The sequence below is a fragment of the Schistocerca serialis genome, chromosome 1 (genome assembly GCF_023864345.2).
Source record: "Schistocerca serialis cubense isolate TAMUIC-IGC-003099 chromosome 1, iqSchSeri2.2, whole genome shotgun sequence".
NCBI lineage: Eukaryota > Metazoa > Arthropoda > Insecta > Orthoptera > Acrididae > Schistocerca > Schistocerca serialis.
In genome coordinates, this window is record NC_064638.1 from 1,150,485,697 (window position 1) to 1,150,629,875 (window position 144,179).

The 144,179-nt window shown below is 44.6% G+C and overlaps 1 non-coding gene across 1 annotated transcript; it reads left to right on the top strand.

The window, feature by feature from the left end:
- Positions 1-52,011: 52,011 nt before the first annotated feature.
- Positions 52,012-52,084, top strand: Trnar-gcg (transfer RNA arginine (anticodon GCG)). The gene has a single exon. It is a non-coding gene; the product is annotated as a tRNA-Arg (tRNA).
- Positions 52,085-144,179: the final 92,095 nt, after the last annotated feature.

Here is a 144,179-nt window from a genome sequence, read left to right on the forward strand (position 1 = left end):
CAAATTTAATGCAATTTTTTTAGTATTACTGTGAAGGATCTCACACTTTTTGTTGTTGGGACCAATTGCTACATTTCACACCAAGTAGATATTTTGTGTAAATCGTTTTGTAAATCTCATCCACCTTGACAGGTTTATTAGACGGTAAACGACAGTATCACCTGCAAATAGTGCAGAACGCTGCTCAGATCGGCGCCTAGACCGGTCGTATAATTAGGAAAGGCAGTGTGCCTATAACACTTCCTCGGCGAACCCCAGATGTCAGCTATATAACACTAGAATGAGATTTTCACTCTGCAGCGGAGTGTGCGCTGATATGAAACTTCCTTGCAGATTAAAACTGTGTGCCCAACCGAGACTCGAACGCGGGACCTTTGCATTTCGCGGGCAAGTGCTCTACCAACTGAGCTACCCAAGCACGACTCACGCCCGGTACTCACAGCTTTACTTCTGCCAGTACCTCGTCTCCTACCTTCCAAACTTTACAGAAGCTCTCCTGCGAACCTTGCAGAACTAGCACTCCTGAAAGAAAGGATATTGCGGAGACATGGCTTAGCCACAGCCTGGGGGATGTTTCCAGAATGAGATTTTCACTCTGCAGCGGAGTGTGCGCTGGTATGAAACTTCCTGGCAGATTAAAACTGTGTGCCCGACCGAGACTCGAACTCGGGACCTCTGCATTTCGCGGGCAAGTGCTCTACCAACTGAGCTACCGAAGCACGGCGCACGCCCGGTACTCACAGCTTTGCTCCTTTCTTCCAGGAGTGCTAGTTCTGCAAGGTTCGCAGGAGAGCTTCTGTAAAGTTTGGAAGGTAGGAGACGAGGTACTGCCAGAAGTAAAGCTGTGAGTAGCGGCCGTGAGTCGTGCGTCGGTAGCTCAGTTGGTAGAGCACTTGCCCGCGAAAGGCAAAGGTCCCGAGTTCGTGTCTCGGTCGGGCACACAGTTTTAATCTGCCAGGAAGTTTTATATAACACTAGGTTACTACCCGTCAATTACTACAGACTGTGAGCTTTCCGACAGAAAATCGCGAATCACGATGATTCTTCACAGCCACGCAATTTTATTTGAAGCCGCTTGTGAGTAGCTGCGTCAAAAGCCTTCTGAAAATGTAGAAATATGTAATATACTTGAGAACCCCTGAGTGCAGCACTCATTACACCCCGTGAGTAAATAGGCAGTTGTGTTTCACTGAACAGCTGTAGCCATGTGGGGGTAATTACCTACGGGGACAAATAAAGTTTTCTGAGGGTTAAAAACAATTGGGGCGAAACTAAATTACTTCTATAAGATGCCAACTAGTATCACTGTTCCATAAGACTTAAATACTGATTACATACCAATACAGTATCTTCCTCGCATAGGACACTCCCTGCACACGTAATTTGCACTTCGTACCATGCATCTATGACAGTAAAATTTAGACTCATGCGTAATATAGGCCTATACAATCGCATGAAAATGGTTTCTACCAGTTACGGGTAATCACGAAATGGACCCGAAGTTTCTTCAGTACTGACTTCGCGATAGGCAATCGCACTAATTGACAGCACACCACAGCAGTAGCTAAGGGATCGCGGCTATACACAATTATTATTATTATTATTATTATTATTATTGGCAGCAATAGACAGCCTCGACTCAGACTGCCTGAAGTCTTCCGATTTCTGCGTTCAGAAATAAGGAGTCTAGCGATCAAGTGAGTGACGAGTACAAAGAGTAAGATAGTACACGTGTTTTAACTTTCTTCTTCTTCTAGTGCCTATCCTTTTCCGATGTTGGTGACCATCATATCTATACCACTTTTGCTTATTCGGAAATGTCCCTCAATCGTGTGCGAAGATCATATCTATTCATTTGCGGACGAAAATGTTCTTTTCCGTCCTCGACCTCTATTTTCGAAGAATGTTCTGCAGCTGTTTATACCCGTTTCCATTCTTCATTACATGGCAGGGATACTGTAGTTTCGTGCATTTGACTGTGTTTTTGAACTTCTTTTCATTTACACTGCACCTACGAATTAAAATACGCCTTCAGTCATAAATTTTCGTGTTTTATTAAACACACGATACATTTCGGACTCTTTGGATCCATCTTTAGGTTGTCTTAATACAGAATTTATTTTTGCTCTGGAATGAAGTGAAATGCATGTTCCTGTCGCGAAAAGGTTTGATGCTAGGTTATGAGTTTCGTAAGTCAAATGTGGAAAATACGTGCTAAACAGTGGAATCCAAGAAAAGCGTTTTACTTTTTAATACCATCATGCAATGGTTTCTCCATCCTGTTCATGCATATCACTTCACTCAAGAGGCATATTTGCATACACATTTTTGTAAACACTTCACAGATGATGTTGTACATGGTGTGAGCATCATTATCGCAGTATTTTTAGCCTCATAGACCTCCAAGCGTATCTCTTCACTCATTAGTACACTAAATTGTGATTTGAATCTATATCCGCTCCTGGGTACACCTTACAATCCAGTATATGACTTCGGAATCTCTGTCTGACCATGATGTAATCTCACTGAAATCTTCCTGTATATTCTGGTCTTTTCCAAGTATACCTCCTCCTCTTATGATTCTCGAACAGATTATTCGCTATTACTAACTGAAATTTATTGCAGAATTCAATTGTTATTTCTCCTGTCTCATTCTTATTTCCAAGCACATATTCTCCCGTAACCCGCATTCCAATCTCCCAAGACTATTAGATTTTCATCTCCTTTTACGTACTGAATGACTCGTTCAATTTCCTCATATATTTTCTCTATCTCTTCGTCTTCGGCTTCCGACGTTGGCATGTATACCTTGAACTATCGTTGTCGGTGTTGGTTTGCTGTCGATTCTAAAGAGAGCTGTCACTGAACTGTTCACAGCAACACATTCTCTGCTCTACCTTCATATTCATAACGAATCCTACTGCCGTTATACCATTTCCTGTTGATTTTTGTATTACCCTATACTCGTCTGACCAGAAATATTTGTCTTCATTCCACTTCACTTCACTTCATTGCTTTCCACTATATCTGGACTGAGCGTTTGCATTTTCATTTTTAGAGTTTCTTGCTTCCCTGCCACATTCAAGCTTCTAGTATTCGACGCCCCGACACGTAGAACGGAATCCTTTCGTTGGTTATTCAGTCTTTTTCCCATCGCCTCCTCCCTCTTGGCAGTCCCCTCTCGGAGATCCGAATCAACAACTGTTCCGGAATCCTTTGCCAGTTGAGAGATCATCATGACACTTTTCAGTTACAGGCCACATGTCAATAGATCCAAGTTATGTGTGATCATTGCTGTTTCTTCCACCTTTAGGGACAGTTTCGCACCCCAAGAGCGAGCGAGTGCGCTGAACTTCTGTCCGCTCTTCCGCCTTATTTGACAAGACAGCTGGTTGAATGAGGGTGATTCTTATGTCGGTAGTCTTCGGCTGCCACTGCTGCTGATTTTTATTTAAAATTTAAGCAGTGGCGGGTTTCGAACCCAGAGCCGAAACCTATTGATAGTAACCAAAGACGCTATCTTTTTTTTTTGTTGATCTCATTTTGTTCGTTTTTGTTCGTCGCGTTTGTTCGAGGAGGGCGTCCCATGATACCTGACCAGGTTCATCGTTAATCCGTTTGCTCAGTTTCTGTATTACGGAGAGAAGCTAACCCTCTGACCAAACACGCTGAGCTACCGTACCGGGGAATCATTAGATCGCGGGTGCAATCCTATCGTAAATTATCTGTACACCGACCGAACGTGGTGGCACACTGGTTAGTCCACTCGGGAGGACGACGGTTCGAATCTCCGCTCAGCCATCCAGATTTACGTTTTCCACTATTTTCCTGAATGGATACAGGCAAATGTCGGAATTTTTCTTCTGAAAAGGGCACTGCCGGTTTCCTTTCCCATCCTTACGTAATCCGAACGTGAGCTCCGTCTCTAACGACCGCACTACGGACGGGACGCTAAACTCTAAACGCCAGGTCGCCCTGCTTCTCTTGAACGAAGATGCTGTATTTGGATGATATGACATCATAAACTTATATAATACTCGCGTGTGGAGAGGTGAGAATCACCATTTAGAGGTATCAGTTGTCATCTGCACTGATTTGGATTCAATCAGTAGGGTGGTTTGCCTATGTCTATGCGTGGACGCGTAATCTGCGATAGAGTGGCATATCGTTCTAAGTAGCTTTAGGAGTCTGTAGAGACGGCATACGTACCTTCTTATTTGTTTAATGTTCAATTAATGAATGGAAATTTGTGTGCGAGGATTTATCGTTAGCCGTACACGAATGTCTGTCTGCATCAGACCGTACAATTGTGTGAGAGACGTAACTTACTCAGTCTGACGGCTAGTCGTAAATAATGATATTCGTGTTCTTGTTGAAGCTTGCGCGGAGCAGTATGAGAGGCCTCTTGCAATAGCGTTATTGATTTAGGAGCACATCTCTTGAAATATATTTTATCGATGCTTGTCAGTCAAATACACCATTTATCTCGAATAGCTCTCTCATGCTGTACTCTATCATCCTTAGGTTCCAATCGAATTAAATTGTTCCTGCACACAAATGTCAGTCAAACCGTACGAAAATTTCACGACCGAAGAGAGAGTGCAAAAATATACGAGGTACGCTCAATAAGGATTGCAACACATTGTTTTCCACGGTCAATTTCGGTTGAAAAAATGTAGAATTTGTTGTGGGACGTTGTGGAGTTTTCCCGCTACAGTATCTGTAGTTTCGTGAAGTTTCTGTAGGTTACAGCTCTATACGTAGCCTTCAAAATGGTGTCTGTAATGGAGATGCATTCCAAGTAGGAAGTTGTCGCCGAGTTTCTTTCGGCGGAAAACCAGATCATCGCAGATATTCGTAGGCGCTTGCAGAATGCCTACGGAGACCTGGTAGTGAGCAAAAGCACGGTGAGTCGTAGGGCGAGGAGCCTGTCACGCAAGTTCAGAGCAGTACCCTCACCAGGTGGAGTCGCGACGGTCTTCTGGGATTGTGAAGGGGTTGTTCTGTTCGATGTCCTCCACCATGTTACCCTCAGGAAGTAGAAGAAACGCTTTCACCCTGTTCGTCGCCACAAAAATACAAACGAACTTCTCTAGTTTGGCGCCGACCTTACACATCGTACACTGTTGGTGGAGCTATGACATGTTCCCATTTTCATCAAATGGTCAAAACACGGTCCTGTCGCACTAACTCAGCTTAGCCTGTTTCTACGCAGGCTCTAGAATGTGGTTGACATAGCTGTCTCCAACTTCTGATCAGTTCCGATTTAAATTTGAACGATCACGTGCGCAAAGCTGCAGGGTGGGAGCGCAGAGTCTGAGGGGAAGTTGCAAGATGCATATGGGCTATCTAAAATTTTACCATAGCAGATAGGTTCGAAAAAGATGATTCATTTTGAGGTATGAGAGTGCCAGAAGTATGATTCACTAGTGGCTGTAATCATTAAAAGACTTCTCCATAGGATCCAACGCACGTATGGGGTTGAACTGAAAGACTTGATTCAAAATTGCAGACGCCATTTCTACTGGGGAGCGTAACACTAGAGATATGAAACGCTAGTGTACCTTACTTGCATGTTTTGATCATATAAGAAATCTTTTACATTCATACATGAACACCTTAATTACGAACCATTTGTGTTTCATTTCATTTCATCATTGATATCAAGCAATTCTTGGCTAATATGAAACTTCCAGGTAGATTAAAACTGTGTAACGGGCCGAGACTCGAACTCGGGACATTTGCCTTTCGCGGGCAAGTGCTCTACCGACTGAGCTACCCAAGCACGACTCACGCCCCCTCCTCACAGCTTTACTTCTGCCAGTACCTCGTCGCCTACTTTCCAAACTTTACAGAAGCCCTCCTGCGAACCTTGCAGAACTAGCACTCCTGAAAGAAAGGATATTGCGGAGACATGGCTTAGCCACAGCCTGGGGGATGTTTCTAGAATGAAATTTTCACTCTACAGCGGAGGTGCGCTGATATGAAACTTCCTGGTAGATTAAAACTGTGTGCCGGACCGAGACTCGAACTCGTCACCTTTGCCTTTCGCGGGAAAGTGCTCTACCGACTTTTTTTTTGTTATTTTTTTTTAAGTTTTTTATCTAGCCGGGAATCGAATCCGGGCCCGCAGGACGGCAATTCGTAGCGCTGACCAATTTATTTTTCAGGAGTGAGGGTTTTTGTATTATTATTTTTTATTTATTAAGGAAGGTAGGAGAAACAGAAATCTTTATTATTCACAAATAAACATAGTATGTCCAGACACATGATAACTGTCCTGGAAGGAACCTCGCTGCCGTCCTACCATGCAGCATGAAATAACAAAAAAATCAAAGTGGGGCCACCTCCGGCACCGTAAAGAAAAGTATTTGTAGATATGAAAACAAAATTTGAAGTACATCCATTTGCTAACTGTGCAAGCGTTAGTTTTTCCTAGGTCGCATACTCGCATAGTGTTCTTAGTCGATCACTTTACTTGGTCGGTTTCACAACGAAAGCACCGCCGCTAATCTTTGCGCACCTGGCACACCCCAAGTATATGGCGGGTCCGCAAAAACCGTTACAAGGATTGGCATACCAATCCTTGTATTTTTGTAGCCGTAATAGTTTTGTGTGTCCATCTTGCAAGTATTGCCAGTAATCCAGGACGTTCAGTACGTTCGTACGTGTGTCTCTATAGATGTAATGGACCGTCATACCCGTGATCCACACCACTGCGTTCGTCTTATGACGCGGAAAATACGTTTCCTCTGGAAAAAATACTATGTCAGAACAGACTGCTGTATAGATAGTGCGCCGCATGAACGCTATTATCTTTCTTGCGAGAGTCCAGACAGCCAATGCCTCGCCGCAGACCAGCCGATGGTCGTCCGTATCCAGCACGCCGCATTGCTGACACAAGGGCGAATCCGCCAAATGTATTGCGTACTTTTTATCGTCTGTAGGGTATTTTCGGTTGACGACAATGTACCATGTTGACCTGACTGTTGTAGGTAGGTGGGGGTGGTGGACCGTGCGCCACACCACGTGCCAATTAACAGCTGGATGTTTCCGCTCCACCCTATTCCGGGCGATCTGTCGAAGAAACAGATGGTACACGTCCTTCGAGGTCGACTGTCGGGTTGTTGATAAACGCTCTCGAACGTAACTGTGTTCCACGATGAACGTCGGCACGTACGTTAAAGGGGGCGATATATGGCCGACACTGACTGGAGGAAGGTGCGATGTTGGTACGAGTTCTTCGACGATCGTCCCCGTAAGCGAGTGATTCCTGTTGCGCCACCGTTTGAGCATAGTATTAATATACATGGCACGCGCCTTCTCGTGCACGTTCACTAAACCAACGCCCCCCTCTCGCGCTGAGAGGGTAAGCGTGTTGTACTGTACCTTAAAGAGTTGTCCCAGGCATACATAGTACCCAAAAACCGCCTGAATCCTCATAGCCATCGTGCGCGTCAAGGGGAGAAGGTGTGTCAGGTGGCATATCATGGGTGCGAGATAAAGGTTGACGAGTAACACTCGCTGCAGCATATCCATCGACCGTAGGACGTTTAGTCGTACTGCCGTGCGGACTCTGAGTAACAGCCTTCGGTAGTTGTCCGCAGCCGTTCCCGCTGTCTCTTTATGAAAGGTGATACCCAAACAGCGGAGGGTTTGCACCGCAGGTAAGGGTCCTTCCGTTCCTGTTCTAGTCCACGCCCCACATGCATGAATTGTGATTTTCGGTAGTTGACTACACTTCCAGCTGCCATCCCATACGTCTGTAGCCAATCCAGTGCTGTTTGAGTCTCCCCGTCATTCCGTACGAGAACACAATGTCATTCACACTCGTCGCGTCTGGGATCTCTTCCAGGACGTTCCCCAGCTCCCTCTGACCCTCCCCGTTGTTCGCATAGAATCTGCTAAAATGATTCGTGAACGCCTGTGCTATGCCCCTTTGTGTTGTAAAACGACGGCCATCGCCGAGATCGATCTCATGTATTAAATTCCTGCGTCTTCTTCGTCTTTCCTTTATCACATAATGCATCGAGGGAACCTCGTTGGGCAGGAAATCCTGCGACCTCGCGCGTATCATTGTACCTGCCATCCTCTGCTTTGCAAGTTGTACCAGCTTCGCTTTAACTCGGTGGACGGCCGTCTGGCGTTCTGGTGTAGGTGGCTGTGCTAACAGTTCCCGGAGAGCCGTAAAGTAAAACTCAGTGGCCGTGCGCTGCCATTGAGAAACCTCCTTCCCGTGACCTATTAATGTCCTCCGTAAAGCTGGCTTCGCGCACTCGATCCACCACCGCAGGACAGAACCGAAAGAATTTCGTCGACGGAGGCAGCTATTCCACGCGTCCTCCACCACGCGTCGGCATTCTGTATCTCGCAGGTGGGAGACGTTCATTTTCCAATTACCCCTCCGTCTCCATACCTGCTGTCTATCAAAGTTAACCGTACAAATATATGCCTTGTGGTCTGTAAACGCTGCCGGCCATATTTCTGCGTCCACCGTCGACATTGCTAACGTCCTTGAAACGTAGATCCGATCCAAACGGCTCGCGGAGTGGCTGGTAAAAAATGTATATCCTGGTTGGTTGCGATACTTCAGGTCCCATGTATCGACCAATTCCATCCCGTTGACCAGCTCCCTAAGTTCTTGGCTAGTAGTATAGTTAGGTTGTTGGTCCTTTCTGTCGAGCACACAAGCACTCCGCCGAGTATGCAACCATCGTATTGTCCCTGGAAGAACGGTGTAACCTCATGAGCGTAAAAATCTGCTCTGTCCCTTCTCTTATCCGAGCCTGACGGTGCGTATATGTTGATCAAACGTATTCCACCTATGGTCACGGCCGTACCACGGGCAGAAGGCAAATACTCTACTTCGTCTGCACGTATCCCTTCCTTTAATAGTACAGATGTGCCAACGCCTCTTTTAATAATTTTTTTTGGGATCTAAAATTTAAAAACCTTTCTCACACCGGCCTGATTTAGCTTCACTGATCAGTATAGTAAAAACATGTGTATGTTAAGGGAATTTTCATTCACAAAGCAGGCTTATCACATTCACACAGTTCAATACTGTTCTATCCTGATTAAATTGAGCTTAACTTAAATTCCATAAGGCAGTGAAGCCATTTCGAAGTCTCGGTGCGACGAAAATTGTGAGTCGATCTCCTGAAAACATTTGTAATAATTATTGACTTTCGGTGATCACATGGGGAAGACCGGAGATCTGCTGGTAAGATCGTGTTAGCCTATTTATTTGAAGTAACTGGATATCTTGAGCATACAAAACGGCAGGTTCGTCCAGTGTAAATCAGACGTCCCCCACTGATCCCGTGCAACACAGCGTAGTAAGCAGACACTGTCAATAATAATCAGTTAAATAATACGCGAACACACTTACTTCAGTTTAGTTCATGTATTAAATTCCTTCTCATACAGAATCTCATCAAGATGGCGACTAGCTCAACAATACATACATATACATCCTCCTTCTTTCACGACTAATCCGCAAGAATTCCTTCATTCTTTTCATAAGAGAAAACACAGGTAGCAGAGCAGCTATTCCATGGGGTAAATGGACGCTCCAAGGAATAATTGGGCTTGAAACTACTTTGCATTGATAATCGGTAAGATAAGAAGAGATATTTCGAGATATGTACTGAGTTATATAATTTATAAAATTTCTGAAAATATCGCGGAGAGACCGCTGCAAGAGACATTACACTCTCTCGTCACACGGGGAACAGTAAATGTTGTAGCCGTAAAAGTCCGAGGGGGGAAGTACCCGATCTTCCTGTAACAGTGCTATGTCTAAATCGGCAGCCTTTATCATGTCACTGAGCATCTTGATTTTTACCGGCGTCCCAATGCTATTGATGTTAACAGACCCTATCCGATAAGCTTGTTGCATGGCTGTCAACGTAGATAGGGTACCGTACGGTCGCTAATTTTTCCGTACATAGGCTGCCGTCGTACTAACGTCCCCCGCCGTCCCCTCATATGGTCTGCCGTTATTCCGTGCACTCTTCCGGTCTTACACCGGGTGAGTGCGTAGGAGCGGTTCCTCCGGCATCATCTGTTCCCCACCGGGGTGGCTCTTCTGACCAGTCCTCTAGTGTCCCATCGTTGTCGTGCGGTGCAAGCGCCGTAGCCTCCTCAGTAGCCTGTTGCCGTCTATCGAGCTCCTTCGCTATGTCTGGAGCATCGTCAGCGGTAGGTCGTGTCGCCGTCCCGCTGGCCACCGTTGCATCCACGCTAGGCAGTTCTTCTGTATCCATGGTCGTCTGTTCTGTACCCGTAAACGTCTCAGAATTGTCTGCTAGATCAGAGTGGTCGTTCTCCACCGTGAGGCGTCGCTTCTTCCGGCGTTTTGGTGATCGCTGTTTACGTTGCCGGGCCTCGGAATCAGAGGTCAGCATGGTCTCCAGTTGTTCGTGGGGGACGTCGGAATCGTGCGCCGTCGTATTATCGACGTCTGCAAGTGCCTTATCTGAAGGGGCCGCTAGCGGCAACGAAGAGAGGGCGTCCTGTGACTGTTGCAGGCGGTCCAGCGCAACGTCGTCCTCCCGTGGCTCGCCACGATCTGCCGCCGTCTGTGTGTTCTGGTACGCGTCTGTCTCGCGGCCCACGTCATCGCGTAATGCGGCGACGTAAGTCATGGGGAGCACAGTCGGATGCGGCGTGAGGGGTGGATCATCCCATGGCAGCTGTAATAACCTTCGTTGAGCACACTCAGAACGTAGGTGTCCCTCCTTCCCACACCCAGAGCACGTCCTTGGTTGTTCATCGTAGATGACAATCGCCCTACAACCGGCGATGTACAAGTATAACGGAACGTGTTTTCGGAGTTCGATCCGTATTTGTCTGACGCCATTGAGGACAGGATACGTCTTGAAGCTCGCCCATTTTTAGCCACGTGGGATAGGACCGTTCCGTAAGGACGCAGGGCGTCTGTCACCAATTCTTCTGGCACTTGGAATGGAAGCTGAAAGACGCGGATCGTTCGGAGTCCCATGCCGGCGTGTTCAACTGTTACCGCTCCAACATTCTCGTCCGAATGACAGAAACGAAGTCCTTGTCTGTGTCGGAGTAGTAGTTCGTCACATGCCGCTTCATTTATGAGCTTGACATAGACCACGCTGCTGACTATAGATAAGTGTATTCCAACTAGAACGTCAGGTTCGATTTTCACCTCGTCCCGTAAATAACGTTCGGTCTCGTAAGCCTTCGGTCGAGCATATTCGTTAACGAAACTAAATTTCAGTGTCGATTTGCGGAACGACAAGGCCATGCACAAGGCTTTGTATACCGCGGCACACCGCTACACACTTAACGCAAACACCTCTCGCGCAGACGTGCGACAGGGACATAAACACCGTCCGAACCGCTGCGCCGCTGAAGGCTGACTGCCGAACTGAGCTACCCAAGCACGACTCACGCCCCGTCCTCACAGCTTTACTTCTGCCAGTACCTCGTCTCCTACCTTCCAAACTTTACAGAAGCTCTCCTGCGAACCTTGCAGAACTAGCACTCCTGAAAGAAAGGATATTGCGGAGACATGGCTTAGCCACAGCCTGGGGGATGTTCCTAGAATGGCTAAGCCATGTCTCCGCAATATCATTTCTTTCAGGAGTGCTAGTTCTGCAAGGTTCGCAGGAGAGCTTCTGTAAAGTTTGGAAGGTAGGAGACGAGGTACTGGCAGAAGTAAAGCTGTGAGGACGGGGCGTGAGTCGTGCTTGGGTAACTCAGTCGGTAGAGCACTTGCCCGCGAAAGGCAAAGGTCCCGAGTTCGAGTCTCGGTCCGGCACACAGTTTTAATCTACCAGGAAGTTTCATATTAGCGCACACTCCGCTGTAGAGTGAAAATTTCATTCTAATTCTTGGCTGCTAATGTGGGGCAATCTCACTAGTCATCTAGTCCTCATTTCATGTCCGACAGCAGAGAGAAGAATTCTCAGTTCACTACAGTACACTGGAATATATTCTCTTTATTTTACCTAATTTCCTGTTTTGTCATTTAACGGCAGCCCTGGATGTCCAGTCTGCCGCCGGCAGTGCTGCGAGGCGGTCACGCGCCAGAGCGCTGCGGGCGAGGCGCGCACCGTGTCTTTGTGTTTACTTCGGCCGCTGTAAGTGCCGCTTTCCCTTCTAGACCACCATGGCGCACAACTATCGGAAGAAGACATTACGTTTCAACTTTTGTTCCGACTTCGCCCGACCCAAGGCCCTGGAGGTAGAACGATTTATCCGCGATGAAGTTAAAATACCACCAACGGATCTAATTGGTATCCACTTGTTCATAGTTAGCAGTACCGTCTACGTCAAAATGATCAACGATGCGGCGTGCGACAAGGTGCTTCAAGAGGCAAAACGTGGACTGCGCTTCTGTCATTCCGACGGCAACGTCGCTCCCGTTACCGTCGATCACGCAGGTCTCGGCACACGGACGATAAGGATCTTCGAACTGCCGTTCGAACTACCTGCAGACGTCGTCATCGAGGCGCTCCGTCCCTATGGCAACGTTCTGGAACATGTTGCCGAACGATGGGTACAATTTCAAACCTATCCCGTTTTAAACGGTGTTAGACACACGTGCCTTCCTATCTACGTATCGGAAGCTGCCGTGCCATTATAATGTACGACGGCCAACCTCGGACCTGTTCCGGTTGCGGGAAAAAACGTCACCTACGGTCTGAATGCATTCAACGACGTGTCGCGCAGCTCCCGTTGTCGGAAGCGTCCGTCACACCCACGATGACCGCCCTATCGGTCACTTACGCAGCGGCTCTTGCCACGTCTACAGTTTCGTCCAGTCCGTCGCCCGGTCCTTCCGATCGGCACGTCCCACGGTCCCAGTCACCTATGGACGGCGCAGACGTCCCACCTGACAACCTTGCCGCCGAACAGGCTCCCGCACCGGACGCTGAGGAGAGCAGTACTTCTTCACAACACCTGTTTGACAATTTCATTGTACCAACCGACGCCTTCGAACCAGGTCGACGCTCCTCCTTGCCGTCGTCCGACACTGAGGAACACGTGCGCAAACAACGCTCGCCACGTAGGCGCAAACGCCGTCGCCGTTCACCCACGGGCTCTCAGAGCGTCGCCACCCGCGACGACGAAGACGACACCCAACCAGCCGGCATTTCCACGCTGAGGTCGGCGGACAACTTTCACGATGAACAAGACGTTTCGCAGGACGGGACCACCATGGAGGTCGCCACGCACAATGTGACGATCGGTGCGCAGGTTGAGACACCTGTCTCCCCGCCGACAACCCCAGATCTCTCTCACCACGACGCAATTCCCACGGCACAGGAGCATGGGCCGACGACATTGTGGAAGATACGCCCCCTCCTCCGGATGAATTACCTCCGCCGGACAAGGCTGCCTGTTAACATCAAAAGCGAGGCACTGCAGCTGATGGGACGGGACTTCCTGTCTGTGCCCTCTTCATACTTCTCTTAGTGATGGTAGATGCGCGTCGACCACCACTGAAACAAACGTACCGGTTCGCCACACTGAACGTCAACATGATCGGCACTGCACCCAGCTGCAACTCCTATGAGACATCCTTCGGGCCTCTGACGTCGACGTCGCCCTTCTTCAGGAAGTACGCGTTGCCACACTACCACCAGTCTACGGCTATGACTCATACACGTCCACATGTGATTAATCAGGGCGTGGAGTGGCTTTCTACATACGCGAAGGAATCCCACTCAAGGACACGACAATTCTTCCCTGTGGAAGGGGCATGGCTGTTACCATCTTCGACACGCGCGTCATCAATATCTACATTCCGTCTGGCTCCTCGAACCGTCGGCAGCGGTCCACTTTCTTCGGACATGACGTGGCGCCCCTGTTTTCTGGACGCTATGATCGCCTTATCATGGGAGGCGATTTAAACTGCGTCCTCCATCCGCAGGACCAAATGCCTGGTTATTCGCCATGCCCGGCGCTGCTCACCTTAATCGAAGATTTTCATCTAGTGGACGTTTGGGAGAAAATTCATGGCAATACCCCCGGTTTTACCCATTATACAGCACATTCTGCAAGCAGACTGGACCGGTTTTATGTCTCCGCCCACCTTGGCAATGAAGTCGCCCAAGCTGAGCGATGGCCCCTTGCATTTTCGGACCACTGCACCGTCATTTGCTCCCTGGCTCTGCCACCTCAGTCAGTGTGGCGCAGCAGAGGTTACTAGAAGCTTAATACCTCCCTCCTTAATGATCCACACTGTCGACAATGTATTGCCACTACATGGGCGTCTTGCGAAAAACGCCTCCCGCAATACACATCCACGTTCCATTGGTGGCTGAAATGTGCCAAGCCTGCGATCAGAAAGGTCTTCATGCAATGTGGCAAGGAAGCAGCAGCATGGCATCGAGACACCACAAATTTTCACTACGCCGTCCTCCGTGAGCTCGATGCGCTCCCTCCATCACCTGACACCCACAGGGAACGACAACGTACTAAAGCTCGTCTCCTCTCTCTCCAACGTGCACGACTGCATGGTGTTGTGGTGCGTTCCCGACGACAAGACCTCCTCCACGACGAAACCCCATCCACAATCCTGCCGCATCCGACCATAGTCGTCGACGTCGACTTTTCGTCCCCAACATCACGACCTCCGATGGTGTCCACCACACAACACAGGCGGCAGTGGTGTCTGCCTTTGCTGAACATTATCGCCAATTTTATGACGATGAACCGATGGCGACGCCAATTCCTGATGATCTTCGTCCTTCCCCTGATCGGACCCTCACCGTAGCGGAGTCAACGTCCATGATGTCTGCAATCACCGCAGAAGAGGTGGTAGATGCGATCAACAAAGGGGCCAAGAACAAATCACCAGGACCAGATGGTCTCCCAGTGGAGTTTTACCGGGCGTTCACCACGTTAATGCTTCCTCGCTGGACGGAAATGCTTCAGGAACTCTTTACTCCGTCCTTCCCAATTCCACCTGAATTCGTCACTGGCATTCTTCTACCTGTGCCTAAGCCGAAGGGAGGGTCTCATGTCTCTGCATATCGCCCCCTTACACTACTGAATGCAGACTATAAAATCTATGCACGCCTCTTAGCAGCGCGCATACGCACCGTCTTACCTACGGCCCTTTCACCGGAGCAGACTGCACGTGGTTGTGAGGCCACCTTACAAACAGCCCTAGGAGAATGCCGTGACCTCATCGCACTGGCGTCGGTTTGTCGCCTTCGTGCAGCACTGGTATCCGTCGATTTCACGAGTGCCTTTGATCGCGTTCGACACCCATTCCTCCTCATGGTGGCGACACGTATGGGGTTCCCATTACTTTTTGTCGATGCCATTCGCCGGTTACTACTTCCCGCAGTCTCGATGGTACAAGTCAATGGGAGGCTTGTAGGACCGATTCCTATACGCCGCTCTGTGCGTCAAGGGTGCCCTATGTCTACTTCACTATATGCCACTGCACTTGAGCCCCTCATCACTGGTCTTACCTCTAGACTGCAGGGTCTCACTTTGCGTGACTACACTTTTCACTGCAGGGCTTACGCGGACGACCTCCTCTTTCTCACCTGCTCCTCCACGGAACTCAATGACGCCATCCAATGGATCCATCAGTATGGACGTCTTTCTGGTAGCATTCTTAATGTCCGTAAATCGACTATGATGCACTTTGGGCGCGGCCTCCCGGCTATGGTGCCGACCCCGCTCCCAGTCACTACCACCCTTCGTTACTTGGGTATCGAATTTACGAGCTCCACACGCCGCACAGTGGCCCTGGCTTACCGGCGGCTTTTGCAGTCGATTCGGCACCATGTCCGCGGACAGGTGCACCGTAACTTAAACCAACTCCAACGTGAGTCCTATGTCAACATGTATGTCGCCCCTAAACTGGTAAACGTCTCCCATATCCTCCCAATGCCGTTACTCCTTGGCCGCCGCATCCAATCAGCCTTTGGATATTTCGTGTCAGCAGGGGCACTTTTCAACGTCCGCTACAACACTCTAACACTGCCTCCTGCAAAAGGTGGCCTCGGACTCGTCAATGTGCGGGCACGATCTTCTGCACTCTTTGTCCACACTATGTTGCGGCACTGGCAGGGGCCGGTCCCGTCCTTAACACGCAGTCTCTTATATGTCCTCCGACCAGCTTCTCTCGATCCACCGATCAATGCGGCACCTATCTCTCCATTATTGTACCACGTCGCCAGTTGTTTCATAGAACTCAGCTACGTTCGGGCCGATCTTCCAGTCACCCGCCCTCCCCGTACTAAAGATTATTATCGTTTGTTTATGCTGTCCAACCCTTGCGACCCCATGGTGTTACAGCATCCTGACATTAACTGGCGAACGGTTTGGGGGGGGGGTGTGCATGCACCCTTTTTACCGTCGTCTGTGTCTGCACTCTGGTACGTTTTAGTCTATGGAAAATTCCCGACTAATAGTCGACTTTATCGCATAGGACTGGCTACCTCCCCACTCTGCCCTGACTGCCAGCTCGAAGACACCGACGAGCACCGTCTTACGTGCCCCCTGAAACGAAACGTATGGCTCCTCATCCAACGAATCGTGGGCTTTTACCTCCGTGCCCCACCAACGACGGTAACCCCGGATTTCCTGTTGTTGTCCCAGACATTTCACTACCCTCTTACTAAGCACCATACCCTAATCTGGTTTCGAGGACAGGCTTTAGAATACCTCTTTCAGAGTGGTCCGCATACAGTCCTTGACTTCTGGTACAAAGTTGTGACTGCGCATAGCACCCTCACCCGAAAACCATCTTACCGACAAACTTTTGCCGGTTATCTCCGCAGCGTCTTCCTTGATCCCCCTCAAAGTTGGGGTGTGCCATGCATACCTGTCACATGATGCAACACCCTTATCCACGATCTCATGCATCGACCGAAAAAAAACTAAAAAAAAGGAAGAAGACAAAATATGTTATATTTTGTTGTATTTAATGCTTTTTTAATATTTTTTTTGTTTAACTGCGTCATTTGTATATGTTTAAATGGTACCTTGACGAACTCTTGCATAGTGAATATATATGTACTTTTAGTTTGTTCAATAAAGATTATTACAATAAAATAGGGAAGAAAACAGGATATGTTATATTTTGTTGTATTTAGTGTTATTCTAATAATTTGTAAAAAAAAAAAAAAGGTCGGTAGAGCACTTGCCCGAGAAAGGCAAAGGTCCCGAGTTCGAATCTTTAATCTACCAGGAAGTTTCATACTAGCGCACACTCCGCTGTAGAGTGAAAATTTCATTCTAATTCTTGGCTGCTAATGTGGGGCAATCTCACCAGTCATCTAGTCCTTATTTCATGCCCGACAGCAGAGAGAAGAATTCTCAGTTCACTACAGTACACTGGAATATATTCTCTTTATTTTACCTAATTTCCTGTTTTGTCATTTAACGGCAGCCCTGGATGTCCACTTACAAGTCCTGAACGCTCGACCTCCTGTACGCTGTAGTCATAATTCGAATCAAACAACCTTCTTTCCTCGCCCTGCCCATGGACACAATTTCACATACAAATGATAATGACGTAAATAGTAGAAACAGTAATAACTTTGACAGAAAGAAACACAGCTTGTACAGTGTGTCCGAGGAGGAATGGTCAGTACTCAGGAATATGACAGATACGATCATTCGAAGCAAAAATGTCTAGTAAACATGGTATCTGAAACGCATACCCAAAGAGCTGTGAGCAGGTCTTTATCTCTGATACCGTGAAACAAATCTCTTCTGCCGAAAGTTCCTTGCTTTCCACATGTTGAGAATTATTATGGACAGGAAAAATTTGTCCAGCAAACAAGGATTTCAAAACTACATACCTGAGTTGCTACTGTGAAATACATCTCTTCTAGTGAAGAAGTGCTCATAGCTCTTAAGGCATTTTAGAGACGATGTTTATCAGACATTTGTTTTTGCTTCGGTCCCTATTTGCGCCTCCCTAAATATGGAAAGCAAGCAGCTTGCAATACAAGAGATTTTTAAATGAGATCATTTCCGCTTTTCACTGTTAAAACATTATGTAATAAATATAGTAAATAATGTTTAACTACCAAGAGCGGAAAAGATTCATTTAAAAATTTCACAAATGCTGTGGACCCACTTACCATCAAAATTCTAGAAGAGAATTCTTTCAAATGGTTCAAATGGCTCTAAGCTCTATGGGACTTAACATCTGAGGGCATCAGTCCCCTAGACTTAGAACTACGTAAACCTAACTAGCCAAAGGACATCACACGCTTCCATGCCCGAGGCAGGATTCGAACCTGCGACCGTAGCAGTCGCGTGGTTCCGGACTAAAACGTCTAGAACCGCTCGGCCACGGCCACCGGCCAGAATTCTGTCGTAGTATCGACCAAGTGCTGTAGTTCTTAAGGTATGCATGTTGGCGGCCATGTTTACCGCACTTGTTTGTTTCGAATGGCCGTTCCTGTTATACCCCTGAATATTGACCATTAGTTCTGCAAACCCTGTGTATGTTTCATTGAATAGTGTCGAACAGAGACTGTCTTTGTCTCAAATAGCTCAGTAGCGAATTTCATTTGCTATTAGGTTCAAATGGTTCAAACGGCTCTGAGCACTATGGGACTGTGGTCTGTGGGACTGTGGTCATCAGTCCCCTAGAACTTAGAACTACTTAAACCTAACTAACCTAAGGACATCACACACACATCCATGACGAGGCAGGATTCGAACCTGCGACCGTAGCGGTCGCGTGGTTCCAAACTGTAGCGCCTGGAACCGCTCGGCCACTCCGGCCGGCCTTTGCTGTTAGGAACAGGTAGTTGCATAGTACTTGTCTCCTGTGGATTAAGCCAAAGGCCAATGATTAATAGTTAGGCCAGTGATACAGCAGAGGCAGAACAAGTGTCAATGATTGTACTTGTCTCTAAGCTATTCACCCAGGTCCTGTATTTAATAGTGACTACAGTAACAATCCAGGTGGCTCTTGTCTCTTGATGCTGAGGAACCCAAGTGTAATACGTGAAAAAGCTTTCAACAGCAAAAATTTGGTACCAAGTGTGGCTCACGCATGTTAACGCATTCGTTGGTCAGACACGTTACATGTAAATTTGTCTAATGGTAAAGAAACCTGTTCACAGACTTCATATCTATCATTTTGCCACTTAGGTAGGTCACCATCTTTGAGAAAGGTCCTTTAGTGTTCCCAACACAAGCTCTAAACAACGAAGGAGATTCTACTTCCGCTCGGCTCCAGTACAAAGGTTAATTAGGGGAAAAGCAAGTCAACGACATTCTAGTTAACGTCCCGATCGCGCCACATATGCCATACCGACTCCTTGTTGTTAGCTTGGACCTGTGCCGGGATGCGACACTTTAGCAGAAGGAAACATATGTTACATTTGTTTTTGATGAGTAGAATAGGAGAGGTAATTTACAGGCAAGTAGATTCAAACTGGGGCTGTGCCACCAATGAACACCAGTAAAGGGAGTCAGTGTGTGTGTGTGTTTGTGTGTGTGTGTGTGTGGGAGAGAGAGAGAGAGAGAGAGAGAGAGAGAGAGAGAGAGAGAGAGAGAGGAGAGAGAGAGAGAGATGGGGAGAGGAGAGAAAGTCGAATAAATGGTAGCGGAATATGACTAGAAAATAATTTTGTCTGACCGTCAGCTGTATGGAATTCTTTATGATTTCTGCCAGCTTCAATTGATACTCATTACCATCAAGCACCATAGGTTTTCAGACATGGTATCGGTATGGATACGCACATCGCATTCTATATAACGTCAAAAGCACGAATTCAACGAAAATACATAATTTATAACATCGTTGAGACGATCCTTTGTGTTAATAGTTTAATAGTACACCATATCCAACTTCTGGACATTTGTAGTCTGTTGGAACGACATCGTTTGACAACTGAACCACGACTGTTGTCCAGTTCGGTAACCGTTCACCTCCTTTAAGTGACTACGAATGTAAACATGGCGGTTTGTCTTCCTTAAACGGCGTCCTCGGCTTGTGGAGTGAAAGATGTCTCGATATTCTGTCGTATTTTCTTTCTCCCCCAAGCTGCCGTCTGTAGAGCATTTGGCTGTGACCTTCTTTGTGTCAGGTGCAACAGGAAATTGACGACAATCGGCGGAGGGAAGGCGGAGACGAGGGGCGATATTCGCAGGCGATTGAGCACAGTGGCCGGGGGCTGGAGGCGGGATGATAAGTTGGTCCGCCGGCTGCTGGCTGCGGAGGCAACAAGTGCGGGCGGCGGTGGGCGGCGGGCGACGGGCGGCGGGCGACGTGCCAGGCGGCCCCGGGGGCGGCGGCTCTGGCCCTGAATACCGCCCCCCCCCCCCCCACTCTCAAGTGCGGTCTGGAAACAGACTGCACGACGCCGAGAAAAGGCGTGAATCACCTGGCAGGCAGTGCTCTGTATCCTTTGTAAGCAGAAAACAGCACATCAACGGCTCTGCACGCCTGATGTAAGGTAGCAGATTTTGCACCTTACATGATGCTAAATCAGTACTAATACACCGAGACTTACGGTGATATTAGCAATCTTCAGCCAAAGTAGGGCATTGTAATCCTAAATGAGTTCGTATTCCACTAGCTCTTTGTCGCTCTCTGAGTCTGTGTCCGTTCAGGCAGAACTTCAATAGAATCACTTGCGGGTTCAGTGTTGACTTAAGTAGTTAGGAAAAGAGGATGCATTGTGCCAATGATAGGCTAGTTAGGTTAGCAAGTGTATTGGATTGTCATTTTAGGCTAGAAATATTGCTCATCCTGTTTTATGAATAAATCTTAATTTGGTATCATATGCTAATCACCGCATTATTGATTTCGTAGCTAGCAATCAGCAAAGGGCAATGGTAATTTCGATGCAAATGATACTGGGGGCATAACCGCGCGTTTAAACAGAGCCAACTTAAGTCAGATAGTAACTCATGGTTGACTAAGACTACCAATAGATATTTTTCAATATATCGATAATTTTACAATAAACCCCCCGTACGTTGCACTGTGATTACTGTATTTCGGTTGTCGGACGTTTGAACCCTAACGTAAACAAATGGCTGACCAGATCACTCGGTCGTCACTCGCAAAGTGCCCATACCAGCTACTGCGACGCCACTCGAAATGGGCCGTATTTATTCACGGTACAGTGAGGCTATTCCGCCCACGGGGCTAATCCGACTGAAATAAGAAATGTTGCAACAGTGCGCTAGCTCCTCACAGAGTCGAAGTCGTTTTGCCGTTAGTGTGTGCCAGCATGTGGATGAAGTAAGAGTGTTTTGTGTTACATCATTGACAAGACAGAAGACAAACGCTAGAGGTAAGCGTATTGCGATGGATTATTGTCATAGTTAAAGAATACAGCCTAACAAACTAAGATATACCGTGCACAATAAAGTGAAAGTTTTAACTCTTATTGTTGCTTGTATAAGAAGAGGTGTTATGCTGTATGTATCAACAACTCATATAGTTACTTGTGTAAGAACAGGGGTTATGCTGTATGTATCAACAAATATTGCTGGCCTTTTCCACAAAGGTCCGATTTGCCGCGCCTTTCGAAATGTCTGTAAAAGGGGCTGTCATGCCCCGTATACGTGGGGCTATTTCCGCTCAGCGAAATTATTAGTTTAACTGGTGTTTTATGGCGAAATTCTAGAGAATACATTTCTTGGTTTCTTTTCAGGTGGTCAGTACATGTTGTTGTTGTGGTCTTCAGTCCAGAGACTGGTTTGATGCAGCTCTCCATGCTACTCTAACCTGTGCAAGCTTCTTCATCTCCCAGTACCTTCTGCAACCTACATCCTTCTGAATCTGTTTAGTGTATTCATCTCTTGGTCTCCCTCTACGATTTTTACCCTCCGTGCTGCCCTACAATAGTAAATTGGTGATCCCTTTATGCCTCAGAATATGTCCTACCAACCGATCCCTTCATCTAGTCAAGTTGTGACACAAATTTCTCTTCTCCCCGAAAAGGAAAAAAAACCCAAGTGCTTCATGGTCCGGGGAAAACATGAAACAAGCGGTAATAAGTGTTACAGGCAGCGCCTCTGGATAAAGCACTACATAGTTTCACGAAGAGTGTGTCGGTGCAAAAGGACGAAAAAGGTTTATTTGTGGTAAATGCTTGTGATTTTGACCCTGAAATACACTGGGCGGAATACGCTCTTGACTGGATGAAATAGCTCACAATTTTTTTTTTATGTATTGCGATTTCTGTCTTCTTTAGATATTTGTTTAACACTTTGGTCTTGTGTAGCAATTTCGACCTTTTACATGCTGGAATGTATTCAGAATTAACATTCCATAATTGTACCACAACCGCCGGCCGGTGTGGCCGAGCGGTTCTAGGCGCTTCAGTCTGGAACCGCGCGACCGCTACGGTCGCAGGTTCGAATCCTGCCTCGGGCATGGATGTGTGTGATGTCCTTAGGTTAGTTAGGTTTAAGTAGTTTTAAGTTCTAGGGGACTGATGACCTCAGATGTTAAGTCCCATAGTGCTCAGAGCCATTTGAACCACTTTTGTACCACACCGATAGTCTTTGTAGAAAGTTTCATGACATATTATAACCGGCTTACAATTGAAATGAGCGTAACAGCCCCGCTGCACCCTATCAGATATATGTTTGGTATTCCAGAGTGAATGGCACAATGAAGCACTCTACAACACTGAAAGTTGAAATAGTAGAGAACATTATGCTGGGAGTGGTAGCGTGCTCTGCCAACAATAAAAAACAGAAGATTTTAACAATCTGTGCTTGCCTCAGCGATACTCAGAAAGCTATTAACAATAGTTTTCTGATTAATCAGAGCCTAAGAAAGGTCGATATTAACAAACTTGGTTATTTTTGTACTCTAAATTGTACATTAGTTTTGTCAAGCTGGAAGCCCAAAGGTATTAAAAGTTCGCAACAGGATCGAACTGCTGCAGGCAGCCTCCTATAGACGTAGTTCTATCCGCACAAGCTTTACAGCTTTTGCAATACAAAATTTTTCCAATCTATATAGTTCAGATAAGTTTGTTCGGACTCTCGTATTCATTAAAAAAGTTTCTCAATGCCAGGAATGCACATTTCTACGTTCTCCTCGCGGGTGTGTGTGTGACAGTCAAACGATGTAATATCTTTACGATCCGCCTGCGTGAGCTATTTTTTAAACGCGAAATTTAAAACATCAGCTCTCTTTTTGCTGCTTTATATTACCGCATCAGACTGGTCGACGAATGACTGTATAAAAGCCGTCGCGATTCTGCGTGAGCTGTAGTTTAGAGATCAGTCTAGATGTAGATATACAGTTGTAGTGCTAATGGCCGGCCAGTGTGGCCGAGGGGCTCTAGGCGCTTCAGTCAGGAACCGCGCGACCGCTACGGTAGCAGGTTCGAATCCTGCCTCGGGCATGGATGTGTGTGATGTTCTTGGGTTAGTTAGGTTTAAGTAGTTCTAAGTTCTAGGGGACTGATGACCTCAGATGTTAAGTCCCATAGTGCTCAGAGCCATTTGAACCATTTGTAGTGCTAACGCAGTTGACTGTGGACGAGAGAGTGCAGATGTACAGTATTCAGCAGAACTTAAGGCTGAGTTAGATAAAGCAACATAAGATGTTAACTACTGGGCGGAAAAGAACGAAAGTGCGGGAGCATCTACATCTGCATCTACGTAGATACTCCACAAACCACAGTACGGTACGTGGAGGAGGTTACCCTGTACCACTGCTGGTCATTTTATTTCCTGTCCCACTCACAAATAGAGCGAGGGAAAAAAAGACTTTCTGTATGCCTCCGTATGAGCCCTAATTTCTCGTATCTAATCTTCGTGGTCCTTACGCGCAATGTATGTTGGCGGTAGCAGAATTGTTCTGCAGTCAGCTTCAAATGCCGGTTATCTAAATTTTCTGAATAGTGTTTCTCGAAAAGAACGTCGCCTTCCCTCCACAGATTCCCATTTGAGTTCCCGAAGCATCTCCGTAACACTTACGTGTCGTTCGAACCTCATGGTAACAAATCTAGCAGCCCGCCTCTGAACGGCTTCGATGGCTTCCTTCAACGTGACCTGGTACGGATCCCAAGCATTCGAGCAGTACTCAAGAATAGGTCGCACCAGCGTCTTACATGCGGTCTTCTTTACAGGCGAACCACACTTTCCTAAAATTCTCCCAATAAACCGAAGTCAACCATTCACCTTCTCTACGAAGTTCTCATACACTCGTTCCACTTCTTATCGCTTTGGAACGTTATGCCCTGATGTTTAAACGATTTTACTGTGTCAAGCAAGACACTAGTAATGCCGTATCAAAGCATTACTTGTTTGATTTTCCTACTCATCCGCATTAATTTACATTTTTCTACATTAGGGCTAGATGCCATTCATCGTACCAACTGGAAATTTTCTCTAAGTCGTCTTGTATTCTCCTACACTCACTCAACATCGACACCTTACCGTACACCACAGCATCATCAGCAAACAACCGCAGATTTCTACCCACCCTGTCAACCAGATCATTTATGTTTACAGAGAACAACAGAGATCCTATCAGACTCCCCAGGGGCACTCCTGAAAATAGCCTTGTCTCTGATTAACACTCGCCGTAGAGAACAACATACTGGTTTCTATTGTTTATGAAGTCTTCGAGCCACTCACATAGCTGTGAACTTATTCCATATGCTCGTGCCTTTGTAACCAGCCTGCAATGGGATACCGTGTCAAATTCACTCCGCAAATCTAGAAATATGGAGTGTGGCATGTTGCCAGAGGAAGTTGGACGTCACACGGTGTGAGGTTAGCGTTCACTATAGGCCGGATGGGGCTGACCCCGCAACAAGAGGCAGTTGAAGGAACGGGAAAATAAAGTATGAATCAATCGGCCAGCAGTTATTGTGCTGGTGTTCTTCTTTAGAACACTATCCGGAGACAACACCTGGATGACTTCAACAGGCAAGAATCATCGGGAAACTGGAAGAAGGACGAAGTGTGACTAGTGAAGCCCAGAAGTTTGCTACTGCTCACAGCAATGGTCGATGTGCACGGGGAGCGTTCCGAACCACAGGTATTTCTGTAATGAAATCGAACACGTGCAACTGTGCTTTCGATGTTATTTGTTATGTAGCTATCAGTTTCGTTAATTCAGTACACCTTCTTCAGGCCTGAAGATGGCACGTTGAATCACTGAAACTCTTTGCTATGTAATAAATAACATCGAAAGGACAGGTGCACGTGTTCCATTTTATTACACAAGTGACGTGTCGAAGTTCCTCAAACCTTGAATCAGATGGATGAACATGCAAAAACAGGCACTACCGTGTGAAAACACGGTCGACTATAGCAGCAGATGACCGTTACGTTGTACAACAGGCAAGAAGGGACCCAACTCAAACGGCGGGTGTCATTGCCACCACATTTAACAGGACTGCAAGACATGCGATCTCACACTCCACAGCGCACGGCGACTGCGTGGGGGTGACTTCTCTGCCCATGTGATGTGGTGTGGGGAGGCATAATGTTGCATAGGAGTACTGATCTCCAAATCTTACAGCACGGTACACTCATCCACATTACAGTAACACTGTACTGGTTCCCCAAGAGCATCTTTTAAGGAGTCCACTGGGGCCCTGGTTTCATTTTTATGGGTGACAACGTGCGACCACATCGAAAAGCGCAGGTAGAGGAGCCCTTGAAACGTGATGGTGTTCGGCGAATGGACTGAATTGCCCGTTCCCCTCTTTAATCCCATCGAGCATGTGTGGCATGCATTGGGGAGACGCAGTGGAGGACGTCCGCATTTTAATAAACTAATGTCTTATGCACCTCTTTCAGATTAAGGAAACTTACTTTGCCGTCTTGTTTTCAGTCAAGGATATAAATATTTTCGGATACGTAGAATCTAATTCATGTTTTGGCATATTTACACAATGCTTTACAGTCTAACGAAGTTCTACCGTGCATAAAGTTAGTCGAGTATATATATGTGCGTGTATTTTTACAAGTCATCAGGTTAAGCTACTAACATTTGTCTTCCTATAAATATCACAACAAAATATAAAATACAACCCTCTTCTCAGTTTAATTCTATAAAATAAAAATAACGAATCTTACGAGATACGTCACTCACATTTGTTTAATTAATGCTGTTTTTATAACAAGGCTTAACATGTGTATTTTTGAAAACCAATTATTTTATTTTGTCACTTTCGTAAATACCTTTCTTTTTCATAATATTTTCAAAGTATTTGCATGTTGTAAAAAGAACAGCTAACTTTGACTTGAGTTAAATTGTGAAAGTGGAAATGTCAGCAACATGTAACTGAGTCATCGTTCTGGATGCTTGTTGAACAATATCTTGTGGATATACTACGTGATTCCGGTGCCATAAGGCGACACTAGTTTTTCAACTGTGATCGACTACAGTTCACGAGACTCTTTGATATCAAAGGTGTTAAAAAAGAGCTTCTACGCACTACGTTTTTCTAAGCAAACTGACACTTTATTTGTGGTGGAAAATGTTTGTGATATGTCTACTGAACTGGAAGAAGTACATATGTGGCTGTATGAAAGTTATAACTAATATTTCAGTCATTTCTGTAGCAAGACACGGACCAAAACTCCACAACGAGGTTACGCCGATGCCTAAATGCTGACGCCAACACAAGATAAATAAAACTTCGATACAGGGTTCACTTCTTAAAATATTTTATTTGAACTTATAATCAAAAATTTTGAGTGTTAATATGCTCTTATAATACTACTACTACTACTAATAATAATAACAATAATAACTAAAAAACACGACGCACCACGAAAGAATTATCCGAATGTGGTCGAAATCAATAGATGTGATGCATATGTACAAGCAAATGGTCACAATAATCATCTTATGAATGTAATGGCGATGAAAACTCTGTGATTAGCATGAAATCGTAAAAAATGAATGTGTAATTACAAAAACTAATAAAAATACGTGTGCTATCTGGACACAAGACAACGGCGTTGCCGCAGTAGATACACCGGTTCCCGTGAGATCACCGAAGTTAAGCACTGTCGGGTGTGGTCGGCACTTGGATGGGTGACCATCCAGGCCGCCGTGCGCTATTGCCATTTTTTCGGGGTTCACTCAGCCCCGTGATGCCAATTGAGGAGCTACTCGACCGAATAGTAGCGGCTTCGCTCAAGAATACCATCATAACGACCGGGAGGGCGCTGTTCTGACCCCACGCCCCTCCCATCCGCATCCTCCACTGAGGATGACACGGCGGTCGGATGGTCCCGGTAGGCCACTCGTGGCCTGAAGACGGAGTGCTTTTTTTATCTAGACACAAAGAAGTAAAATCATCACAAGGTCAAAAAAACTGTAAGTAACACACCAAAGAACAAGATACATAGTGTTACTCGGTAGGAAACGCATAATTAACAGAAAAATAAAAAAAATGTTTTGCTCTTTGCTGACGACAAGCTGTAGATTGCGTAGCAAACCTAAAGCTACAAGAATAAATACCCAAAAACTCCGTCTGAGGTATGTAAACAAAGGCGTACATCCACTTTATTTCCAAATGTGCTATAAAACTAGAAATTTTAGACATATCGTTATAAACAACATAGAAGGCCTCAGCTCAGTGTAACATGTATCAACTCTGTGCTGTATGCAAACCAATGCAAAAAAAATTCGATAGTAAAGGCTCATTTTACAAAAGTAAACATTTTGTATCAGAAGTTTCTTTAAAATTCACGTGTAACAAACAAACCACTGAATATTTGTCCAAAAAGTGCTGAAATATGTCTGGATGAGTTTTGCATAAGGCTGAATTCCTATCAGATGATAACAGTTTCATAAAAAATGGGTGATCTATTCAAGAGAAAGAGCTTCACAAATAGAGCAAGTCAGTGACACTCTGGTCCACCTCTGGTCCTTGTTAGTAAACTCATGCGCATAAATTAAGGGTAACTGCAAAATGTGGTGCCACACAACGTGGCACTACACAAAACGGGCGCTAATAGCATAGGCACATACGGAACGCACTAGACACAGATCTGTAAGTCCACGGCATTGGTGATAAGTTGAGAAAACCGTCCCGAAACACATGTGCTACAAATCGCCACTCTTTCCTGCGCAGTACCCCGACATCAATATGGGATATGATCAGCTTGCACACGTACACAGGCCGCACAACGGGCATCCCAGATGTGCTCGATTTGGTTCAGGTCTGGAGAACAGGCAGGCCACTCCATTCGCCTGATGTCTTCTGTTTCAAGGTACTTCTCCACGATGGCAGCTCGGTGGGACCGTGCGTTATCATCCATCAGGAGGAAGGTGGGGCCCACTGCATCCCTGAAAAGGCGGACATACTGGTGCAAAATGACGCCCCGATACACCTTACACCTGACCTGTTACAGTTCCTCTGTCAAAGATATTCGGGGGAGTACGTTCTCCAATCATAATCCCACCCCACACCATCAAACCACGACCTCCATACAGGTCCCTTTCAAGTACATTAAGGGGTTGGTATCCGGTTCCTGGTTCAGGCCAGATGAAAACCCGGCGTGAATCACTGTTCAGACTATACCTGGACTCTTGCGTGAACATAACCTAGGACCACTGTTTCAATGACCATGTACTGTGTTCTTGACCTCAGGCTTTACGGGTTCTCATGTGATCAGGGGCAGTGGAATGCACTTTGCAGGTCTCTGGGCGAATAATCCATGTCTGTTCAGTCGTCTGTAGACTGTGTGTCTGGAGGCAACTGTTCCAGTGGCTGCAGTAAGGTCCCAAGCAAGGCCACCTGCAGTACTCCATGGTCGTCTGCGGGCACTGATGGTGAGATATCGGTCTTCTTGTGGTGTTGTACACTGTAGACGTCCCGTACTGTAGCGCCTGGACACGTATCCTGTCTGCTGAAATCGTTGTCATAGTCTTGAGATCACATTTTGTGCCATACGGAGGGCCCATGCTACGACCTGCTGTGTTTGACCAGCCTCCAGTTGCCCTAATATTCTACCCCTCATAACGTCAATATGTGTTCTTTGAGCCATTTACAACACACAGTGACCAATACACGTCTGGAAGCCGCTGCACACTGACTCACTGCACCGTACTCTGACATTCATCAACACATCTCTGCATATGTGAACTGCTGCCAGCGCCACCGTGCGACGACCGCAGGTCAAATGCACCGCATGGTCATCCCCGAGGTGATTTAAACCCGCAAACCAATCACCAGAGCGTTGTTTCACCATGTATCATAATTAAGCTTAATTTATGACCATGAGTATAGATACTCGGCTTGGCACTGAGTGACAGAGGTGTTGGATGTCCTCCTGAGGGATGTCGAGTCAAATTCTGTCCAATTGGTGAGGTAGATCATCAAACTCCAGAGCTGGTTGGAGGGTCCTGTCGACGATGCTCCAAACATTCTCAACTGGGGAGAGATCCAGCGACCTTGATGACCAAGGTAGGGTTTGGCAAGCTCGAAGACAAGCAGTGGAAACTCTCGCCATGTGCCTTGCCGAAATGTAAGACCAGAGTGGCTTGCAGTGAATGGCGACAAGACGTACCGCTGTGCTGTAAGGGTGGCAGGGATGACAACCAAAGGAATCCTGCTTTGAAAAGACATGGCGCCACAGACCATCACTCCTGTTTGTCAGGTCGTATGGCGGCCAAAATTCGGGTGTCCCGTTTCGAACTGAGCAATGAGACGAACAGAAATACCGCTTTTATTCAAAATTCAAAATCACATTGCGGTGTAAGCTGGTCCCCTGGACATTACAAAATGCTGGACTTGGTTCCCATTAGTGTATGTGATCCCGATGACGGCAATGCCTGTTCTGCTACGTGCTCTCATGCTGAGTCCCAGTGAGCAGCGAAGACGTGTCTTTAGTTTCTACTGCTTGTCTTCTTGCTTGCCAAACTTTCCTTGGCCAGCAAGGTCGCCGGATCTATCCCCAGTTGAGGACGTTTGGAGTATTATCGGCAGAACCCTCCAACCACCTTGGAGTTTTGACAATCTAACGCGCCACTTGCACAGAATTTGGAACGATATCCCCCAGGAGGAAATCCAACAACTCTATAAATCAATGCTAAGCCAAATAAGCGCTTGCAGAAGTGCCAGCGGTGGACCAAGGTGTTATTGACTTGCTCCATATTGAAGCTCTTTCTCTTGAATAAGTCATCCAATGTTTCTGAAATTTTTTTGTCTGTTCATGTATATCACATCTACCCATTTCCTTCCATTCGTGGTGCTTCGATTTTTTTTGTCTTGGAGTGCACATCGGTCTACGTTAAGCGGGCACATTATTAAATGCAATAAACCGCGCTGGTGGAGGATTGAACAGCCTACCGCAAGAACTGTTTACGAGCCATGTCGCCAGCATAGGAACAAGTTGTAGAGCATGCATTGCCATCCTTGGCGATCATATACCCTATTGAGAACCACGTCCAACCTTTATAATGTTCTGGGGCCTATCATAAACCACGGTGAACTTATTATCTTTAAATAAAAGTGGCATTTCTGTTCGTATCATTGCGTATTTGTTTCAGTTACCTTCTGTACTATTTTCATGGTCCAATTTTTGTCAAGCTTCGATTACTTGTTACCTTCGCCTTTATCTTATGTGCACCAGTGTAGGTACGGGAATCATCTATCCTACCGACTAGACTGTTCATAAAATGTCGAATATCGATAAATCACCTGTAGAATATCGATATACACAAGTGCGATATTTTCCCCAATATATCAGTATCTAAATGGTAATATGGAGTGCCGATATTCTTCTTTTATATTATATTTTTTCGCAATTTTCGGTAATTTTTTTGAAACTGTCCTATTGAAAATGTAGTAGAACACAATTTTATTTTCACTGTGTGAAGTAGTCTTACTAGTTTTTTAGCTTTCCTGACGCCCAATCTTTCACTTTGACTGTGTGAAGCAATTATACGTGGCACAAAGAAAAAGTCCTAACGCACTGTGGAGTGGTGGTATTAATGGAATACCAAGATTTCTGATGCGAAGAAATAGCACACCAGTGTCCTGTTTCTTCACATTGGCATTTTTCAAAAACAGTTGGTGAAAATTATGAACGAAAATCTGAATGATTTCTCCGGTGGGCGGAGACGTGTAGAAAATGCTGACGTAATCGGTCCTCGGCGCTACCAACACAAACTGCAACACTTCACTTCTCCAGGCAATTTTGACACTGCTAGGTCGCTGGCGTTTGCAGAAACTACAAAAAATAATAATAATAATAAATAAAAAATAACAAAAAAAACCAGAGAAGTCGACATGAAGTGTTCCAGACAAATCCGACACGTGACGAAACCGAACTACGGACCCATCGAACGCCTTTTATTGCGCCACTTACAACCAGTTACCATTGTTAGCAAAGCGATTATAACCAAGCATGAACGTTCATCGTTTTCAAAAATGGTTCAAATGGCTCTGAGCGCTATGGGACTTAACAGCTGAGGTCATCAGTACACTAGAACTTAGAACAATTTAAACCTAACTAACCTAAGGACATCACACACATCCATGCCCAAGGCAGCATTCGAACCTGCGACCGTAGCGGTCGCGCAGTTCCGGACTGCAACGCCTAGAACCGCTCGGCCACACCGGCCGGCACATCGTTTTCCTTTGAGTTCTTCCTGTAAGGGGGACAAAAAGGCTCCTAGCCTGTTGACGTGCAGAATATACACTCCTGGAAATTGAAATAAGAACACCGTGAATTCATTGTCTCAGGAAGGGGAAACTTTATTGACACATTCCTGGGGTCAGATACATCACATGATCACACTGACAGAACCACAGGCACATAGACACAGGCAACAGAGCATGCACAATGTCGGCACTAGTACAGTGTATATCCACCTTTCGCAGCAATGCAGGCTGCTATTCTCCCATGGAGACGATCGTAGAGATGCTGGATGTAGTCCTGTGGTACGGCTTGCCATGCCATTTCCACCTGGCGCCTCAGTTGGACTAGCGTTCGTGCTGGACGTGCAGACCGCGTGAGACGACGCTTCATCCAGTCCCAAACATGCTCAATGGGGGACAGATCCGGAGATCTTGCTGGCCAGGGTAGTTGACTTACACCTTCTAGAGCACTTTGGGTGGCACGGGATACATGCGGACGTGCATTGTCCTGTTGGAACAGCAAGTTCCCTTGCCGGTCTAGGAATGGTAGAACGATGGGTTCGATGACGGTTTGGATGTACCGTGCACTATTCAGTGTCCCCTCGACGATCACCAGTGGTGTACGGCCAGTGTAGGAGATCGCTCCCCACACCATAATGCCGGGTGTTGGCCCTGTGTGCCTCGGTCGTATGCAGTCCTGATTGTGGCGCTCACCTGCACGGCGCCAAACACGCATACGACCATCGTTGGCACCAAGGCAGAAGCGACTCTCATCGCTGAAGACGACACGTCTCCATTCGTCCCTCCATTCGCGCCTGTCGCGACACCACTGGAGGCGGGCTGCACGATGTTGGGGCGTGAGCGGAAGACGGCCTAACGGTGTGCGGGACCGTAGCCCAGATTCATGGAGACGGTTGCGAATGGTCCTCGCCGATACTCCAGGAGCAACAGTGTCCCTAATTTGCTGGGAAGTGGCGGTGCGGTCCCCTACGGCACTGCGTAGGATCCTACGGTCTTGGCGTGCATCCGTGCGTCGCTGCGGTCCGGTCCCAGGTCGACGGGCACGTGCACCTTCCGCCGACCACTGGCGACAACATCGATGTACTGTGGAGACCTCACGCCCCACGTGTTGAGCAATTCGGCGGTACGTCCACCCGGCCTCCCGCATGCCCACTATACGCCCTCGCTCAAAGTCCGTCAACTGCACATACGGTTCACGTCCACGCTGTCGCGGCATGCTACCAGTGTTAAAGACTGCGATGGAGCTCCGTATGCCACGGCAAACTGGCTGACACTGACGGCGGCGGTGCACAAATGCTGCGCAGCTAGCGCCATTCGCCGGCCAACACCGCGGTTCCTGGTGTGTCCGCTGTGCCGTGCGTGTGATCATTGCTTGTACAGCCCTCTCGCAGTGTCCGGAGCAAGTATGGTGGGTCTGACACACCGGTGTCAATGTGTTCTTTTTTCCATTTCCAGGAGTGTATAATAATAAATCGATAGATAAACATACACTTCTGAAACCGGCAGCATATTTACAATCTGTAGCCAATAGTTTTATGGGTCCATAGGTCGATATTATTCCAATCGGTGTATCGATACAGCGATCTACCTTTTCGATTAATCGAAGGGCGTAGGTGTTTTCTTAAATACCGATATATCGCGTTCCCGATATTTTTGTAACTATCTACAGTCCTGCTACCGATCTGGGAGCCGCGCGTGTAAACTGCGTGGAACACGTGCGAAGGCGAGAGCACCGCTGCCCGAGTCGTAATTACCTCCGACTGGACGACGACATATTCAGCCCGAGACGCGCCAGCACAGAAGCACCGACCCGAGGCGGTGAGCCGAGCTGAGTTACACCGGCGGCCATTTGTATCCCGCGAGCGGGGAGGAGACGGGCGTGACAAATGGCCGCCGCGTCCCCCTCGAGAGTTGAGGACAGGCTGGCTGGCAGCGCAGAACTGTGCCGTGCGACTGGCTGGCTGAATGCTCGGCCCGCGAGGGACAGGTCCGGAGTAATCTGGGAGCCACACCGACCGCGATATCTCACCAGAGTCCGGCAGAGCGAATTAAAGCACAGCGATCTCTGGGGCCAGGAGTAACGTAGAAATGTACACATCTTAATGAGAATTCTTTTTTTACTGTTAACTACCTGAGAAACCCGGCGTTGCCCACGTATTTATATTTAGGTGTGCATCCACGCCCGTACCAGGCAGAACCTGGCCTTGTGCTTGATGTTGATGACCTCGTATCTCCTGAACTATGTGTCGTGCAGTGATAAAATTTTGTAGGTACAGTCAGCGGCATAAGTGCATACTGTCTGCAGATTATATTGCGAATGGAGGGTGTGGCAACGAATTTTCTGAAAGATATAGCCACCATTTGACTCTTCAACAGGTTTTATTCCACGTTCTAGACTTCAGCAGTATTAAAACTCATTCGACTTGTGCGGGACCCAAGTCACTGTCGAAATTTCTTTTTCCTTCATTGTTATGTCATTGTCTGCCCCCATAAAGCAGGGGTGGGCTGGCAGCGACACAAAAAAATGGCTCTGAGCACTATGGGACTTAACATCTGTGGTCATCAGTCCCCTAGAACTTAGAACTACTTAAACCTAACCTACCTAAGGACATCACACACATCCATGCCCGAGGCAGGATTCGAACCTGCGACCGTAGCAGTCGCGCGGTTCCGGACTGCGCGCCTAGAACCGCTAGACCACCGCGGCCAGGCAGCGACACAGTTCGCCCCTCTTCAGTAAAGCGATTACATACAATATCAACATATAAAATTTTCCTATGAGAAGGGGAAACAGTTGAATTTAAAATATACAAAAAAAGGAGGGGTAAATGCTACATACAGTCAAAATGGCACTCGATGAAGACGTAGCAAATATGCATTGGCGACACGACACAAATAGCGCAATTAAAACTGGCGTTCACAGTATGGGACAACGACACCCAACGCACGCTGCATTTGCCTTACATAAATGGCGAGCACCAAGGCGCAACAAAGTAACTGCATTAAAATTTGAAAGGCATGCCAACGGCGAAATGGGGGGGGGGGGGGGGGGTTCAGCACGGCGGGGACGGGGAGGGGAGAAGGGAGCTCAAGGGAGGAGGGGTGTCACCGTCAGAATTTTTTTTTTTTTGCTTTATTGAGTTTCGACTCCCCTTGAAGGGGGCGGGCTGGCAGCAGCTTAGTATGCCACTCTTCAGCCTACAGAATTTTTAAAACATAAGAAGAGAAGAAACAATAAAAGCAGGCGATAAAACAGTTACTTAAATTGTAATACGGCGGAAAATTGTGGAAAGTTAAAACATAAAACAAAGGATGGGCGATGCTAATAAAATACACAGGAAGCAGACAGGTAAAATAGTAGACACACAATTAAAAAACATGGCGACAGTCTAGTTTCTGTTTGCAAGAGATATAAAAGCACACCCAGCAACAGTATGATGTCCATTCACAAGACTTTGGAAAAGATGAACCACACTTAACAATCAGTGGAAACACTGCACTAAAAAGTCGGCACAAAGATGACACACCACAGCCATGGCAGATGAGGGGGGGGGGGAAGCTGGATAGATGAGGGGAAAAAGGGGGGAGAGGAAAAACGAAAAGGGGGGACCGACAGAGGGAGAGAACTCATAATGGGGGGGGTGGGGGGGCAGGGCAGATGCGAAAGGGAATGTGGAAAGGCAGAGGAGGGAAATGCTAAAGGACTCGGAGGAGAGAAGGGAGGCAGCAAGAGGGTAGGCAGGGAAAAACAGGATGTAAAGGGGGGAGAGGGGGCCCAGGAAAAGGACGGTGGAACGGAGGGGGAGGTGAGGCTTAGAGTTGATAGGAGGGATAAATGGAGGGAGAGAGGGTATCATCCGCGAGGAGGAGTTGACGGAAGCCACCCTGGAAAAGGAGATGAAGGGTGTAGAGATGGAGGGTAGGGGGGGTACAACAGTGAAGGCAGGGCAGAGGGTGGGGGTTGGAGAGGAGAGAAGCAACCAAAGTGGCGGGAGGTGCAGAGTATGCAGATATGTTCGAGGAATAGGAGCAGATGGAGGAAAGAAATCAGGTTGTTGAGGATCTGCATGGGGGAAAGGAGGCGTATGTAGAAGGTGGGGCAGAGAGCATGGTGCTCGAGGATCTGGAGGGACTTATGGAATTTGGGGGGGGGGGGAGGCAGATAGCCGGTGGTACTGGCATAACACAGGATGGGATGGATTAAGGATTTGTAGGTGCGGAGGATGGCAGAGGGGTTCAACCCCATGTCCAGCTAGAGAGGAGTCGGCTGCAGTTGTGGACTGTGGATTGGATAGAGTGGAGATGAGGAATCCAAGTGAGGTGACAGTCAATGGTGAGGCCAAGGTAGGTGAGGGGAGGGGGGGGGGGAGAGGTGAACAGGACAGGCACAGATGGTAAGTGAGAAACCAAGGAGCTGGAAGGAGCGAGTGGTATGGGCTACAATGATTGCCTGGGTCTTGGAAGGATTGATTTTCAGGAGCCACTGGTTACACCATGGAGGAGCGACAGGAGTTAAGCTGGAGGGAGAGAAGATGAGTGAGGCATAGGAGTTGGTAATCGGCAGAGAAGGTAGGTCGAAAGCCACATTGACTGTTGGGGAGGAGGTGGTGATGGATGCACCTGGTATGGATGGATTCCAAGAGCTTGCTGAACACCGAGGTGAGACATATGGGGTGATAGAAAGAGGCATCAGATGGAGGCGTGTTGGGTTTGGAGTACATCAGGAGATGGGAGGGAGGCGTGTTGGGTTTGGAGTACATCAGGAGATGAGAGGTTTTCCACAGGTCAGGGTAGAAATCGTCAGAAAATGTATCTTCGGTTATATAAACCAATTTTGCCAAAAGTAAATGTGAAAACATTTGTGTAATACTCTAATTTACTGGCAGTTAGAGTGAATTCTTCACTTGATACGGTTGTATAATAAAGTTGATGCCCAAATCGCAGGTTTTAAACCTTGCTACACTAAGCAGCTACTTAATTTAAACAGCATGCGCGATACCACAGTTTTTCACATGACACTGTTTATGACGCCATACCTCCTCAACTGTGTGTCGTACAGTGATTTAAATCTTAAATCGCAGGAACACTCGGCGACATATGTGGATACTGTCTGCAAAATTTATTGTAAATAGGTTTAGTAGCAGATAAGAATGAAATTTAAACATCTGTGTGATGCATTGGTTTCTCACGTGTCCCATCGTTTATGACGTCATATCTCCTGAAGTACGTGTCGTACAATGATATAATTTTGCATTTACATTCAATGGTATATGTGTATATTGGCTCTAAAATGTGTCGCGAATACTGTCATATGCTACAGATTGGATCCCTGGAAGTGTTTTCTTGTACGAGTGCGTTTCCGTGTGGTATCGTTCTACTTTTCACCATGTATCAGCGTTGCTTACCTGTCTTTTCGCCTTTGGCATTTCATAGTTTTTGCCCCAGACTACCTGTGAAATTTTTAGTGTGCGTAGTCCTCTCTCTTTGAAACGTTAGGTGGTCTCAAGTCTACCATGGAGGAGTCTGCGGGGCAACCTTCGCGGCTTTCCGACTTTTCCACTGCCGCCCTCGGGGTGAATCGCTTGGGAAAAGCCCTCGGCTTCCAGTCGCAACTGATGTTCTGCCCACTGCGAAGCAGGCGAAGGAGCGTTCTAATCGCGCCAACAGCCACAAATCGCTGGTGGTTACCACCAGCACTGAAACTGATCACCGTGATCACCTTGACGACTGTCCACTGTCCCGCATCAGGGATCCTTCTTCTATGTCGTCATCGTCCGACGAATCATCTGACCGCTTAGTAATTGGTCTTTCTCGTAGTGAGGCAGCAAATGCTTCGGCTGTATCTGACCACCAACAGGCTGTACCTACGAGTGCACCTCTTCCTACTTTGTCCCGCCACCATGACTAGTCTTCTGGGCATCCTGACCCAGTTTGAAAGTCCTCTGGCCATTGCTCAGAAGACGATACCCCCAATTGTGGTATCTGTCACTAATTATACAAAAATGAACATTGAGCTCCAGCAGCTCATTTTAGGCCAATTGCGGGATGTTTATCAAAAAAGATTCTGTGAAAAACCTGTTCGACAGTAGGGATGACTATTTTACCGCTCTCGACTTTGTCAAATGAAAGGTGATGCCTTGCTTTACCCACCAGGCGTTGGAAGTTCGCCGAACCAAAATCATCATCAAGGACTTGCCAACAGAGGTCACAGCAGAGGAGGTAAATGAGGAACTGCTTCGGCTCTGTTTCAAACACCCTTTGGTCCACCAGTGTAGCAAGAGGGATCCTGAGACCCAGGCATTGATCCCCTGATCTACCCATGTCGTCTCCCTTTCCCAGAGGGAGGACATAGAGCAGATTTACCAAATCCGGTACCTCCTGTACACAAAGGTCTGGGTTGAATCGTAGAAGGGTTGCAATGGGCATCTGTCACAAATGCCATTGTTTATGACATACTGGGAATTACTACTCCCAGCTGTTGCAGTGTGTTAAGTGTGTCAGCCCAAATTTAGTGGAGAACTGCACGCTCCCTACCTGCACTAGGTGTCTGGGCTCGACCCACGATCCCCACCGCATGGCATCACCCACGATCCCCACAGCATGGCATCCAGAAGGCACTGAAGTCTTCCCACGCTCCCTAAAAGAAACCAAGAACAAATCGACCTCTCCCATTGCAATGGGCCAGTTTTGTGAGGCCAGCGTGGTGCACCGCCGTCAGCAGCTGCTCTGGTACAGCCACACAGGCACTCGATGGTTCTGAGGCACCTGTGGCCCCTTATGCCCAGACTCTCGCAACATCCTTTGTTGCTGCAGACTGGTCTCCTCCTCGTTGTCCATCTTCCATGGCAGATTCCACTGCTCACTGACTACAGGAGCCAGCTGCAGTCCTCTCCAGTCCATATGTGATCAGATCCTAGCCCTCTGCCCCTACCCCCACTCTGGCTACCACTTGCCCCTGCCCTCTGCAGGGGCAAGCAGCCCATCTGGGACCCTCCCCCAGTGGTGGAGACTGATGCCTCCTTTCAGGAGGACGTGCATGAAATCCTTCAGGTCATCTCCTTCTTCACGAACCCCACATCCGAGCTATTATTCGTGACACTGCACACAAAATCCATCGGTTGGAGGACAGGCTCTCCAAGGTCGTTTCCACAGTGGAAGGACTTAATCAAATATTATCGTAATAGCGGATCGACCACCACACCATCACCAGCCCCCTCAGGATCTTGTCCCCTGCATTTTTAATGCCAATAGCATAAAATGGATGAAGACAGAGTTGAATGCCTTCCTCCATGACCACTGTGTGGATGTTTTACTGCTCACAGAAACACACCTCAAACCGGCGGACGATTTCCACCTTCACAACATGGTATGTTACTACTCTGATAGCCTTGACCATCGTGGTGGTGGTACGCCAGGGTTCCTCAACAAAGCTCTTGTCCATACCCGAGAGACTCTCCAGCCATTGGAACACATAGAGGCCACAGCGGTTACCATCTCCACACACCATGGTGCCATTACCTTTGCAGCAATGTATTTATGCCAAGACAAGCCACTGCTGGAAGCACACCTCTCCGGAAATGGAACTCTCCTTTTCGTCTTATAACATGTTTATGTTATTTACGTATATTACAGTCAGAACAACGTGACAAGCATATACATAAAGGACGAAACTTCCGTTTTAATAGGGATAAAGTAGGAATTTCACGCGGGTCCATTTTTGTAAACAAACTGAGTGGTATGGGAATCAGATACAGCCGACAGTTATCATTGGACAGCCCTACAGTCGCTAATTACTCTGCCTAGCACGTCCCTTGTGATGCTGGTGCTGTGTCCCGTGAGGTGGGATTCCCCGTCTACGTTCACATCCATGTTAGCTGCCCCGCCCCGTGTGTAAAGGATGGCTTAATGACGTATCACAAGGTAAGAATAAACTTTTTCAAAATTACGCTAACGGAAAAAAAATTGCAACACCAAGAAGCAGTTGTTTGATATAAAGGAAAGTTGGTAGGCGTATTTCTACACCTGGAAGATGATGCCTACTCAAATTTCTCACCAGTCGCATAAGAGTGGTGGTAATAGCGCTACTATGAGGGTGCAGATCACGTATCCTTTGAATACACGCTATAAATGGTCGTGAGTGTTAGTCACTTTTGTGAGGGACTCGATGAGTTGATGCTAGACAACAATACCTTTAAGGCGACAAAGACACCATTATCAAGACTTCACTGAGTTTTAAGTAGGTGGTGTAATAGGGCTACGAGAAGCTGGATGTTACTTCTGCGATATTGCAGAAAGATTGGCAGGAATGGAGCCATTGTACGTCATTGGTGGCAGCGGTGGTCACGAGACTGTATGGTCGGATGAAGACCGGGTTCCGAATGGCCATGTCACACTACGGAGTGGGAAGACCATCGTGTTTGGCTTACGGCTCTGACGCGTCTCACTGCTTGTGCAGCAGAAATTTGAGCAGCAGTTGGCACCACAGTGACACAACGAACTGTTAAACATCAGTTACTTCAAGGGCAGCTCCTAGCCAGATGTCCTATAACGTGCATTCCACTGGCCCAAACCATAGCCTTTTGCGACCTTGGCAGTGTCAAGTGAGGGTTCATTGGTGGACAGAATGGAAGTATACTCTGTTTTCTGATGACAGCTGGTTCTGCCTCGGTGACCGTGATAGCGGTGCGTTGGTTAGAAGAAGGCCAGTTGAGGGCCTGAAACCAACCTGTCTGCATGCTAGACACTCTGGACCTACACCTGGAGTTATGGTCTGGAGCGCGACTTCGTATGACAGCAGAAACGCTCTCGTATTCATCCCATACGTCCTGACTGCAAATCTGTACGTCAATCTGCTGATTCGACCTGTTGTGCTGCTACTCGTGAACGGATTACAGGAGGAGTTTTCCAACAGGATAACGGTCGCCCTCACACACAGTTGCAACCCAACTTGCTCTACACAATGTTTGCATGTTGTCTTGGCCTCTTCGATCGCCAGGTCTGTCTGCAATCGAGCACATATGGGACAACATAGGATCACTACTCCAGCGTCATCCACAAACAGCATTAGTCTTCCCTGCATTGACCGAGCAAGATCAACAGGCGAGGAACTCCATTGCACAAACTGACATGCGGCACCTGCACAACACAATGCATGCACATTTGCATGCCTGCATTCAACATTCTGGCAGTTACAGCGGTTATTGATGTAGCAGCATTTCACATTTGCAACGGCTTATCTCGTGCTTACATTAACCTGTGATCTTGTAATGTTAATCACTTAAATATGTTACCTAGACAAATGTACTCCCGAAATTTCATTACTCTGAAATAAGTACGTTTTGGTGTGCGTCGGATTCACTGTTTTAACGTACTTTGACATAAGTTACTAATTCTTAACTGGTCTCTCATTTTAATATGCACCCGAAGATGGGACACAGGTGCTGAAACCGCTTTGTGCTTTCCTTTTTAGAAGTAAGTAATTTTTACAACCCCCCCCCCCCCCCCATGGACCTTGCCGTTGGTGGGGAGGCTTGCGTCCTCAGCGATACAGATAGCCGTACCGTAGGTGCAACCACAACGGAGGGGTATCTGTTGAGAGGCCAGACAAACGTGTGGTTCCTGAAGAGGGGCAGCAGCCTTTTCAGTAGTTACAGGGGCAACAGTCTGGATGATTGACTGATCTGGCCTTGTAACACTAACCAAAACGGCCTTGCTGTGATGGTACTGCGAACGGCTGAAAGTAAGGGGAAACTACGGCCGTAATTTTTCCCGAGGGCATGCAATTTTACTGTATGGTTAAATGATGATGGCGTCCTCTGGGGTAAAATATTCCGGAGGTAAAATAGTCCCCCATTCGGATCTCCGGGCGAGGACTACTCAGGAGGATGTCGTTATCAAGAGAAAGAAAACTGGTGTTCTACGGATCGGAGCGTGGAATGTCAGATCCCTTAATCGGGCAGATAGGTTAGAAAATTTAAAAATGGAAATGGATAGGTTAAAGTTAGATATAGTGGGAATTAGTGAAGTTCGGTCGCAGGAGGAACAAGACTTCTGGTCAGGTGACTACAGGGTTATAAACACAAAATCAAATAGGGGTAATGCAGGAGTAGGTTTGATAATGAATAGGAAAATAGGAATGCGGGTAAGTTACTACAAACAGCATAGTGAACGCATTATTGTAGCCAAGATAGATACTAAGCCCACGCCTACTACAGTAGTACAAGTTTATATGCCAACTAGCTCTGCAGATGACGAAGAAATTGAAGAAATGTATGATGAAATAAAAGAAATTATTCAGACAGTGAAGTGAGACGAAAATTTAATAGTCATGGGTGACTGGAATTCGATAGTAGGAAAAGGGAGAGAAGGAAACGTAGTAGGTCAATATGGATTGGGGGTAAGAAATGAAAGAGGAAGCCGCCTGGTAGAATTATGCACAGAGCACGACTTAATCATAGCTATCACTTGGTTCAAGAATCATAAAAGAAGGTTGTATACATGGAAGAAGTCTGGAGATACTGACAGGTTTCAGATAGATTATATAATGGTAAGACAGAGATTTAGGAACTAGGTTTTAAATTGTAAGACATATCCAGGGGCAGATGTGGACTCTGACCACAATCTATTGGCTATGACCTGTAAATTAAAACTTAAGAAACTGCAAAAAGGTGGGAATTTAAGAAGATGGGGCCTGGATAAACTGACTAACCGAAAGGTTGTACAGAGTTTCAGGGAGAGCATAAGGGAGCAATTGACAGGAATGTGGGAAAGAAATACAGTAGAAGAAGAATGGGTAGCTTTGAGGGATGAAGTAGTGAAGGCAGCAGAGGATCAAGTAGGTAAAAAGACGAAGGCTAGTAGGAATGCTTGGGTAACGGAAGATATATTGAATTTAATTGATGAAAGGAGAAAGTATAAAAATGCAGTAACTGAAGCAGGCAAAAAGGAATACAAACGTCTCAAAAATGAGATAGACAGGAAGTGCAAAGCAGCGATGGCTAGAGGACAAATGCAAGGATGTAGAGGCTTATCTCACTAGGGGTAAGATAGATGCTGGCTACATGAAAATTAAAGAGACCTTTGTAGAAAACAGAACCACTTGTATGAATATCAAAAGCTCAGATGGCAACCCAGTTCTAAGCAAAGAACGGAAAGCAGAAAGGTGGAAGGAGTATATAGAGAGTTTATACAAGGGCGATGTACTTGAGGACAATATTATGGAAATGGCAGAGGATGTAGATGAAGATGGAATGGGAGTTATAATACTGCGTGAAGAGTTTGACAGAGCACTGAAAGACCTAAGTCGATACAAGGCCCGGGAGTAGACAACATTCCATTAGAACTACTGACAACCTTGGGAGAGCCAGTCCTGACAAACTCTACCATCTGGTGAACAAGATGTATGAGACAGGCGAAATACCCTCAGACTTCAAGAAGAATATAATAATTCCAATCCCAAAGAAAGCAGGTGTTGGCAGATGTGAAAATTACCGAACTATCTGTTTAATAAGTCACGGCTGCAAAATACTAACGCGAATTCTTTACATACGAATGGAAACACTAGTAGAAGCCGACCTCGGGGAAGATCAGTTTGGATTCCGTAGAAATATTGGAACACGTGAGGCAATACTGACCCTACGACTTATCTTAGAAGCTAGGTTAAGGAAGGGCAAACCTACGTTTCTTGCATTCGTAGAATTAGAGAAAGCTTTTGACAATGTTGACTGGAATACTCTCTTTCAAATTAAAAAGGTGGCAGGGGTAAAATACAGGGAGCGAAAGGCTATTTACAATTTGTACAGAAACCAGATGACAGTTGTAACAGTCGAGGGGCATGAAAGGGAAGCAGTGGTTGGGAAGTGAGTGAGACAGGGTTGTAGCCTATCCCCGATGTTATTCAATCTTTATATTGAGCAAGCAGTGAAGGAAACAAAAGAAAAATTCGGAGTAGGAATTAAAATCCATGGAGAGGAAATAAAATCTTTGAGGTTCGCCGATGACATTGTAATTTTGTCAGAGACAGCAAAAGACTTGGAGGAGCAGTTGAACGGAATGGATAGTGTCTTGAAAGGGGGATATAAGATGAACACCAACGAAAGCAAAATGAGAATAATGGAATGTAGTCGAATTAAGTCGGGTGATGCTGAGGGAATTAGATTAGGAAATGAGACACTTAAAGTAGTAAAGGAATTTTGCTATTTGAGGAGCAAAATAACTGATGATGGTGTAAGTAGAGAGGATATGAAATGTAGACTGGCAATGGCAAGGAACGCGTTTCTGAAGAAGAGAAATTTGTTAACATCGAGTATAGATTTAAATGTCAGGAAGTCATTTCTGAAAGTATTTGTATGGAGTGTAGCCATGTATGGAAGTAAAACATGGACGATAAATAGTTTGGACAAGAAGAGAATAGAAGCTTTTGAAATGTGGTACTACAGAAGAATCCTGAAGATTAGATGGGTAGATCACATAACTAAAGAAGAAGTATTGAATAGGATTGGGGAGAAGAGAAGTTTGTGGTACAACTTGACTAGAAGAAGGGATCGGTTGGTAGGACATGTGTTGAGGCATCAAGGGATCACCAATTTAGCATTGGAGGGCAGCGTGGAGGGTAAAAATCGTAGAGGGAGACCAAGAGATGAATACACTAAGCAGATTCAGAAGGAAGTAGGTTGCGGTAGGTACTGGGAGATGAAGAAGCTTGCACAGGATAGAGTAGCATGGAAAGCTGCATCAAACCAGTCTCAGGACTGAAGACCACAACAACAACAACAATTTTTCGAAATGTGGTGGATTTTATCATTGACGGTGAATATCAACAGTTTTGGATAGCCCGTCAAGAGAAATTTCTAGTCAGTTTGTCTCTACGACCAATATTTTGCTTGCTGAGAGCTGAAGGATATGGAAAATCTCGCGGATCACGCATTAGATGTAGCTTTTGTTGTTTTTTTGGCCAATACGTGTCAGTTTTGCGACTTGATGGACTCCTAGTGTCTTGTATGAAATGTTTATTTCGACTTCCTTAAAACCACTGTGGTGGCTTGTAAACAAGTATTGCTTACACCCTGTAACAACTAGTAGACGCGAGCGGTCTAAGGCGCTGCAGTCATGGAGTGTGTGGCTGGTCCTGGCGGAGGTTCGAGTCCTCCCTCGGGCATGGGTGTGTGTGTTTGTCCTTAGGATAATTTGGATTAAGTAGTGTGTAGTTAAGTCCCATAAGATTTCAAACACATTTGAACTTTTGAGGTAGCAGACGAACAACACTAATGCACCGAGCGAGGTGGCGCGGTTGTTAGCACACTGCACTCGCATTCGGGAGGACGACGGTTCAATCCCGCGTCCGGCCATCCTGATTTAAGTTTTCTTTGATTTCCCTAAATCGCTCCAGGCAAATGCTGAGATGACTCCTTCCAAACGGCATGGCCGATTTCTTTCCTCGTCCTTCCCTAATCCGATGAGACCGAGTATCTCGCTGTTTGGACTCTTCCCCCACACAACCCAACCATCCCAACACTAATGCACGATGGTGGTCATTCTAATTGTCACAAGGAACTGAAACTCTAATCATTTACATAACTTCCGATGGTGTGCACCAGTACCAAGTTACACTGACAGCAGACTACGTCTTCTGGTTGATTCACTTTTTTTGTCACGTATTGTACATTCCGCAGCTGCTCCTCTCTTTCCTTACCTCTACGCCAAAAGACAGACACTTGTTCAGTATCGCAGTACAGCCTGTGCTGGCTGCCTTTGAGCTCCGCACTATGAGGCTTTGTGCTTTGAGGGCTTCCGCGAGTAAGAGCGGGGGCAACTTGGCGGAGTACTTTAACAGAGGAATTTCCGGCCGTGGAGTCTGTGCTGCCGCCTCGCCAGCAAAGCAGCGAGTAGGTGGGTGTTTAATTTACGGCGGAGCCGCCGCTCCGTCCCCGGAGCGCAACTTGCATCTCAGCGGCGGACCTGAGCCGCGACTAGTGGCGTCCCGTCACCTGCCACTAAAGGGGGGGGGGGGGGGGGGGAGGGGGGGCGGCAAGCCGAGGGAAGAACTTGCCAACTGCGGTCGGCTTTAATGTCTTACCTCGCTTATCAACACAAAACGTGAACAAAGAAAGCTACGCTTTAGTCAAATAGGCGCAACGAATGGGTTCTCGCGCTAAGATAAAAACAAAATAGATAACTCTTGGAGGTATGTTCCGTCTATGCAACTAATTGAAGGCACTTTATTTACTGCCATCCGCGTTTCGCTTCTTTTATTTGTGAAGCATCTTTAGTGGCCTGTAATACGTGTTTCTATTTTTACATGTAATAAATGTATTATGTGGTAGTACAATATGTTACTGTGTTACACTTTGTCATATTTCTCTCTCTCTCTCTTTTTTTTTTTTTTTTTTTTTTTGATACCACCAAATTTTATGGCATAGATTCATGATGTGTAACTATCGTTCGGTGTTACTTACGATTTTCAGCGCTGTTAGCCGATGTGTGTGGTCTTGGAGATGTGTTCATTACTCTCCATGCTCCAGTTGGCCGATTTCCTACGTTCTTTTACCCATATTTGTTTCAATGCGCCGCATACATCTCTACCTCTGAGCAGTCAAAGCGCCATTCTGAACGGCATAGAGGTCCGTACGTCCGCCAACACTAACTCCTACCCACGCCATTCGTCCACCATCACGATATGGTGATGTTTCCTGCACATAAGCAGGATTGTTCCGAGTTCCACGTTCTCTCCAGATGAGAGAACGACGATTATCCGGCTGAACACAAAATCTTGACTCATCTGTGCGGCCTTGCCGCAGTGGATACACCGGTTCCCGTGAGATCACCGAAGTTAAGCGCTGTTGGGCGTGGCCGGCACTTGGATGGGTAACCATCCTGCCGCCATGCACTGTTGCCACTTTTCGGGGTGCACTCAGCCTCTTGATGCCAATTGAGGAGCTACTCGACCGAACAGTAGCGGCTTCGGTCAAGAATACCATCATAACGGCCGGGAGAGCGGTGTGCTGACCGCACGCCCCTCCTATCCGCCTCCTCCTCTGAGGATGACACGGCGGTCGGATGGTCCCGGTAGGCCACTCGTGGCCTGAAGACGGAGTGATTTTTTTATCTGTGAACAGCACCCGGCGCCATGCTTTACGACTCCAATCCTGATGTTCCTCCGCCCAGTTTCTGCGAGATAAACTGTGTCGTGGTTTTAATGGGCCACATACCATAGGCCTTCGGGCGTAGATGCCACATTCCCGAAGGCTATTTCGGACTGTTTGTGTTGATATTGCACGTCTTGTTGCTGCGTGCAGATACGTTGCAGCTGAGTTGCTTTTCAGTACGCCCACGTCTTTGGACATGGGTGGCCGTGGTACTGGCAATCTACTACCAGTCTACATGCACCTCTACATATATATCCCTCGAGCCACCGTATGGTGAGTGGCGGAGGGTACTTCTTACCACTGCTGGTCGTTTCCTTTCCTGTTCCTCGCTAAAACAGAGCGAGAGGAAAATGACTGTCAGTATGTCTACATACGCAAATATATGTTGGCAGCAGTAGGATCGTTCTGCAGTCATCTTCAAATGGTAATTCTCCCTCAGGGATTTCTACTGAGCTCCCGAAGCATCTCCGTAATACGTCCGCGTTTATGGAACCTACTGGTAACAAATCTAGCAGCCCACCTCTGAATTGCTTCGATGTCATGCTTTAATCCGACATGGTGGGGTTTCCAAACACTCGAGCAGAGTCACGAATGTGTACCACTAGTGTGCTATATGCTGTCTCTTTTACTGATGAACCACAGTTTCCTAAAACTCTCTCAATAAACCGAAGTCGACCATTCGCTTACCTACCACAATATTTTCATGCTCGTTCCATTTCGTATCGCTTTTCAACGTTACAACCAGATATCTAATGGACGTGACTGTAAGAAGCAGCACACTGCTAATGCTGTATTCGATCACTACTTGTCAGATATTCGTGTTACATATTTCCGAATAGGCACATGAAACTGTGCCGGTGCACCGTCATGTATGTACCACATATACAGTCTTTCACCAAAAGGAGCATCATCCAGAAAGTTACCTTAGACAGTACAAAGTGATGTAACATTAGCATGATTGCAATTTTGCACTCGTCTTGTCGGAGAAACCATTCGTTTCCGTAGCTATGTTTATTAGGATTATTTACTTGTTTCATTTTCCGCAACCCACCTCTTTCGTTTGTTCCTATGCACCCTGTATAGTGTAAAAAGTTAGTCTGATGACAGAGTGTAACACCATAGCTCTAATATTCTACTGATTTATTTTGATTTTGTTTTATTTAATGTTACCTCGTTGAGCTTCTGTAAATGTTGTTTGATTGAATCGGTAACACAAAATTGTATACTCCTTTCTTTGTAAAAGACTTTGATGTCATGCTTTGATTCTATGCAATGTAGTGTATCTGTCATTTAAATTCTTTGTCTCAATTGGAGGGAGCCAAACTTACTGTATGCATTTGGAATTTGGGTGAATAATTTTTTGTAGAAACACTAATATGTACAAATGTTCTGTTTTATTTAAAATGTTTGTTTGCTGTTATGTAAACTGCTGACCTTCACTTAGGATTCTTAGTTAATTTGCGTGTAAGAGATAGTGTGGTTCCCCTCGGGAACGGAACTTAGTAGCACGCGCAAATTGTGATTGGCCTAAGTAGAAAAGGTGGAACAAGAGTCAGTCGGGGACGAGCTACCAAACTGTGCACTGCCCATGTAAAAGTTGTATATTGTGCTGGCTCCGAGAGAGGCTTTTCCTGCCGCTTACGACTGCCTTGGATGGATGGATAAATAGCTGGAACTATTCTGGAAATGGTATCTATCATCGCCACCAAGAAGGGACATAGTCCAGCAATTCTGCCTGCAAATCCACCTACCAATATGCAGCTGCCACCACATTGCGCAATCATTATAATGGAGCACTATAGTAATGTACAGTGAAGGATCAGCTCATTGGATGTTTTAGTGTGCACAAATATAAGGTAACTTATAACTGAATTCATGTACCTACCTTGATTTTTTCCCTATCACAACACCTCTCAGGTTCCTCTCCATTTGAACTATGATTACCGAGTGTCCTAGTTTCTGGAAAAAATGAAAGCCTCAAAGCCAAATATTTAATCAAATAATTTTGTTTGATCTTTGGTAAGAAGAGAGTATTCAGATTTACTGTGGATTTAGTGAAATTGTGAGAGGTAGTAAATGTAGTCTTGTGAAAGCCTACCAGTGATGGAAACAGTCCAATTTAAAGTTTTTTTGGAGTTTCAAAGTCACCTATTTAATCATTTACTTGAAAGTAGAAGATTGTGGTAATAAAGACAATTTGCTGTTTCTTTTAAAAATAAAAATTCTTAAAACTGAGGCTTATAAAGTTTTGCTTAGTTAATGATCATAGTGCTGCCTGTAGTAAATTTTAAAAAGTGAGTCAGTTTCTTGTAAATTTGTCAACATTGTGTCTCACTGCAGTAAAAGTCGTGAATTGCAGTTGTGGAAAGTTGGATGCTTGCTAAGCACTTATTTCTTTTGGGTGTTGAAAGTGCATATTAACAGTGTAATAAGATCCACAGGTTGTCCTTTACCACTATTTGAGCAAACAATAATTTCTTTATTCAAAAGACACTGAGAAGTAACCTCTTAGTGAATTCCATTTAACTTTCATTCTAAATAGAAAAGTATTCAATTGGAGAGAGGTTTAACCTGTGACCAGTTCATAATAATGCAGTGAACTACATTTATAATTTTATGTCAGCTAGGAAAATATTTGAACAATAACACTGTACCTACGTCCAATTAATGATTCTGCAGTGAATATTAAAAGTAATGTTATAAAGACCATTTAGTTTGAACAAGCCCTGAAAGTAATAGTGTGTTTCGTTATCTGTTATATTTATGCAAATAGTTTGTTCTGCTCTGTTAGCTTCCAGTCTTAACCGTGAGCATATGCAGGTGTCAGAGGTCGTTGCACTCGCGTGTGGCATAATACAGGTTGTGTTTGTCCGTTAAGGTTACTCATACTTAATTTCTTGAGCAAGAATGTCAATCATCCTCTTGCCTAATTAGGCTGGCGCCCGTTTTCCTTGTTCTTTGAACAGTGTAGATAGGTAAAATATTGTTTGTACTGTTCAAATATTTACGTAATTCTGACTTTCATTTCCGACAAGCCACCCCCGTTAGGTACAACACGGTCAACATTAAAAAAATTCCTTTCAGAGGGTAACACTGCTCTGTTGCTTTGTAGCATAATTGCTTTAACTAGATAGTTTTGTTTCACGACCTGCCTCCTACTTTAAGGTTATGGTATAGCAGTAGCATACAGTAGTGTAATACGTGGCTTTTCCGTGACAGGACTATTTGTTCCGTTGGGGCATAGTACGTAATAAGCCGAACTTGGTATTTGATTATATAAGCTACGTAAATCCAGTTGCAGTGTTATAAGAGCATTGTGGTACTTTTTTTCCATCAGTTCACCACAAGACAGCGGGACACCCTTATAAAACGGCGATTGTTTCCCGGGACGAGGGTTTGCTACCGTCCAGTATTTTAAGGAATTCCCCACATTTGAGGGATGAAAACTTTATCGTATATAGACCTCGTACGGAACGCTAAAATCCCTAATTTAATGTGTTCCCGCTAATTTACCTTATTCGTGTAACTCAATTGTCGACATTACATCCATGTTAGGTTTATATGCCGGAGATAATCTTAGTGAATATGAGTTTGTCTTGAAATACGTTTGTCGGAATCACAGTGTGGTATATTACACTACTTCTTCATTATTAGACAACGTTCTAAATTTTTGATTTTTGCTCCTTTGGTCTGTGTAAGTTTTCGAAGTGAATTATATAATAAGATCTGTGTTTAACTCCAGAACACTTTGAAGCTTGAGAACTCGCAAAAACACTGAAAGCAGCCAATACTCACAGACAATAGGCATCAATTTTCAAAGATCCAAACTCGATTTGACTTGCACGAATACGATTAACATCGAAGAAATAATCTTTAATTCACCTCCTAAGCGACTTAAACAGCTACGTTTTAGTTGAGAAAGTAAAGTAAAAGTAAAGCAGTTATCGATCGGAAGATCGTTCTAAACACTATAGCGCCTTACTAGGCATGATCCTACGTGGTGGTAAGGCATTGTGTTCTTACGATTTTTGCACTGACTTACTAAGCCAGTTGTGTGGTCCTGCAGTTTAAAGCGAATTCCGAACCACGGTGCAACGCAATGTTTTTCACATCATCAAATACTGACAGAGGTGAAAGAAGTGAGATGGGATTAAAAAAAAAAAAGCCTCCAATTGACCAGGGATCGAATCCCCCCCTCTCCCCCCCACGCCTTGAATTTTTAGTCTGACGCTTAACCACCGATGTACCGAGATGGAAAAAGAAATCTTCGTGACTACCACTCATCAATAACAATTAGTTCCAGACGAAATGCGTAAGTTGCAGAAATTTTTCGAAATTGTTAAATATGACTAAAATGGCTAATTATTGTAAAAGTAATAAGTAATCTTACCTCACATCCACAAAAGAAGGAAGAGGAACTGCTTGAAATTATGGAAAATAATAAGCACATGTCCATCGACCTAAGTCTAGTACTGAATGACTAGGCACAGTTCCCTTGGCTCACCACTTCTAACTGCAAGTCCTACTCACAGTTCCATCCAAGCCATATTGTAAATTATCCCTCTTACTCACCTGCTCCATTCCGTTTATTTCAGTTACTATAACTTCTCTTGTTGTACTAAAAAAAATCTCTTTACTTTGAATATTCACAGCTGCATCACTCACCTGCTTAATATGACTGTTACATCTTATCTTCTTGTAAATTATGATGTATTATAGACAAGATTGTTTTGCCCAGCCACATCTTTGGAATACGTCACCAAAGCTTATTGTTCAGTTATGTTCTTCTATGTACAAGTGTTCTAATTTGTCTGTAGTTCATTAGTTAATGTGTCACATATTCTATCTTAGTTAAATAGTATTAAATCACGCTTACACTGAAATAACCTGGCTTGTTTATATATATTCTAACATTAACATTTTCATCTCTGGAAATGGAGATCTCAGTATATGCACTAGTTTAAAATCTTTGATCCAACAAAATTTCTCTGCACCACATACTTATCTTTGTACCTGATGATGACGTAACAGCCGGAAACCAGTTCGTGTAGCAAATAATAGATATTATAGAATATTACACCAGTGTTGTGTGTGTTTCATTTGTAAGAAATAGGTACATTCGACTTTGTCAAAAATTAGCCTCATGATGGAATGATATATGTTAATGTTCAATATTTAACATTTTGAGTGTTTTGTGAGTGTTAAAAATTCTTTGTAGTATTAACATTGAGACTTGTTAATACAGTCCAGAATGAATGTGAGGACGTGGCGTGAGTCATGCTTGGGTAGCTCAGTTGGTAGAGCACTTGCCCGCGAAAGCAAAAGGTCCCGAGTTCGAGTCTCGGTCGGGCACACAGTTTTAATCTGCCAGGAAAGTTTGTTAATACAGTATTTGACACTAAACCAGTTAACGTAGTTTTTATAGTTATTACAGAGTGCCCGTTCTTTCTGTTGTGGCGTAACAAGACAGCTACGCCACACTGAAGTAGCCGAAAGGCACGCGTAATCTCACTTAGGCTAGAGAGAGGTCTGAAACAGGATACGTAATGAATGGTAGCAAGAAAAGTACGTAGCTGCTAGTATACTTAATTTTTAATCCGTCATTTGTTTACAGCGTTATTGAGGAGACATTTCATACGATAACTATCAAACTATGTAAGGCTAATGGCGCCTTGCTGGGTCGTAGCCATGGACTTAGCTGAAGGCTATTCTAACTGTCTCTCGGCAAATGAGAGAAAGGCTTCGTCAGTGTAGTCGCTAGCAAAGTCGTCGTACAACTGGGGCGAGTGCTATTCCGTATCTCGAGACCTGCCTTGTGGTGGCGCTCGGTCTGCGATCACACAGTGGCGACACGCGGGTCCGACATGTACTAAGGGACCGCGGCCGATTTAAAGCTACCACCTAGCAAGTGTGGTGTCTGGCGGTGATACCACACTTTCCTTGATAACAGCTGATCGGAGTAAAAATTAAAAGCTATAACTGATGTCCTTTAAAAGGGTATTGTAGAAGTTGGCAGCCCTACCCGGGACTGACAGAGGTGTTCCTTTGATGGTATACTCTTAAGCTTGGACCCAACGCGTTATGTAGATCTCGCCGAAAATCAAATCAATATCGAAATGAGGAACGGACACGTCCCATTCATCCCGAGTTCCAATTTTAAAGATTTTGATTACACGATTTGGTAGGTCAGTACGAATATTTCAGCTCTCCGGAGCAGTAATTGCTTGTGCAGTTAAAGCGATGACTCCAGAATGAAGACGTGATCGGTTCTGTACGGTGCACACAGAGACCCAGCGATTCTATCCTGTACATCAGAGAGATGTGTTGTGTGACGCAAGCATTTAGCTCGCTGGAATGGTTGGTTTGGTGTGGGGGAATGATTGTTGTGGCAGGGGGGGGGGGGGGGGGGGGGAGTGATGCAGCGGCAGCCTTTGTTCGTTGCGATTAGGATCGCAGCGGACTTCTCTATTGACGACTCACCGCCGCCGCTGCGAGTAATTTGACCAAACAATGGAGGGGGACGGCCCGTTCGGAAACTGCGCCCCGGCACCGTTCGGACGAAAACACGGCGCAGCAGAGCGCGGTCGGTCAGAGCGACTGCATTTTACAAGTGAGATTGTGGAAGGTGTCGGCAGGGATCAGGTGGGTGGTGGCGCACGCCGAGCGTCCGTCAACGCTCTGTGGTACAACGCTGACAGAACAAGGGGCCGGTTCAGCCTGATTATCTCTGCGAGTCCCAGGCGTGCTGTTAAAATCCCGAGCAGTGTGACTGGCGTCAGTGTCTGTCAAAACGTGTCCTGGTCTTTGCTCGCTGGCACCAGTTCGTGAACTACACATATCAGTCGACCGATCTTAAGTTGTGATGCTCTGTTCCGTATCTATAAACTTCAATTAGGCTTTGAGGTTTATTTTCGTTACTAAATTCCATCAGAATTTTTAAAATCATAGGGTGAAGTGGCAACAAAACGACTATTTACGTTGGCGCGTAGAATGTAAACTACTGACCATTAAAATTGCTACACCAAAAAGAAATGCAGATGATGAAAGGGTATTCATTGGACAAATATATTACACTAGAACTGACATGTGATTACATTTTAACGCAATTTGGGTGCAAAGATACTGAGAAATCAGTATCTAGAACAACCACCTCTGGCCGTAAAAACTGCCTTGATACGCCTGGGCATTGAGTCAAACAGCGCTTGGATGGCGTGTACAGGTACAGCTGCCCATGCACCTTCAACTCGATACCACAGTTCATCAAGAGTAGTGACTGGCGTATTGTGACGAGCCAGTTGCTCGGCCACCATTGACCAGACGTTTTCAATTGGTGAGAGACCTGGAGAATGTGCTGGCCAGGGCAGCAATCGAACATTTTCTGTATCCAGAAAGGCCCGTACAGGACCTGCAACATGCGGTCGTGCTTTATCCTGCTGAAATGTAGGGTTTCGCAGGGATCGAATGAAGGGTAGAGCCACGGGTCGTAACACATCTGAAATGTAACGTCCACTGTCAAAGTGCTGTCAATGCGAACAAGAGGTGACCGAGACGTGTAACCAATGGTACCCCATACCATCACGCCGGGTGATACGCCAGTACGGCGATGACGAATACACGCTGCCAATGTGCATTCACCGCGATGTCGCCAAACACGGATGTGACCACCATGATGCTGTAAACAGAACCTGGATTCATCCTAAAAAGCCGGCCGTGGTGACCGAGCGTTTCTAGGCGCTTCAGTTTGGAATCGCGCGACCGCTACGGTCACAGGTTCGAATCCTGCCTCTGGCATGGATGTGTCCTTAGGTTAGTTACGTTTAAGCAGTTCTAAATTCTAGGGGACTGATGACTTCAGATGTTAAGTCCCATAGAGCTCAGAGCCATTTGAACCATCCGGAAAAAAATGACGTTTTGCCATTCGTGGCCGGCCGAAGTGGCCGTGCGGTTCTAGGCGCTGCAGTCTGGAACCGCGAGACCGCTACGGTCGCAGGTTCGAATCCTGCCTCGGGCATGGATGTGTGTGATGTCCTTAGGTTAGTTAGGTTTAACTAGTTCTAAGTTCTAGGGGACTAATGACCTGAGAAGTTGAGTCCCATAGTGCTCAGAGCCATTTGAACCATTTTTGAATCATTCGTGCACCCAGGTTCGTCGTTGAGTACACTATCGCAGGCGCTCCTGTCTGTCATGCAGCGTCAAGGGTAACCGCAGCCATGGTCTCCGAGCTGATAGTCCATGCTGTTGCAAACGTCGTCGAACTGTTCGTGCAGATGGGTTGTTGTCTTGCAAATGTCCCCATCTGTTGACTCAGGGATCGAGACGTGGCTGCACGGTCCGTGATACGAGGCCGTTGGGATCCAACACGGCGTTCCGTATTACCCTCTTGAACCCACCGATTCCATGTTCTGCTAACAGTCATTGGATCTCAACCAACGCGAACAGCAATGTCGCGATACGATAAACCGCAATCGTGATAGGATACAATCCGACCTTTATCAAAGTCGGAAACGTGATGGTACGCATTTCTCCTCCTTACACGAGGCATCACAACAACGTTCCACCATGCAACGCTGGTAAACTACTGTTTGTGTGTGAGAAATCGGTTGGAAACTTTCCTCATGTCAGCACGTTGTAGGTTTCGCCACCGTCGCCAACCTTGTGTGAATGCTCTGAAAAGCTAATCATTTGCATATCACAGCTTCTTCTTCCTGTCGGTTAAATTTCGCGTCTGTAGCACGTCATCTTCGTGGTGTAGCAATTTTAATGGGCAGTAGTGTATGAGTCTGACGACATACCATTTGACTTTCGGAAAGCATCATACACACAGTTCCGAAGACGGCAAGAGCTGACAAGTGCGAAAATTATCGCACAATCAGCTTAACAGCTAATGCATCCAAGCTGCTTGTAAGAATAATACCCATAAGAATGGAAAAGAAAATTGAGGATGCGCTAGATGACGATCAGTTTGGCTTTAGGAAAAATAAAGGTACGAGAGAGGCAATTCTGACGTTGCGGTTAATAATGGAAGCAAGACTAAAGAAAAAACAAGACACGTTCATAGGATTTGTCGACCTGGAAAAAGCGTTCGATAATGTAAAATGGTGCAAGATGTTCGAAATTCTAAAAAAAGCAGGGGTAAGCTATAGGGAGAGACGGGTCATATACAATAAAAACAGTTGACGACCAAGAGCGAAGCACTCGGATTAAAAAGGATGTAAGACGAGGATGTAGCCTTTCGCTCCTATAGTTCAATCGCTGCATCGAGGAAGGAATGATGGAAATAAAAGAAAGGTTCAGGAGTGGAATTAAAATTCATGGTGAAATGGTATCAATGATACGATTCGCTGATGACATTGCTACCCTGAGAGAAAGTGGAGAAGAATTACATGATTTGCTGAACGGAATGAAAAGTCTAATGAGTACACAGTACGGTCTGAGAGTAAATCGAAGAAAGACGAAGGTAATGAGAAGTAGTATAAATAACAACAGCGAGAAACTTAACATCATGATTGATGCTCACTACGTAGATGAAGTTAAGGAATTCTGCTACCGAGGCAGCAAAATAACCAATGACGGACAGAGCAAGGAGGACATCAAAAGCAGACTAGCAATGGCCAAGAGAAGGCTACTAATGTCAAATATCGGCCTTAATTTGAGGAAGAAATTTCTGAGAATGTACGTCTTGAGTACAACATTGTATGGTAGCCAAACATGGACTGTGGGAAAACCGGAACAGAAGAGAATGGAAGGATTTGAGATGTGGTGCTACAGACGAATGTTGAAAATCGGGTGGACTGATAAGGTGAGGAATGAGGAGGCTCTGCGCAGAATCGGAGAGGAAAGGAATATGTGGAAAATACTGTTAAGGAGTAGGGAGAGGATGATAGGACATCTGTTAAGATATGAGGGAATGACTTCCATGGTACTAGAAGGAGCTGTAGAGGGCAAAAACCTCGGAGGAAGACAGAGATTGGAAAACATACTGCAAGTAATAGATGATGTATGTTGCAAGTGCTACTCTGTGATGAAGGGGTTAGCACAGGAGAGGAATTCGTGGCTGGCCGCATCAAACCAGTCAGAAGACTGATGAAACAAAAACAAAAAAAGATACATTCCTATATAGAATGACCACTGCTATTACACCTTATGGCGCATGGCGGAGGATACTTTCCTTACCACTGTCACGTGTCACGTCCTACCATTCCCGTTCCAATCACGAATTCCAGCCACCAGTGGACCAGGAAGAACGATTACTGGTAAGCTTAGAGTGACCTCAAATCTTCGGCTGAGGACTAAGCTGAGGACTAACTGTGCGGCCTCACGGCCGAGGATGGACTGCGTCCTGTTCCGTCCATGCAGGTGCAGAGAGGCCAGATGTGGGTACACCCAAATCTGGGAATGTGGGCGACTGTTATTCGCATAGCCTTTGTGCAGGACATGCACCGAAAATGACGGAGCGTCGGACAAACTGAAAGATAGCTTCTTCAAGTACTTCAAGAATCTATAATAACCAAATCTAAATACTAATAACTTGAATACAGAGTATAATTGTACCACAATAATATTTATTTAATAGTTTTGAACCAGCTTTCAGTTTCTTAGGCTGTCGTCAGGTAACTTAACACTAAACAGATAAACTGTCTGTTGGCTTCTGTCTCGGGTTCTTCGGCCGACGTTTGTTTGATGATTTTTCTGATGTTTCTCCAGTACGAGGGGCTGGCATTGTCGAAGACTGCACCAGCAATGGAGGGTGAAGCATTGACAGTGCTGGCGAAACGTCAGAAAAATCGTCAAACAATCGTTGGCCGAAGAACCCGAGACAGAAGCCAACAGACAGTTTGTCAGCAAGTGGCCACGAAAGCCTTAACAATGTTTCACCAAACAGATAGTGCATTTAACTCAGCATGAATGGAGTTTGAGAAAGAAAGATTTTACTTTTGCTGAACATGCTCTGAATGAATGTCATTCGTATGATGTGAAGTGCGATGTTCTCCAAGAGGAACCAAAGGCAGAAAAGTAACATAAATTGAAATTCTGGCCATTAATAAACACCAGTCAAAGAATCCTGACCAAGTCTTCAACGACGAGACACAACTACATTAATCATGTTGTGGTGCTGCAGTTCTTCCTGTTGTGTCCGAGCTTGCTGCGACAGAATGGAACGAGGAATTCCGCCTCATGCAAGACACCTTCTTTCTGTTTTGTTTCAGCCCTTTTTTGGCTTTCTTCATTGGGTTATTTATTATTTTCTAACTGTAAAATTGTTGTTACATATTAACATTTAGCGAAACGTTTGGTACACAATATTTACAATTGTCAATCAATAATTGTTGTAAAATATAATACATGATTTGTTCATAGTTCACAGTTGTGATATGTATTAACGACCTGATGCACTGTTTATTGCTTATAACATTATGCCTCAATTGGCGAAAAGAGTGGATGTATGTATTAGTTTACATACCTTACGTGATGCTATTGGACATTTATTTTGGTAGCTATTCTGCTACACAGTCTATAACTTCTCATCTGTAAACAGCAAAAAGTAATTTTTATTTTTCTGTTTATTATGCATTCACAAACGGAAATGAGTATATATCACGTTTTTTGTGCGTAACTTACGATTTTGATGTTGTGGTGCTTTCTCACATGTTGTTGGCGATGTGAATAGGCTGATTTCGTGATCTATGGTTGCTCGCACTGCCTTTTCTCCGATTTTTCAAAAGAGAGTTTTCGCTGCCATTACGTGTTGTTGTGGCTGTGTGGTATTCATTTGTTTGGTAGCGTTTTTGGCTGGGTGAGGCGCGCCAGTTTGAAGTATATTTGGCGTATGTGGTGTTTGGTTTGTGTGTGTGTGTGTGTGTGTGTGTGTGTGTGTATGTGTGTTCAGGACTGGGGCAGGGATAGATAGATAGGTAGATAGATGGAGAGAGAGGAGGGGGGAGAAAGATTTTTTTTTCTCCCATGTGTAGTTTTGATGTGGGTGTTATGTGTTATTTGTATAGTTCTTCTATTGTGGCGAAGAGGGTTTTATTGCACAGTGATGTGTATTCAATGAGTACTTTCTTTCCTTGGGCTATTGATTTTTGGATGTGATAGTTTTCTTCTATAGTTAATTGTTGGTATAAGCTGTCACTAGATTTAAGAATTACTCACCCGCATTAAACTAGCAGCAGCCAGTTACTATTTCTCTCACCATCTATACATATAATAATACTGTAACTGGACGACTTCTGTACATAGCAGATATTTCAGAAAACTTAATATGAAGGGTCTTTGTCACGGAAATACACTGAAGAGCCAAAGAAACTGTTACACCTCCCAACATCGTGTAGAGCCTAGCCGGCATGTTAAGTCTCATGGTGCTCAGAGCCATTTGAGCCATTTGTGTCGCGCCCCCGCGAGCACGCAGAAGTACTGCGACACGACGTGGCATGGACTCGACTAATGTCTGATGCAGTGCTGGAGGGAATTGACAGCATGAATCCTGCAGACCCGTCAATAAATCCGTAAGAGTACTAGGGGTGGAGATCTCTTCTGAACGGCACATTGCAAGGAATGTCAGATATGGTCAATAAAGTTTACGTCTGGAGGGTTTTGTGGCCAGCGAAAGTGTTAAAACTCAGGAGAGTATTCCTGCAACCACACTACCAATTCTGGACTTTTGGGATGTAGCATTGTCCTGCTGGAATTTCCCAAGACCATCTCAATGCAAAGTTGACATGATTGAACGCAGGTGATCAGACAGGATGCTTACGTAGGTGTCACCTCATCGACTGCAGGTCGCCAACGTGGCGTCAGATTGAAAGAACGACACCCGGCGAACGGCCTGCCCGACGGGCGCCCTAGCCATCGGTTAAATAAATAAACCAGTCAGAGTCATATCTAGACATTTCAAGCGTTCCCATATCTCTCCAACTGCACACGCCCCACACCATTACAGAGCCCCCACCAGCTTGAACAGTCCTCTGCGCCCGCATCTCGTGGTCGTGCGGTAGCGTTCTCGCTTCCCACGCCCGGGTTCCCGGGTTCGATTCCCGGCGGGGTCAGGGATTTTCTCTGCCTCGTGATGGCTGGGTGTTGTGTGCTGTCCTTAGGTTAGTTAGGTTTAAGTAGTTCTAAGTTCTAGGGGACTTATGACCACAGCAGTTGAGTCCCATAGTGCTCAGAGCCAGCCAGTCCTCTGCTGACATGCAGGGTTCTTGGATTCATGAGGTTGTCACCACATCCGTACACGTCCATCCACTCGATACAATTTGAAACGAGCCTCGTCCGACCAGGTAACGTGTTTCCAGTCATCAACAGTCCAGTGTCGGTGTTGACGGGCCCAGGCGAGGCGTAAATCTTTGTGCGGTGCAGTCATCAAAGGTACACAAGTTGGCCTTTAGCCCCTAAAGCCCATATCGATGATGTTTCACTGAATGGTTCGCACGCTGACACTTGTTGACGGCCCGGTACTGAAATCTGCAGCAATTTGTGAAAGGGTTACACTTCCGTCACGTTGAACGATTTTCTTCAGTCGTCGTTGGTCCCGTTCTTGCACGATCTTTTTCCGGCCACAGCGCTATCGGAGATTTCGTGTTTTACCGGGTTCCTGATATTCACGGTACACTCGTGAAATTGCCGAATGGGGAAAATCTCCACTTCATCGCTACCTCGGAGATGCTGTGTCCCGTCACTCGTGCGCCGTCTGTAACACCACGTTGAAACTCGTTTAAATCTTGATAACTTGCCACTGTAGCAGCAGTAACCGATCTAACAACTCCGCCAGGCACTTGTTGTCCTACATTGGCGATATCGACCGCAGCGCGGTATTCTGGCTGTTTACATATCTCTGTATTTGAATACGAATGATTATATCAATTACTGTGGCACTTCAGTGTAGAATCCAAAGCAATTATTTTTAGGAATTTTGTTTATTTGCTGTTGGATAAGGTTTTAAAAGTTATGTTGTTGGAGGTGTAATATTAAATCTAGTGCATGTTTCATCTTGATACGCCTCCTAGAAGCTATGTTATCTATACACACAGAGAGTTTTCTTAACTGGGGCAGTACGGGGAAATCGGAAACCACGGCACGTACAGCGAAACTGTCTTAGCAACCTTTAGGTGCTTTACTGTGACGACAGTTTCGCCGTAACCAAATCTTTGGTCAAGCGTGAGTTGTCCTTGAAAGTGAGTAAAACTATCAATTTTTTATGCGGAACAACTCAGTTTCGTCTAAGGATCGTTTCATTACATTGGAAGAAAAAATCGGGACAGAAGAAGTTTATGCAACTGAACTAAGGAAACCAGGATACGAATGATAGAATACGTAAAAAGTAGTACTTTGGAAGGTTTTATCACCGTAATAATAATGTTATTAGTTTAACACCATTATCCATCAACAGTCTTTAATTCATTCTTGAATCGGTGTTAACTATAATCGTTTATATGTTTGTGGAGTTGACGCTACTATTATCGTTAGTAAGTATGTCGAGCTGACACTAGAAATCTATTATCATTGATAAGTTTGTCTAGTTGAGACTAAAATCACTTTCGTACAAATCTTCAGAAGTTTTCATCGTGTGTTATCGATATAAGCAAGTGATACAGTTGATGGAATTGTTGTGATTACGTATTAGTGTCCTCCTTCGTTGAAATGCTTTCATTCTTAATTCATTCTTCAGATGATAGGTTTGTCGAGTAGTAATGCCATCTCGAAAACAGTCTAACATTTCTTCTGTTTCTCTTCAAGCCAAACGATAGCGAATGAGAAGATTAACGAAGAGTCCAGAGGAGGGTGAAGAGCGTTTAGCATCGCCGCGTGCTGTTTCGTCACCAAGTCGCAAAGCCGCCGTCGGCCTAAGGATATTCTCACGTGGACAGCTCGACGTAACCTGCTCGCGGGTCACTAGTTCAGATAGTTTGTTTACAAAGCTTCTATGAGCAAAACATCAAATGTTGTTCAGAAAAAAATTCTTTAATTTTCGTAGTTTCGTTAAAGAAAACACTTGGCTGTTCACCTATCCAGGGCAATTGGTATTTCGTACTTCAAACACGTCAATTCTTTACCGTTGCGCCCTTTTGACAGCTTCATTTTTTTGTATCTGCTTTTCTCAGCGACCAAAAGCTTCAGGATTTTTCAAAATTTGTGTGGGTTCGAGATCCACGCAGACGAAGTCACGGGCGAAAGCTAATTAGTTAATAAGCTTGTTGTAACTGTTCCACATCTACATTCCATATACTTATTTCTCCCCCCCCCCCCCCCCCCACTTCCTACGGTCTGTTCATCACATTCGCCATTTTGTCCATACCGCGTGTAGCCTGTTGCCATTACTCAGTTGTACGACAGGTTTGGGTTATACATCGCATTTTTAATATTTCAGTGTACTGTAATATAAGATTTATTTGTTCAGAGTCTCTTTAGGTTTTACATTATGCTTGTGTTTTGTATCGATATAAACATATATGTCACATATCTTTGTACAACAATCTCTGTACAGCTATACATTTTCGCTAAAGTTGTGTGTACTGTTTGTTTGGTATTAAGTTATCTGAAGATGGCCTAAGAAGTCGAGAGGTGGTTCATAATAAACTATTAAATAAATGTTATTGTGGAACATTAATAATGTGTATTCAAGTTATTGATATGTCTACGTTCCTCGAAGAACAGACTAATTATTCCATATATATATATATATATATATATATATATATATATATATATATATATATATATATATATATATATATTGGCCATGACATCTTGACATCTTGGTAGATGATTGTTGCAGTGTCTGTGTGTTTATGGGTTGCATTTTTTCATATGACTTGTCAAGCCAATGGCAGCACGGCATCTCTTGCCGCAATTGTTACAAGTGTATCTGGCTGCGGAGGCAGGAGCAGTGGTAGCATTGCGAAGCTTTTTCTGCCTTAATCTCTCTAACAAGCCTTCATCATGCTTCGACATTCCAGATGATATATCATTACGCTACTCTGGTCACATGCTAGCCCTTGCCTCCCATCTGTTTGTGTCGATTCCAAAGCTTTCCATATATCGTTTATCTGCGATCTCAGAAAAATGAGGTGCATCCAGTGACACAACAAACTTTCTGTATCTTGAAAACTACGGAAGTTAATGTTTGGCAGCGAATAAATATTTTCACCATGAACCTCTGAATCAACAACTTGTAAACGCTTCATGTGATTTGAACAAACGATATCTCAAACGGCAGCACTGCGATATAGCTATCATCTTTGTAGGCTACGTATCTGCATCTATTTTATTTCCCAATTTATTAAGTTTTTTATATCTTTTTATTATGCAAATGCTTATCAGAATATCGTATCCCTCGCAATCACACAGCAAATGAATACAGCGTGAATACCTCATATTTTGTCATACTTGTGTATTTATTTAATGAACGGCTTACTATTTTGCCAGTAAGTTTATTTCAATATTAATTAAAACACAGAATATAAAATTCTGGTACTGCGAAAAGTGGTCTTCGTAGAAGAATGTCAGAAGACGCTTCTGAGAAGCAGGCCTAAATAATGGTTTAAACAATATTTACTGACAATTTGTTGTTGTTCATCGTGAGAGCAGCTGCGCAAGGATACTGGCTTATTTATTTATGGACAAACCTATGTTTATATTTATTGTGAAACTGAATGTTTATAAGATTTCTTTATTTAAATATTTTTGTAACATATTCCACCAAGTGATCATGTTGAGTTGAAGTCTGTGGAATGTAAGAACGATGTATTTTTGCTGGGGACCGTGTTCAGCCAATGGAATAAGTAGCGGAACGGTACAGGAGTCAAGTGGAGATGGGGATTTTCCGAGTGAAGAGCTCAAGGGAGCGATTCTGGACATCTGGATGCTCGTTCTGGAGGAAGGCAAGCCCGCCTGTGGTATTGTGTGGTTTCTGATGGAGTGGGTGACAGCTTCTTGGCGGCGAAAGGCCGCTACCACACTTTGACTTCTGAAGGGGCTTTATACTTCGAGAGGTCTGTAAGTGCCCGAGAGTAGGACTCTAACTTTTTCCACTTGCATTATAGAGTGAGGAAAGCTAGAGTAGTGTTACTGTTCTTTGTATCGCATGCGTCAGTTTGTGAATCGCCATGTTGAACTCTGAACTGTTTTGAGCTGGCGAATATTTCATGCAATGTGGACACAATATGGATTTAGTTTTTGCGTCTCTTTGATAACAATTTACTCTGGGGATTTTGCTACCATTCTCGGAACGCTCTCGACATAACTTTAATGCATTTGATAAAGGTATCTTCTGTTCATATTGTAGATTATTTGACTGCAAGATCTCAGCTGCAGGTTGTTATTTGCAGCGAGTTAGCTGCGGGGCACGAAAAGTACGAGCAGACGTGCGCGGTTCAATCCTACGGCTGCATCGAGCAGTTATTTTTTAAACAGTGCCGTGCATAGCCCAAGTACCTAAGCACGAGCAATTGCAGGTAAAGACGCAACTGGTTTGTTCGTATGGGTTGGTGTTTGGAACAGCAACTATTCTAGCAATAACCTTTAGGTACCATCACACATTGATGGTCATTTGATGAGATCTACTTAGGAGGAAGCGACATATCAGAACGGTCTCAGGTTTTTAACAGTAAACCACATCATGATGCGCAACGCCTCTCTTGTAGCGTGTACTATTGGATTTGGCTGAGCATCTCTTTCGCACTCTCCAGATGAGCCCGTGACGAAGCGTGCAGCTCTCTTTTGGTTCTTCTGTATTTCCTCTGTCAATCATATCTTGTACTGATCCCTGACTACAGAGCAGTACTCGAATTTGGTAGAACGAGGGTTTTACAGGCAACCTCCTTGGCGGGTCTACTATCTGAGGATTCTTCCAAGGAATATGTTTCCACTGACTGTTGTGTAATCATACAATAATGGGTCTTACTGTCGATTTAGACGCAGTATTTTACATTTGTTTATGCTAACGGTCAAGTGTCGATCTCTGCACCAAGCATCGATGATTTGCTGCATTTTGATTTCATTTCTTAGTGTTTCGATTTCTTTATATACAGCAGCGTCATCCGCAAAAAGCCTTGTGAAACTGCCTGTGTCATGAATTACAATGTGAAAAATAATGATTCCACGTAGGGACTTCAGAAGTTACACATGTCGTCCCACGTTAAGGCCATTGCACAAAACCAGTGTTCTATTGCCGGAAGGTGGTACGTGTTGCGGGTTTCCTGCACAGTTTTGCTTCGACATGCATAAGAGGTGCATCGCACTTTGGGAGGGAAATGACATAGCAGCTGAAGACGTTCTCGAAAGTTGAAGTAAGTGGGACAGTATCGTTATTGTGTGAAAAAAGCATAATCTGTACACAGCTTCACCATCAAATTCTGACGGTTCCAGCACCGCGTCCAGCAGTAGCTGAATGGTGCCAATAATTTGAGCAAGGCCTCGCAGACGTGGTTGATTCTAATACGGAAGTTGGGAAGCCCAGATCTTTCACCATGCCGAGCGGTTATAGGCTCTTCAGTCCGGAACCGCGCGACTGCCACGGTCGCAGGTTCGAATCCTGCCTCGAGCATGGATGTGTGTGATGTCTTTAGATTGGTTAGGTTTAAGTAGTTCTAACTTCTAGGGGACTGATGACCTCAGATGTTAAGTCCCATTGTGCTCAGAGCCATTTGAACCATTTGAACCATCTTCCACCATGCTAGGAGGAGGAGGAGATTACTGTTTAACGTCCCGTCGACAACGAGGTCATTAGAGACGGAGCACAAGCTCGGATTAGGGAAGGATTGGGAAGGAAATCGGCCGTGCCCTTTCAAAGGAACCATCCCGGCATTTGCCTGAAGTGATCTAGGGAAATCACGGAAAACCTAAATCAGGATGGCCGGACGCGGGATTGAACCGTCGCCCTCCCGAATGCGAGTCCAGTGTGCTAACCACTGCGCCACCCCGCTCGGTTTCCACCATGCTGTTTCCATCTTCTCGACAAGCTTAAACAACATCTGCGAGGAAAGAGAATTCCTGCGATAACGACGTTCACGCATTGGTACTGGAATGGCTACGTGACAAAGGAGACTTTATGACTACGTTGGAAAATAGTGTCATATATATACCTGTGCCAGTTTGCAGCGTAGTGCAGTCTAGTGGCCTACTTGAATAAAGTATAACTTACTTTTTGAAATCCTCTACTATAACTCTTCCCTAAGGTACGCCCAGAGTTTCCTCAGCTTTACGTCTGAAGATTTCTATCCCTTAAGAATATCATAATCTGTTCTGCTTTGTAGGAGCTCTTCAATTCAATCAAAAAACCATCTTGCTCGTATTTTGTTCGTTACGTAACGGTGCCGAACTTTAGCGTCAACCTCGGCGCCAGAATCTATTGCTTTTTGGGTCTCGCAGACAGAGAGAGCGAACTGGGTATCCCGCTACCGTTGTTCGCGGAATCTACGTTGATTCCCACATAGGTGATCTTTCTGTCTCTAAAAATGGCGTTTACGCGACCGTAAAACGATTGCAACATGCTACAATGGAATGAGATAAGCGATAGAAGCCTGTAGTTTCATGTATCTGTTCAACGATACAGGAATTATCTGTGCCTTAACACGTCTACTACAACTATTACACCTACTAGTGTTAGGTATTAACATTTTCCGCCTGATGCTGCAACTAGTTCGGAAGGTCAGTACAAATCTTCTAGGTTTATGACCTGAGTCTTGGATTAGTGTTGTTGCAAAGTTTCGACGAGTTTGCGAGGCGTCATCTTCAGGCATCTTCGGCCGAAGGGGACGAGCAGGAAACTCGTCGAAACGCTACAGCAACACGACACCAAGCGTCGGCTGATAACACGACAAGGTTTCATCGCTGAAATTTGGCGAAAAATTCTGCAACCCCATTCAGTATGCACCTTTTATCTTCCCAGAACAGTAATTAACCGTGTAGTTAACGCTGAGACCAGAGAATGAAGGCGTGGTTAGTATTATGCGGCTTACAGAGCCACATCGACAATTATACTGCTGTATCCAGACGTATAGCAGAGACTCTGGAGTCCGCAGCTCGTGGTCGTGCGGTAACGGTCTCACTTTCCGCGCCCGGGTTCCCGGGTTCGATTCCCGGCGAGGTCAGGGATTTTCTCTGCCTCGTGATGACTGGGTGTTGTGTGATGTCCTTAGGTTAGTTAGGTTTAAGTAGTTCTAACTTCTAGGGGACTGATGACCGTAGATGTTAAGTCCCATAGTGCTCAGAGCCATTTGAACCATTTTTTAGACTCTGGAGGTTTTCATGGTTGTCCAGCCATACGACTGTGAAGATAATTTACTTCTTCTGTTTCTGATTCACTGCTGTATTCCAAGCAAAGCTCAACATTTTCTTACACAGATAGGAAAATTTACTATATGTACTGTACCATGGTGTTCTATACAGGGTGTTACAAAAAGGTGCGGCCAAACTTTCAGGAAACATTCCTCACACACAAATAAAGAAAAGATGTTACGTGGATATGTGTCCGGAAACGCTTACTTTCCATGTTAGAGCTCATTTTATTACTTCTCTACAAATCACATTAGTCATGGAATGGAAACACACAGCAACAGAACGCACATTGTTGGATGAACCATTCGAAGAAGTGTACCCGTGGAGGCCAATCAGCTGCTGATAGTGCCTGCACACGCTGTACATGGTACGGGAACAACTGGTTCTCCCGTAGCACTCTCCATACAGTGACGTGGTCAACGTTACCTTCTACAGCAGCAACTTCTCTGACGCTGAAATTAGGGTTATCGTCAACTGCACGAAGAATTGCCCCGTCTATTGCAGGTGTCCTCGTCGTTCTAGGTCTTCCCCAGTCGCGAGTCATAGGCTGTAGGCTGGAATGTTCCGTGCTCCTTAAGACGCCGATCAATTGCTTCGAACGTCTTCCTGTCGGGACACCTTCGTTCTGGAAATCTGTTTCGATACAAACGTACCGCGTCACGGCTATTGCCCCGTGCTAATCCATACATCAAATGGGCATCTGCCAACTCCGCATTTGTAAACATTGCACTGACTGCAAAACCAGGTTCGTGATGAACACTAACCTGTTGATGCTACGTACTGATGTGCTTGATGCTACTACTGTAGAGCAAAATGAGTCGCATGTCAACACAAGCACCGAAGTCAACATTACCTTCCTTCATTTGGGCCAACTGGCTGTGAATCGAGGAAGTACAGTACATACTGACGAAACTAAATTGAGCTCTAACATGGAAATTAAGCGTTTTCGGACACATGTCCACATAACATATTTTCTTTATTTGTGTGTGAGGAATGTTTCCTGAAAGTTTGGCCGTACCTTTTTGTAACACCCTGTATTCGCTATATCCTCCCGCACATATCTCGCGGAAGACAAATTCAGTTAAACTGGAGCTTACAAAGCGGCTTGCAGACAATGGTTCTTCGTTCTCGCTACTTGCAAATGAAGCAGAACTCGGATAGCTGAAGTACCCTCCATCACGCGCTCTAAGGTGTCTTTCGTGGTTTAGATGTCGGTGAAGAAGGGAGGCATCATCTTACTGTTTTCACCCTGCATAAAAATCAACAGCAGAACCGTACGTTCTCTCTCCGATGTACACCTTACTGTTTTCACTCCGCATAAAAATCAACAGCAGAACCATACGTTCTCTCTCCGATGTGCATTGACTGTGCGTGTCTTCGCTAAGGCAGCACTTCCGCTGGTACTTTTGGAGTTCTAGCACCTAGCGCTTTGCCTCACATATCAGTTTTTGAATGATGTTGAGTTATCTAGGTATTTTTTTGCTGGGCGTCATCTCTCCGACGTTGAGTGTAGCAGTTTTTTTTTCAGTACGCGATTGCATTTTTACCACTTAGGACATTGCGAAGCCCTTAAAACTGTGCCTTAGCAAAACATCCGGGCTGTATACAAACATAAGGATATTCGAGGCCGTTGTCAAGAAAGCCAAAACTGAATTTCAGAAGGTCGGCTAGTCACCTAGAATACCATGGCAAAAATGTTTCGTACTTAGAGAAAGGATACTAACTATATTAATTTTGAAAAGAAAGAAAGATCCTCTCCACCAAACATTTAATAGTCTTTTTCTGAGACGCTGACAATACACTGCGATGACAATACATTTATATACCATTAGATCAGTAACTCCAGTAAGTGTTAGTCCAACATCGCATGAGAAAGCAAGCGACGACGAAAACAGGGTTTCAGCAACGCCAACCGGCTTTTAAATTACAAATATTTTATTACGTTTTTATAATGTCTTTTAACCTCGACAAATCACATATTTTCATTAAGCACCTCCATTCTCAACGGAGAAACAAAAATTATTATTAATTCAGTGCGAGTGTATAATTTTATTCAAATGTGATAAATGTACCAAACGCTACATGTCGGCAGTAACCTTGTGGGCTATAAGAAGGCGTACTGAAAAGTGTTGCCTCCGAATTTTTCATTCTGTTCTCAGTATCGGTTAAGCTATTTACACGTCACGCATATTACTCTGTCGACTTTTCCGCTTCGCTGGAGCATCTTACAATTCTTCTCGCGTGACAACGTGATTTATCATTTTTTATACAAACTATGCGTTGATAACGATGGGGTATTGTTGTCGTAACGTGGTGGGCTTCACTCAAAATAGCTGCTTTTGTGGAAATTGTCCGTTTAATCAAAGTTAATCTTCAGCAAAATTATTTGTCACTTTACCAACTATAAAACACACTGATCTTAGAACATTGACATATACGTCGAAAAATGAAATACACCCCTGGAAATTGAAATAAGAACACCGTGAATTCATTGTCCCAGGAAGGGGAAACTTTATTGACACATTCCTGGGGTCAGATACATCACATGATCACACTGACAGAACCACAGGCACATAGACACAGGCAACAGAGCATGCACAATGTCGGCACTAGTACAGTGTATATCCACCTTTCGCAGCAATGCAGCCTGCTATTCTCCCATGGAGACGATCATAGAGATGCTGGATGTAGTCCTGTGGAACGGCTTGCCATGCCATTTCCACCTGGCGCCTCAGTTGGACCAGCATTCGTGCTGGACGTGCAGACCGCGTGAGACGACGCTTCATCCAGTCCCAAACATGCTCAATGGGGGACAGATCCGGAGATCTTGCTGGCCAGGGTAGTTGACTTACACCTTCTGGAGCATGTTGGGTGGCACGGGATACATGCGGACGTGCATTGTCCTGTTGGAACAGCAAGTTCCCTTGCCGGTCTAGGAATGGTAGAACGATGGGTTCGATGACGGTTTGGATGTACCGTGCACTATTCAGTGTCCCCTCGACGATCACCAGTGGTGTACGGCCAGTGTAGGAGATCGCTCCCCACACCATGATGCCGGGTGTTGGCCCTGTGTGCCTCGGTCGTATGCAGTCCTGATTGTGGCGCTCACCTGCACGGCGCCAAACACGCATACGACCATCATTGGCACCAAGGCAGAAGCGAGTCTCATCGCTGAAGACGACACGTCTCCATTCGTCCCTCCATTCACGCCTGTCGCGACACCACTGGAGGCGGGCTGCACGATGTTGGGGCGTGAGCGGAAGACGGCCTAACGGTGTGCGGGACCGTAGCCCAGCTTCATGGAGACGGTTGCGAATGGTCCTCGCCGATACCCCAGGAGCAACAGTGTCCCTAATTTGCTGGCAAGTGGCGGTGCGGTCCCCTACGGCACTGCGTAGGATCCTACGGTCTTGGCGTGCATCCGTGCGTCGCTGCGGTCCGGTCCCAGGTCGACGGGCACGTGCACCTTCCGCCGACCACTGGCGACAACATCGATGTACTGTGGAGACCTCACGCTCCACGTGTTGAGCAATTCGGCGGTACGTCCACCCGGCCTCCCGCATGCCCACTATACGCCCTCGCTCAAAGTCCGTCAACTGCACATACGGTTCACGTCCACGCTGTCGCGGCATGCTACCAGTGTTAAAGACTGCGATGGAGCTCCGTATGCCGCGGCAAACTGGCTGACACTGACGGCGGCGGTGCACAAATGCTGCGCAGCTAGCGCCATTCGACGGCCAACACCGCGGTTCCTGGTGTGTCCGCTGTGCCGTGCGTGTGATCATTGCTTGTACAGCCCTCTCGCAGTGTCCGGAGCAAGTATGGTGGGTCTGACACACCGGTGTCAATGTGTTCTTTTTTCCATTTCCAGGAGTGTAAAATGTTTCAGATTATTGTCTCGGCTAATTAGGTCTTTTATCAAGCATGAGATCTTTAATTATTATTTGCATTTTGGCCACACACGCGGGAGAGAATAATTTCTTACCGCTTTTAGATTTTGCATTTTAGTCTGGGTCGTGGCTTTGGATCTCGGCTATTGAACTGAAAATAGAAATCGTAAAACTACGTACTCTCCTGCAACGTCTGGCGGCTGTGCAAAAAGATGCTCTTATAATTGTAGCGGGCGAGTTTATCACTTCCACTAAATTTACAAATTAAGATTGCCACGTAATGGCGTTGTTGGCTGCAACGGCAGCCGCAAATGTTGCGCTGTAAATTACTTAAAATGCAGGTTATTTCAAGGAAGCAGACATGAGATAGGTCTCACCTCTTACAAATTAAAAGTGACTAATAACATGGTGGAAATTAGTGACGTTCGGTGGCAGGAGGAACAAGACTTTTGGTCAGGTGAATACAGGGTTACAAATACAAAATCCAATGGGGGTAATGCAGGAGTAGGTTTAAAAATGAATAAAAAATAGGGATGCGGGTAAGCTACTACAAACAGCATAGTGATCGCATTATTGTTGTCAAGATAGACACGAAGCCCACACCTACTGCAATAGTACAAGTTTATATGCCAACTAGGTCTGCAGATGACGAAGAAATTGAAGAAATGTGTGATGAAATAAAAGAAATTATTCAGACAGTGAAGTGAGACGAAAATTTAATAGTCATGGGTGACTGGAATTCGGTAGTAGGAAAAGGGAGAGAAGGAAACGTAGTAGGCGAATATGGATTGGGGCTAAGAAATAAAAGAGGAAGCCGCCTGGTAGAATTTTGCACAGGGCACAACTTAATCATAGCTAACACTTGGTTCAAGAATCATAAAAGAAAGTTGTATACATGGAAGAAGCCTGGAGATAGTGACAGGTTTCAGGTAGATTATATAATGGTAAGACAGAGATTTAGGAACCAGGTTTTAAATTGTAAGACATTTCCAGGGGCAGATGTGGACTCTGACCACAATCTATTGGTTATGAACTGTAGATTAAAACTGAAGAAACTGCAAAAAGGTGGGAATTTAAGGAGATGGGACCTGGATAAACTGAAAGAACCAGAGGTTGTAGAGATTTTCAGGAGAGCATAAGGGAACAATTGACAGGAATGGGGGAAAGAAATACAGTAGAAGAAGAATGGGTAGCTTTGAGGGATGAGGTAGTGAAGGCAGCAAAGGAACGAGCAGGTAAAAAGACGAGGGCTAGTAGAAAGCCTTGGGTAACAGAAGAAATATTGAATTTAATTCATGAAAGGATAAAATATAAAAATGCAGTAAATGAAGCAGGCAAAAAGAAATTCAAACGTCTCAAAAATGAGATCGACAGGAAGTGCAAAATGGCTAAGCAGGGATGGCTAGAGGACAAATGTAAGGATGTAGAGGGTTATGTCATGAGTGGTAAGATAGATAATGCCTACAGAAAAATTAAAGAGGCCTTTGGAGAAAAGAGAACCACTTGTATGAATATCAAGAACTCAGATGGAAACCCAGTTCTAAGCAAAGAAGAGACAGCAGAAAGGTGGAAGAAGTATGTAGAGGGCCTATGCAAGGGCGATGTTCTTGAGGACAATATTATGGAAATGGAAGAGGATGTAGATGAAGATGAAGATGAAATAGAAGATATGATACTGCGTGAAGAGTTTGACACAGCACTGAAAGATCTATGTCGAAACACGGCCCCGGGAATAGACAACATCCCATTAGAACTAATGACAGCCTTGGGAGAGCCAGGCCTAACAAAACTCTATCATTTAGTGAGCAAGGTGTATGAGACAGGCGAAATACCCTCAGACTTCAAGAAGAATATAATAATCCCAATCCCAAAGAAAGCAGGTGTTGACAGATGTGAAAATTACCGAACTATCAGTTTAATAATTCACAGCTGCAAAATACTAACGCGAATTCTTTACCGACGAATGGAAAAACTGGTAGAAGCCGACCTCGGGGAAGATCAGTTTAGATTCCGTAGAAATGTTGGAACACGTGAGGCTATACTGACCCTACGACTTATCTTAGAAGAAAGATTAAGGAAAGGCAAACCAACGTTTCTAGCCTTTGTAAGAGAACGCTTTTGACAATGTTGACTGGAATACTCTCTTTCGAATTCTGTAGGTGGCAGAGGTAAAATACAGGGAGCGAAAGGCTATTTACATTTTGTACAGGAACCAGATTGCAGTTATAAGAGTCGAGGGGAATGAAAGGGAAGCAGTGGTTGGTAAGGGAGTGGGACAGGGTTGTAGCCTATCCCCGATGTTATTCAATCTGCATATTGAGCAAGAAGTGAACAAAAGAAAATTCAGAGTAGGTATTAAAATCCATGGAGAAGAAATAAAAACTTTGAGGTTCGCCGATGACATTGTAATTTTGTCAGAGACAGCAAAGGACTGGGAAGAGGAGTTGAACGGAATCGATATTGTCTCGAAAGGAGGATATAAGATGAACATCAACTAAAGCAAAACGAGGATAATGGAATTTAGTCGAATTAAGTCGGGTGCTGCTGAGCACCACCACAGCTGTAGTTTATACTTCCCCCTCCGCCGCCGCCACCACCACCATTACATGGTGTGCACAGTCACACCCCCCTCTTTCCATCCTTCCTCTTCTCACTCTCCCTTCGCTCTCGCTCTTTGTCACCCCCTCTCCAGCTTCTTCCTCCCGCTCCTCTCCCTCTGATCCTTTCCTCCCACTCCCCCAGCCAGTCACTGCAGCTCCAGCTAGGGTGGTGGCCCGTCGGGCCACTGCCCATGCCCAACTCTCCCCATCGCCTTCGCCATCACCGCCACCACCGTCGCCGTCGCCGTCGCCTTCACTGTCACCATCTCCGGCGCCGACTGCTGTGTCCACGCTGGGACCTGCCCCTTCCCGCCACCTCCCTATAGCTCCCGTCCCTCATATCACCACCCACCCTTCTGCCGCCGTTAAACACCCTAGTGGCACCACCATCTCCTCTGCTCCCAAAAAGGCCCCACCCCATCCTCCATCCCCCCTCCCAGGATGCCATGGATGTCTCCCCGCCTGGCCCTGCTCCCTCCGCCTCCTCCTCCTCCTCCTCCTCCTCCCCCCTCTTTATACAAATACCTCCTCTCGCATCCCGATCCTTCCCTTCTCGAGGCCTGGAATCTCTCCCTCCTCCTCTGCCAACACTTCCCTGGTGCCCCCATCTCCCTCCTCACTCCCAGACGGGATTCCTGTGCCAACTGGAATGCCTACCAGAATACCCTCTCCACCCAGGTCGATAGCCACCCCTTCACCTACCGCCACCCTGACGATGTAACCCATGCCGCCGACCTTTCTCCAGTAGACCTTGTCTGAGGCCGTCGAGGCCCATGTCCCTACTGTCGCCATCCACCTCCACCGTCCTACCCTACCCCCACAGGCCATCCTCCTCCTCCGTGTATCCCATCATCTCTACCATGCCTTTCTCCACACGTGTGACCTGGACACACTCCGACGCCACCGGCAACTCCAGCGACACATTTGTAATATGCTCGCGGCTAAGAAACGCTGGGACTGGCGACAGACATGCACCTGTTTAAATGCTACCCTACCTATAAACTCGTCCAAGTTCTGGTCAGCCTTCCGTCACCTTAACGGAACTAAACCCTCCCTTACTATCCTCTTCTCCATGATGATCATCCCTTCCCTGACACCCTTAGTAAGGCCAATCACTTTGCCTCCTACCTCTCCAATGTCTTTTCCATCCCTGATGATCCCCAGTTCGATTATTCCCTTTTCCCGGATGTCCACGATCGAACTGACACCTCTGTCCCTCCCCTCGCTCCTGGTTTCCAGTACTTGGACAACATGGCACACACAGAACTTAATGCCCCTATCACTACACAGGAGCACATTACTACACTCCGCACGAAATGCAACACTGCTCATGGTCACGATCGAGTCACCTAGCGTCACCTTCGTGATGCTCCTGTCTCTTTCCTCTCCACCCTGGCCAGGCTCTACAATGTAGTCCTGTCCACCAGTTATTACCCCAACCTGTGGGAAACCTCCCATATCCTGATGTTCCTTAAACCTGATAAACCGCCGTCCGCCATCTCCTCCTACCATCCCATCAGCCTTACCCCAGTCTTCAGCAAGGTCCTGGAATCTATCCTCACCCGCCGCATCCACCAGCATCTCCGCCAGCACCGCCTCCTTCCCGTTACCGAGTGTGGCTTTCGGCTGTCCTTCTCTTCCGACGACCTTCTCCTTCACCTCACTCATCTCCTTTCCGAACAGCTTAATTCCCGTCTTCCCTGGACCTTGTACGTGCTTATGACCGCGTATGGCATTCCAGTCTCCTCTTCAAGCTCCAAAGCTTCTCCCTTCCCATTAATTACGTGCGTCTGATCGGCTCCTTTCTCTACCACCGTCCTTCCTACGTCACCATCCATAACACGGATTCCTACACCCTTTTTCCCTCCGCCGGTGTGCCCAAAGGCTCCGTCCTATCCCCCCTTCTGTACCTTTTATATACAGCGGACATGCTGCCGCCGTCACCCCCCGTCCACCTTCTCCAGTTTGCCGATGACACCGCCTTCCTTGCCCTTGCCCCCACCCTGCAGCGCTCCCAACACCTTCTCCAATCCCATCTTGACCGGTTCACCGCTTGGTGCAACCAGTGGTTGCTTAAGGTCAATCCCTCCAAAACCCAGGCGATCATTGTAGGCAAAACCATCTCTTCCTTCCGTCTCCTTGATTTCTATCTCACCATCTATGGCCGTCCTATCGCCCTCACCCCCCCCCCCCCCTTAAGTACCTTGGCGCCACCCTCGACGTCGACTCTCCTGGACCCCCCATCCCCAGACAATCCAAGCCGAGGCACACTTCCGACTCAGTCTCCTCAAGCTCCTTTCCGGCCGTACGTGGGATCTGGACCCCTCCACCATACTCCACACCTATAAATCCCTCATCCAGCCTATCCTTTGTTACGCCCATCCGGCCTGGATCTCTGCCCCCCCCCCCCTACCTTTTATAAATCCCTTCAAATCCTTGAATGCCATGCTCTCCGCCTCGCCTATCGCATCCGTCTCCCCTCCCCCACACGGATCCTGTACGATCTCATTCCCCCACCCCCTCCTTTTCCTTGAAAGGATACGGATCCTGTACACCTCCGGCAAGCTTGATCCTCCTCACTCGCTTGTCTCGCCCATCCTCTCCCATCCCTGCCCGCTGCCGCGCCTATATTCCCACGTCCTACCCGGTCTCCATCTCTCCACCCTCCTTACCCTCTCCCAAGGTGGCTTCCACCAGCTCCCTCTCCTTGATGATGACCTCCTCCCCTCCATCTACCCCTCCTACCAACTTTGATCCTCCCACCCTCTTCCTGTGTTTGCTTCTTTGGGAACCCTCCCTCCCTTCTCTCCCTCTTCCCTCCCTCCTCCATTTCTCCCCACTCCTCCCCCGGGCTTCCCCTCCCCTGTCCCTCTCCTCCTCCCCCGATCTCCTCAGTCATTGGCATCCTTGTTCTCCCCTCTCCTCCACCTCACCCTTATTCCCTTCTTGGCAGGTCCCCGGACTCGCACACGCAAACAGAGGTGAGGTTGTGGCTCTGTCAACAAAGTCAAACATTCTACAGTGGCGGTATCAACATATTCGTCTGTCGTTGTGGGAAAAATGTTCGTCGCCAGGGTGAATATTTTGAGAAATAAACCTGTAGACATGAAGAATAAAGATGTACAACATTAATAGAGATTTTTTTTATTTAAAAAGTTTTAAGAGTTTTCACGTAAAATTTTCGGAGGCATCACTTTTCAGCGCGCCATGGTAATATCGTGGATTCCACCAAACTACAATTTTATTATGCGACGTAGCATCTAAATTTTGCTGATAGTTGAACGGTTTGTTCTTGTAATTGATTCGTTCAGGTGTGAAACCGGTCGTGCAAAAAATTAATGCAATGAAGACGAATAATAAAGCGGTCTGAAAAGCAGTGATGGCGGATTTGTTCTCTAACGACATTATGTCACTTTCTGCTTACTGCACAGGTACATGAGGAGAATCCAGGAAGTTAACGTTACTCTTAAAAAAATTAGGAATTTGTTTTACTAACAGTAACGCAAGTCATTTACTAAAGTGAGGTTTAGTTAACTTCTCAGTGTAATTACCTCCATTATTTACACGTCGCTCGTATCTGCCCAGGAGCCTTGGAACTTCCGAGTCGTAATCTGCAGTCGCTAGTCCATTAAGACAGTTCTTCACTGCATCTTCCCCTCCCGCTCCTCCCGTAACAAGAGCTCCTCACCCCGCTACCCTGACCTCTTCCTAGCTCGGGTGCCTGGGACGCTCCGTCCTCGTGAGCGTGATGGAGGAACCATTTCACGGCGACGCTGCCGGTCCTAGTCCGCGCTAAGCACTTAAACAGGATTAGTCTGGAGCAGAACTGCAGGAGCAGCAGACAGAAGCAATGGCAGCGGACACGTGCGAAGTGCTGTGTGTGCTTTATTTAGCCAGTGTCCTGCGTGTGCTATGCCGGGCGCGCCGGCTTGGGGATAGCTGTTGACGCGGAGGGCCGGATTATCCCCGCGGCCAGACGCACACTCCCAATTACCCAGGAGCCCGGGAGGGGCTGGCTGAGCCTCTTGAGCGGACGAGTCCGGCTGACATACTGCACGTGTAAGAGCGCAGATGGCCTGGTTTGCATCCACTTCCAGGGCCCCATCCACTCCGCGTGGACGGGGGCCTCCGAACGTCGTCTTAAGCCACTTCCCATCTGCACAGTAGCGCAGCCGAGCAGCACACACACAACCACACCCACACCCACCCACCCACCCACCCACACACAGATATACAGACAGAAAGACAGACAGACACACACACACACACACACACACACACACACACACACACACACACAACCTGCACGCAGGGCGTGGTTCTCACGGAGGCTATATGATACACGATACCACATGCCATGCAACGCGCATTGATGGAACACGTAGAAACATGGTTGAGGCGACATAGAAGCCGTCGGTACGCCGATCGAGTATTCGACAGTCAAAGTCGAGAGTGCCGAGTTGAACGTGCTGATGAACGCTCAGAAACGATGCGACTTGTCTATACGGTTCGCGTGTCTCAAAGTGGTATACGCGATGATAGCGCGCTCCAGCGGCAGTTGTCGGCTGTACACTATGTGATCAAAAGTATCCGGACACCCCCCAAACACGTTTTTCATATTAGGTGCATTGTGCTGCCACCTACTGCCAGGTACTCCATATCAGCGACCTCAGTAGTCATTAGACTTGGTGCGAGAGCAGAATAGCCGTGCGGTTCTGGGCGCTGCAGTCTGGAACCGCAGGACTGCTACGGTCGCAGGTTCGAATCCTGCCTCGGGCATGGATGTGTGTGATGTCCTTAGGTTAGTTAGGTTTAAGTAGTTCTAAGTTCTAGGGGACTGATGACCTAAGATTTTAAGTCCTATAGTGCTCAGAGCCATTTGAACCATTCTTAGAGCAGAATGAGGCGCTCCGCGGAACTCACGGACTTCGAACGTGGTCAGGTGATCGGGTGTCGCCGCGTCATACGTCTGTACGTGAGATTTACACACTCCTAAACGTACCTAGGTCCCCTGTTTCCGATAACATAGCGAAGTGGAAACGTGAAGGGACACGTTCAGCACAAAAGCGTACAGCCCGACCTCGTCTGTTCACTGACAGAGACCACCGACATTTGAAGAGGCTCGTAATGTGTAATAGGCAGACATCTGCCCAGACCATCACACAAGAATTCCAAACCGCATCAGGATCCACTGCAAGTAGTATGACAGTTACGCGGGGAGGTGAGAAAACTTGGATTTCATGGTCGAGTGGCTGCTCATAAGCCACACATTACGCCGGAAAATGCAAACAACGCCTCGCTTGGAGTAGGGAGCGTAAACATTGGACGACTGAACAGTGAAAAAACGTTGTGTGGAGTGACGAATCACGGTACACAATGTGGCGATCGATGGCAGGGTGTGGGTATGGCGATTGCCCGGTGCACGTGATCTGCCAGCGTGTGTAGTGCCAACAGTAAAATTCGGATGCGGTGGTGTTATGGTGTGGTCGTGTTTTTCATGAAGGGGGCTTGCACCCCTTGTTATTTTGCGTCGCACTATCACAGCACAGGCGTACATTGATATTTTAAGCGCCTTCTTGCTTCCCACTGCTGAAGAGCAATTCAGGAATGGCGAGTGCGTCTTTCAACACGATCGAGCACCTGTTCATGATGCACGGCCTGTGGCTGAGTGGTTGCACGACAACAATATCCCTATAATGGACTGGCCTGTACAGAGCCGTGACCTGAATCCTACAGGAGGCCTTTGGGATGTTTTGGAACGCCGACTTCGTGCCAGGCCTCACCGATCGACATCGATACCTCTCCTCAGTGCAGCACTCCGCGAAGAATGGGCTGCCATTCCCCAAGTTACCTTCCAGCACCTGACTGAACGCATGCCTGCGAGAGTGGAAGCTGTCATCAGGGCTAAGGGTGGGCCAACACCATACTGAATTCCAGAATTACTGATGGGGGGCGACACGAACTTGTAAGTCATTTTCATCCAGGTTTCCGGAGACTTTAGATCACATAGAGTATGTGGCTCGCAAATTACACAGTTTGTTTGGGAAATGGACGAGCATAAGACTCCTACGTCTGCTCTAAAATGAAACGCACATTTCCTTTCTTGTTCATATACTAGTCATTTACAGATCACTGTTCGTAACTTCGGTTTCCTGCAGAATCGTTGAACATATTCTCAATTCGAATATAATAAATTTTCTTGAGATCAGGAAGCTTATGTGCACGAATCAGCATGGTTTTAGAAAGCACCGCTCGTACGAAGCTCAGCTTGCCCTTTTCTCACATGATATAACTATGGATAAACAGCAACAGGCAGATTCCGTATTTCTAGATTTGCGGAAAGCATTTGACACGATATCCTACTGCAGGCTGTTAACGACGGTGCAAGCATATGGAATAAGTTCACAGATATAAATAATAGAACCCAGTATGTTGTCCTGGACGGCGAGTGTTCATCAGAGGCAAGGGTATCGTCAGTGTGATATGACCGCTGTTGTTCTCTATATACATAAATGATTTCGTGGTTTAGGACGCGCAGCAATATGCGGTTGTTTGTTGATGATGCTTTTGTGTACGGTAATGTGTCGAAGTTAGAGTGACTGTAGGAAGATATAAGACGACTTAGACAAAATTTGTAGTTGGTGTTGTTGTGACTTGGCAAGACAGCCAAGCCCTTAGGAGAGGAAGCCGAAAGGCACGCGCTTAAGCTCACGCAGGCTGGCGTGAGGTCTGGAACAGGTAAGGGAATTTATAGTAGCAAAGAAGGTAAGTAACTACTGGAATACTTAACTTTAATTCACAATTGGTGAACATCGGTCTGACGGTACATGTATCACAAAATAAATAGCAAATAATAATGGCGCCTTGCTAGGTCGTAGCAAATGACGTAGCTGAAGGCTATGCTAACTATCGTCTCGCCAAATGAGAGCGTAATTTGTCAGTGAACCATCGCTAGCAAAGTCGGCTGTACAACTGGGGCGAGTGCTAGGAAGTCTCTCTAGACCTACCGTGTGGCGGCGCTCGGTCTGCAATCACTGACAGTGGCGACACGCGGGTCCGACGTATACTAACGGACCGCGGCCGATTTAAAGGCTACCACCTAGCAAGTGTGGTGTCTGGCGGTGACACCACAGGTGTATTGAATGGCAGCCAGCTCTAAACTTGGAAAGATGTAAGTCAATGCGGACGAGTAGGATGATCTGTTACAGTAATTACTAGTGTCCTGCTTAAAACAGCGAACTCGTTTAATTACCTGGGCGTAACATTGCAAAGCGATATGAGATGGAACGAGCACGTGCGAACTGTGGTGGGGAAGGCCAATCGTTGACTTCGGTTATTCGGAGAATGGTAGGAAAGGGTCGTTTATCTGCAAAGGAGACCGGATATGGGATGCTGGTGCACCTATTCTTGAGTACTGCTGGAGGGTTTGGGATCCGTACCAGGTCGGATTGAGGAGGACATCGAAGCAATTCAGAGGAGGGCTGCTAGATTTGTTACCGGTACATTCGAACAACGTGTAAGTGTTACGGAGATGCTTCGGGAATTCAAATGGGAATCTCTGGAGGGAAGGCGACGTTCTTTTGGAGAAAGACTATTGAGAAAAGTTAGAGAACTGGCATTTGAAGCTGACTGCAGAATGATTCTGTTACCTCCAATACACATTGCGCATAAGGTCCACGAAGAGAAGATACGAGAAATTAGGGCTCATAGGGAGGCAGATAGACGTATTTCCCTCGTTCTATTTGCGAGTAGAATAGGGGAGGGATTGACTGGTAGTGATACATGGAACCCTACTGTGACTTGCAGAATATCTATATTGATGTAGATGTAGTTGTGTGTGTATTATACGAATACATGTTATAAAAGTATGTGTGTTCCACATCACCTAAACCACTGGACCGATTTCAACCAAACATGGTATACATATACCTTACTCTCAAGCAACAATCGGTATGGAGTTAGAAACACCTACCTATCGTAGTTCAGGAGATATGGCATCATAAATAATGAGATGTGCGAAAAACTGCCGCATCATGCTGCTAGCTGTATTCGCAACGTATTTCGCAGACAGTATCGACATATGCCTCTGAATGTATCAACACAAATATATCACTGAACGACACGTAATTCAAGAAATATAACGATACAGAGATACATGAAAAAATACCGAATCATGCATCACTTTTTAATAACTTTATTCTTTATGACTAAGCCAGTTCTACAGTCGAATCAGCTTACGGGAATCTTTGACACACGGCAGCACTTCCAACAGTGTCCAACTGCGAAGCGCAAATGGCTGTAGGCGACGACGATATCCGTCTATAGAGTTACGAAGAGGGGCTGCCATAGAGAAGTTTACAGAATCGCGTTGTGGACACCCGAAGTAGCTGCGCCCAGCGTACAAAAACTGTACGGAATCATGTGTTTTAATTCGGATACTGTACTTGTATTTTCGTACATTATGCATATATCTTTGTACGACTGTTTCCTAATTTCAAAGGTCTTTTCATGAATACATGGGAACGAAATTTTTTCGATACTTCACTACAAACAAAGTTCATTTTTTTCTTTGCATTTCTAATAGAGAACTGGAAAATTTAATACTCGGACATTGGCAGGTACGTCAACTAGTATGTAAATATACATGAACATGTTACAAGGCAAAAACGAAAGTTCCATGTCGTTAAAGACATCGGTTTACAAAAATTTCATTAGCAAAAGTGCGATACAAATTTAGAATAGACTCCCAAAAGAGAGAAAAAATATTTCATGAGTCTCACTTTTTAGTAAAACCCCAAGGTCCTTCAAATTTCATCACTGTATGTATTCGGTAGCAGAATCTTTAGCACATGTGACATCCAAGGCTAAACAAGAAGGTACAAAATAAAACCAATCGAATACACACATTCCTGACGGAGTGTGCGCTTGTATTTACATAACATTGGATATTATTTGAAGTCTTTGTAAATTGTATGGAACGCCTTTTCTTTCAAATTACAAGCAAAATTATCTTTTATGCAAGATATGTACACGACTTACTCTTCATAATTAACGTCTCTCAAGATGATATGGATCAAATTTTCACAACTTTTAATAAACTCCACGAGAAATTAAGCTTTACTCTGGAAAATGAATCTCCCAATAGATCTTTGAATTATTAAGACCTAATTTGGCAGTAGAGGATAACCGTATTAGGTTTAACATTTTTCGGAAAAATACCTTTTCCGATAATATCATCCCAGCCGACTCTACACACCCCCAAGCCTACAAAATGGCCTCCTTCCATTCTACATCTACATCTACACTTATAATCCGCAAGCCACCAAACGATGTGTGGCGGAGGGCACCTTACCTGCTACTGTCATTACCTCCCTTTCCTCTTCCAGTCGCGTATGGTTCGCGGGAATATCGACTGCCGGAATGCCTCCGTGCGCGCTCGAATCTCTCTAATTTTACATTCGTGATCTCCTCGGGGGGTATAAGTAGGGGGAAGCAATATATTCGATACCTCATCCAGAAACGCACCTTCTCGAAACCTGGACAGCAAGCTACACCGCGATGCAGAGCGCCTCTCTTGCAGAGTCTGCCACTTTAGTTTGCTAAACATCTCCGTAACGCTATCACGCTATCATTCGTGCATACACCGAGCGCTCGCCATTCCTCTTTCAGCAGACGCAATGGAGAACGAGTTGAAACCCAAGAAGTTATCGCCTATAATAATGGGTATCAACCAGAAATTGTGAGACAGCTCTTTAACAAGATAACAGGTAGAAAAACTGCGATCTCACCTACACTAAGTGTCGCACCAGAGGATAACTCCACTAGCTTAATTTCCATTCCCTCCATAGGCAAAGCGCCTTATAGAATAGGGCGACTCTTAAAGAGATTGCATATTCTCCGACAAAAGCGTCAAAAAGTATTTGGTCCACTCGTTAAAGAATATTAATGACAAATTATGTCGTTCTGGGGTGTACAAAGTCACTTGTAGTGATTGCCCGAGTTATTACATCGGCCAGACAGGGAGAGCCTTCTCAGCTGGATATAAAGAACATATACCCACGGAAAGTGGTGATGGCACGCGTGGCTTGACTTTTGCCGAGCACGTTGTTCAATTGGCCCATGCTCCCAATCCACCAAATAACGCAGAGCTATTAAATTGCGAAGTTAAAGGCACTAGGCTTGACATCCTTGAGGAGTTGCAAATCTTTAAACACCTGTTGCTTGATAAAGAAAACCTACTTAATAGCCAGCTACAATTGAGAAATAAGTACTTTTTCGAAGATTTTCCACCTTTGCTTCACCGGCCCTGATGTTACGTTGCCTTTGCAGTCACCGAGGCCTGACTCCACTTTCTTTAGTCCAACAGTAATGTACTGAGAATTGAGGAATATTTTTGCCGAGTAATAGCTAGTCTTTCTTACGGGCTCCGAACCCGTTTATAGGGTTCTCGTTCTCAAAAATGTTCAAATGGGCGTGAAATCTTATGGGACTTAACTGCTAAGCTTACACACTACTTAACCTATATCATCCTAAGGACAAACACACACACCCATGCCCGAGGGAGGACTCGAACCTCCGCCGGGACCAGCCGCACAGTCCATGACTACAGCGCCCGAGACCGCTCGGCTAATCCCGCGCGGCTTTTCGTTCTCCTCAGAAGTAAGTTCGGTTACATATTACGCCATTAACAGTTTTAATGGTTATATTAATCCAATTCCTAATGTAAAGGTAGGTACTGTTACGTATCTATATTTCCACGTGTGCATGCGCATGACCATCAGCGATGCTCGTACGTAGCTGCGCGCTGCGATTAGTTTCGGCGCAGCTCTCGCGGCCTACCGACTTCGTCCGCGCAGTGGGGCCTGCTGTCTGTCTTCAACTAAGTAATGTAGATTTATGGCTCAAATGGCTCTGAGCGCTATCGGACTTAACATCTGAGGTCATCAGTCCCCTAGAACTTAGAACTACTTAAATCTAACTAACCTAAGGACATCATACACATCCATGCCCGAGGCAGGATTCGAACCTGCGACGGGAGCGCCTAGAACCGCTCGGCTACAAAGACCAGCTGTAGATTTATGACTGGGTACTACTGTGTTATACTTTTATACTCGATATGGCCAATCTTTGGCATGCAATAGTTTAGTATCAATAGCTTCTGAAGAAGGCCAATTTATTTTGGCTGCAACCTAGGTAAAGATTGTTTTCTATTTGCAACTAAGGCTGACGTGTTATATGTTTAATTATCACAGTTACTGACGGGGCTGCACGATGTTAAAAATTCTTTTTTTTTTCCTTTTAGGTCTGCTTTATTGATGAGTCTATATTTGCCATATGTGAAGAAAGTACTCAGTATGTGCAAGGAACGGTTAAGGAAGGGGTTTCTTTGTGTAGCACAAACCGTAGAATATTCCACGTCTGCTATGGTGTGGAGTGTCATGTCAGCAAAGCATACTGGCCGTCTTTAAATTATTGAAGGCAGTATGAATCAAATTCAGTGTAGGAAAGTTCTGGAAATGAGGCTTGCAGCTCAGGTGAAGAAGTGGTTTCGCGCCCGTGACTTTGTGTTCATGTACGATTGCGCTCGTTGCCAAAAAGCTAAGTCAGCTGCACAATTTTTAGCTGAAAACAGAGTAAAGACTTTGCCATAGCCTGAAAACAGTCCAGATTTGAAACCTATAGAGAATTTGTGAGCGAGTGTTGAGCGGAAGTTGCGGCAGATCAACATTACCACTAGGTTGCAACTGGTCGAGAAACCGATCCAAATATGACATCATGACGAAGATGCCAAACATTCGTGCTCAAGGCTCATAGAAACCAAGCCAACACTAGTTTAATTGCTCATTATGAATAAAAGCATGCACACAAAGTATTAATGTATTCTTATTTGGTGAATAAATGCTTCTAAACTGTAAAATTTGTTTATTTTAAGAAAGAATAGCATTGAATCTAACAACTTTGACACCTCTGTAAATGCATGACACGTTTTGAAGCCGACGCGAAACGTGCTAGGTTATTGCCACCTGCGTGTCTTGTTGTTTTCCGTGTTGCTCCTGTGGAAACACGAGAGTCGCACGAAAAACCGCCGCACTGTCCTCTACGTACAATACTCTCCACTACTCTTTAAAATTCTAAGATTCTGAGCTAAACAGTAAACTTTAAATCCTCAGTCGGCTCCTCTTTTGTATTTATACAGTGATTTGATTTTTTTAACATCATTTGATCTTTTTAGCATCTTCCGAACTGTCCTACATTCTGACAGTCAAATATGTCACCTATGTAACTTCTTCGCCCAAAATAGCAAGGCCTTGAAGGGATGAACTTTTTGAGCCTTCATCTACATACCTAACAGCAGTTGTTCCTGAAATATTTCAATATTCCCTCAAATTGCTAATTATATTTTATTTAACTACCTTGATTACATTCAAGGAATTCAATTCTTTTTTTTTATTTTATTTATTTATTTAAAATTTTTTGCAGGTCTAGACCTCACGCTGGTCAATCGATGACAATTTGGACATAAGTTGAAATCACTAAGTAGGTTATTCTTAATTGTCCTGAATATTTTAAACCAATTAAATCTTTCTGTGCAAAAGCAAACTGTACACTAATCACTTCGTTGCGTCATTTGGCAGATTTCCACACTTCGTTTGCTTGTGAACAATCGAACAAAAATCCATTGTGTAACTTCAGGGGAGTTTAAGTTTTCGCTCCACTAAAGCAACTGGCCACATAAGGGGTTCGCCGGATTTCTCATTTCCTCAACTAATTTCAGTCCACCTATCTTGTGGATCAAAACTCCCGCTATCTTCACGACCAACACTCCCACTATCTTCAAAAACAGCAACAGAATCAATAAAAGAATCTGATTACTCGACAAAATCTTATTATACTTCGGTGTATTTTCTAGTACACAATAGATATTAAAACAACAATTTGCATTGAAACAAGAGGAAATGTGATAATGAACAGGGCTGTAGAGAATGTAGAGAAATACAATTCTAAATACCTGCCAGTGAGATGTCGCAGTAAACATTACTTTTAAGGCCACCAACAGTGGATGGCGACTTTGATAATCACAGCCACTCCTGCTAGCGAAACATTAGAAGCAATTATCAAACAGACATCGTCCGAAGATCCCGTCATACAAAGCAACAGGCAATCTTTACACAGTTCGCACATGACATCGAGTGTAGCTTATTTAGAAGAGTTGGAATGTAGTGATAAATCATTCACAAATGCACGCAACCGCCGAGCAAGGGGCGTTCTTCTGTCAGACGGTGTACCAGAGAAACAGAGGAACCTGTCTTCGCAAACGAAGAGGGTTTGCGAACCACGCCTGATGGAGGAACCTGAGGAAAATGGTGTCAACAAAGACATGCGTCGTGAGGACGAGATCCCTTTACGCTAACAGGCTGTTAGCATCTGCCTTAAGTATGGCTCCCCCTCCGAGACACGCATGCGCCCTACCCATACGTCGCGATCCTTCAGCGCTCTAGAGACGCTGTTAGAAGGTATTGACGGAACAACTCCAGGAAACTTACAGGCATCGATGCCGCCCTGATTTCGCAGGATACCAGCAGCAATATAGTAAACAATCTTCGATAAAAGGTCTCTAAGAGTGAGATTCGATACAAGTGTCACTCGTATAGAATAAAACAACTGTCATATTTTGTAAACAAAGATGGCGCCCGTGCGCCAAAATATGACCGTATGCATGTCATGTGTTACGACAGTGAAAGGAACCTGTGAGCACTGGAGAGTGTGCCACAAGTTCCTCCAAAATCGAAACATAACACATACACACACACACACACACACACACACACACACACACACACACACACGTCACATGTCAAATGTAAGTACACCTGATGATGGGGGTTTAAAACGTTGAAACGCGTCCTGGAGATAAATAAACAGAGGCTGATAACAGTAAACTTGTTGTTTCATTCGATGTCAATAACAGTCACTGTAAAGCCTTACCTAAAGTGTTCGAATTTCAAAATAGTACTCATACAGTCAGGCACTGATAGGGAGATCCAATGAGTTTCCATTGAAAACATGTGTAACAAGGCCGGTAAATATCTAGTATCTAGCTTGCTTCTATTTTTTTCTCACTCCATTTCTTTACTTTTCCCTTACGCCAAACGATAAGATCTACTTCCGTGCAATACTCCATCACATCCACAAAAGCCACGAGATAATATGCTGTTAATACCTCAGTGATTGTTAGCGAACTGCCATTCGATATGTTCATCCTTCCTTCTGCGCCAGTTTTTCAGATTAGCATGATCAAAACGCTCAGTGTTCTCATCTAGCATGCAACTGTGTAGTCTATTCAGTCCTATATTCCTTCCTCGTAGTTTCTATCCTACTCGGCTCTGCTACCCTACAGCGCCCATACCCTTACCGTCTTTAGTCAGTCTCGAATACCTTCATGCAACTACAACAGATTTATTAGTTTACTCATGTTGAGCTCAAAGGGGCGACCTGTAGTGATTCCGTAGGAAAGAAGAACTTCTTAGACGAGATAGCTACTTTATTTATTTTTTTTTTTTTTTAAAAGAAACGTTTCGGAGAAACTAAGTCACTATCTTCAGATCTTCATAAAGGTTATTTTGTGTGTAGCTGGCGCAAGATGTTTGTAATAACGTTTTATCCACAATAAAGTTTTTATAACAATATCGCCTAAGAACTTCTTCTTCTCCTAAGTACAACAAATTTCTTTCGATCTAGCTTTGCTGTTTCTGGAGACGAATGAGTGATCTCCTACTTCATTTGACTGCTTAATTTTTACTTTATTCTGCAGATACTTCTCCTCAGTCATTCTCCTTGTCCACATTACACTTGCAGTTCGTTTTTCCTAGTTTTGTCTCCTGAATATGAGGTTTTGAAATTTCAGTGTTGATTGTAGACTAATACTGAATACCAGTAGATTTTCTTCTTTTAAGCTTAGTTAATTGTTCTGTAGTATGTACTTAGCAATATAGTATCCATAGGTCAGTCATACTACTAGCGTCAGTGACATTTCACCACCATCAGTAGGTTTTTTATTGTGCGAAACATATGAAATCATGGTAGACGTAAAAGAAGACCTGCTTTGTGCCAGATATTGGCTGTCGTTAATTACACTTTGAAGTGCCTAGAATGTAAAATGTAATTCTGTTTCATACATAATACTGGACGCTCATGCCTTCTACCACATAATTTCGAGTCACGAGTTGCACAGCAGGGCTACAGAGAGATTTTTCTGCCTAAATTGTTTCTGAACAATCGTGAAAATTCAATTCGGAGCTGTTTCCAGTAAGATAGATTGATAAAACAGATTAGCTATTGGATTCACCCACCAGTAAAGGTTTTGTCTGTTTATAGCAAGATAAATGCATCAGGCGAGCCACGGGAGGACCTATCCACAAGACACTTCATTTAGCAAGATAAAAACGTAACATACGGGGTTACATTGTTAATTGGCAGTAGAATAAATAACAAGAAGCAAATGAAGCAGTCACAGTGGAATGCAAACGTATAAAACCTGAAACTGACAGAAAGGGCAGTACGGGTAGGCAGAAATGGCTAGAAGACAAATCCGAATCTGTAGAAGCATGCATGAGTAGCGAAATTGTAGATGTCACCTGTAGAAAAATTAAAGAGACCTTTCGAGATAAGAGAAGGACACGTATGAATATCAAGAACTCTGATTGCAATCCTTCACTAAGCAAAGAAGGCAAATTTAAACGTTGTAAGTAATATATAGAAGAGCTCTATAATGTAACTGGAAAGGAAGTAGTTGTTGACTCGCGAGATACGATTCTGCGAGAAGAATTCGATGGAACACTGAAATATCTCCTCCGAAGGAAGGCATCTCGAGTAGACAATGTTCGTCCAGAGTTACTGAATCGTCTACAGAGCCAAGAAGATTATAACAAGTCCATTTCCAAAGAAGGCAGTTGCTGGCCTGTGGGAATATTACAGAACTATCAGCTTACTAAGTCATTGCTGTAAAACACTGACACGATTTATTTACAGAAGACTAGAAAAACTCATAGAAGCCCACGTTGGAGATGAATATTTTGGATTCCGGAAAAATGTGCAAAGACCTGAAGGAGTATTGATCCTACGACGTATAAAAGTTGACGAAAGGCACTCCTATGTTTATAACATTTATAGATATGTGGAAATATTTTGAAGATAAGTAGTTTAGACAAGAAGAGAAAGAAGCTTTTGAAACGTAGTGGTACAGAATAATGCTGAAGACTACATGAGTAGATCGAATAACTGATGAGGAGCAACTGAATCTAATTGGAGAAAAGAGAAATTTGTGGTACATCCTGACAGAGGCTTGCACAGGATAGAGTAGCGTAGAGAGCTGCGTCGAACTCGGAGTGAAAACAACTCATCATCATCATCATCATCATTTAAGACTGATTATGTCTTTCAGCGTTCAGTCTGGATCATAGTCCCCCTTATAAAATTCCTCCATGATCCCCTATTCAGTTCTAACATTGGTGCCTCATCTAATGTTAAGCCTATTACTTCAAAATTATTGTTAACCGAATCCAGGTACCTTCTCCTTGGTCTAGCCCGACTCCTCCTACCCTCTACTGCTGAACCCATGAGCCTCTTGGGTAATCTTGCTTCTCCCATGCGTGTAACATGACCCCACCATCTAAGCCTGTTCGCCCTGACTGCTACATCTATAGAGTTCATTCCCAGTTTTTCTTTGATTTCCTCATTGTGGACACCCTCCTGCCATTGTTCCCATCTACTAGTAACTGCAATCATCCTATCTACTTTCATATCCGTAACCTCAACCTTATTGATAAGGTAACCTGAATCCACTGCCGGCCGGAGTGGCCGTGCGGTTCTAGGCTCTACAGTCTGGAACCGAGCGACCGCTACGGTCGCAGGTTCGAATCCTGCCTCTGGCATGGATGTGTGTGATGTCCTTAGGTTAGTTAGGTTTAATTAGTTCTAAGTTCTAGGCGACTGATGACCTCAGAAGTTAGGTCGCATAGTGCTCAGAGCCATTTGAATCCACCCAGCTTTCGCTCCCATACAACAAACTTGGTCGAAAGATTGAACGGTGCACAGAAAACTTAGTCTTGGTACTGACTTCCTTCTTGCAGAAGAGAGTAGATCGTAGCTGAGCGCTCACTGCATTAGCTTTGCTACACCTCGCTTCCAGTTCTTTCACTATGTTGCCATCCTGTGAGAATATGCATCCTAAGTACTTGAAACCGTCCACCTGTTCTAAATTTGTTCCTCCTATTTGGCACTCAATCTGTTTATGTTTCTTTCCCACTGACATTACTTTCGTTTTGGAGATGCTAATCTTCATACCATAGTCCTTGCATTTCTGATCTAGCTCTGAAATATTACTTTGTAAACTTTCAAGCGAATCTGCCATCACAACTAAGTCATCCGCATATGCGAGACTGCTTACTTTGTGTTCACATATCTTAATCTCACCCAGCCAGTCTATTGTTTTCAACATTTGATCCATAAATAATATGAACAACAATGGAGACAGGTTGCAGCCTTGTCTTACACCTGACACTAGTCTGAACCATGAACTCAATTTACCGTCAACTCTAACTGCTGCCTGACTATCTATGTAAAGACCTTTAATTGCTTGCAAAAGTTTGCCTCCTATTCCATAATCTCGTAGAACAGACAATAACTTCCTCCTAGGATCCCGGTAATATGCCTTTTCTAGACCTATAAAGCATAGATACAATTTCCTGTTCCACTCGTAACACTTCTCCATTATTTGCCGTAAGCTAAAGATCTGGTCCTGACAACCTCTAAGAGGTCTAAACCCACACTGATTTTTATCCAATTTGTCCTCAACTAATACTCGTACTTTCCTTTCAACAATACCTGAGAAGATTTTACCCACAACGCTGATTAAAGAGATTACATCTGTAGTTGTTACAATCTTTTCTGTTTCCATGTTTAAAGATTGGTGTGATTACTGCTTTCGTCCAGTCTGATGGAACCTGTCCCGACTCCCACGCCATTTCACTTATCCTGTATAGCCATTTAAGACCTGACTTCCACTGTATTTAATGAGTTCCGACTTAATTTCATCCACCCCAGCCGCTTTATTGCGCTGCAATCTATTGACCATTTTCTCCACTTCCTCAAATGTGATCCTATTTCCATCATCATTCCTATCCCATTGTACATCGAAATCTGAAACATTACTGATCGTATTTTCACCTACGTTGAGCAACTCTTCAAAATATTCCCTCCATCTGCCCAGGGCATCAACAGGATACACCAGCAGATTTCCTGACCTGTCCAAAATACTTGTCATTTCCTTCTTACCACCCTTTCGAAGACTGTTAATTACACTCCAGAATGGTTTTCCAGCAGCTTGACCCAAAGTCTCCAACCTGTTTCCAAAGTCTTCCCAAGATTTCTTCTTGGATACTGCAATTATCTGTTTGGCTTTGTTTCCTTCTTCAACATAACTTTCTCTGTCTACCTGAGTTCTAGTAAATAGCCAAAACAACTACGGCAACGAAATCAACAACAACGTAAAAGTGCATAGAGGATCGTCGTTAGTGGACTAAGTTGGATACCTGAATACATTATGTAAAATTTGTGGTATTTGTTGTCATGACTGTTTTACTGACATTTGAGTGTTGCAGCGGACAGCTGATGCCACAAAAAAATACCTATGGCTTCAGGCGACCAATGAAAACTGCCACACGTCGGTTTGCGCACAACGCTACAGTTCACTGAGCTTCTGCTTTTAGCTAATCTGGAATTAGTGAAGCGGTACTACGCTTCTATCGTTGGCAACTCCTCACTGGCTACTACGCGGCGAAACCTGTAACTCCAATGCTACTTATTAGTTCTTAAGGGTACTTTCGTTCTGTCGTTGCAACTACAAAAAATACGTGGTTTTTTTCAGAGCGACTAAAAATTAGACTACAATTATCAGTGTCTAAAGAAAAAAAACATCAACTATGTGCCAGCAGACGGCACTTCCCGACGTAGGCGAGAAGTCAAGCGGAAATGACCTTAAGTAAACACCAGCATATTGTTAACGAACTTTTTCTCGATATTAAAGCAAGTAAATATGTAAATAGCTTAACTACAGACCACTGATGATGATTTACCTCCATAAAACGAAACGCCTCTGGTGAAAAAAAAACCACTCATTTCCTTTAGTGCAACGACAGAACGGAAATAGTCTCAAGAATTGTAAAGTAACTACGGAAAATGTGGCACCACAAATGAAGATTTTATTTTTTTGAAGCCATTTTGACTATTTCTCGACCGTGACTGTTTCAAGAAATACGTAAAGGTTTTTTTTAAATTACCGCCACCAGCTGGTAGCGGTAATTAAAAAAAACCTTTACATAAGAATTTATTTACTAGTTAAACAAATCGTCAAACAGGAATTTTCGAAAAGGGTAAAAAGTTTTTTATTGAAGGCGGAAGTGTGGAAATGTGACAAAAAATTTCATTTTCCGATTTTTTCGCATACAGTAGTAAAATTTATTGGCAATTACGACCAGATTTGTGGCTATAACGAGACTAAAGTTTGTAAAAGCAAGATAACCGATATTGTCGATATTGTCTGCAAGAGGAGTATTACGGATTAGCTTGTACCACAAAACATGGACGTTATTCAAGTTAAATATCGTATTCGTGCAAACAAAGGACAGTACTAATCCACGTGTGCATTTGTGTTGTAGAAACGGGATGCTGTCCACCCATTACAGCCTTTCCCTTGCTTCCTTACGGTACAAGACTCTACATATAACAGTACGCTACTTTATTCTGACATCTCTTCACGATGTCGTCTATGAGTATATCAAATAACGTAGGTGATCAAGGACAGACACGTCTCGCTCCTTGAGAGATCTCGCAAACGGATTTGCTTTTAAAGCTTTGATTCTGTTGTGTATGTAAATACTTCGAACTGCACATATTACACTACTGGCCATTAAAATTGCTACACCACGAAGATGACGTGCTACAGACGCGAAATTTAACCGACACGAAGAATATGCTGTGATATGCAAATGATTAGCTTTTCAGAGCATTTACACAAGGTTGGCGCCAGTGGTGACACCATGAGGAAAGTTTCCAACCGACTTCTCATACACAAACAGCATTTGACCGGCGTTGCTTGGTGAAACGTTGTTGTGATGCCTCGTGTAAGGAGGAGAAATGCGTACCATCACGTTTCCGACTTTGATAAAGGTCGGATCGTAGCCTATCGCGATTGCGGTTTATCGTATCGCGACATTGCTGCTCGCGTTAGTCGAGATCCAACGACTGTTAGCAGAATATGAAATCGGTGGGTTCAGGAGGGTAATACGGAACGCCGTGCTGGATCCCAACGACCTCGTATCACTAGCAGTCGAGATGACAGGCAACTTATCCGCATGGCTGTAACGGATCGTGCAGCCACGTCTCGATCCCTCAGTCAACAGATGAGGACGTTTGTAAGACAACAACCACTTGCATGAACAGTTCGACGACGTTTGCAGCAGCATGGACTATCAGCTCGGAGACCATGGCTGCGGTTACCCTTGACGCTGCATCAAAGACAGGAGCGCCTGCGATGGTGTACTCAACGACGAACCTGGGTGCACGAATGGCAAAATGTCATTCCTTCGGATGAATCGAGGTTCTGTTTACAACATCATGATTGTCGAATCCGTGTTTGGCGACATCGCGGTGAACGCACATTGAAAGCGTATATTCGTCATCGCCATACTGGCGTATCACCCGGGGTGATGGTAGGGGGTGCCATTGGTTACACGTCTCGGTCACCTCTTGTTCGCATTGACGGCACTTTGAACAGTGGACGTTACATTTCAGATGTATTACGACCCGTGGCTCTACCCTTCATTCGATACCTGCGAAACCTTACATTTCAGCAGGATAATGCACGACTGCATGTTTCAGGTCCTGTACGGGCCTTTCTTGATACAGAAAATGCTCAACAGCTGCCCTGGTCAGCACATTCTCCAGATATATCACCAATTGAAAACGTCTGGTCAATGGTGGCCGAGCAACTGGCTCGCCACAATAAGCCAGTCACTACTCTTGATGAACTGTGGTATTGTGTTGAAGTGCATGGGCAACTGTACCTGTACACGCCATCCAAGCTCTGTTTGAGTCAATGCCCAGTTGTATCAAGGCCGTTATTACGGCCAGAGGTTGTTGTACTGGGTATTGATTTCTCAGGATCTATGCACCCAAATTGCGTGAAAATGTAATCACATGTCAGTTCTAGTATAATATATTTGTCCAATGAATACCCGTTTATCATCTGCATTTCTTCTTGGTGTAGCAATTTTAATGGCCGGTAGTGCTTTTCTAATATTTAGCATTAATTTCACTCTTTTAAGTTTATCGAATGGTTTCCCATAGTCAGTAGAGGCTGTGTATGTGGGACGATTGTATTCTCTATCTTTTTCATTAATTTAGGAGACTGGAAAAACACAATGCGATATCTTCCCATCCAGACTCGAGTCTGTTCTTGTGTAAGAATCGTTTCTGAAAGTACCTTTAGTCTGTTTGTCGCTAGAATCTTAAGCATGGCTGCAGCAGCAACTGTGCAGATGTAACATATACTGTAGAATAAAAGCAGCCACTAGTTGCGGAAGATAGTAGTCGAAAGCTCGTGACCTAGGTTTCAACCCATATACGAGTTGTAGAAGTAGGAAACCGGAATGTGGTTGCAATAATCACACCGACCGCGGTGGCCGTGCGGTTCTAGGCACCTCAGTCCGGAATCGCGTGACTGCTACGGTTGCAGGTTCGAATCCTGCCTCGGGCATGGATGTGTGTGATGTCCAAAGGTTGGTTGGGTTTAAGTAGTTATAAGTTCTAGGGGACTGATGACCTCAGATGTTGAGCCCCATAGTGCTCAGAGCCATTCGAACTATTTTTTTGCAATAATCACACGTCTGTTGTTTGAAACTATTAAAAATATTTTATTGTAAATAATCTCCATTGCTATTTATACATTTTTCCCACCTTCCCGGCAGGCTATCTATGCCACGCCAAAAAACTGTTCTTCTTTTGAAACGAGCCAATCAGCGAGACATTTTCGTACATTTTCATACAAATTGAAGCGTTGTTCAGCGAGAGCGAGTCCCAGTGATGCAAGTAGGTGATAATCGGACAGAGCCAAGTCTGGAGAATAAGCTGCATGCCCAAGTATTTTTCAACTGAACGCCTCGATCGTTTCCCCGACCCGTTTTGCTGTGTGTGGTAGGGCGTTATCTTGGAGCAATATGAGTTTGTGTTGCCTTTTCGTTTATAACGTAATGCTCGACTCAAATCGATCGTTTTCTGTTGGTGGCGAGCAATGTTGACGGTTTCACCAGGTTTTAGCAGCTAGTAATAGATTACAACCTTCTGTTCTCACCAAACACAGAGCATTGTCTTCTTTCCAAAGCGATCTGGTCTTGCAGTGGATGTCGATCTTTTGCCTGGATTCACGCATGGTTTACGACTCTAAGGTTTGTCAAAATATATCTATTTTTCACCACCTGTCACTATTCGCCGGAGAAACGACTTTCTTTTGTGTCTGGCGAGCAGCATTTCACGAGAGCTCCTTCGATTTGCTTCCTGTCTTTCATTCAGTTCATGCGATACCCATTTTCCCACTTTCTGCACCTTTCCATAACTTTCAACAGAAGAGAAACGGCTTTCTGCGTCACACTCCATTGTTCTGCGAGTTCCTGTTGAGTATGAGTATCATCTTGGTCCAATAATGCCTGCAATTCGTTGTCTTCGAACTTTTTCTGTGGTTTCCCGCGCTCGTCGTTTATCACGTCAAAATCACCACTTTTGAATTTTTTGAACCACTCGAAACACTGTGTTTTCCCAAGAGCATGTTCGTCGAAGGCTTCGGCAAGCATTCGATGCGATTCTGCAGCAGTTTTCTAGCAATGGTAACAGAAAACCAAAGCTGCCCGCAAATCGTAGTTCGTTGGCACAAAACTCGACATGTTTACGGCTTTGAGACAGATACCAGAGTAAGGAACTTGGGTTACTGTGTGTTGACATTCGTCGTCAGCCGTTACAGGAAGCAAATGGCGCTGCAGACGCGGTCTCACGGGCCCTATACTGACGGCTAGCACCATCTGTAGGGGAATTCCGGTTTCACACTTCTGCCGCTGGTAAATGGACCTTCAGATGGTTCAGATGGCTCTGAGCACCATGGGACTTAACATCTTAGGTCATCAGTCCCCTAGATTTAGAACTACTTATACCTAACTAACCTAAGGACAACACACACATCCATGCCCGTGACAGGATTCGAACCTGCGACCGTAGCAGCAGCTCGGTTCCGGACTGAAGCGCCTAGAACCACTCTGCCTCAAAGCGAGCCTTCTTCAGAAGTCTTATTACGTTTATGAGCAAGCCTACTGGCGGCGCATCTTGGTCAGCATGTAGAACGTAATAGGACATCTGAGGGACGCCCATTTATAACGTTTGGAACTTACGTCAAGAGCTTTTGATTATTACCTTCCGCAACTGGTTTCCATTTTTATTCCGTATATTATGTTTGTTAATGCACTACTGGCCATAAAAATTGCTACACCAAATGCAGTTGATAAACAGGCATTCGTTGGACAAATATATTACACTGGAACTGACATGCCCGGGTTCCCGGGTTCGATACCCGGCGGGGTCAGGGATTTTCTCTGCCTCGTAATGACTGGGTGTTGTGTGATGTCCTTAGGTTAGTTAGGTTTAAGTAGTTCTAAGTTCTAGGGAACTGATGACCATAGATGTTAAGTCCCATAGTGCTCAGAGCCATTTGAACCATTTGAACTGACATGTGATTACATTTTCACGCAATTTGGTGCATAGATCCTGAGAAATCAGTACCCAGAACAACCACCTCTGCCTGTAATAATGGCCTTGATACCCCTGGGCAATGAGTCAAACAGAGCTTGGATGCCGTGTACAGGTACGGCTGCACATGCAGCTTCAACACGATACCACAGTTCATTACGACTAGTGACTGGCGTATTGTGACGACCCAGTTGCTCGGCCACCATTGACCAGAGGTTTTCAATTGGTGAGACATCTGAAGAATGTGCTGGCCAGGGCAGCAGTCGAACATTTTCTGTATCCAGAAAGGCCCGTACAGGACTTGCAACATGTGGTCGTGCATTATCCTGCGGAATGCGGAAATGTTGGGTTTCGTAGGGATCGAATGGAGGGTAGAGCCCCGGGTCGTAACACATCTGAAATGTAACGTCCACTGTTCAAAGCGCCGTCATTGCAAACAAGAGGTAAAATTGATAAATGGCTCTGAGTACTATGGGACTTATCTTCTAAGGTCATCAGTCCCCTAGAACTTAGAACTACCTAAACCTAAGTAACCTAAGGACATCACACACGTCCATACTCGAGGCAGGATTCGAACCTGCGACCGTAGCGGTCGCGCGGTTCCAGACTGTAGCGCCTAGAACCGCTTGGCCACCCCGGCCGGCTGCGAACAATAGGTGACCCAGACGTGTAACCAATGGCAACCCATACCATCACGCCGGGTGATATCGCCAGGACGGCGATGACGAATACACGCTTCCAAAGTGCGTTCACCGCGATGTCGCCAAACACGGATGCGACCATCATGATGCTGTAAACAGAACCTGGATTCATCCGAAAAAATGACGTTTTGCCATTCGTGCAGCCAGGTTCTTCGTTGAGTACACCATCGTAGGCGTTCCTATCTGTGATGCAGCGTCACGGGTAACCGCAGCCATGGTCTCCGAGCTGATAGTCCACGCCGGTCAACTGCTGTTTGTGTATGAGAAATCGGTTGGAAACTTTCCCTATGTCAGTACGTCGTAGGTGTCGCCTCCGGCGCCAACCTTGTGTGTGTGCTCTGAAAAGCTAATCATTTGCATATCGCAGCATCTTCTTCCTGTCGGTTAAATTTCGCGTCTGTAGCACATCGTCTTCGTGGTGTAGCAATTTTAATGGCCAGTAGTGTATAAGGTTTGAAACTTAGGTCACGAGCTTTTGACTATTACCTCCCCCAACTGGTGGCTATTTTTATTCCATATATTATATTTGTTATTAGTTTAGCTTATATCTTATACCCAGAGTTTGAAAGACTAATACCTCGACAACTGACACACATTCTGAGATTCTCTTTTTTAAATAATCGGATAAAAACTGTACTTTGACAATCTTCTGGCATGTTACTGTATTTCCAGTTAATATTTATATTATTTAATAGCCATGAGAGTAATGATTCGGAAGTGTATTTAGGTAGCTTCACATCGAGATTATATATATTTTAGTTTGCATGTTGGATGCGCAACGGAGGTGAAATGTGGGACTGCTGATCGTGGTAGTGAATAATAGTAGGCCGACGGCGTACGCTCACTGCCGCTGCCTCACAACCAGGCCCTGGTTCCGGCTGACTTTGGCGAAAGAAGCGAGCGGCGGGGCGGCGGCGCCTGGCTCGCAGAGGCACGCCGCCCCCCTCTCCAGCCCCCGCCCCTGGTGTGGGGTGGGGGCGGCCCGCGGCTCGCGGCCGTCGCCCCCGGCTACGGGCTGTGCGGGCGGTGAGCGGCGGCGGTGGCGCCGGGGGCGGTCGATACGGCGCCGGCACAGCGCGGCGGGGGACGCCGCCCCACGCCAGCGACGCCGCCCCCGGAGGACCTCCGCCAGATGGTCCGGGCTCACACACTGCTCTACTGTCGCTTCCACCGCTCCGTCCTGCAGCCGCAAACCATACGGTAGGCCGCTACACGGAGATCTACGGTGTGTCGAGCCGTCATCTAGGCGTGACGTGAGCAGCAAGTGTTCTGTGAGGTGCGCCTGTGAGGGATCTTTTCTAGCCAGTAAGGACGTGTCGTAGCGTTTCTAGATTTCGAGAAAGCTCTTGACAGATCTGCATTTCCAACTGCGTGCGTGCTTTCCAAACTACTATGCAGTGCATGGCAGAGGATACCTCCGACTGTACTAGTTATTACTGCCTCTATCTTTTCCACTGACGCATGCAGCGCGGGAAGAGTGATTTCGGAAACTCCTGTGCCAGCGCCGTGAACTAGTGTAATGCTCTGCAAACTATTACGAAGTGCATGGCAGAGGCTATTTCCAGCTGTACTGGTTATTGTTGTCTCGATCTTGTCTATTCACGTACGCAATGCGGGAAGAATGATATAGGAAACTCCTCTGTCCGTGCCGTGAACTAGTCTAACCTCGTCTTTGCGATCTTTATCTGATTGTAATACATTCCTAGATTCTATGACTTAAAGGTGGTTGCTGAAACGTTTTTAGTTGGCTTTCTCGGTATAATTTGCCCTATCTTCACGCGTCTGCTAGTGCAGTTTCTTTAGCACCTCTATCACACTTTACCGTGGGTCAAAAAAAATCCTGTGACCATACGTGCTGTCTTTCTCTGTGTGCGTTCAATATCCCCGAACAATACTCTAGAAGGTATAATAAAAGCCGGCCTGTGTGACCTTGCGGTTCTAGACGCTTCAGTCTGGAACCGCGTGACCGCTACGGTCGCAGGTTCGAATCCTGCCTCGGGCATTGATGTGTGTGATGTCCTTAGGTTAGTTAGGTTTAAGTAGTTCTAAGTTCTAGGGGACTGATGACGACAGCTGTTAAGTCTCATAGTGCTCAGACTCATTTGTATAATAAGAATGACTCTAAAAATGCTGGTTGATTATATAGATTGACTCTTACACAGAAGATAAGAGGTACCAGCCACTTTTTACAACGCTATTTATTTATTTAAATAGCACCGTTACCGGCTTCGAACAGACAGGTTCATCTTCAGATGGCTAGTTCACCGTAATATAAATTTTACATCAGCTTTCGCTTTTTGTTTTTCCAACTGATGGGATTTCCTTGGGTTGGTGCTGCCGATCCAAAGTCCGGGCCATTATGTTCCTGTGCAGACTGCTTCGTGATCTTGCAGCATCGAAAACTGTATGACGCACTTTTTTATGTATATATATATATGCGCATAATCTAAAGCACCACTCACACACTAAGAAGATTCACCACATGGAAGTACATGTACTTGTTGGTTGCTGACGAAATCTCGTAGCTGTTTTTGGACATTTTTTTATTTCCACATACACAACATGTTTCGGGCCTTGCCCCTCCACTGATGTCCGCATGCAGTTACGTAAGTTCAAGAGACAGTTGTAAATGCCGTAGACTAATAAATGCGTATGGCACTTACAACTGCCTCTTGCGCTTATGTAATTGCGTTTGGTCACCAGACGATGGGCTGGGCCCGAAACATCTTCTGAACGTGGAAATGAAAAAATCTCCAAAGCAGCTACGAGATTTCTTCAGCAACCAACAAGCGTTTTTAGAGTAATTTTTATTATATTTGTCATGCCTGTCTCTACTAGGACTCCAGGCTGTCATAAATTCTAGAACGTATTGCATGAGCATTTGAAACCAATTTCTTTCTCAGAATGGCTGCCTTTCCCTCACATTCTACCAATGGCCCGAACTCTGCCACCTGTTCTACCCACAACTTAGCCAATGTAATCGTTCCATCTCATATCCGTGCAAACTGTTACATCCAGATCTTTGTACGAGTTGACCGGTTCCAAATGTGGCCTGTTGATGTTGCAGTCATAGGATATTAGATTCTTTCGTGTTGTGAAGTGCACAATTTTACATTTCTGAACATATAAAACATCTTGTCAGTCCTCGCACCACTTTCAAATCCTATGGAGACCTTGCTGAATATTTGTGCAGCATTTTTCAGACAGTATTTCACTATACCTCACCGCGTCATCTGCGAAAAGTCTGAGTGGAGTACACCCTTTGAAAGTCTGAAGGTACTATGAGTGAAATACGGTAAGCAAAAGTTCGCCGACAACTTGCGCAAGTTTTGAAGGACGTGGAGGAGAAGCAGTGAATGACAAGGGAGTCACACAGGCTTGTATCCTAACGCCGATGTTATTTGATTTATTAACTGACCAAGCAGTAAAAGAAATGTAGAAGAATTTTTGGAGATGGAAATAAACATCAGGGGGAAGATATAAAAAATTTGAGGTTTACCGAAGACTTTCCGCTTCTCTCAGAGACGGCAAAAGACTTGGAAGAACAGTTTAAGGGGATGGATGCTGTTTTGAAAAGAGGTTGTAAGACTAGCAGTGACAAAATTAACACACGGGTGATGTAGTCTATTGAATTAATTCCTGAGAGAATGAGTTTAGGACATGGTACAACAGAGGTTTTTCTACGGCAGCAAAATGACTGATGTTGACCGAAACAGAGAACATAAAACGCCAACTTACAACAGCAAACTGCTTCTGAAAAGAGACATTTGTTAATATATAAAATAAATTAAGGTGTCAAGAAGTCTTTGCTGGAGATGTTTATCTGAAGAGTGCTTTACGAAACTGAAATGTGAACGATGTACTAAAAACACTTCATATAACAAGAAACATTACAGAAGATGGGTAGATAATTAAAGAAAAGGTTCTGATGCGAATTACGGGCAAAAGGAATTTATTAAAGTGAGAGATCAATTGGTGGGGCGCTGCCTAAGGAATAAAGTAATAATCAAATAGCAAACGGAGGGAAGTGTGTGTGTGTGTGTGTGTGTGTGTGTGTGTGTGTGTAGAGGTGGGGCGGCAAGTGCAAGATGCAGCTGGGTTTTTCATACGATATTTCGGATGTTTCGTCGTTAATCTTGGAGCTCCAGCTGCACACGCCCCACACCATTACAGACCCTCCACCAGCTTGAACAGTCCCCTGCTGACATGCAGGGTCCATGGATTCATGCAGTTGTCTCCATACCCGTACATATGTCCATCCGCCTGATACAATTTGAAACGAGACTTGTCCGACCAGGCAACATGTTTCCAGTCATCAACAGTCCAGTGTCGGTGTTGACGGGCCCAGGCGAGGGGTAAAGCTTTGTGACGTGCAGTCATCAAGGATACACGAGTGCGTCTTCAGCTCCGAAAGCCCGTATCGATGATGTTTCGTCGAATGGTTCGCACGCTGACACTTGTTGATGAGCCAGCATTGAATTCTGCAGCAATTTGCGGAAGGATTGCACTTCTGTCACGGTGAACGATTCTCTTCAGTCGTCATTGGTCCCGCTCTTGCAGGACCTTTTTTCGGCCGCAGGAATGTCGGAGATTTGATGTTTTACCGCATTCCTGATATTCACGGTACACTCGTGAAATCTTCGTACAGGGAAATCCCCACTTCATCGCTACCTCGGAGATGCTGTGTCCCATCGCTCGTGCGTCGACTACAACACCACGTTCAAACTCACTTCAATCTTGATGACCTGCCACTGTAGCAGCAGTAACCGATCTAACAACTGCGACGGACTCTTGAAGTCTTATACAGGCGTTGTCGACTGCAGCGCGGTATTCTGCTTGTTTACGTATCTCTGTATTTGAGTACGCATGCCTATACCAGTTTCTTTGGCCCTTCAATGTACTATAATAGGCGTACGAAATTTTTCGTGATTCACGGACAGTTATCGCACAACCTTATGTTAACTGACGACATTAAAGCGTGTCTGCCCAAAAATCATGGAAATAGTGACCCCAAAGAATAGGATACATTCTAGGAGAAAAAGAAGTATTTAATTATTTTGTGGAAAATTGTGAATCACTTCTAATGTTGTTCTACTGCTAGCGCATTTTTGGTTCATTGGCTGCAAATATTGATAACCTGTATGTCATATCCCAGCCAAGAACGCACTACGAAATTTACTGTTTACCCTGGCATCTAAGTCGGCCGGGGTGGCCGAGCGGTTCTAGGCGCTACAGTCTGGAACCGCGAGACCGCTACGGTCGCAGGTTCGAATCCTGCCTCGGGCATGGATGTGTGTGATGTCCTTAGGTTAGTTAGGTTTAAGTAGTTCTAAGTTCTAGGGGCCTGATGACCGTAGCAAGTGACTGCACTAGCCAGACGGTTCTGTTTTGTCTGTACTTCCCAGAATATTGTGTGCACTTTCAGCGGTGGGGAAATCTGAAGATTAACAAGCGCCGAATAGCCTGTCATCACTGCAACAGGAAGCAAGGTAATCTTAGCGGACGACTATTACTGTAATTAGCTTTTGCTGTACTCGATAATGAAGCAGAAATCTGGCGGAACTCGTACATTATGTTCCACTTCGTCGATTTTGTTTCACCGCGCCATATCTGCGACTCGTGCCTGGCACGAGAAACAAAATCGTTTTATAGTTTTCGCGAACGACTGTGTTGTTTGACAGACATTTGTTACATCGCAAACAGGATTCATTTGCGGGTAAATCCGGCAGTCGGTTAACACGTAGCTCCCGGCACAGGCGGGTCGATGTAATGCCTTACTGAGTGCTCGATGTTGCCCGCGTTATTACCAGAATTTATTTCGCCGCCCGTAATTCGCTTTATCGTCCGGCGCTCATAATCGGAAACAGGGAATCCGTTTATTAATCTGACTGTGTGTGCGAACTGACAGGCTGCTGTAAAGCGCCAAACTACACTCCTAGGTTCGAAACAGTAACAGTACTCTATCCAGACCAAAACACTCTACTACAGGCTAAAAGTTGCCGATCCTCGGTAATGAGTAGGTAAGTGGGAGGTGGAGGGGGCCAACTGCCTGCTCTAATTATACGCTCCACTTCGTTGTTACTGTGCCCTCAATTCCCTTCCAATTCCATAAATTCCCTCTCTGCATAGTTTTCTGTTGCTACACATATATACTTCGCAAGCCACTAGGCAGTTCATGGCAGAGGGTACACCATACCAATATTATTGATTTTATTTCCTACTAGCCTTTTGCCCACACCTTCGGCCATGAACGAGTTCTGCGCACGTATTGCATATTGCATATATCTCTTCCAGTCCCCACTTTTCTCTTTCTCCATCTCATCCTCCAACTTCTGTCTGTCCATCTACTCTCTTTCTATCTATCTCTTCTGCTCTCCTTCTCTCTATGTCCATCACCTGCTTCCAACTTTGCCCATCTCTGTGAAACTCATCCCCCCCCCCCCTCATGCCTCTGTTTCTATACACCCCCTCCACCCACTCTGTACGCTCAGATGTTCATATCCATACATGTAGCCCCCGCAGGGTGTGCCGACACACACAACATGCTTGTTCTGTAGGGCAACCTACATGTCAGGAGTTAAATAACTCATTTTTGCATGTGTCTCCACTTATTTGGAAGCTAGGAGTCTGATTCCGAGACAGTAGTATGTCCGTCTGTCTCTCATTCTCTCTCTCTCTCTCCACACACACACACACACACACACACACACACACACACTCACTCACTCACTCACACACACACACACACACACACACACAGACACACACACACACACACACACACACACACACACAGTTTAAAGGGACTCCATTCACATATAGCACAAACACTAGATGAACATTGCATTAATTAAGGTAACTTACCACTTGAAATATACCATGGACAGCTGGAAGACACAGTATTGATACTACTAGACTTCGAATTAGTACTCAGAAAAATGCGACGGGCAAAATTTTCAGACAGCACACTGCAATGGTTTGAACGCCACTTGAAAAACGGACAACACTGTGAAGTCTGTGATAATGAAGAACCATCCTGGAAGAATGTTCTCTGAGAAATCCCTCAGGGGTCAGTTGTGGGCCCACTATTGTTTTTGCTTTCTATGTCAATGACACCTCGTCGGCTCTCTTCTGTGAATACCATTTGTACACCAAGTATCTCCAGCTTTACCCAAGTGCCAGACATGAAACGACAGTAACACGATCGGTGAGATGAATGCAGTCATAAGATGGGCGCGAAACTTGGAACTTCAATTCTAAATATGAAAAAGTTCCAAGTAATTTAACAACGCCGTCAGAAATTGTGTTCTGAATTCCGTGAACAGTTATCTCCTATTCTTCTCGACGGTATTCCAGTACCTCCTCCAGAAAGAATGAAGAACTTGGGTGTAATTTGCGATGAGCATGCCAGCTGGGGACAGGAAGGAAGAGTACTGAAACTTCTTGAGAGATTAAAACTTAGTGCTGTAGAGGACACGAACCCGATGAGCGTCTTATATCGCACCTACGTAAGTCGGATGTTAGCGAGCTGACAGATACAATGAGTCCTGGTTCTAGCATGAGATATATGCGCCTTAATACAGCAGCAGTTCCAAGTAGTAACGTCTGTGGGCGAAAGGTGACGGCATCTTACAGACTGTGTCAAATTGCGTTAATATATCTTCGGTGAATATTGCGTCTTTCGTTAATTATTGCTGATTTAGTATGTTTAGTTACTAGAGTGAATGAAGGTGTGAATGCAAAGTAATGTAATAACGAATATTGTTATGTCCAGTAAGTGGGTATGGGTTAGCGTGAGAACTGCGTCTGTACAGAGAGTGAATCATACTCCCTCGGGAAATTTGTAAAGTGCAACATTTTATGATAATTTAGTTATTTAAAGAAGGGGTAATTTTTATATTTGCGGATTTTCTAAATTTGTTCAGTTCATTAATTGCTCATAAAAACTATTAAGTTGAGATTGGTGAAATGTAAAAGACGCGTGGATGCGCAGTTTAATGCTGTTGTCAGATTGGCTATAACGTATATGAGCCAATCAGAACACAGTACGTTCGCTCGTATTTTGGGGGCTAAGGGATTGCTTTGTGAAGTTTGAATTTAGTTTGGAGCTGAGCCTTCGTCATGTTCAGATGTGTTTACAGGGAGCTCTGAGTAGGTGCAACAAGTTTGCGGATTAATGAGTGAAACTTGACCATCCAGAGCCTCAAAGTAAACGCTAGCGAGTGAGAAAGGCGAATGCGCGAAATCACGATTTTTGTTTGTTTACTGTGAGTTTGGAATTAACTAAAATCCGAGTGGTTTCTTACATAAATTAAGATCGAGAACAGAACGTTCGAAGAGATCGATTTCAATAATATCTGCCACAGACAATCCGTTTTGTAATCTTTTTGGTAACTGGTTCGGTTAGATGCCATAACCTGGCTATAACGGGTGTCTGTGATTGCGTGTGGTTGTCGAAACTGTAAATTTAGAACGGCGCGGACTTGGCTGTGTTTTGTGTAAAACGAGTAAGAGTATATCAAAGTTTTAACTAAAAAACAGTCTATCCTTCAACAGCTCACTTAACCCGATATTAGAAAAGCTTGATGCATGGTTAAGACACAGTTGATTCGATTTGTCCTACTACATTTCACCAATTCGAGAGACATTATCCATTTTCTAACAGGGAAGCTGGAAGATCGACCTGCAGAAGACGAGGAGATCACCGCAAAGTGAGTGGAACTGTTGTCTGTAGGACCAACTTAGAGAGCGACATTGCACCGGGACCTTTACCTTTCGTGGGCAAGTGCTCTACCAACTGAGCTTCCTAAACACAGACCAACGACCCGTCCTCACAGCCTTACTTCGGCCAGTACCTCGTTTCCTGCCTTCCATACTTTGCAGAAATTTCGATTTGGGACTTCCTGTCAGAGACGTCAGAGTTCACACTAATTGACGGAAAGTCATCGAGTAAAACAGAATGATTTCTGGCTTTCCCCAAGGCAGTATTATAGGACCTTTGCTTTTCCTTATACATATATAAACGATTTGGGAAACAGTCTGAGCAGCCGTCTTAGGTTGTTTGCAGATGACGCTGACGTTTATCGACTAATAAAGTCATCAGAAGATCAAAACAAACTGCAAAACGATGTAGAAAAGATATCTGAATGGTGCGAAAATTGGCAGTTGACTCAAAATAACCAAAAGTGTGAGGTCATCCACTTGAGTGCTAAAAGGGATCCGTTAAACGTCGGTTACACGATAAATCAGTGAAATATAAAGTCTGTAAATTCAACTAAATACCTAGGAATTACAATTACGAACTACTTAAATTGGAAGGAACACAGAAAATGTTGCCGGAAAGGCTAAGCAAAGACTGCTTTTTATTGACGGGACACTTAGAAAAAGTAACACATCTACCAAGGAGACTGCCTACACTACGCTTGTCCTCTTTTAGAATACTGCTGCGCGGTGTGGGATCCTTACCAGACAGGACTGACGGAGAACATCGAAAAAGTTCAAAGCAGGGCAGCACGTTTTGTATTATCGTGAAATAAGGGGGAGAGTGTCACGAAATGATACAGGATTTGGGCTGGACTTTATTATGAGAAAGTCGGTTAACGTTGCCACGGAATCTTCTCCGAATTCCTATCACTAACTTTTTCCTCAGAATGCGAAAATATTTTGTTGAACCGACCTACATAGGCAGAAACGATCACCACGATAAAATAAAGTAATTCAGAGCTCGTACGGAAAGATATAGGTGTTTGTTCTTTCTGCGCGCGATACGAGATTGGAATAATAGAGAATTGTGAAGGTGGTTCGATGAACCCTCTGCCAGGCACTTAAAAATGTGATTTGGAGAGTATCCATGTAGAAGTAGATGTAGATGTAGAAGAAAGACTTCTGCTTGCCACTATGCCCTTAAAAAGGTTCGGATCAAACTGTATATACGCAGGACGTGAGACGTAAATTTGTGCAACCACTCTTTCTACCAAACAATCCACTATTGCAATGGAGTCCACCCTGGCTCGGATAGTAAGAACATTAGACAGTTAGAACTAAGCATTAATGTGCGTCACACCTGTAACATCCGTCTATTCGACCACGCCAGTTACGTTGGTTGCGGCCAGACACATTGCACTATTAATAAACGCTGCGTATATCTACTTCATCGACTCATCTGTCCCACACACGCTTCCCCAGTATCTCTCTACGGACATCGAGCATCCGTCACCTGACCATAATCGAAACATGGGGTCTCACTTAGCTAATACTCTAGCTGTGCCATTTCGTAAAACAGAAACTCCTTTTGAGTTGTTGCCGTCCGCAACTGGAAGAAGCTACCCGACGCTCTGACGGCAGTGGATGTCCATTAGTGCTAGCGCTCATAATTTAAATCCACGATCCCTTAATTAGCCTTCCTTGTTTTTTGTTTTTTTTTGCGTTATAATACTTACAAAATATTTTTAAACGTATGTTGTTGTTGTTGTGGTCTTCAGTCCTGAGACTGGTTTGATGCAGCTTTCCATGCTACTCTATCCTGTGCAAGCTTTTTCATCTCCCAGTACCTACTGCAACCTACATCCTTCTGAATCTGCTTAGTGTATTCATCTCTTGGTCTCCCTCTACGATTTTTACCCTCCACGCTGCCCTCCAATACTAAATTGGTGATCCCTCGATGCCACAGAACATGTCCTACCAACCGATCCCTTCTTCTGGTCAAGTTGTGCCACAAACCTCTCTTCTCCCCAATCCTATTCAATACTTCCTCATTAGTTATGTGATCTACCCATCTAATCTTCAGCATTCTTCTGTAGCAAACGTATATTGGGTGTAATTTGTAACATACTTATCATGATGAATGAAATGCAAAATATGTAGAACGCCTGGTTACATATAAGAGAGCGCCCTGTCGCCTTAAGCTTTCAGGGATAAATAAATAAATAAAAATAAATAACGATTGGCGGTAAAAATATCCATAAGCCTTCGCATGCACTCTGATCCCCATTATTCTCATGTTCCCTACGTGACATATGCTATGGCAGAAGAACAATTGTAAAATTTTTTGAGAGAAGCACGGGGACTATGTAACTAGCCTGTTTATGTGTCTCTATGTTGCCGGCCGGTGTGGCCGAGCGGTTCTAGGCGCTTCAGTCTGGAACCACGCGACCGCTACGGTCGTAGGTTCGAATTCTGCCTCGGGCAGGGATGTGTGTGATGTCCTTAGGTTAGTTAGGTTTAAGTAGTTCTAAGTTCTGGGGGACTGATGACCTCAGATGTTAAGTCCCATAGTGCTCAGAGCCTTTTGAACAATTTTTTGTCTCTATGTTGGCAGCGCTATGTAGCGCTCTGCATTAATAACTCTGACAGCGCTGTGTGCACTCGTAAGAGACTCTCTGGCTGGTCGAACTACCAGTTGGAAGGTAAGAGCCAGCGGTGATGGCAGTTGGAGGTGAACAGCCAGTAGTGATGGAGGCTGGAAGTGAGTAGTCAGCGTTGATAGAGGTTAGAGGTTTGAAGTGTTCGCGAAAGCGGACGATCTGGACGTGTCCGACTTGGAGATTGAATATTATTCATGATTATCTAACTTTTGAAACTGGATGTCACCATCGATTATATAATTTTTGAATTGGTTGTCACATTATTAAGGTAAATGCATTGTTTGCTCTGCAACAAAATCTTTCCTTTGCTAACCACATACCTATTAGAAGTTAGAGCCTTCAGTACTTACAATATTTTATTTAGCTGGCTGTACTGGCGTTTCCTGTATTGCATTAGTTCGTGTAATAAAAAATTTTGTGAGGTAAGTGACTTATGAAAGGTATAGGTTATTGTCAGGATTTCTTCTAATTCAGGGCCATTCTTTTGTATTAATTATTTGAAGCCAGGTTATCAATTTTAAAGCAGTCAGATAGCGCTATCCTTGAATATTGTGAGTAATTAATGAATAGGAAAAGTTTGAGTTCTGTTTGTCGGGGGACATTCTGTAGGTCAGATTTGAAATAATAAAGACAAGCAAAGAGAGAGTGAGTTCAGTTTCACTCAGCAGTTTAAGTAGGTTTACATGCATTCAACTTCACTTAGCAGTTTAAGAACATTGAGTAAGCATTCAGCAGTTTAAGTAAAATCATATTTAGAAGTTTCATCTTCTCAGTTATTTCAATTTAAGCAAAAACATTATTAGGAAGTTTCACAATCCCTGGCATCATGACTTACTGATGTCGTATGTCGACCAGTCACAAGACGACTATGGGCTATAAAAGATCATCGCAACAGCAAACACGACAGCAATAGAGAATTGCGTCGAAAGTTACTGAGATCTGTCGCAACAAGAAAACCGGGAATATCTTAGACAAGGATTTCGTCGCAAGAAACATCGGTCAGAAGTCACTAGCTAGTAAGGTAATTAGTTAGTCCGTCAATGGAATAGAAACAATTGTCCGGGGGGAATGATTTCTGGTTAGATTTAAAACTTGACTTGCTACATGTCCGACTTTTTATGTTACTGGACAAATAATGGAGAACTTTTTGCTATTGCATACTGAACTGTTTTCGGACCGGCTGATAGTTTTGATAAGGGATATTGTAGGTATCGGCATCAGAGAGGCAATTTTGACGTTGCGGTCGATAATGGAAACAACACTAAGAAATAATCGAGACACGTTAATAGGATTTGTCGACCTGGAAAAAGCGTTCGAGAATTTGAAGTGGTGTAAGATGTTAGAAATTCTGAGGAAAATAAGGTAAGCTATAGGGAGAGAGCCAAGAGGGAGTAATAAAAGTGGACGACAATGAACGAAGCGCTCGGATTAAAAGGGGTGTCAGACAGGTATGTAGTCTTTCGCCTCTACTGTTCAATCGATACATCTAAGAAGAAATGATGGAAATAAAAGAAACATTCAGGAGTGGAATTAAAATTCAAGTCGAAATGATATCAATGATACAATTGGCTGATGACGTTGCTATCCTGAGTGAAGGTGAAGAAGAATTACATGATCTGCTGAATGGAATGAACAGCCTAATGAGTACAAAATACGGATTGAGAGAAAATAAAAGAAAAACGAAAGTAATGAGAAGTAGCAGAAATAAAAATAGCGAGGAACTTAACGTCAAGATTGATGGTCACGAAGGAGATGAAGTTAAGGAATTCTGCTAGCTAGGCAGCAAAATAAGGAATGATGGACGGAGAAAGGAGGACATCAAAAGCAGACTAGCAATGGCAAAACGGGCATTCCTGACCAAGAGAAGTCTACTAGTATCAAACATAGGCCTTAATTTGAGGAAGACATTTCTGAGAATGTACGTTTGGAACACAGCACTGTATGGTAGTGAAACATGGCCTGCGGGAAAACCGGGACAGAAGAGAATCTAAGCATTTGAGATGTGATGCTACAGAGATATGTTGAAAATTATGTGGATTCATAAGGTAAGGAATGAGGAGGTTCTGCGCAGAATCTCAGAGGAAAGGAATATATGGAAAACACTGACAAGAAAGTACAGGATAATAGGACATCTGTTAAGACATCAGGGAATGGAATCCATGGTACTAGAGGGAGCTGTAGAGGGCAAAATCTGCAGAGGAAGAGAGAGATTGGAATACATCCATGAAATAATTAGGTTACAAGTGCTGCTCTGAGATGAAGAGGTTGGCGCGGGAAAGGAATTTGTGGCGGGCTGCATCAAACCAGTCGGGAAACAGATGACTCAAAATCAAAACAAAAAGTGAAAGGCATTCCTGTTTCATGTTTCATAATATTCCATATACAATGTTAATATTATTATGTGAATTGTTAATTGCGTCGTAATATTTCCTTAAGGATGTTACAAGGTAACGTAGCTTAAGTTTCGAGACGGATACCGAAATAGTATTGTAGCTCAGGAGTGCATTTTCATTTGTATGAATGTTGGATTTCTGTAAAATGTTTACTAGCCAAGATGGGACGCAGTAAAATATGCAACATGTTTCATATCTGAAGATGACCGGAAACGATCAAAACTAGTTACCAATTTCCCTCAGTGTGATTTAGGCTATTAAAGATTATACAAAAAGGCGTCACACATTCCTTGAAATAACCGATTGCGTCTTTACACCGAAAATGTCAGGTAGCTACAAAGTATTTCTTTGTGTGAACCTGATGTGTCAACAACAATCCAATCCAATAGTGTACGTATAGAGCGGCATGGCAGTGTGTTCTAGCGTCACATCGAATTCTTTTGTGCGAACCTTTGCCGGTTGTTGTCCTGGCTTGGCAAACTCTTGGTAGGAAAGTAGCTTTTATTTATGAAACTACGAAGTGAAAATCATTAATAAAAATAACAAGTCTAGTTCTACCGCAGTGTTGCTGCGATCGATGAGTCTACGAAATTCAAGACATAGACATTTCAAATCATCTTGCTGCGACAACCTCTGCACAATTTCTACGTACGATATTTGGAAGAACGGTGTATTACAGTGCTTTTCTAAATCTCATATAACGGCATGATTGATCCTATCTCGAAACAAACTTTATTTTCCTCATCCTGCTGTTGTGTGAGAAGCGTCACACCCTGGAGTAAGAAATGTCACAATATTTTCTGTGCTGTTACGCCATCAGACGCAGCAGCCAGCCAAGGGGTATGTGGGACAGACACGTGCGTAATTTTGCAGCTCGTCGCTACAATAACGCCTTCGTCGCGATCCTAGACACAGCCGTCTGCCATAGCAGTGGTCTGAATTGCTGCATGCTGTAGCACAGAGCCACGTCTCGCAGCCTGCTGCGTGACGGGTACTGATATCCTGGCACTATATGCCCAGCGAGGGTAACTGTATGTCGGGGTTGGACAAAAATATTGAAGCGCTCCAGGAAATGTGTTCTTGAAAATAAATACAGGAGCTAGCCAAGCCTGCACGTAGCGGTGTTGTATCTGAAGATGCACGACACCTGTGCAATGTCATCAGTACGTTGCAAGAGTAAGCAGTGGTGGGAACAGTGTTCCGTGTAGTTGTGAGTGCAGTATACGTCGGAGCTGAGTGAGTTCGAACGTGGGCCAATCGTTGGAGTTCGTATGGTGGGTGCTTCCGTAACCAAGGTAGTCGAGGAGCTTGGTGTTTCAAGAGGCAGCATGTCGAAGATTTCTACCGCACACAGGGAAAGGGTAAAAACATCACCAGGTAAGCCACAACGTACACGAAAGTGTGTGTTGCGCCTACTTGACAAAAGTTCGTTGCATTATGTCTTTGTGTGGTATACCTTTTTTAACTGGACTTTAGTCAAAGGAATATTGAGCTGGTTTGTTTAAGATGAATTAATTGATTACTTTTCTCCTTTACGTTTTTTCTACTGCTTTAACAGCTTCTTATACTTTTTAGTTTATCTTATTATTGAATGAACTCCTTAGACTGCCTTAGATAATCATTTGATGAATAAGTTCAGGGGAGTATCTCACACATGGTTCACCTCTTACTTTAAGAATAGACAGGGAAAAATCATTCTCTGCAGTACTGAGAATGGCTGTGATGTGGGGTCCGAGTAGGGTACAGTCAAATGTGGGATGCCCCAGGGGTCAGTACTGGCGTCTCTACTGTTCCTTATTTATACGAGGGTTGGAACTTAAATAGTGGCAACTATTTATTCACAACCGATACGAAGGAGTTACAGTCCTTCAAAGTAATCGCCAGCCTAGTGTAGAACCCGTTGCCAGCGATGTGGAAGGCGTAGTATACCGTTAGAAGAGCCTGTTCTGTTGCTGGTGCGAATGGCGCGGTCTACTCCCTGTCGAATCTCTGGAACAGTTCTGAAGCGAATGCCCCGAAGTGGTTCCTTTATCTGCGGAATCAAATCAAAGTCACAAGGACTTAAGTTGTGTTACTGTTCGTTTTTGGAGCATCACTTGCGACCAGCTTTGCGAAAGAAGCGGCGACACTTTCTGCGAAACCCACCCATCATTTTGCACCACAATGCGAGGGTGCATACAGAGCAAGCTGTGGCTGCTCTGTTCGGTCGATGGGACTGGGAAGTACTGTACCATGCACCATAATCCCGGACTTAAGTTCTTGTGACTTTAATTTGATTCCGAAGATGAGGGAACGCCGGGCGCGGTGGTCTCGCGGTTCTAGGCGCGCAGTCCGGAACCGCGCGACTGCTACGGTCGCAGGTTCGAATCCTGCCTCGGGCATGGATGTGTGTCATGTCCTTAGGTTAGTTAGGTTTAAGTAGTTCTAAGTTCTAGGGGACTGATGACCACAGCTGTTAAGTCCCATAGTGCTCAGAGCCATTTTTGAAGATGAGGGAACCACTTCGTGGCATTCGTTTCAGAATTGTTCCAGAGTTTCGACAGGCAGTAGACCACTCCATTCGCACCATCAACAGAACAGACTCTACTAACGGTATACTACGCCTTCCTCATCGCTGGCAAAGGGTTCTACACTATACTGCTGACAACCTTGAAGGACAGTAACAGGTGCAAACATGTAACTCTTTTGTATCAGTTGTGACTAAATAGTTGCCACAGTAGTGGCCCCAGAACTGACCCCTGGGGCAACCCCCATTTGACGGTACCCCACGCGGACCCCACATCACAGGCATTCTCATTACCGTAGAGAACGACTTTTCGCTGTCTATTCTTAAAGTAGGAGGTGAACCAGGTGTGAGCTAGTCCCTGTATTCCATAATGGTCAAACTTCTGGAGCAATATTGTGTGATCAACATAATCTAACACCTTAGTTAAATCAAAAAGATGCCTAGCGTTGGACGCCGATTATCCATCCAGTACCACACAGAGAAAAGAAAATATAACGTTTTCAGTTGTTAAACCACTTCTAAAACCATTCTGTACATTTGACAGCAAATTATGGGAAATAAAATGATCAATTATCGTTATATACACACCCTTCTCAATAACTTTAGCAGACACTGATGGTATAGAAATAGGTCCAAAATTGTCTACATTATCTCCTTCTTCTCTATAGTCCTGGGTTCAAGGCAGGGGCACCCGCGCACCCGAGCCAACTGGGGCCACATGCAATGTACGCCACCCAGCAGTGTAGCTACACCTGCTGCAGAACTGACAACACCTCTTGCATTAGCAAGGCGGCTGTCGCTAGCATTCTGCTGCCTCAGTGGAATCACTCGCTTCCGTGGTCAACACCCTCAGCCTACTGCACGAGAAATGTCGAACACTGAAGAATGTTTTATTGAGCGGGTGTGGCATCGTATGCTATTGATACCATGCCACGCCAGTCCGGGTCTATATGTTGGAAGTAGCCGATGTGACTGCACCACCAACCTGCGGCCTGCTCCAGAACCTCGTCAATCCGCGCGGTCAGCATCGCCACAGAGGAGACTTAAAAGGACGCCGCACCGACCAGTCCCTAGCCCTGTCTGACCTGTTAGTTTAGCTCTGTCTGGCCACTCTGAGCGTTGTCACTTAGCCTCTGTTACAACTCGGCTTATGTCACCGAACTGCAACGGGCAACAATCTGGACTACCTGTTATTCAAGTTAAGCAAAAGAAGTTTTTCAAACATTACGTGTGTATATTATTAGTTTGCCCTCTGTCACAGAACCCACCAACTCCTTGCTGTCCGGCAAGTAGCACGACCAAACAAAATGGCTCTGAGGACCATGGGACTTAACTTCTGAGGTCATCAGTCCCCTAGAATTCAGAACTACTTAAACCTAACTAACCTAAGGACATCACACACATCCATGCCCGAGGCAGGATTCGAACCTGCGACCGTAGCGGTCGCGCGGTTCCAGACTGTAGCGCCTAGAACCGCGCGGCCACTCCGGCCGGCACGACCAAACAGCTAGCGCTCTTGAGCCTGTGCTCACTGCGGTACTACAAGATCCCCTCCCCACAGCCATTCGGGGAGTAGATGTGGCCATTCTGTAACACTGGTGTCAGCGTAGCGGTCAACGCAGACACGACACCGTCACGGTCCAAAGATTACTGTTCTAAATAGAGTGCACCCAACAGCAATACGTAACTGAAAATTCATCTCGCATATTGCTCCCACTACCTCACTGCACAAGGCTTACTCACTCACCGGAGTTTTTTAGAAAGCCTCCTCCGCGTTTATGACAAAGCACCCCGTCTCTTCAAACTTTCCCTCTACAAAACCATTGCTATCCGTACGTTAGCACCGTGCACCTTGAATAACAGTGTTGACAAAATGGAAATGCCCACAAAATATTCAGTTCACCTTGAGATAGGCCATGTAGCTTACAGCATCCTCACCCAGGGCAGACGAGGTAAGTTAGGTTGCCTACCTTACAGTGCATTAAATTTTTTGAAAACTAGACATGATTGTCTCAATGGGAGTTCCGCGATCGCTCATGAAATAAAATATGGCGTTTCAGTCTTCGATCGCTATTCTTTATTTTCAATTACCGGTTTCGGGCTAGCTGTCCATCTTCAGATCATATGTTGTAGTTACAGAGTAACTTGTCCGTACAGAACACACGGTTCACTGTCATTAAGTAATATATTTACTTATGACAGTGAACCGTGTGTTCTGTACGGACAAGTTACTTTGTAACTACAACATATGATCTGAAGATGGGCAGCTAGCCCGAAACCGGTAATTGAAAATAAAGAATAGCGATCGAAGACTGAAACGCCATGTTTTATTAAATTTTTTCCGTGTCAGTTTTATTTTTCCACCTTGTATTTCAGCAAGTGACCTGCCCTTAGTGAGCAAAAGCCTCTTGCGACTGCGCAATCCTTTCTCTGTCCACATTTCCGTGAGAGAAATCTTATATAAATCGTTATTAAGACAATATGACATATACTACCATCCATGAAGTGATACGGTAATCTGAAATCACTTACTGTTGTGACAATTGTTGTTGCCTTATAATTTGGACCACCTTCATTGAGACATATTTGTCACCAATTATAAAGCTTTTCAAATTATTCTTTATTAAAACAGTCCTTCGCCAAAATCCCCACATCACGTCCGATAGCATATCGTGGTATTACGTAGTCCTTCTTTGTAGAAAGCAGCTTCATCAAATGGAGCAAAAGGAAAATGTATGAAAAAAAATCTGTTCGCTGGTTCTCATAACAGTGCTGACAGCTCAATTTACTCATCAGGTACTACTGTAGGACAATGAGATCCAGTCGGTACTTACATAGGGAAATCCAAATATTCATCTCTATTTGCAAATTATTTGGTTGTAAAATTAATTGCAATATTGCAGGTTTTGCTATTGCTTTGCTGGTAATTTCCTCTATACTTCCATTTCCATTATATTCTAAATAATTGTCATACTTACCAGAAACTGCATGGACCAGCCTTCTGCTTCTCAAATATTAATGAGATACTCACCTGGAAAAAAAGAGAAGACCGTTTTGTTCAACTGCTTATTTACAGCAGCATTATAAAAAGGAGTAGACATTTGAAAGACATTTAATAGTAACAGGCAGAAATTTTCCAGTAACCACAACAATCATTCAGAAAATAGAAATTACAAAGTATCGAAAAAATAAAAAAGCGTATTGTAATGATAAATTGAACCAAAAACACTGGTTGTAAATGGAAGTCCGAAATGAGGTGGCCTAGCTGTATACAGTACATTTTTAGTGTTGCCTCTGAAGACATGCTATAGCAGTATTTGTCAATTAGTAGTCTAATTTATAAGAATATTTTTGCATTTGAAGTTTGTTGTAATGGTTCAAATGGCTCTGAGCACTATGGGACTTAACATCTGAGGTCATCAGTCCCCTAGAACTTAGAACTATGAGGGACACTCCAAAAGAAATGCACACTATTTTTTTTAAAACCATCTTTTATTCTACATGTTTGAAAGTCTTACAGTGCGTAGATACATCCTGTAGGAACAATATTTTCTTTTCTCCACATAATTTCCATCCCTTTCAACTCAGCTCCATCTTGGAACCAGCGCCTGTATACCCGCATGGTAAAATTCTGGACCAACCTTTTGGAGCCACTGTTTGGCAGCGTGCACAAGCGAGTCATCATCTTCAAACCTTGTTCCACGGCCGGCCGGAGTGGCCGTGCGGTTCTAGGCGCTACAGTCTGGAACCGCGAGACCGCTACGGTCGCAGGTTCGAATCCTGCCTCGGGCATGGATGTGTGTGATATCCTTAGGTTAGTTAGGTTTAATTAGTTCTAAGTTCTAGGGGACTGATGACCTCAGAAGTTGAGTCCCATAGTGCTCAGAGCCATTTGAACCTTGTTCCACGAAGAGAGTCTTTCAGTTTCCCAAAGAGATGGTAGTCACATGGAGCCAGGTCAGGACTGTAAGGCGGGTGTTTGAGCGTTGTCCATTCGAGTTTTGTGATCGCTTCCATGGTTTTTTGACTGACATGTGGCTGTGCATTGTCGTGTTACAGCAAAACATCCTGCTTTTGCCAATGAGGTCGAACACTACTCAGTCGATCTTGAAGTTTCTTGATTGTCGTCACATACGCATCAGAAATTATGGTGGTTCCACTTGGCATGATGTCCACAAGCAAGAGTCCTTCGGAAATGAAAAACACCGTAGCCAAAACTTTTCCAGCAGAATGTTTGGTTTTGAATTTTTTTTCTTGGGTGAATTTGCATAATGCCACTCCATTGATTGCCTCCTCGCCTCTGGTGAAAAATGATGGAGCCATGTTTCATCACCTGTCACAATTCTTCCAAGAAATTCATCTCCACCATTCTCGTGAAGTTCCAAAAGTTCGCTGCATACCGTTTTCCTTGTTTCTTTGTGAGCCATTGTCAACATCCTGGGAACCCACCTGGCACAAACCTTTTTTAACGCCAACACTTTCAGTATTCTGCAAACACTTCCTTCCCCTATCCCAACGTAGCGCTACAATTCGTTCACTGTGATGCGTCTGTCAGCAGTCACCAATTCGTTAACTCTCTGCGCATTGTCTGGAGTGTGTGCAGTACGAGGCCTGCCGCTGCGAGGACAATCCTAAATATTGCCGTGCCCGCTTTCATCACGTAACCTGCTTGCCTGACGACTAACTGTACTGCGATCGACAGCAGCATCTCCATACACCTTTTTCAACCTCTTGTGGATGTTTCCACTGTCTCGTTTTCACAGCACGTTGCTTCTGACGAACGTCAAGTGTAGCAGCCATCTTAAAGACATGCTGTGACGGCGCCACCCACGGGAACAGGTTGGACTAAGTTTGAAAACAAGCGGGAAGGATGTACCTACACACACTAAAACTTTCACACATGCAGAATGAAAACTGTATTTTTACAAAAATAGTGTGCATTTCTTTTGGAGTGACCTTCGTACTTAAACCTAAATAAGAACACCACACACACCCATGCCCGAGGCAGGATTCGAACCTGCGACGTAGCGGTCGCGCGGTTCCAGACTGAAGCGCCTAAAACCGGTCGGCCACGCCGGCCGGCTTTGTTGTAAAAATAACTGTGATACGCATTTAAGACTATTTGGAAATTGTGATGTTAGAGTGTGTTGCTAATGTATATTTATAGCTTACGTAAAGGAATATGTGAAATGTATAATTCACTAAATAATATTTCGTCATGGTTAATGAAATAAAATTGTTCATGTATGTAATTTTATATATTTGTGCAATATGTCATTTGTATAAAATGGTACACGCTTAGGGACAATATGTAGAATATTTATTATGTTAAAGACGAAGTGCTTTTGAACAGTACGGAAGTTACAGTGGGAAGCGTAAAATGGGGCTTGGGTTTTTGGCGCGCTACCTGTAGAGCGAGTGGGAACGAGAAGACACAGTCTGTAGGCAGCAGCAGAAGAGGCAACATTCGGATGCAGCAGGTGATGCCCTGTCTGAAAATTGTTGCACGATATCTCCGAATGATGACTGCTGAATTATTACGGCTTTGGTACAAGTTGTCGGGCTAGGTAACGGACGTTAAGACGACGCCAAGGAGAATTAATTTCCCCATACTTCAAGAATCTTATACGCCTTACCATGGGTAGTGCACCCGCTATTATTGTCCCCCACACACCACGTCTATAGCCAACAGGTTACGAATTGTACTGTAATTAGAATTGTAGGAGTGTGTACAATTAAATCAAAATTAACTTTTTTTGAGTAATTACTGTGTTAAACATAAAATTTGGTTCACCCTGTTATTTTATTTGCAATCATTCACCTATATAGGGTCCTTTCCTGGTGTTTGACTATTCCAAGTAAGCCTGTCATCAAAACGTTTGAAGCGCTTTATTCGGTATATACAAGCACTAATTTTCATCTTTGAATAAATGTTTGAGAATAGTTGTTTTGAGCTAACTTTCAAAGTGAGTGTAAAATTACTCTATATGATTTACGTAGTAGAAGTGCTGAAGTGAAATTTTGCTGAAGTACTGAAGTAGATGTTTTTAGACAAATTTAGCGATTTTAATGTTGTTACTCTCCTTGTGGCAAATGAATGAAGTGAAAGTGAGTAAATAAGTTTTGAGTAAAGTACAGATGTAATTCTCTCAGTTATAAATGAAATTTAGTAGAGTACAAAGAGTTATAACTAGAAAATTGCTATGTGGCTCAATAAAACTGAAGCAGGGTTGCATAAAACTACTGAATGAGAATATAGAGTGCTGAATGTCTCGCTATATGGTGGCACAACATGCAATGTGTGATCTTCATGAGTAATAAAAAGGGCGGAAATGATGTTTATGTTGATCTCTATTCGAATTTGCTACACACGTTCCGGAGCTCTCGGAATGTAAAAATTTTTTGAGATGTATAAAATGTACTGCACAACAGGTACTTTTTAACTGCCTTTTTAAATAAGTATATTTTTGCAATTTCTTTAATCTGTTTTGGTAATTTATTGTACAGTTTTATTCCTTGGTAGAAAATGCTGTTTTGAGTTTCATGTTTATTTTTTCTTGGCAAATGTAAGTTGACTCTAGCTCTTGTTTCATGGTCATGGACAGAGCTATTTGTGCAGTAATAACCAATGTTATATTTGATGTGTACAGCTGACTGGTAAATATATTCACATGGATCAGTTGAAATCCCCAGTGTTTTGAACAGGTCTTTACAATGAGCTCGATTACTGTTTTTGGTCGTTGTTCTTATGGCTCCTTTTTGGAGTTTGAAAATTATGGTCATATTTTGTGCATTTGTTCCCCAAAAAAGAATGTCATTGCTCGGAATTGAGTGTACATATGAACAGTATCTAACTGAAAGACACTGCATGTTACACACTGATGATAGGATTCTAAGGGCATTACATGCTGATGACATTCTGTTTGCAAGTACCTTTGTGTGTTCATAACACTTCAACTGAGAATCAATATTCATTCCAAGAAATTTTGCATTGTTAAACACTCTATAGAGGTGCCATCTATATTGAACATTGTATTTTTCCCTCTTCAAACTGTAATTCATGGCATTAGTTTGCTTTATTTTCATTGTCACTTTACTTCTTTATTTCTTTATAAGTAAACAATTCTCTTACTGAAGATAATGGTGTGGAACTGCAAAAGCTGAGTGGAAAAATAAATTACTGACGTGGAACACTGTGTTATTTGTATTTATCAACAGTCACAGCTCTCATAATGGCGTCATTTATGGACGAAATATTCGTCTGCAAGTGTTTGTTTAGTGCTTGCAGTTTTCTGGGGAAATACGTTGTTCTCTGCTGACGGTCGCTTGAAAGGGTCTGTAATGGTGACATTTAATAACAAGCAACGAAAAACGCCATACTTCTCATTGGCTGCACAACTGAAATATCATGCACTATATCGTTCTGATGAAAAATGCTGAATGCAAACGCTGTCAAGCTAATGTATGCGAGACCATTTTAGAACGTCAGGTATTAAATTTTACAGCCGGTCACAATTTAAAATAATTGTTCTGTCGCCACTAAAATGTGAATTGGACTGCAGGTTGGTTATATGCATGCTGAATGCAGTTCGATACCAATCGCATTCTCCGTGTGCAACACAACAACAGATTGCCTCATAGTTTTCAGTTAATTAATTCTGTGATTTTAAATAATTTCTTGTATACGTACGCCCTTTGTTAATTTTGTCAGTTTCCGCTATTTAAAAACGGTAATATACTGGGTTGTTCCTAGTGTTTTTTCTAAGTTTAATAAACTGAACAGGTACATATAACAGAGACTTTAGTCATCAATAATATATTTTACTTCGCTATTTACAACAGTCTGCTAATTCTGAGGTAACTTTGCGATTCCGCGTCTGTGGAAATGACGTGGTTTTGAGCCGAAGAACTCGTCGAACCATGGTCGGAGCGCATTTTGGACCAGAAAGGCAGATCCTTGAAGGATGTTCGATAGAGAGTGGAAAAGCTGAGTACTTAATATCAGGTGAGAAAGCTGGGAACGGAACGACTTCCCAACCCAACTCTTGTGTGGGGTTTTTTGTCAGTCTAGCAGAATGCGGGCGGCCGTTCTCGTGGAGTAGCATCGCTTCACGCAGCCTTCCTCGTCGTTGTTCTCGGACTGCGTCTGCAAAACGTCTCAGTTGTTGACAGTAAACGTCAACAGTGATGGTTACACCTCGGGGAAGCGATTCGAAGTACACCACACCGTCGCTGCTCCACCAGATACTGAACAAAATCTTTGCACGCAGATCTTTGTAAGAGGAGTTGTTGCTTTGTTTGAGTTCAACCATTCCTTTCTTTTCTTTATGTTAGCGCGAAGACTCCATTTCTCCTCCCCGATGACGACACAGGATAGGAAAAGTCGGTGTTGTTAGGAGCAAATTGATGAGGAACAAGAGGAGATGCACATATGGCCAGCTGCTGATTTTTGTGACTTTGACTTAGAGCATGCGGTACCAATGCATCACATTTTTGAACCTTCCCCACTGCATGAAAATGTCGCACGATGATAGAATGATGACAGTTCGTCACATCTGCCAATTCGCTGGCGTGGATCATTATGGATTAAGCCGTTTAAACGATGCTCATCAAATCCCGCAGGTCTTCCTAAACGTGCCGACACACTAATAGCTAAACGATCTTCCTTAAAACGGGTAAATCATTTCCTCGCCCTGCCCTGTCCAATGACATAATCCCCATACACGGCGCAAATGCTTCTGGGAGCCTCCGCTGGTGCCACCCCTCCACTGAACAGAAGAATAAATCGGAAATGTTCCGATTTCTCCACTTGTCACTACTAGCGTTGAAGGCTTCACTTACTAACTTCAGATGACAAAATGACAATATGTAATCTCAAATAGCAACAGTGAACTACATTACTGGCCATTAAAATTGCTATACCACGAAGATGACGTGCTACAGACGCGAAATTCAACCGACAGGAAGAAGATGCTGTGATATGCAAATGATTAGCTTTTTAAAGCATTCACACAAGTTTGGCGCCAGTGGCGACACCTACAACGTGCTGACATGAGGAAAGTTTCCAACCGATTTCTCATACACAAACAGCAGCTGACCGACGTTGCCTGGTGAAACGTTGTTGTGATGCCTCGTGTAAGGAGGAGAAATGCGTACCATCACGTTTCCGACTTTGATAAAGGTCGGATTGTAGCCTATCGCGATTGCGGTTTATCGTATCGCGACATTGCTGCTTGCGTTGGTCGAGATCCAATGACTGCTGGCAGAATATGGAATCGGTGGGTTCACGAGGGCAATACGGAACGCCGTGCTGGATCCCAACGGCCTCGTATCACTAGCCGTCGAGATGACAGGCATCTTATCCGCATGACTGTAACGGATCGTGCAGCCACGTCTCGATCCCTGAGTCAACAGATGGGGACGTTTGCAAGACAGCAACCATCTGCATGAACAGTTCGACGACGTTTGCAGCAGCATGGACTATCAGCTTGGAGACCATGGCTGCGGTTACCCTTGACGCTGCATCACAGACAGTAGCGCCTGCGATGGTGTACTCAACGACGAACCTGGGTGCACGAATGGCAAAACGTCATTTTTTCGGATGAATCCAGGTTCTGTTTACAGCATCATGATGGTCGCATCCGTGTTTGGCGACATCGCGGTGAACGCACATTGGAAGCGTGTATTCGTCATCGCCATACTGGCGTATCACCCGGCGTGATGGTATGGGGTGCCATTGGTTACACGTCTCGGTCACCTATTGTTCGCATTGACGGCACTTTGAACAGTGGACGTTACATTTCAGATGTGTTACGACCCGTGGCTCTACCCTTCATTCGATCCCTGCCAAACCCTACATTTCAGCAGGATAATGCTCGACCGCTTGTTGCAGGTTCCTGTACGGGACTTTTTGGATACACATATGTTCGACCGCTGCCCTGGCCAGCACATTCTCCAGATCTGTCACCAATGGAAAACATCTGGTCAATGGTGGCCGAGCTCGCCACAATACACCAGTCATGATGAACTGTGGTATGGTGTTGAAGCTGCTTGGGCAGCTGTACCTGTACACGCCATCCAAGCTCTGTTTGAGTCAATGGCCAGGCGTATCAAGGCCGTTATTACGACCAGAGGTGGTTGTTCTGGGTACTGATTTCTCAGGATCTATGCACCCAAATTGTGTGAAAATGTAATCCCATGTCAGTTCTAGTATAATATATTTGTCCAATGAATACCCGTTTATCAGCTGCATTTCTTGTTAGTGTAGCAATTTTAATGGCCAGTAGTGTACAAATAAAAAATGACGATCGATAAATAAACTCAAAGCAACTGGAATACCGAACATGCAAAAATGAAAAAAGAACTCTACGAACTTATGCACCACGCTAATAATTATGAAAAAAGGACTATTCAGATATGATGTTGTACAAAAGTTAGTAGTAGAAACGATGGAAAATTCAAAGATTCCAAAGATTCTGTTTAAAAGCTGACAGTAATATCGTTGACCGCGAGCGCTGCATAGTGACTAGCAGAGAGAGAGAGTTACTACTCCTTTTTGACGAAGTATGGGCGCGTAGTGACTGTGCTCAAGGGCATAAAGCAAAGCGTTCTCGAAGTGGTATTTTAAGCGTTGTAAGGCACTGTGAGCGAGTGAGCGGGCACATGTTTGGTCAAACTACGGCACATATAAGTAGAGCCGGTAATTGAAACAGAATACTTTGTGCCAAAATTATTAAAAGTAGCTCATTGTTAAAGAAGAGCCTATTGCCAATAACTTTCGATACAAAATGCATTACGTCGCACCACCTGCAACTCGCCAAAGTAAGATCAAGAGAGTTATGTTTTTAGTTATGAACATGGCTTGCCATCGTAGTAATTTTGGTACTTTGAACAATATAGTGTTTTAGTTGAACCAGAAACATCGTGAGTGCTGCTGAATATCCCAGTTGGTTAACCATCAGCAGGGTCCTATCCGTTCATCATTATTACCGAGGCAATCATAACTGAAAGTAAAGTTTTTCCACTGAAGATAAAATTAATTACATTTACACTTGAAGCAAGTAGTATATAAAACCAGATACAGCAATATTTAATGATATTTGTTCAATTAAGTGCTCCTAATGCATCTAATCAGTAACTAAAGCGAAAAGTAAAAGTAATTTCAAAGAACTGACAAAGTAATGTGCGTATGCCATTTTGAATGAAGTTGCTTTAATGTTGTCTGTTCGTAAAAATTTCGTGTGTTTTTGACTTCTGTAACATTGGCGTTGCAGAAGTGTTTGTTGTTAGTTAATGAAGTCTATACGAAATTTTCTGAGGTAACATTTATCAACGAAACAGTAATTAGTCGTAAGTATTTGCTTCGGCAGATAAGATTACGGTGAGTGGCGTCACTGAGTAGATATCACGTGACGTGTTACTAGTAAGCAATCATTACTGGGTTTTGTTGGTTTGAGCTATGCCAATGCATTTCTGATTAACTTAAAATCATTCTGTCATACATGGCTTTTACATTCAACGTCGTGTGTGTACATTTTTATTCCGCTACTGCCTTACAATACACTTGTAATTATGACGAAATTTAAATTTCAATTCAGTCACTGACAAATATTAACTTTTGTTCTCTTTCAGGCTGCCGACCTTAATTAGCTAATCTGCAATTCAAATTCCACACAATCGATTATTTCTTCAAAATATAGGTAGCTCCTGTAAATCAATTAACTTCATACAAAATGTCCTTTTCGATTGTTGTTATACACGGTAGAAAGATGTGCGATAACGTTCTTTTATAATAGTGACGGCATACTTCCGGTTAGCGTTATTCTTCCTATAAAATCCGGAACACTGGGTGACACGGGACATTAGATCATTAAGATACAGTTCCCCACAGTCGCTTAATGAACAAAGTAAGAGCATATGAACTATCAGACCAATTGTGTGATTGGATTGAAGAGTTTCTAGATAACAGAACGCAGCATGTCATTCTCAATGCAGAGAAGTATTCTGAAGTAAGAGTGATTTGATGTGTGCCGGAGGGGAGTGTCGTAGGACCGTTGCTATTCACAATATACATAAATGACCTTGTGGATAACATCGGAAGTTCACTGAGGCTTTTTGCGGATGATGCTGGGGTATATCGAGAGGTTGTAACAATGGAAAATTGTACTGAAATGCAAGAGGATCTGCAACGAATTGACGCATGGTGCAGGGAATGGCAATTGAACCTCACGGTAGACAAGTGTAATGTGCTGCAAATAGACAGAAAGAAAGATCCTTTATCATTTAGCTACAATATAGCAGGTCAGCAGCTGGAAGCAGTTAATTCCATAAATTATCTGGGAGTAAGCATTAGGAGTGATTTAAAATGGAATGATCATATAAAGTTGATCGTCGGTAATGCAAATGCCAGACTGAGATTCATTGGAAGAATCCTAAGGAAATGCAATCCGAAAACAAAGGAAGTAGGTTACAGTGCACTTGTTCGCCCACTGCTTGAATATTGCTCACCAGTGTGGGATCCGTACCAGACAGGGTTGATAGAAGAGATAGAGAATACCCAACGGAGAGCAGCCCTCTTCGTTACAGGATCATTTAGTAATCGCGAAAGCGTTACGGAGATGATAGATAAACTCCAGTGGAAGACTTTGCAGGAGAGACGTTCAGTAGCTCGGTATGGGCTTTTGTTGAAATTTCGAGAACATACCTTCACCGAACCCCCCATTAACCATGGACCTTGCCGTTGGTGGGGAGGCTTGCGTGCCTCAGCGATATAGATAGCCGTACCGTAGGTACAACCACAATGGAGGGGTATCTGTTGAGAGGGCAGACAAACGTGTGGTTCCTGAAGAGGGGCAGCAGCCTTTTCAGAAGTTGCAAGGGCAACAGTCTGGATGATTGACTGATCTGGCCTTGTAACAATAACCAAAACAGCCTTGCTGTGCTGGTACTGCGAAGGGCTGAAAGCAAGCGGAAACTACAGCCGTAATTTTTCCCGAGGGCATGCAGCTTTACTGTATGATTCAATGATGATGGCGTCCTCTTCGGTAAAATATTCCGGAGGTAAAATAGTCCCCCATTCGGATCTCCGGGCGGGGACTACTCAAGAGGACGTCGTTATCAGGAGAAAGAAAACTGGCGTTCTACGGATCGGAGCGTGGAATGTCAGGTCCCTTAATCGGGCAGGTAGGTTAGAAAATTTGAAAAGGGAAATGGATAGGTTAAAGTTAGATATAGTGGGAATTAGTGAAGTTCGGTGGCAGGAGGAACAAGACTTCTGGTCATGTGACTACAGGGTTATAAACACAAAGTCAAATAGGGGTAATGCAGGAGTAGGTTTAATATTGAATAGGAAAATAGGAACGCGGGTAAGCTACTACAAACAGCTTAGTGAACGCATTATTGTGGCCAAGATAGATACGAACCCCACACCTACTACTGTAGTACAAGTTTATAGGCCAACTAGCTCTGCAGATGACGAAGAAATTGAAGAAATGTATGATGAAATAAAAGAAATTATTCAGATAGTGAAGGGAGACGAAAATTTAATAGTCATGGGTGACTGGAATTCGAGTGTAGGAAAAGGGAGAGAAGGAAACGTAGTAGGTGAATATGGATTGGGGCTAAGAAATGAAAGAGGAAGCCGCCTGGTAGAATTTTGCACAGAGCACAACTTAATCATAGCTAACACTTGGTTTAAGAATCATGATAGAAGGTTGTATACGTGGAAGAACCCTGGAGATACTAAAAGGTATCAGATAGATTATATAATGGTAAGACAGAGATTTAGGAACCAGGTTTTAAATTGGAAGACATTTCCAGGGGCAGATGCGGACTCTGACCACAATCTATTGGTTATGACCTGTAGATTAAAACTGAAGAAACTGCAAAAAGGTGGGAATTTAAGGAGATGTGACCTGGATAAACTGAAAGAACCAGAGATTGTACAGAGTTTCAGGGAGAGCATAAGGGAACAATTGAAAGGATTGGGGGAAAGAAATACAGCAGAAGAAGAATGGGTAGCTTTGAGGGATGAAGTAGTGAAGGCAGCAGAGAATCAAGTAGGTAAAAAGACGAGGGCTAGTAGAAATCCTCGGGTAACAGAAGAAATATTGAATTTAATTGATGAAAGGAGAAAATATAAAAATGCAGTAAATGAAGCAGGCAAAAAGGAATACAAGCGTCTCAAAAATGAGATCGACAGGAAGTGCAAAATGGCTAAGCAGGGATGGCTAGAGGACAAATGTAAGGATGTAGAGGCTTATCTCACTAGGGGTAAGATAGATAATGCCTACAGGAAAATTAAAGAGACCTTTGGAGATAAGAGGGCCACTTGTATGAACATCAAGAGCTCAGATGGGAACCCAGTTCTAAGCAAAGAGGGAAAGCAGAAAGGTGGAAGGAGTATAGAGAGGGTCTATACAAGGGCGATGTACTTGAGGACAATATTATGGAAATGGAATAGGATGTAGATGAAGATCAAATGGGAGATACGATACTGCGTGAAGAGTTTGACAGAGCACTGAAAGACCTGAGTCGAAACAAGGCCCCCGGAGTAGACAACATTCCATTGGAACTACTGACGGCCTTGGGAGAGCCTGACAAAACTCTACCATCTGGTGAACAAGATGTATGAAACAGGCGAAATACCCTCAGACTTCAAGAAGAATATAATAATTCCAATCCCAAAGAAAGCAGGTGTTGACAGATGTGAGAATTACCGAACAATCAGTTTAATAAGCCACAGCTGCAAAATACTAACACGAATTCTTTACAGACGAATGGAAAAACTAGTAGAAGCCGACCTCGGGGAAGATCAGTTTGGATTCCGTAGAAATACTGGAACACGTGAGGCAATACTGACCTTACGACTTATCTTAGAAGAAAGATTAAGGAAAGGAAAACCTACGTTTCTAGCATTTGTAGACTTAGAGAAAGCTTTTGACAATGTTGATTGGAATACTCTCTTTCAAATTCTGCAGGTGGTAGGGGTAAAATACAGGGAGCGAAAGGCTATTTACAATTTGTACAGAAACCAGATGGCAGTTATAAGAGTCGATGGACATGAAAGGGAAGCAGTGGTTGGGAAGGGAGTAAGACAGGGTCGTAGCCTCTCCCCGATGTTATTCAATCTTTATATTGAGCAAGCAGTAAAGGAAACAAAAGAAAAATTCGGAGTAGGTATTAAAATCCACGGAGAAGAAATAAAAACTTTGAGGTTCGGCGATGACATTGTAATTCTGTCAGAGACAGCAAAGGACTTGGAAGAGCAGTTGAACGGAATGGATGGTGTCTTGAAGGGAGGATATAAGATGAACATCAACAAAAGCAAAACGAGGATAATGGAATGTAGTCGAATTAAGTCGGGTGATGTTGAGGGTATTAGATTAGGAAATGAGACACTTAAAGTAGTAAAGGAGTTTTGCTATTTGGGGAGCAAAATAACTGATGATGGTCGAAGTAGAGAGGATATAAAATGTAGACTGGCAATGGCAAGGAAAGCGTTTCTTAAGAAGAGAAATTTGTTAACATCGAGTACAGATTTAAGTGTCAGGAAGTCATTTCTGAAAGTATTTGTATGGAGTGTAGCCATGTATGGAAGTGAAACATGGACGGTAAATAGTTTGGACAAGAAGAGAATAGAAGCTTTCGAAATGTGGTGCTACAGAAGAATGCTGAAGATTAGGTGGGTAGATCACATAACTAATGAGGAGGTACTGAATAGGATTGGGGAGAAGAGGAGTTTGTGGCACAACTTGACTAGAAGAAGGGATCGGTTGGTAGGACATGTTCTGAGGCATCAAGGGATCGCCAATTTCGTATTGGAGGGCAGCGTGGAGGGTAAAAATCGTAGGGGGAGACCAAGAGATGAATACACTAAGCAGATTCAGAAGGATGTAGGTTGCAGTAGGTACTGGGAGATGAAGAAGGTTGCACAGGATAGAGTAGCATGGAGAGCTGCATCAAACCAGTCTCAGGACTGAAGACCACAACAACAAACTACCTTCACCGAGGGGTCAAGCAGTATATTGCTCCCTCCTACGTATATCTCGCGAAAAGACCATGAGGATAAAATCAGAGAGATTAGAGCCCACACAGAGGTATACCGACAATCTTTCTTTCCACGAACAATACGAGACTGGAATAGAAGGGAGAACCGATAGAGGTACTCAAAGTACCCTCCGCCACACACCGTCAGGTGGGTTGTGGAGTATGAATGTAGATGTAGATGTAGAAGATGCGTTATACGCTATACTTGGCGGAATACGTAAAAGGGCATCATATACTGTACATATTTGTGTTCTGAGCCTAGCCAACTCATGACTTCGTTTAAATTCAGCGGTAGGAGGATGCACTGTCAAACGATAAGAAGAAAGGATGTCGAACTCGACAACTGAAGCGGAGCGTCCACTACGAAGTCACGAGGCGAGATCAGGAATGCATAACAGTGAGCCAGCTACCAATGGCGAAACAAATAATCTAATAGACATGAGAGACGTGATGACGTAACGATAAAACCAGAAATAACGTAGTCGTATCAGGAAAGTTCGAAAGAGACAGCGGCAAAATATGCTGAGTATACAGACGAAGTTGAAACGAAAACAGAACCAGTATCAAACTAGATGTGCGGATTGTGCGTCACAGTGCAAATAACTTAAACAATGAGTAGTGAGGTGGGCAATAAAATAAATTCTTCAAGTCAGTTGATACGTAATGGTCTAGGTAAAAAACAGTGTTCAAACCCGTCTTTGAACAGTAAAATAGGTGTACTGGACAGTAAAGGCTTTGACCAAGCAGATGGGCAGTAAGCAAGGTTAACTGAATAATAGGACAGATGCTTTAGACAGGTCAACTGACAGTAAATTAAATATGAAGGTAAATGTTCTAGATAATAAACTGGATAGCAAAATAGATTCTTTGAATAAGTCGGTGAGCAAGGAATTTAAAAGGAGGAGAGGTGATTTGAACGATGTAGCGAGTAGCGAATTAACCGAGAGGCCAGATTCTATGCGCAAAGCAGTGAACAGTGAACTAAAAAACCACGGGGATTCTATGGGAGGTAGATTGAACGACTCAATGAACAATCAGATTAAGGAAGTTATTAAAAGCGGAGATTTTATTTGTAGTAATGTTGGTGCAAAAGTAGGTGGTGAAATTAAAGTAGTCAGTCATAGCCAAGGAACAATAAGTAAGAAAATCCGTACTGAATTGCATGGGTCTGTAGACTGTTTGACAGGACAGAGTGTGCAGGTTCAAAACAATACAGAAAACACGATTGCAAGAATGCAAGTTAGTAGTTGACTAGAAATTGTCCGAAACTGTAACTGTGATTAATACAAACGATTAGAATAAAATCAAGAGCTTAGAGATTAACGTAAACCAAAAATCTCAGAGTTAAAAGAAAAAAGTGTGAGGTCCGAAATCAACGAACATATAGAAGGTCTAGAACGTATCTAAAAACTGGCTACCAGTTTCATTTTACAAGAGGCATGTTACTAGTATGTGAGTGCTGAACTAGAAAAGTTCGATACGAAAGGAAAAATCCGTCCACTAACATTTGTAGATGCGTGTAGGAAATTAATTCCTGCGTTACTCCCGAACAAGAATGGCGTGTTGATTGCGGAAAGGAAACTCAGCGGAGATGCCCCTAACTTTGCGGTCTATGCAACAAAAGGTTGTGACACCTCAGAGGAATTTTTAAATAGATTTGAGGCCGAGTGCTTGTTACTCAGTAAGAAGAAGGAAATGTATCAGTAATTCCTGGATGCTCCCCCGTACCGACCAGGCGAAGAGAAGAATGTGACGTCGTGTTGCGAAGGTTGAGCACTTGAGATTTTGCACCAGAAAACACCTACTAAACGTGCTTCACGTGAAATTAACTTGGAGTGTTCGGGTTTATATTAGCTTGAGAGAATGCGATAAAGCTGCGTTCTTAAGACATGCGAACGAAACTGATGTATGGTACCGGGATACTGCAGCTATAATAACAATCATTACAGGTCTAACTACAGTCAAGACAACAGGAATAATGAGGGCCAGGGAAGAAAAGTAGAGGCGGAGGAAGGGGCTTCGGTCTTTGAAGGGAACGCCTAATGGATACTTGTACCGAAATACGAGTAGTTGTACGGAAAACTGAAATCCCTACATTAGTTGGGCGGACTGCATCGGGCAGTAATGAGAGGGCACATCAACAAAGACAATGATATCATTTCGATAATAACCGAATAACCAACAAGCGGCTGACAGATGCATTTAATCGCGAGCAGATTCATACAGAAAATAACATGCATGAAAATCAGTCTAATGTTGGCGAACTTCGTACGCATAATGAACTGAATATGACATCGAAAGAAAGTATAAGTGTTGCGGAAGCAATAGTGAACCAGGTGTGCTCTTGTAGGACCGTTGCGGCAGCAATAGCACATTATCTAGTCACGACCAAGCAAACTTACTCAGCCGATGAAGTAGAAACAGCAGTAAGTAATAGGGAACGGTTAAGTCAACTCCATCAAATACATGACATGTTAAAGCAGTGGAAAAGTGAGAGAACAGTAAGTTTCGGTGGGAAGAGTTGTCAGGACCTAAAGCATGTCAATAGTTATGAAGTGTGTGAAACGAAAGCGGCTACTTATCTAAGAGACAAGTTGCGCATTGGAGATGGAATTAGTGAATATATAGAGGAGGATGGGTTACGTGAAGTGCAAACTAATCATAGCATAATTATGACATAAACTAAGTTAATAGAATTGTACAGACATATGATGACACGTGATGTAGGGCAAGAGTATGTAACTTTTGATGATACGTAGTAAATGAGTCGGAATACTGCATTGCATGCGAAGTCAAGGTGGACTTATTACGTTCGGATGTGAGTAGTGTGAGTTAACGAGCATTTAGCCCTCATTTAAGTATATGACCGAAAGAGTCAGTCTTCAGGAACTGTAAAACGATCCCTATTGTTCAGGAGCATGTGCCGCAAGGAGCGCAGATTCACCACGAGATGGGGAAACTCACAGACGTCTGTCGTCTATTTTGGCCTATGCGCTGTAGTGTGCGAGTGAGACAGACGAGAGTCTACGTCATAGGGAAACCTAGTAGAAGCCGTTTGTGGCAAAGGAGACGTAGCAGTGTTAAATATGGCGGACCTAAGATCGCCCATAAAGGGAAACATTTATGAAAACTACTTTAACTCAGGGAATGAAGCGACAGTAATTTTAATCTACCATCCTTCATAAATTTTCATGGTGATGCCAATAAAACTTGAATATTGATCATATCTATAATAGTTTAGGATATGCTGTTAAAGTGAAATTAACAAGTTTTGTTACAATGCTAATATCTGAACGCTTCGGTCGATCTTAACGATCGATATTTCATATAGAAGCACATCATTAAAAAGACAAATGTTGTAAATATTAGCTCCGTAACGTGATTTGTTTAAAAGATATAGTAAATTTAAATTATCAGTATTTTCAGTTAAGCATCAGATCATCATTTCCTCCACACAAAACACATTCAACGATGACAGCATAACACCTTTTTGAATCATTAGGTAATAGAATATTTGTTGTAAGGTTTTGTGCGTAATAGTTACTTTTGTTATTTATTTATTTACCAGAAAGCACATTGGTGCAAGGCTACTGGCCGTGACATCAAAGGTTAAGAAGAAATTGTGTTGGTTTTATGAAAAAGAATTTAACGTTTATTGTTGTTGTTGTTGTTGTGGTCTTCAGTCCTGAGACTGGTTTGATGCAGCTCTCCATGCTACTCTATCCTGTGCAAGCTTTTTCATCTCCCAGTACCTACTGCAACCTACATCCTTCTGAATCTGCTTAGTGTATTCATCTCTTGATCTCCCTCTACGATTTTTACCCTCCACACTGCCCTCCAATACTAAATTGGTGATCCCTTGATGCCTCAGAACATGTCCTACCAACCGATCCCTTCTTCTGGTCAAGTTGTGCCACAAACTTCTCTTCTCCCCAATCCTATTCAATACTTCCTCATTAGTTATGTGATCTACCCATCTAATCTTCAGCATTCTTCTGTAGCACCACATTTCGAAAGCTTCTATTCTCTTCACGTCCAAACTATTTATCGTCCATGTTTCACTTCCACACATGGCTACACTCCATACGAATACTTTCAGAAATGACTTCCTGACACTTAAATTTATACTCGATGTTAACAAATTTCTCTTCTTCAGAAACGCTTTCCTTGCCATTGCCAGCCTACATTTTATATCCTCTCTACTTCGACCATCATCAGTTATTTTGCTCCCCAAATAGCAAAACTCCTTTACTACTTTAAGTGTCTCATTTCCTAATCTAATTCCCTCAGCATCACCCGACTTGATTAGACTACATTCCATTATCCTCGTTTTGCTTTTGTTGATGTTCATCTTATATCCTCCTTTGAAGACACTGTCCATTCCATTCAACTGCTCTTCCAAGTCCTTTGCTGTCTCTGACAGAATTACAATGTCATCGGCGAACCTCAAAGTTTTTATTTCTTCTCCATGAATTTTAATACCTACTCCGAATTTTTTTTTTTGTTTCCTTTACTGCTTGCTCAATATACAGATTGAACAACATCGGGGAGAGGCTACAACCCTGTCTTACTCCCTTCCCAACCACTGCTTCCCTTTCATGTCCCTCGACTCTTATAACTGCCATCTGGTTTCTGTACAAATTGTAAATAGCCTTTCGCTCCCTGTATTTTACCCCTGCCACCTTTAGAATTTGAAAGAGAGTATTCCAGTCAACATTGTCAAAAGCTTTCTCTAAGTCTACAAATGCTAGAAACGTAGGTTTGCCTTTCCTTAATTTTTCTTCTAAGATAAGTCGTAAGGTCAGTATTGCCTCACGTGTTCCAGTGTTTCTACGGAATCCAAACTGATCTTCCCCGAGGTTGGCTTCTACTAGTTTTTCCATTCGTCTGTAAAGAATTCGTGTTAGTATTTTGCAGCTGTGACTTATTAAGCTGATAGTTCGGTAATTTTCACATCTGTCAACACCTGCTTTCTTTGGGATTGGAATTATTATATTCTTCTTGAAGTCTGAGGGTATTTCGCCTGTTTCATACATCTTGCTCACCAGATGGTAGAGTTTTGTCAGGACTGGCTCTCCCACGGCCGTCAGTAGTTCCAATGGAATATTGTCTACTCCGGGGGCCTTGTTTCGACTCAGGTCTTTCAGTGCTCTGTCAAACTCTTCACGCAGTATCATATCTCCCATTTCATCTTCATCTACATCCTCTTCCATTTCCATAATATTGTCCTCAAGTACATCGCCCTTGTATAGACCCTCTATATACTCCTTCCACCTTTCTGCTTTCCCTTCTTTGCTTAGAACTGGGTTTCCATCTGAGCTCTTGATATTCATACAAGTCGTTCTCTTATCTCCAAAGGTCTCTTTAATTTTCCTGTAGGCGGTATCTATCTTACCCCTAGTGAGATAGGCCTCTACATCCTTACATTTGTCCTCTAGCCATCCCTGCTTAGCCATTTTGCACTTCCAGTCGATCTCATTTTTCAGACGTTTGTATTCCTTTTTGCCTGTTTCACTTACTGCATTTTTATATTTTCTCCTTTCATCAATTAAATTCAATATTTCTTCTGTTACCCAAGGATTTCTACTAGCCCTAGGCTTTTTACCTACTTGATTCTCTGCTGCCTTCACTACTTCATCCCTCAAAGCTACCCATTCTTCTTCTACTGTATTTATTTCCCCCATTCCTGTCAATTGCTCCCTTATGCTCTCCCTGAATCTCTGTACAACCTCTGGTTCTTTTAGTTTATCCAGGTCCCATCTCCTTAAATTCCCACCTTTTTGCAGTTTCTTCAGTTTTAATCTACAGCTCATAACCAATAGATTGTGGTCAGAGTCCACATCTGCCCCTGGAAATGTCTTACAATTTAAAACCTGGTTCCTAAATCTCTGTCTTACCATTATATAATCTATCTGATACCTTTTAGTATCTCCAGGGTTCTTCCATGTATACAACCTTCTTTCATGATTCTTAAACCAAGTGTTAGTTATGATTATGTTGTGCTCTGTGCAAAATTCGACCAGGCGGCTTCCTCTTTCATTTCTGTCCCCCAATCCATATTCACCTACTACGTTTCCTTCTCTCCCTTTTCCTACACTCGGATTCCAGTCACCCATGACTATTAAATTTTCGTCTCCCTTCACTATCTGAATAATTTCTTTTATTTCATCATACATTTCTTCAATTTCTTCGTCATCTGCAGAGCTAGTTGGCATATAAACTTGTACTACTGTAGTAGGCGTGGGCTTCGTATCTATCTTGGCCACAATAATGCGATCACTATGCTGTTTGTAGTAGCTTACCCGCATTCCTATTTTCCTATTCATTATTAAACCTACTCCTGCATTACCCCTATTTGATTTTGTGTTTATAACCCTGTAGTCACCTGACCAGAAGTCTTGTTCCTCCTGCCACCGAACTTCACTAATCCCCACTATATCTAACTTCAACCTATCCATTTCCCTTTTTAAATTTTCTAACCTACCTGCCCGATTAAGGGATCTGACATTCCACGCTCCGATCCGTAGAACGCCAGTTTTCTTTCTCCTGATAACGACATCCTCTTGAGTAGTCCCCACCCGGAGATCCGAATGGGGGACTATTTTACCTCCGGAATATTTTACCCAAGAGGACGCCATCATCATGTAATCATACAGTAAAGCTGCATGCCCTCGGGAAAAAATTACGGCTGTAGTTTCCCCTTACTGTTACTATATGTTATATTAATTTTGTATTTCGCAAACTGGCATCAGCCAGATAATTTAACCAATGGGTCACAAGTGTCTAATTTAGGGCGTGTAATGCGACACGTGCGGTTCAACCCCTAGACAAGATTGAGCCAAGACATTTGGACGAAGAGGAACCGCATGTGAGCCCGAACATCTTTGGGATGTTAGCTCGCAGTAATGAGGAAGGCGAAAGTTCTTGCGACTTAGAATAGGCGCTCTTCGGCCATGTATATGACGCGTCTGATTATCTTCACTGGGGGATGATACCTCGTCCGTTTTGTCATTAAGTGTGCTTTAAAATTAAAACAAATAAATAGATTTGGCAAGACAAATGGTAGCTAGGATGTAGCTAGGTTCAAGCTGCGCAACACAATACGAGTCTCAACATAGTAATTAGTCTCGCACTAATAAAGTTTATTGTAAACATATAACACGTTGCACTGAGGTGACGTGCTATATATTTAATTATCACAGTTGCTGACGGGGCTGCACGATGTTAAAAATTCTTAAAGTTTATTGTCTTCGAAGTAGTATAATTCGAATAGTATAATTCGAAGACTGGTGAAACCAAGTACTGAGAAAGTGCTGAGAAAGTGACTGGGGTCCCCAATGCGGCGGTTAGTGAACTCACTATATAATATTAAATAAATTAAAACAGCCGGAAAAATTCAATGTTCACAGCTAAACGTTAAATAAAGATAAATGGCATGGCAACTCTCACCTAAACTGAGTCTAATCGACACGCAATACTGCAACCTAAGTGGTGATTAGTAGCAGAAATAATCGAAGTACCTCGCAGCGAAACCGAGTCGAAGTCCAACCTCAGTGTACACACGAAGCATTCAAACCCACTTCACACGAAAAATCACAAGTTCTGCCGATCTCCTAGCAGAAAATAGAACCCTGACTAGTGCCGAATTATACTAATAAGGGGGGCCAAAAGTCGGGATTTACTCCAGACTGTGTACACCTTTAGTAGGCCATTAAAACAATATAACGTGCGAGTAGTAAGGTGCGATACTCTGGCAGTTCCGAGAAAATCGCAAGAGAAATTTTACGCATCTACACTCCTGGAAATTGAAATAAGAACACCGTGAATTCATTGACCCAGGAAGGGGAAACTTTATTGACACATTCCTGGGGTCAGATACATCACATGATCACACTGACAGAACCACAGGCACATAGACACAGGCATGCACAATGTCGGCACTAGTACAGTGTATATCCACCTTTCGCAGCAATGCAGGCTGCTATTCTCCCATGGAGACGATCGTAGAGATGCTGGATGTAGTCCTGTGGAACGGCTTGCCATGCCATTTCCACCTGGCGCCTCAGTTGGACCAGCGTTCGTGCTGGACGTGCAGACCGCGTGAGATGACGCTTCATCCAGTCCCAAACATGCTCAATGGGGGACAGATCCGGAGATCTTGCTGGCCAGGGTAGTTGACTTACACCTTCTAGAGCACGTTGGGTGGCACGGGATACATGCGGACGTGCATTGTCCTGTTGGAACAGCAAGTTCCCTTGGCGGTCTAGGAATGGTAGAACGATGGGTTCGATGACGGTTTGGATGTACCGTGCACTATTCAGTGTCCCCTCGACTATCACCAGTGGTGTACGGCCAGTGTAGGAGATCGCTCCCCACACCATGATGCCGGGTGTTGGCCCTGTGTGCCTCGGCCGTATGCAGTCCTGATTGTGGCGCTCACCTGCACGGCGCCAAACACGCATACGACCATCATTGGCACCAAGGCAGAAGCGACTCTCATCGCTGAAGACGACACGTCTCCATTCGTCCCTCCATTCACGCCTGTCGCGACACCACTGGAGGCGGGCTGCACGATGTTGGGGCGTGAGCGGAAGACGGCCTAACGGTGTGCGGGACCGTAGCCCAGCTTCATGGAAACGGTTGCGAATGGTCCTCGCCGATACCCCAGGAGCAACAGTGTCCCTAATTTGCTGGGAAGTGGCGGTGCGGTCCCCTACGGCACTGCGTAGGATCCTACGGTCTTGGCGTGCATCCGTTCGTCGCTGCGGTCCGGTCCCTGGTCGACGGGCACGTGCACCTTCCGGCGACCACTGGCGACAACATCGATGTACTGTGGAGACCTCACGCCCCACGTGTTGAGCAATTCGGCGGTACGTCCACCCGGCCTCCCGCATGCCCACTATACGCCCTCGCTCAAAGTCCGTCAACTGCACATACGGTTCACGTCCACGCTGTCGCGGCATGCTACCAGTGTTAAAGACTGCGATGGAGCTCCGTATGCCACGGCAAACTGGCTGACACTGACGGCGGCGGTGCACAAATGCTGCGCAGCTAGCGCCATTCGACGGCCAACACCGCGGTTCCTGGTGTGTCCGCTGTGCCGTGCGTGTGATCATTGCTTGTACAGCCCTCTCGCAGTGTCCGGAGCAAGTATGGTGGGTCTGACACACCGGTGTCAATGTGTTCTTTTTTCCATTTCCAGGAGTGTATTATCTAACTGAAGTATCTATGCGAAGGGGTCGGACGGTGGAGTTCTTGGTGGTTAAGTTGTAAGTAGGCTGTTTATGTTTTCTTACTGGTAACGCCACGTAGTGCTCTGTATGAAAATCACTGGCTGTGCTGTGTGCAGTCTGTGGCTGGTTTGTATTGTTGTCTGCCATTGTAGTGTTGGGCAGCTGGATGTGAACAGCGCGTAGCGTTGCGCAGTTGGAGGTGAGCCGCCAGCAGTGGTGGATGTGGGGAGAGAAATGGCGGAGTTTTGAAATTTGTAAGACTGGATGTCATGAACTGCTATACGTATTATGACTTTTGAACAATATTAAGGTAAATACATTGTTCTCTATCAAAATCTTTCATTTGCTAACTATGCCTATCAGTAGTTAGTGCCTTCCGTAGTTTGAATCTTTTATTTAGCTGACAGTAGTGGCGCTCGCTGTATTGCAGTAGCTTGAATAACGAAGATTTTTGTGAGGTAAGTGATTTGCGAAAGGTATAGGTTAATGTTAGTCGGGGCCATTCTTTTGTAGGGATTTCTGAAAGTCAGATTGCGTTGCGCTAAACAAATATTGTGTGTAAGTTTAAGTACAGTCATGTATAATTTTTCCAAAGGGGTCGTTTCAAAGTGTTGCTGACACGGTAGCTCAGCGTTTTCGGCCAGACGATTAGCTGCCCTCTGTAATAAAAAAAAAGTGAATGAACGGATCACCAATGAACCTGAACGCGTGCCATGGGATGTCCGCCTTGAACAAATGCAACTAACACTTTCGATCAAAATGAGATCACAAAAAAAGTGGTTAGCATTCGAGCGTGGGAAGAGAGACGTGTATGAAGCGACAGTTAGACTCCCTCTGATACTTACCTTTTAATCTATTTTTTCTTTTTCATCACTGGTGATATTATTTAATTAGTATGACATTTGAGAGGTAATATATTTAAAAAACACCTGTATTGCATGAAGTTTTAGTGAATTTCGTATTATTTGGCTGCTTACTATTTGTAATTAAATTCAATTATTAGAACAAACAGAGATATAACTATCGACAAGCAAATCAAGGAACGCACAGAGTTTTCCTGAAAATATATGCCAGTCGTGATTTGCGAAACCCCGTATACAAGCAGTCTGGTAGTGTACCCGGAACTGCTTTGCACTTCGACGCTTCGAGCTGCAGACACAGAGGCAGGCCCCATTTGGCAGTCAACTTGCGTAGCGGTGAGACGTTGCTAATGTAGCAAGGAACGAATAGTGTAGGTGCAAATTTTTTGAATATCACAGAATTTACACTTGTACTACAAAAATGAAGGTTTGAGCGAGAGTCGAATCGTCACCTCATACTCATTCGTCTTACGCTCGAACGCTAACCAGTTGACCACCAAGAATTCTTAATATTTGGCATCTACGCACAGGTACGTCAGTTATATAGTAGACGCGTAAAACTTCTTGCGATTTTCTCGGAACTGCCAGAGTAGTGCGCTTTACTAATTGCAAATTATGTTGCTTTAATGGCCTACTAAAGGTACACAAAGTTTGAAGTAAATCCATGGCCTCCCCTTGCAACTGGCAACGAGAAAATCTTCAATATTCGAAACGAGCGCGGCTGAAACACCGCTCTCACACACAAACATATTGCTTCGGCGGAATCGTTCCAAATATTGCCAAGATGGCCGCCGCACTTTAAATGGTCCCGGGTCCCAGTTCAACCCCTCATGGAAAATCCAACGTCTAGGTTACTTAACAAATATCGTAGTTTCACCAGCCTAGTTTACATCTTTTCATGCACAAAAAATATTGAAATACTGATTGCGCCTTTACACGAGTCCTGAAGTTCTGGTTCAAATCGGTGGCTTCCATTTAATACCACGAGCAACAGTTCGCAGAATATTTACGTTTCAACAATAACTACAAAACTGTTAATGAAAAGCCACTCCAGTTGCCTTTAACAACTTTATTAAGCTTACATGATCGGTCTCGACCTTCATATTTCACCATTATCAAGTGCACCTGAAAGTAATGTTACAGAGAAGCAACGGCAAATCAAGATTTGTTGTTACTTCGGCTTTTGTACACTACTGGCCATTAAAATTGCTACACACAGAAGAAATACAGATGATAAACGGGTATTCATTGGACAAATACATTATAGTAGAACTGACATGTGATTACATTTTCACGCAGTTTGGGTGCATAGATCCTGAGGAACCACTACCCAAAACAACCACCTCTGGCCGTAATAACGACCATGATACGCCTGGGCATTGAGACAAACAGAGCTTGGATGGCGTGTACAGGTACACCTGCCCATGCAGCTTCAACACGATACCACAATACGTCAAGAGTAGTGACTGGCGTATTGTGACGAGCCAGTTGCTAGGCCACCATTGACCAGATGTTTTCCATTGGTGAGAGATCTGGAGAATGTGCTGGTCAGGGCAGCATTCGAACATTTTCTGTATCCAGAAAGGCCCGTACAGGACCTGCAGCATGCGGTCGTGCATTATCGTGCTGAAATGTAGGGTTTGGCAGGGATCGAATGAAGGGTAGAGCCACGGGTCGTAACACATCTGAAATGTAACATCCACTGTTCAAAGTGCCGTCAATGCGAACAAGGTTACCCATGGCACCCCATACCATCACGCCGAGCGATGCGCCAGTATGGCGATGACGAATACACGCTTCCAATGTGCGTTCACCGCGATGTCGCCAAACACGGATGCGACCATCATGATGCTGTGAACAGAACCTGGATTCATCCGAAAAAATGACGTTTTGCCATTCGTGCACCCAGGTTCGTCGTTGAATACACCATCGCAGGCGCTCCTGTCTGTGATGCAGCGTCAAGGATAACCGCAGCCATGGTCTACGAGCTTATAGTCCATGCCGCTGTAAACGTCTTCGAACTGTTCGTGCAGATGGTTGTTGTCTTGCAAACGTCCCCATCTGTTGACTCAGGGATCGAGACGTGGCTGCACGATCTGTTACAGCCATGCAGATAAGACGCTTGCCATCTCGACTGCTAGGCCGTTGGGATCCAGCACGGTGTTCCTTATTACCCTCCTGAACCCACAGATCCCATATTCTGCTAACAGTCATTGGATCTCGACCAACGAGAGCAGCAGTGTCGCGATACGATAAACCGCAATCGTGATAGGCTAGAATCCGACCTTTATCAAAGTCGGAAACGTAATGGTACGCATTTCTCCTCCTTACACGAGGCATCACGACAACGTTTCACCAGGCAACGCCGGTCAAGTGCTGTTTGTGTATGAGAAATCGGTTGGATGGTTCAAATGGTTCAAATGGCTCTGAGCACTATGGGACTTAACTTATAACGTCATCACTCCCCTAGAACTACTTAACCCCAACTAACCTAAGGACATCACACACGTCCATGCCCGAGGCAGGATTCGAACCTGCGACCGTAGTGGTCTCGCGGCTCCAGACTGTAGCGCCTGGAACCACTTGGATCGGTTGGAAATTTTCCTCATGTCAGCACATTGTAGGTGTCGCCACCAGCGCCAAACTTGTGTGAATGCTCTGAAATGCTAATCATTTGCATATCACAGCATCTTCCTCCTGTCGGTTAAATTTCGCGTCTGTTGCACGTCATCTTCTTGGTGTAGCAATTTTAATGGCCAGTAGTGTATTAGGCCATTATCAAGTGTATCTGAAAGCTACGCTGTAGAAAAGCAACGTTAAATCTTTATTTGCCGAAACCGGCCGTGTGAATTTAGTAACTGTAAGAAGCACTTGCAGCGGCCTTTAACCAACTGAATGACATTTGCTGAAGCAGCATCATCCAGACGTGGATAATTGCAAAACTTCATTGCAGTGCTTGATAACAGTTCATGTTCTTCATGCTGTCAGTTATTACAAGAATTGTAGATATGGCACCACTTTCTCGTCAAACTTTTAATGCTCTTTCCAGTGCGCTATTCAGAATTAAGATATTTGTAATAGTTCACGCCTTAAGGGCAAAACTACACAAATTTTGTTAACTAATTAATACAACACGTAACAGAAATTACGAACCTTGAGAACTAAAGGTGTAACGACCTTTTTTGCGTGCTTTAATCCAATACTTGGAGAGATTGTGGCTAAATCTTTCCACTTGGATTACGTACGCAATTATTTCGTAATGCCGACGAAAGATTAAGTATTGGACACTCTTCGCTTCCCGTTGAAGATGAAATTTTAACACTGAATTTTACCTTTAATCTTCCTGCGTGGATGAGCGTCTGTTACTTGTGTATGGTTGTCACCGTAGCAAATTTAGTGAATATCTATTGCTGCTACCTATTTAGCGGCCTACTATTATCTCGTGGGCTATCGGGTGGTGTTTACGGCTTCAGTGAAAGTATTTAACGAGAGGGGTCACAGATTTAGAGTCCGAGAAGATTATATTCTGCGGGTACCGTGTGAGTATTTGAGGCCTCCCAAAGTTGCTGTAAGTTCCGCCGTCACTGCTGTAATTTCCTCCGACAGCGTCTGCTTAAATGCTACTTGCACATCAGAAGCCTCTCTCTTAATTTAGTTTTTTATTTAATGTACTGGCTTTCGGGACGTGCCCATTCAGCCATTCAGTCGAATTTCAATTATGACGGTACGAGCG